This window comes from Solanum lycopersicum, chromosome 4 (genome assembly GCF_036512215.1).
Source record: "Solanum lycopersicum chromosome 4, SLM_r2.1".
Taxonomy (NCBI): Eukaryota; Viridiplantae; Streptophyta; class Magnoliopsida; order Solanales; family Solanaceae; genus Solanum; species Solanum lycopersicum.
In genome coordinates this window covers 65,140,876-65,285,054 of record NC_090803.1, presented here as the reverse complement: position 1 = coordinate 65,285,054, position 144,179 = coordinate 65,140,876, and the positions used below count along the sequence as shown (strand labels likewise).

Sequence of the window (144,179 nt, the reverse complement as noted above, 5' to 3'; positions counted from 1 at the left end):
TAGTATTGAATATTATTAAACCGTACTATCATCTCATTTAAATTGCTAAAAGTCTAATTGTCTTATCTAATACTACTATCTGATGATGAAAATATCACCATACATTAAATCAATATTTTAATTAGGATGCAGAGATACGTTGAAGTGGCGATGATAAAATAAGTTGTTAGTAATATGTTAAATTATGTGATTATCAGTTGAAATCTAAATGTTTAATTAGTTGTTTGAAGGTTATTTTTATTATTTATTTAGGTCTTATCCTAATATAATGGAGAATTTTTGTCAATTATTTGTGCTCGTTGCATCATGAAATTGGCCATGTTTGAAGCATTACTTTAACCGCAAGGAGGTCAATGAAAAGCTATATATACTCAGAAGATCGTGATAATACGAGTAGCGTTTGATGAAAAGGAAGTTCTTGGGCCTCATTATAAGGCTTGAACGATTCTTCTTTCTTTATATATGAGTTCTACGTCACTATATCATGTATTCATGTGTAGAGAAAATTAACAATATGGTATTTACTAGTTAGTTTTTAACTTAAAAGTGATATTTGAGTTAGACTACAAGAGAGTTAGATATTGAACCTTGCAATTTCTATTGTAAATGATAAAACATGCTACTATATATTAGCATTCATTATCACAGAAGTGTTTTTCTATAAAAAATTAAATTATTATTCATTAATTAGTGAATTATATTTCTTTATCAATGAAATATTCAGGATATGTTATCTTTCAATTTTTTTGGCAGAGGCACGCGGGGTTGAAAAATATCAAGTTGACTTTTATCATATAGTAAATTTTACAGCTTTGAGTTTGCCATACTATATACATTGAAATTTGCAAGAAGAGAAAACTACAAAATTGTGAATCAAGTCTATAACGTCATGTTCTTTACATATTACGTGAATAAATCTTTTTTTTTTCACAAACAGTGTGAAAATTGTGTTATACAGAGAATTTCAGTAGCTCTATTTAAACTTTTACTTTATTAAAAATGATTACAAAGTGGATAATCAAACGATCCTCGCATAGTTTACTTGTGAAAAAAATGGCCAATAGTTTCAATTCTGTTGCTTTAGCTTTGTATTCGTCAAGAAAGTAAACATATGATGGTCCAAGGCAAATAATAGTCCCAACAATTGTTGCATTTTCAAAAATATGGGAACCAAACGACTCCTACAATGTTAAATATGGGAACCAAACGACCCCTACAATATGTTCAAAATGGGAACCAAAAGACCCCTAATAAAACTGGGGGTATTTTCAAACAGGGCCCTACAAGTTGTCTTTCCAAGAGGCATGACTTGCTATTTGACCTTGAGTGTATATGTACAACCAAGTTCTAAATGGTCCATTTTCTCATCTTTAATTGCACATAGACCTACGTCGAACGGTTCAGCGTATAAAGTATTTTGTATTTATATAGCAATATAATTATGATGTAAATAGACTATTTTAATATAAATCATTAGTAATTACTTTTTCCGATTCAAGTTCATAAGTTATAGATTACACGGCCATAATTTTATCATTGCTTCAAGAATAAATAGACAAGAAATAACAAAGAAAACAAAATCTTATAACATATCTAGTTCTCAAGATTTTTCGTTGAGATGTTGCAAAGATAATTGGCACATGGCTATTGTCATTGTCAACCCACAAAGATAATTTCAGTTTAATTCTTTATATACATCTTAATAAGAGGGAGTAAGAGCGTCAAAAATATAATTAAGTAAATAAAAATATGTTTTTGTAACTGTAGAAATTTTAAATGAGAATCACTTACAATTTAAAATGAGTAAATAAATATTTGGATTCAAGTCTAACTCCCCCTCATTATCAATTTTTAAAAAACTTTTTGGATTCCGAAAGAAAAATAATTAAGGAAACATGTATTCTCCTCTAAAATTACTTGTTTAGAGCTTGATTAATCTGAATTATTGTCATACAATCCTGTTTTAACAGTAAAATCCCTTTCTTTAAAAAATGACTATATTTTAGACACTCAAATACAAAAAATATCTAATAATGAGTGAGAGATACTTACCAGCTCACCATAACCGTTCATGATAGATGGTTAGATAATAATTATACATAGAAAAAGAGTGTGTACATGAAACATAAAATTTTATTAACAGATCAATAGGGGTCTCTATATACCATGGTTATAATATATAGTATAAATTATTCTTCTACCCATGCATGGTTTCTAATTTACAACCCCACAAATTTCTTCAATTTATACTACTGGTTAATTAAACATCTGCATATTGTTGAATATTTTGATGATGATAATTTTTTGTACTGACAGGCAAATTATAGTTCCCACTCAAAGACATTGGTACAGGGAATCCTAATCCTGCAGCTGCAGCAGTAAGAGCAGTACCATTAGCTGGCCTAGTTGCACCTGCCCTTTCCAGTGATTGCACCTGATTTTTCAAAAATTTCACATAATGTATTGCTTCATCTAACATTGATGCAGTATCCATTTTTGTTCCTCCTGGTACTAATCTCTGTAATATTCTTATCCTTTCACTTATCCTTTCTCTCCTGTGTCGCGCCGCAACGCTCTGTGGATCCGTTGATATCTTAACGTTCCTTCTCTTTGGTGGTTTCACTGATTCAGGATCGATGTTAATCGGCTGCATTGCTGCAATTCTGAATATCATCTCCCTCATTGCTGCCATATTGCTTCGATTCATCGAAGTAAATCCACCCGAATTAGGTATAAAATTAGGTGAATTTTGATGAATTGGAGGTGAGTTTGTGAATGAAATAGTAGAAGGCATGTTGAGAAAATTAGGTGAATTTTGATCCATTTGTTGGAAATTGTAGCTGTTGTTGCTGCTGTTGCAACTTCCTTGTGGACTAAACTCCATCATTGGTAATTCAGAACAATTACCTGTCGTGACATAATATAATTAATCAGTTATCAAAATATTGTAGATGTAATTTTTTATATCAGGTGAAATAACAATTATATTTTTGACAAGCCTCAACAAGTGTTTGTTTAATATTTATTATGTATATTTTAGATGAGATAGTCACACAATTCAACGTTACTGACCAGTAGAAAACTCAGGAAATTTCTCCAATTGCATCATGAGCATCATTTCCATTTGATCTTCAGAAGTTGCTGATGATTTAAGCATATCAATATCCATGGCTAGTACTTTTTTTTTTTTTTTTGCAAGTCCAAATCACTCTCTTTTAAAAAAAGTGAGTAATAATTATGGGTTATTGAAGCAGAGGAATGAGAAAGAAGAAAGAGTGAAGTGAGAGTTTTATCAGAATATTGCAGTGAAAATGGTAGTACTACTATTGGTAGTATGTTTTTTGATATAATAGCTAATAGAGTTGGGGGAGAAGTGAAGAAATTGAAAGGGGAATAAAATAGTGTGATATTGGAAACAGATCATCTAGGCTCAAGTGGGAATTTAAGGCTATATATAACAAATTGTTTTTTATTTTATTATATACATATATTTGATATTTTCTTTTATATATAATATATATTTCTGCTATCGCAGATAAATAATTCAGTAAGAATATAAATATAATACCATTACCAACTTTTATTATGTCATCAAAGTTGGTAAACTTTTTTCCTTTCCTTTTCAATGTTTTTATTTATATAAATATATACAAAAAAATAATATTCTTATGCAGGTTTACAGCTTAGCTCTGTTTTCAACAAATTCATAATTTTGTTTACAATCATTACTCATTTTTCTTTGTTTACCATTGTGCGCTAGCGCATCGTTTAAGGTTCCAAACTTTTTATTTATAATTATTTTATATTCAGAATTTATATATATATATATATATATATATATATATATATATATATATATATTAGTTTATTAGTATACATTGCCCAATATAATATTTCATTTAAGAAGTTAATTATTATTAACCAAGTATTTCATTAACAATAAGCAAGCCGGTACTACTACCCTATCTACATGTTGCATATATGTTATAATTTTAGCTTCAATTTTATAGTTATTATTAAAATTTATTTTTTTATGATATTACATCCATTAACTTTGACCTTTTGAAACATTCTTATATATCATTCTTAGTAATTTATAAACTCAAAACTTTACTTCAGATTCTATTCGACTTTATTCATATGACTCGAACTCTAAATTTCTCATCATATTTTCTCGATAATGTTCGTGTTGCTTGTTCTTCTATGTTACTAGTAATATATTAGCTTGAAAATAATTAACCTTTCTAGGTGCATATTTAATTTGTTTGACTAATTTAAAAGATATTATTATTTTTTATTGTATTTATATTGTGAGAAGGTAAAGATGAGTGGGCTAGGTAGGTAGGCCCACCATTTGGAGGGTTTAGATCTACCAACTGTAGCAGTGATATCATAAATGTTTTTGATGCAGGTGCATGAAACTATATACTATACTGATATTATTATTTAAATAAAAGTAAATAAATGTATCACTCTAACTTTGGCTTAAATTTTCACTTTGTTATAAAGAAGACCTTAGCTAATACCCCACATACACATGACACAAGTCAGAGGTCTCACCCCCCGCCCCCCCCCCCCCCCCCAATCCTCAATGAAATAAGTCAACTCACCGCCGGCTAGTGAAGTCGGCGACAAACTTTATTTGTTATCATGTTAAATTATGTTTTAGGTTTAATTCATACGAGTCATATCTCAAAAACTAGCTCAAAGGAAGGAGGATTGTCTAAATATTATAAAGACTTCACTCGTCTCATTAACCATCGATATGTTTGTTATTTTTTAACAGTTATAATATTATGTATAAGTTATGTTATGTGTATATCGAAATTAAAATTGAAATTCTGAATCCGTCTTTGATATATGACGTGAAAATAAGTTTTGGAAGAGGTAGAGAGGTGGTTGTATTATTACTATTGGGGTTATTACTGGTATTATGATAAGACTGCAACTTAAGTTTTTGAGTCTTTGTTAGGGTGGGGGTACGGGGGTTGGAACGCATTTCGAGGTGGATCAGCTTGTGCAGTGGAGTACTGTTTCATGTGCTGTTTTTATGCTAACGAACTTACCTGTGGTGAACTGCTTCTTCAATTAATTTCTTCTGCCATTAACATTTAACACCTCTACTAATAAATTACCCACGGTTAATTCCACTTTTCTACCTCACAAACTTAAATATTTACTCTTTCAAGTTAATAACTACCTACACCATAATAACATTTTATGTTCATAATATAGTCGTTTCAAGAGTTTTATTTTGAAAAGAGTATTATTTCAATAAATTTTATGTTTTTTATATTAGTTTCTAACAAGTAGGCAACATAAATAGATCATGGTATAATTTTCTTTGTCCTCTAATTTATTGTTATCAAGATTCGTAATTGTTCATTCTCATGTAAGCTTGTTATTTTGATCGCAATATGTCAATTTATTAATGGTCCAAGTGTATGTTCTAGAAATGTCTAAAAGTTTAGTCGTATATATCAACATGTCAAATTGTTTAGTCATACTCTCTCTGTCTAATAATAATTGTTCAATATACTAAAAAATAGTTATCTAACAATACTTTTCTAATTTAGAAAGTTAAAAAATATTTTAAAGCATTAAATTTAATAAAATTAAAGGATAATACAGTAATACCCGTATTATTTATTATTTCTTAAAAAATATATCAAATCAATAGAAGACAATTATTATTGAAGATTACTAAATAATTCACTCCACAGTTAATAAATGTAAGTTAAATTCTCAATATGAAATAATCCCCCCAAAAAAAAATTAAGAAAAAAGAACGCAGCTAGAGATTTTAAGATAGTGAGGTTGATGGCGACTTTAACGGGCAGATACAAATTATATGTGTTTTTAAAAAATAATTCTAAGGAAAAGACCTTATCCCAAACGACAAGTGCTAATACAGTAAAGGACATGTCACTTTCATATTTAATCAGAAATCACATATTCAAACTCGAGATGCTAAAAATAATGTATTAATAACATTTCTTAGATTATGAATTTAATCGGTCCTGAAAAATATAAAGAACATGCACCTATTTAGTTATCACTCAACCAACAAATTACATGTATATACTCTACTGAATTAAATACTCAAAAGCATTTAAAATGGATTTATCTTTATACCAAATAAAATTAAATAGGAACTTCTTATGCATGTTATACACTGCATGGATATTAATTCAACGCAACAAATTAATGGAAAGCAGCTATATATGACTAATTTAATTAACCCTAGATTCCCGTTGAATATTTTGTACGTCTTACGAAATTATTGTTTTAAAATTTGCATTCAGCATCTTCAGGTTGACAATTATAATCGTTTTCATTTATACGTAATTTTTTATGTTGTGCAATTATATTTTTCAAAACATAGTGTTCAAGAAAAAGTTGTAAAAATATCATCGAAAGGAAATATTTGTTCTTTATATATTAGTTGATTAATTTAGATTTTCATCGCATAGAGTCAGGTGAGGAGAAAGGCTCTTTGTCAATAGAGATCTTTCATTTATAAGGTCAGAATTCAAAATGTTTATTTAAGCGTATAAAAATTACTTATATAAAAAAAAAAAAAAAAGAAGAAGAATTAACCTAAATAGCGATCAAACTCTCATTTCAAACTATTTATGGAAGTTCTAATCAAGTAATATCAACCTATACTATCACAATTTAAACACACAAACTTTAATAAATAAATTCTTTATAGCTTCTACCAAAATTTGAAGTGGCAAAACTAGAAGAAGCTAGAAGATATATTTGGCTTATCATCAAGATGACAGTTGTAGTTATGCAGTAGATATGGTACAAGTAAAATATGAAAGGGAAGGAACAAACAGAAAATAAACATGTGTGTTTTATTCAAGATAACTCTTAAAACCTATCTAGTTTTTAAACTAATTATTTTTTTTGATGATTTTTAACATAAGTGTCACTGATGGCTAGGGAGTGGGGGTGGGTGGGGGACTTTTTTTTTTTTTTTTAAATAAATTAATTTATTTCTTTTGAAGCATTAAAAATGGATAGAATAAGATATTATATTTTATAAAAGGGGAAAAAAAAAAAGAGACATGTTCTCTGCAAGAAGGGGTTCGATTGGATAAAAAGAAGCCAAAAATAGGCAGAATTTGTTGTTGGGTGGGGATGAATTTTTTTACTTTGTATTATCACCGTTGCAATCACCTTATCTTTTGTTCCCTTATTCCTATTTTTATATTCTTACTTTATATTTAAATAATATTTCCAAATTTCTTTTCCTTTCTCATTGGGACTTGCAGATCAAGTGCTCTGAAGAATTCTTTTTTTTTTTTACAAAAAAATGAAGAAAAAAAAATTAATACAAATATATTTATGAGTAATTGTTTTTTCATTATCAGTATCTATATTAAGATCCGACTAAATACAAACTCACGTAGAAAAGTTTAATGTTGAAAGTAAAACTGATTTCTAACAAAGTTGTAACTTCATATTTAGAGTTTGAATATGAGACATCTAGTTAATAATGAATGAATACTTTCTAGACCAAATCTATATCCCTAATTAATGTGGGACTTTTACCTACTCTAACACCCTTCTTCACGCTCCTCCTTGGACTAGCAGTCCAGATATCATGTAAAAATATGATACATGCGCTTAACTCAACCCAAAAACTTAGCTCATGAGGAGAGTTCGCCCAAATCTATATAAGCAGATCACCAAATCATTCCCCAATCGATGTACGTAAAACTCTTATCGACTCTTACAACAATAAAAACATATAGCTGATGTAATCCTATAAAGTGTGGTCACAGAGAATAGAGTCTTACGTAGATCTTATTTCAATTTTATTTTCAATATAAACCATCAACTCAAAAAAAAATAATAATAATAATAATAGTCCAAATAAAATCAAAAGCAATCAAAAAATGAGAAGTGGTCCAACTTTTTCTTTTTTTTGATATCTTTTCGACATGATTTTCATCTCTACAAGTTGGGAAGAGGATTGTTGCACTGCCAAATTGTGCAATCAGAGTGAGAAAAGCATGATATGCCAATTGTTTGGTTCCAACCCCTTTGTGCTCTCATTTTCACAATGTTTCTACCACTTTTCTAGGGAAGGAAAAAAAAATTGAATTCCCTTTTATTACTTCACTATTTCTTATTGGTTAATCATCTTCTGTTTGTAGCTGAGGGTGCAGGCTTTGAACATGTCATCAATTACATTGTTTTCTCTGTATGGAAAATATTTGAGCCAAAACTTGTAGCTTTTCATTTCTATTTTAGATCCATGCACGTGCTTTTCCATTTCCCTTTACATTCATGCAGCGTATTATAATTTACGTGAATTCAATAACTTTTATCCTTCGTATATATATCTAAATATTTATAGATATTTAAATGTAAATCTAGTTAACATTATAGTACGTTACGATCAATTAACTTGAGGTTGATGTGCAGGGGCGAGTCAAGTGGATTCAATAACTTAGTGATAATGTTGGTTCTATCACTATTGATGTGGAAACTCACAAACTTCAAATTCTAAATCTTCCGTCACTATTGATGTGGAAACTCACCAACATCAAATTTAAATTCTGAATCTGTACATAACGAGATGTTCCGATAATTGTGAGGAATGTAATAGTAGGACAAGAGGGGTTGATTACAATAAGATTGAACGCTCATTAATCATAAGATTTCACTCTCTTGTTTGTTTTCACATAATTGAGCAACAGTGTGATAATGAAAATGATTTTATCTTGCTAGAGTTGAGTGTCCTTGAGGTTTATCAGAAGGGGACCACTAAGCCAATCCTTTCAACTCTTTTGTTCTTGCAATTTCAATTTGTCTCATCCCAACTTTTCCCATCTATTCAAGATATTGGATTTTCAAAAATTACTGCTATTGGCTTATCATTGTTGTCACTTTTGTTTGTTGCAAAGGTCATCTTTAAAATATGAAAGAACCTTTCACACTTTGAATTCTCTAGCATGTAAAAGAGAGCAAAAGAAATCTTTGACAAACAATAAGATTATATCTCATAGCAGCTAGTAAAATAGTTCAAGATCTTACAGTAAGATACATAATCAAACGTAAAACGTAATCTATTTGTTCGCAGAATCAACTGAATCCAATTGTTCAGCAATAGTTTAAATCTGTTTCTTCATGGCGAACTTCTAGTACACGTAATAATCAAATTTCATCAATATTGTTGAAACTGATCGCAGCTGAATCATTATGTGTAAATAATTTGAACTGCTGCAGCTAGGAATTGGTATGTCATAGGCCGGGGTTGAGAGCTAGCTAACTTGGTGAGCACCCTCACATACACCATCATGTAGGCGGAAGTTTCAAATCTAGCTTTACCCTTTCGTCGTTCCGCTCAACGTGTTTTAGAAGTATATGTTATAAGACTGTGTCCCTGAGCATTTCCAGCTTTTTCCCCATCCAATAGCTCGGTTACACAAAACTGATGTAGACTTTGAAACTTTGTTTCCCACTGCTGAATCATTTGCATGGACCTGCTGCGGTCGAGCTTTAGCCTTTCGATCTCCATTTCAGCAGCAGCAGAACCTTGTCTCTGTATGCAGGAAAAACTAGCTGTTAATTGATATAGGTGATAACTTCTTCAGGCAATTGTACGACATTATCTATTGCAATGGGATTAGCTTTTAAAGCAGCAATTGAGGGTGAGACCAAACTGTTGTCAAGTACAATACAAAACTAAATATATAGAACACAAAATTTTCAAATGATACACGTCAATTATAGACATTTCCTAGTGGCTAAAACATTCTTCAATGAAAACAAAATAAAGCAGTGCAGCACATGAAGAGTTCCCGACATTATTTCTGCAGAGCGACTAAATTGGTTAAGACATAAATGATCTGTTTCCAAATAAAGTGGTTGATCGGAGGTTGACAAAGGATAGGCTCTAGATCAGTTATCTGATTTCGAGTCATTGATGTGGGAGTAATAGAGTAGAGGCTGTTTGCTGGAGCATCCAGATCATTGATCTGAGTTCTGACTTCTGATGCCTCGAAACTCAATAGAGATTTTAGGGACAATATGTCCTATTGAGTTTTCTTGTTATGTATAAATGCAATTAGAGCTCATTTTTAGAGAAGTTTTTGCATACTTTGAGATTTATAAACATTGGTTTCACCCAAATTGTTGCCAGAGATCTTTTTGTTCTGCAATTACGGTTGGAATTCCTATCCAGTGATCTTCATTAATCAATTATTTTGCATGCATCCCGAATCATATCAACTGATCATAAAGGATAAATAAAGAAGTAAAGAAAAGTTGTATAGAGTTTGGTGTCTATTGACATAAAGCTAAATCATATTGAAATATCTATTCCCCATCAGAAAGACATGACGAAGTAAAGTACTCCCTCTTCCCCAGAAAAGAGCCTTTTGGTCCTTTTCTACCGTCCCAAAATTGGGTCTAATTCCAATAAGATGTTCGACACATCTATAATACAAAAAAGACCTTACCAATTTTACTCTACTACTTAAAAGATCTACCAATTTTCCTTTCTTCTCATAAATAGTCATGCCAAGTCAAACTAAGACCATCAAATTGGGAAGCAGTGAATAAGAATTTACAGCTGTAAATGTCAAATTTATAAGCAAAGGCATTTGAGAATGTCAAACACAATTATAGTGAGAGGGATTTGAAGGAACAAAAACACACAACAGATTAATAGCCAAAGAAAATCTAACCTGAAGTTCTAAGATTTGATTACTTAGGGACTGAATACTGATATATGAAGCTTCAACACATCTATCAGGATCGATCCGGGGGCCAATTACTGCCTTATAGTCATTTTCATCAGCTGAGTTAGCACATTTTTCCAATGGTGGAGGTAATGATACCCCGTGTCTCTTAACAGAAGGCATTTGGGAATTCATGGTTCCTCTGTTGCTCATAAGAGATGATTGTCTAACAACTACAACATTGTTAATTGTACCTGTAAAAAGTTAACACAAAGAGAAGATGTTTCATTACTTGGAAAAAAGAAAATAGAAGAGGTCGAAACTCGATATAAATAGGTGACCATGAAATGAATCATAATGCTCACAGAAACATCAGATTTATCATATGCCGACACTACCTAGTGTCCTAGTCGAAATAGCTTTAGCCTTATCCTTTTCTGCACTTATTAACTGTTGCAAGACATTAGGATGATTTCAAGAGGGAAGACACCGTTTTTCAAGCCTTAATCGTCCGCTGGAGACATTAAGTGATTTATCTTTTCAAGTCCACAACCGTAGATGACAGAACTCTTAACGATGCTTTGGATAGCAATCTACCCTACCACTATGGAATCACTTATAGACAAACCTTGAACTTTTAGAAGTAATGCAAATAAACAAACCTTACATTTAACAAACAGATTTCTTATGCACGACTAACAATGTTTCAAGAATTTCAAGAAGCAAACTGTATTAGTATGGTAGCAACGAGTCATTTGAAGAAGTACTCAGAATATCAACTGTACCTTTAGCATGCCTAAAAATTCGGGTGATGTTATGGTTTTTGGTGTTCCACACTCGAACCATGCCATCCTCTGATCCAGAAATTAGCAAGCTGCCGTCCGTACTTAATGCTAAGCATGTAATAGCCTTGCTGTTTCATGAATCATTAAAAAATTATTCAAGGAAAATAGATAACAGATAAGGTAGGGGAGACAAAAAATAGCATGTATCTGCAGGAAATAAGGTAACTCGTGCCACAGAAGTTCATACAGGCATGTCCTCATACAGATGAAAAGTTTCAGGGAATATTTAGCCACAGTCCATAAAGGACATCATGAAACTATTTTAACTCCCAACATATTGAGAGTAATGCCCTAGTCACAATTTCAACCATGCAATAGCCAGAACGTAAACTCCATACTACATGCCTACCTATTAGATTCCTACTAAATGACTCTTGAGTTACAACATTGAAGAATAATATGGAGATTCCAAGCAACAACCTTTCATGCTTGACACTTTCAACATGAAGCTACAGGTGATGCCAACAAAAATTAAGCCGACCCATATAATGATTTCATGTACTCCACAGGACAGAAAGAACCATATAGAGGTACTAATGAAACATAAGAAGTCACAGAGAAGCTTTTCCAAACATTTTAAATATAAAACAAAAAGGAAAAAGTATAAGGGTTTACAAAATGCAAATGTTCTCATTAGTGCGAGCACACAACTATTTATATAACAAATCATAGATATTGCAAACCTTTGCTCAGAGAGAAACCCAAGAATGTGCAATCCATAATTATTGTTGGGGTCTGCAACAGCATTTAGTGCAGCTATGTATATTTTCCCATCTCTACCACCAGCATAGAAGACATCTTCTCCGGGGTCTAATGCAATTGCGTCAATTATTGATGGAAACACAATGCTTCTCAACAATTTTCCTCTAGAAAGACTCCAAACCTAAGAAAAATGGACAACTAAGAATATTGAGGACCAGGCAAAGATATAACTTGCATCACTAATTATTTATTGACAATCACTACAACATTGAGCAAACAACAGTTTGAATCCATTAGAAGAATGAACGAATTGTCATAGAGTCACTTGACATCATTCTTTATGATTAACGACAAACATAGCGGTCAAGTTCATTAACAGTTTGTTCAACAAGTTTACCAAAAAGCACGAACAATTACTTAGCCATAAAATACAAGGCAAACCTTGCAAGTTCTATCTTCTGAAGCAGATACAATAATTGCATTAGCTCCGCCGTACCCAATCACAACATCAGTCACCTTCAAAGAATGCTCAGAGAAACTAAACTCATAAGGTTGTCTTGCTTTACCTCTCAACAAGTCATCAAATACCCTAATGTCAATCAATTAAAGGATATTAGACCTCAGATCATCAAACATAAGCTAGACAAGACATATGAAGAAAATAATACATTATAAGAGACCAAACTCGAACAGATCCATCCTCTGAACCAGAAATCAGAAGTGATTGATCATCATTGAATAACAAGCAAGTAACCGCCCTATAGTGAGCATGCCACTTCTTTAGCAGTTTCCCAGTCGCAACCTATAAATAAAAATAAAACATAGAACATTTAATCGGATTGCTAGACACAACGAGTTGGATTACTAGAAGACAGATTGACTTGGTATAAACCTGCCACAAGTAAATTTCGCCGGATGCACCTCCTCCGGCTATATAAGTTCCCTCACTATTGGAAACAAGTGGATTTATAGGTTCGGCTGGGAAGCTTTTAACTTCCACTTGAGGCTACACAAATGTAATTAATAAAAATATCAATAATTGCAGCACTATAGATATACATAACAGTTCTAACAAAACTAAGCTTTCTAATAGGCAATTAATCAAACAGCTTAACTACATTCTACAAAAATGTGAATTAACAAAGCTACACGTAATACGAGTGAAATTTTTGTTATTTACCTTGTTCCATGACCAGTACAGGATAGATCCAGAGGAAGATTTAGTTTCACGGAGTTGAGAGGAGGCCAGAAAGCGGCCGCCGACACAGGTGAGGCCGTGAGAAGGTGAAGAGCAAGTTCGATATCGGAGATGCTCGGCGCCGGTATGGAGGTCCCAACAGCCAATACCGGCGTCAGTCGGCGATGAGACGATTACCAATTCCGGCTCCGTCATTTGGTAGGTTTTGCAAGAAGCACTCACTGTATTGTTGACTGCCGGAACAGTTGAGTTTTTGCGCGAGTTTGAAATTGTTTGAAGAACGTTGGTTACTTCAGGGTCTATTAATATTTGGGCTAAGCAAGTTTGGCCCAAACAAGCCCATAAACATTGCAATTCTCTATAACAGCTAGGCCCATTAACATTGCAATTCCCCCCCTAACAGTTCGGCCCAAGAAGCCCATAAACAGTTCAAATGGATATGTACCACTTTTTAGACCACTAGGCACTAATCAACATTTACCTACCATTTAATCACTTTTAGTATGAAAATAACATAACAATTAGTTAAAACATGTTAAAATAGATAAATACAGTTTTTGGTTAGAAAAATCCTTAAACTATACTTCAAACTTCAACTATCTCCTTAACGTATCATTCTTAGCAGAAATATCCTTCAAGTATTAAAAAATGAACAATTTTCATCCTTTTTATATTTTGAATGGCTACTTTTATAAGTTTCAACATTAACATTGTCCTTCAATTTCACTTTTATAAGTTTGAAATCAAGGATATTGTAGTGGACTTCTAAATTAAATATTATTTCTTTAATTTGATATATTTCTTCTATATATTATTTCTTTAATTGGATGACTTTAAGGATATACTAGTTACTATTATGAAACTATACATGCATAAAAACTATCTTGATGAATTTTGAAGAAATTTAACATGTGTAAAACACAATGATCAATTATCACACATGTATAAGAGAATTTGAAGTTTTGACTAAAAATGGCACTAGAGACATTGCTCCTTGGAAGGTGCACTATTAATTGTGTTTTGGATTAATCCTCACTCTATTATTAGTCAAATAAGTATTCAAAAACATGCCTCCCCATAATTTGGAAAAGTCAAATAAAAGCAATCAATTGGTTTATAACTGATTAAGACACTAAAATCACAAATGAAATCAACATGGATTCTTCTAATAGGGCCAGTGTTTTTTTTTTTGGAATTTATATTACATTGTCTTCAAAGTAGTAATAATTATAATGTTAATTAATTAATTAGCATTTACAATTATCTAGGAAACAATTAGTTCCTCCATGATTGCACGTTTCGAAAATTGTAGAAATAGAAAAAGTTTCAAACCTTCTACTCGTTTAAAGTAGAGAAAAAAAGATTCTTCTAAAAACTTTACAATATATACATGTAATTTAATTAGTAGTACTTAGTACAAGTACTATATATTCAAAGTTTATTAAATCGTCAATAAAGGTAGTATTTTCGAAGGAAAATGTCAATAAAGTGTACACTAAAAAGACTCGACATAGATAATTCCAATCTTTACATTCACTTTATTAATAATAAAATGCAAATATTTATTAAAAAAAAAAATTCAAAACTTTTTTTTTTTTTTTTGCTTTTCACTAATTTCAAAAATCGTGTCATGGTCCAATACGGCTGTTAAGCAACACACCAACAATCGATTAAAGTATCTTTAAACCGGATGATCCGTATTTTACTTTTTTCTATAGACCCAAATATTCCCATTCCACCATCTTTAATTCTTTTTTCTTTTTCTTTCGACCAATCGTTGTTAGTAGCTGATTTGAAGATGAGTTATATAGACGTTCATTCAGTAATATTATATTTGAATAGTTGATTTTGAAATAAATTACTCATGTATAGAATCAATATAATGTTTTGATTTGTACTTTAGAAATTTTATATAACTAATATGAGTCTAATTTTTGTGAGAATACACATATTATTACAAACATGATATAAGGTGAAATAATTGACACTACAAAACTACATGAATACATATATTTCCTTGTAACTAATCTATATGTTATTAGTATCTGAGTAACTCTGATTAATTATCGAATGATTTTTTTTAAAAGTGTATGTATATATTCTTCTACAAATTCTATGTATTACACGTGCAGCTTCCTACCACGTGCCACTTCCTCGATAGAAAAAGACACAAGGAAAGTCTAAACGAACCCACCCTTCATTCAAACTAGATAGGTAGGTTTAGGGTTATTATATATTTTTTTCACTCTTATTATAAGACCAAATTTATAAATTGCATGAGTGATTTTCTCAGCTCACTTCCCTGCCACTTTTTTGTTATACAAGATTTGAGAAACCTCTTTTTTTTCTACATCTTCTTCTTCTTCTTGCTTTACATTTAGCTTTCAAATAATGAATTTATCTTGAGGTAGATCTACGAATTCGTTACTTTCGATTCGAACTATACAAATAAATAAATAAATTGCAAAAGCAAGTATACATATAATAAAATATAATAATATCAAGTGTGGAGTATATAACAAAACAAGTCCTAGACCATAATAATAAGTTTTATAACCATGTAGAGATTGAATTAAAACAGACAATATCACTAGTGGGATATGCCTTACATAAGTAATCATGTTTAGAGTTACAATATTAAGGTTTGCATGAATTCAATGATAAAGTATATAGATGGTCATCTCATCTAAAAAAAATCACACTTTTATCTATACATTTAATCATATCTCGATACTAGTACGTTAGCTTTTGCTTAAATTAAACTAGTGTCAACTTCTAATCTTGACTCTGCTTTTACTGATAGCGTTTGATAAGCTAATAAGATTATACTTATTCAAATCTTTGAATTTACATTAATTTGTTAGGAGAAAAAAGAATAGTGAAAAAAGGGGGAAATTGAGAGTAGTGTAGAAAAGCAAAAACAAACTTTACTTGGTATATGATTGTTACACAAAGGAACAAGTAAAGTAGGCATAGAAAAGAAAGATATTTGGTTTTCTTAACCACCAGTCAAATGCAAAAAGAAAAAAAAAACCTATCTTCCCCTTTCATTTTCCCTTTCCCTTAGGCAAAAATCCAAAGAATGACTAATGATAAAAGAAGTTAGAAGAAGAAGTGGACACATTCAAACACAACAAAATTAGATGCTTAAAGTAGGAAAAGACATAGGTTTTTTTTTTCTTCAGAAGAAGTATAGAAGCCTTGATAGAAACGTATCAAACAAAAAAAAAAAAAAAAAACATTTTCCAGACTTTTTTTTTTATATAAAAAGAAATAATTTCATCATCATCGAATAAGTAAACATTTTTTTAAATATTTTATTTATTTATTTTAATCTTTTTTGCTAGGTTCTGTACATGATTTTGTTCACATCTCTGTGTTTTTTTTACTCACTTTTTTGTGTCTGACCGTGCAAGTTCAGTAAACGAGAAATTGAGATGCTCCACAATATTCTTAATAATCAGATAGAAGCCATAAATCATAATAATAATTATGATCATAGTTTAACTATCTTACTTATAATGATAATAATAATAATTACCTCAATAATTACACAATCCTTAGTGCTAATTCATCAATATTCACCGAATAAATTTATTTTTTTGAAATAATTAATCATGTATTTCCAATTTTCAAATGATGATGTATACACAGTCTTATCTAACAAACCTACACTAACATGACAAAGATTAAAAAAATACTTATTTCTGATAAACTCTCGATTCAAATATACTTAATCGTCTCTCTCTTTTTTCTTAATTTCAAAATTTTACTTAAAAATAATCGTTTATATTTGTACGTAGAATTCATTAATGTATTGATCAGAGAGAAAGCCCCAGAGAGAAAAAAAAAATTGTCAATGGACTGAACGTTATTATAAGCTTTTTACATAAGTTGAACTGAAAAAGAAGAAAGCATATTTCAGAGCTAACCTTATAATAACTTTCTCTCTCGTGTGCATTAATAAATGCAACTGAAATTTTTTTCAGATAAATCAAAACCAGAAATAAAGGAGAAGAAGAATTAGAACACACATAAAAATAAGTGACATCTAAAAAAAAAAATAATAATTACTTTTTTTTTCCAATTATAACAAAAATTAACCCACCTGCATTCATGGTTAAATAAGTTATATTTACACAGAGACCAAAAAAAAAAAAAAAAAACTCACAAGTACAACATTTCATGATGAAACAAAAACTTGAACTTTAATAAGGTAGTGTGGGTGAATCATAATAGTAAAAAAATAAAGTCTAAGATGAAGAAGGAGGCATGAGATTTAACCCTAGATCATTTTTTTCCAATACCATTAATCTTGCCTTATTTTTCTCCACCATATTCGTAGTAGAATAAAATGAAGATGAATATTCAGGATGCACTCTTTTCTTGGACATAAGAGGAACACCGAATAATTTTGTACTTGTATTATCACCACCATTACCTTCATCAAGTATCGTCACGCTACTGCTTTGTGATGTCTTGCTTGGTGATACGATGTTGTTGGTGTTAATGTTTGAGATGACAATATTTTTAGGGTTTGTAATTTGTTGATACCCAAACTGATGATGATGAATATTCATATTCTTCTGGACTATAGGTGTAGCTGAAGCAGGTAATGGTGAACAAGTATTGTACGAACTGCTAGGTGTAACAGGTTTGACATGATTTTGAACGAAATAAATAATGTCGTTATAAAGTTTCCTCATGTGTGCAAGTTCCGACATTAACATATTGTTGCTTCTACGTAACCGGTCGTTGTCCTCCGACAACGCCGTTACTGTATTGGTGTTGTTGTTGCTCGCATTATTGTTGTTGGAACAAGGCGAATCACACCAATTGATATTTTGTTGTTGATATAATTGATCATCCGAATCAGGTGGAGAAACACTTAGCCGCGGGTTATAATTACTCGGGTAATTTGGGAAAAAACCCGAACCCGTATGATATGAATGGGGATGATTCATTGACATACTTTGTACTGGCTGAGCTGTTTTTCTCCGATGGATTTCGCATAATAAATGCTTTTCGCCTCTCTTGAAAAACTCATTAGCGAACTCCCATCGATCCGGTACGATTTTTCTGAAACCCTAATAGATCAAGAATTGTATTTTTTATATATAATCAGTACTATAACTAAACCAAAAGACGAAAAATGTTTAAAATGAAAAATACTTACATAAGTATTGAGTTGACGTACGAAGCTAGAGAAATTGTTGTGTTTGAAGTAATTAGGGAGTAAATCACGAGCAAATTCAGGTGGACGCCAAACAACAAAAGTAGAATCATCTTCACCCCAAGAAACAATATGGTCAGTAGAAGGGTCATCAACAAGTTGATATGTTTTTGTTAAAAATGGAGCTGGAACTGATTTATGTGAGTCTAATGAAAGTAATATGCCTTCACAATTATCTAGCATTAAAGCCATTTGAAACAAAGAAAAGGTGCAAATTCTTGAATATAGAAGATGACAAGAAAAAATGTTAACAAGATGTGAGAATGAGGGAGGTAATAATAAGGAGGTTATTTTGAGGTGGGGGTGGGGGTTGGGGGATAGGGTAAAGACGTTTTTATTTTTATAAAAATGAGTAAATATATATTATTTTTTTTAGAATATTATAGTAAAGGGAAAAGAGACCTCGGTTATGTAGTGAGAGAGAATAAGTGTCTGTATGTCTAGGACTGTGAAATAAGGGCCTTTCAAGACAAACCCGTGACATTTCTTTTTCTTCTCTTTCTACTGACTTTCATCCTCTCACGCACACTACTACAATATTATAAAATTCGTTTCCGTTTTAAAATAAGTGGTGTTTTTATATTAGACGTAAACTTTTAATCCTCTCATGCACACTACTGTAACTAAATAAAGTTTATCATTTTAAAATAAGTAATGTATTATAGTTTAAATACGTCTCTTTAGAAATTATGCGTTCGCGTAAAGTCTAAAAGAATAAGATATAATTCCTTTCTTGAAATTCTAAAACACTACTTATTTTGAAACGAAAAAAATTATAACACACTAAATTAATGATTTTACTCTTAATATCGACCAAATTATACAAAAATGAAAAAACATAATGTGCATCCAAAGGTGTGTATTTAAAACGGAAAAACTATAACACAGTAATTAAATTAATCACTTCACTCATAATCATGGCCAAATTGAACAAAATCCATAATCATGCATACACTGTGACAAAATTATACAGAAAAAGAAAAAAACATAATCATGCATACGAAGGTGTGTATTTAAAACGGAAAAAAGTTTATAACACAGTAAATTAATCACTTTACTCATAATCATGACCAAATTGAAAAAAATCCATAATCATGCATACGAAGGTGCGTAGTTTAGAGGCGGAGCCAAGAATTCATCGGGACTTTATTCAACAGAAAATTATATTGTATAAATAAAATTAAAATTAATATGTTTTATATACATATAATATTTATAAAATTTTAGTGAAAATTCAAACAACTTCTATATAAATAATGAAAATGACGGTGCCATCAATTTTATTTTTTGAGGGTAAAATAAAATCAAAATCTCTCTTGTAACTGCTACTTCTGTAAGAAATAATAATATTAGTGTTACTACTACAGTTCCAAACTAAGCTAAGTTTCATCATTTTCTCTATTTTTACCAACCTTTGACTAGCTACGACTTCAACTTTTTTGACGTGTGACATATATATCAAAGAAAATAGCATAGCTAAAAGTTCTAAAAAGAAACGATTCTAGGAAAGTTTTTCTTTTTTATTTGGTCAATCCAGTAAGTTTGGTCAGAAGTATTATTAATTGGGATGTATAATTAATAATTATAATATGTTTTGGTAAGTACTACTACAAAAATTACTGAGTGTGAATTTTCCTCATCTTCTTTTAGAAGTTTTGACCAACTTTCTAAAACTAGTATTGGATAATATTTGGTACTCATATGTTCTTTTTGGCTATATTTCCCATATGATGTTATGTTTAGGTAGAAAATTTGGAACATTGTTGTTTTAATCGTTTGTAGAAAAACTTTGTTATCAAAGTTAATAAACCCCTCAAACTCCTTTAGATAAATTAGCTACTAAATCATCAATATATTATTCATAGCTAATATATTGTAATCGATTATTATATTGAATTATCAACGACTAAATTATTTAATTACAAAATTTATGGATCGTTATGTTCAATCATGTCTCTCTTAAAAAAGTAAATTTTATGATGGGAGTTATTAAGTTCTTAACTAAGGTATATATAAACTATGAACGGTTATATCAAGTTTATCAGAAACAATTTTTCTAAGGGTTATAAATCGTGTATATGTCCACCTTCAAACTTTATCTGTGAAATTAGACTGGATATGTCTATCTTTTTCAAACTTCACTTGTGGAATCATAGTGGATATGTCCATCTTCTTCAAACTTCACTTATGAAATCAGGTAATGTTCACGTTCTTCAAACTTCACTTGTGAAATCAGATCGAATATATTATTGTTTTTGTTTGTCGTATTTAACAATTATAAACTAAGAAGGGCAATTTGGTCATTCTGTTAGATAGTTTATAATTTAGAAACCAACTAGAATCATATGAAAACTAGAAAGAAATAGAAGTAGAAGAAGAAGAGTGGTCTATTTTAACTTCACGTCTAACGAGTGACTTCATTTTGTATGTATCTATTTGTTGTGTTATGGCACCAACCCAACAACACCACACACTTACTCTCTTCCCAATTTCGAATCTAATCATTTTTTAATTTTTCTACTTCTCATCTTACTGTTTTTTTTGCAGGCATATATAAAAGCATCATATGGTAAAAATAAAATTAAAAAAAAAAAAAAAAAAAAGCATCCATCGAACTACGTGACATGATTCAAAAAAGCCTGTTCCAAAGTGACAACATTTCACTTCTTCTTCTTCTATTTGCTTCTCTTCTTCTTGTAAATATTCCAAACTTCAATATAACATTAGCTCATACGATTGTTATTATTTTTATTTTGAAATTTCTCACTTTTATTATTTAATGGAATATTTTTTTATTTTATTTTTTTTCATTTTCACTTTTTAGACTGTTTCTAGGCTTCTTTGAGCTTTGAACCATTTGCCTAACTAACCATTTTTTTTGGTTCACTTTTTGACATGCCTCAGGTGGTGCATTTTGAATTATTGGCCTAAAAAGTTTTTTCATGAATAGCTGCAAAATAAATCATTATAGCTTTTTCTTTCCTTGTAATGGCCCAAGAATTTCTTTTTCACATTTAATTTTTTTAATAAAACCAAAGCTATAACTCCTATAGTATTTTTAATTATGGATTATTTTTTTATATACATCAAATTAAGAGTCACTTCCTTCTACCTTAACTTCTTGTCAGAATACGAACATAATTCATAAATATGCATGCATTATATATCCTTTATGGTGGGGGTTTGACTATAAAAGTAAAACACTGATTTATTCGAATTTTTAGATTCGACCTTATAACATGAAATTATTTGAATTGAGTTTTAATATCAATATCGAATATCGTTAACGAAAGAAAAGTTCGATTCATTTTTTATAAGTGGTAAGAGTTGACAGTAAAACGTAGGGACATATATAACATGGCCCAAAGTGAAACCATAGGGAAAATGATGGCTAATTATTTCAATAAGATACCACAACTGATTATTTTGATCATGGCTATCTATGATACTCGATTAATTATTATTGTTAAAAGAAAGTAAAATTTCTCTATTTCACCATGCCAATCATCACTTATTAACTTTTTTCATTTCTTTTTGGCTGTTCTCCACACTAACTTATGTACAAAAATTATCCAAAACTTCTTTAAAAATCATAACAGTAGTAATCTTCCTTCAGAAGCTAAACTAAATTATCCAAAAGTGTTTGCTTTTTTAATTTACAACATTATTATCATGAAGACAACATAATATATAGTATCTTATGCGTTACTTTTTTTCATGAAACACATCATTAATTTTGTAGACAAACCTTAATCAATTCGAGCATTCCTTAATTTCATGGTCATGATCTCTCATAATAACCCTTTAATTTCTCCGAAGTTATAGCATGCTAGTGGCAAAATTATCATATCCAAGTATATGACGCTCTTATCAGGAACGGCTCAAGCATATTAGTGATCTAAAACAAAAATTAAACGGGGCATTAAATTTGAATCGTCAATAACTTTATATAATTGATTTCTTTTAGTTTTCAATTGATAGTATAACCATTTTTATTTTAAATTATTTTTCATGAGATATAATGCTGTAAATATGTCAAATTTCTTATTTTTCATGAAAAGTTTATCTTTCTACAAATAATATTCAATATTTGTTAGAAAATAATAACGTATAACCTATTATTATAAAAATGAGGCCCCTTAAATTTAGGGCCTAACACACACATGTCTTTTTCTTTAACACTGTCGATCCACCCCTGCAGTTATTAGTGGAGCGAGTTGAAAATTATGAGTTCTCAAATTTAAATTTAGCAAAATAACATTATGTAATTTATTCTCATATGTCCTCGGTCCTAACCTAGGTGGTCGGAGTACTCTAGTTTCCATTAGTGATAAAATATGACATGTATCCTATGAAATCAATCAAAATATATGATCAAGAACGACTTTAGGATAATGACTCTGATTTTTCATTCAGAATTCATAAGTTAAAAATTTTAGCTCTGACTGTCTTAACAATATAAAATTTTTATACTCTCGACCTAAATATTATTGACGAGAAAAGGTTAAGAAAAATATTAAAATAAATATAATCAGGATAGTTGTTTCCAACTAAAGTAGTAGGTTATTCCTATTTTTATGATGAGCAATATATACAATTTTAATTATTTCAATTGTAAAAAAATATATTTATTTGTGAATTATGCAATGAACAAGTCCGTGTATTAAAAACACGTCAACAACATGAGGTGTAGACCTAATTTTGACCATATATACAACATGGATATCGAATAGGACATGAAGTTAAAAGAAACTATGAATATCGGTACATTTGTATATATTTCAGAAAAAAAATATTAAAAAATACCACACACATTAAAGAAAAAAATTAATTTTTTTTATGTAAAACAAGAGTGTCAGCTTTTGATTTTTTTTTAAAAAAAGAATCAAGTTCCAATAGTTTTTTGTTAATTCTAATTCTAAGAATATTTATAAAATGTGATAATTAGCGCTAAAAAAAGTATTTTTTTATAGTAATAATTTAATCTTTCTTCAAATTTTTTATGCAACGAGAGCTTTAATGTATCGAACTAGTTTTCTTTATCGGTAGTTTGGTATACTTGATAAATATAGATATTTCCGGAACAAAATTTAACTAATATATTCTTATTATTAGCTAATCTTAATATAGATTATGTTAATAGTAATTAATATTATGTTTGTGAGGTAGTAGTTCAAATTTTTACAGTTCACACTCCATAGTCACTGCAAACTGTACACTGTTTCAGCGGCTGACATGGAGACAGGGTCCTTGTTTTTTTACTATTATTTTATGTTTTTATTTTTTTTACTTTTGATGTTATAGTTATATAGTATTATTTTTATTTATTTATTTATTTTAACTTTGTTTTATTATGCTATTCTCGTGATTCTTGCTTTTTGGAATTTTCCACATCCTCCTATATTTATTCCCACCACTCTATTCCTCTATTCATGTTACATACTTATATGTGGGAATATTTCACATGCACCTCTTTCTCTTTGCATCAATCTAGATGTACCATCTCAAAAGTACCTTCTATTTTTCACATTTTTAAAACTTATATCCTAACTAATATTAGTTTCATGTGTATAATTTTATGATTGATTGAATAAAATAATAGTATATTCAGTATAGTATTAGAGATTTGAGGAAGATGGTGTATAAGTATGCAGTATTATGTTTATCTTGTTAGAATAGAAAAGTTGTGTTTATGTGTGTTTGTATGGATACAAAATTTATATATAAGAATATAAGACTTATATATAGAAATAAATCATGGAAACTTTTATATCAAAACATTTTATAAAGAATAAAATAGGAAGAAAAATGTATCAAAAATATAAATTGAAAAGGATATCAATTTTAGATTAATTAGAAATGAAAAGAGTGTTATGTAAATGGAAACGGAGGGAGTCATTATATAAATGTCCAGAATTTTGTGTTGACTAGTTCAATCATAAATTTTTTAACTTTCTTTTTATCTCTTGAATTTACGTTTTTATTCATTTGTTCATAAAAATCACAATTGAAAATAAAACACTCTCTAATTAAATATAAAGATTTCATTGAATTCGTAATTACGTCTAACAAGTTCTAGAAAATAATATTGCTCATGATAGCTTCCTTGTTTATTTTATATTTTTTCAAGTTTATAGCAAGTAGGTAGGAAACAAAATGAATGTTATGATAACTAGCAAGTTATAATATGAGTTTATGATTACTTTGTATTAATTATTTCATTATTATGAAGTAGAGGGGTGTGTTGATCAATCAGCCAATTTTTTTTAAAAAAAAACATGCACTATAATGATCAATTAACATATTTTTCAGTTGTGTACGAAAATAATGATCATATAATTAAGTTATTGTGTTTGTGATGTCATTGTAGAATGATAGAATAGATAGTTTTCATTTTCAAGCTTTGATTGGATAATTATGAAGTAGTTACAAATAAAATAATAACATTTGACATATACAAATTTAATCTTCTCTATGTAAAAATAATTTCCTTTTATTTATAGGTGTTGAATTATTAGAATAAAAATAGATTTTAAACTTTTCATGAATATAAAAACATTGGAAGAAATTGAAAAAAAAAATCCATTAATTCGATTAGAAAAAAAACAAAGGAAAAGTGGAAAATCTAAGAGAACATATAGAGGGAGCCCACTAATAAAAATTATAAGATAATGTTTATACATAGTTTTATTAAATTGATAGTATCAGTAAAGAACATGCAAACACATTGGTTTTAGTTTTGGGTATATATGTAAAATTCTTGGGAGAAGTAAGGGATAGTGATAGGAACCAAGAAGATTCTATTCTATTATATATATATATATCATCTCATATATATTTTTTGCAGTGAAAACTCAACCCCACTTGTTCAGTACCCTCTCTCTCTCACATGACCACTTACTATATAATATAATTACAAAAATAAAATCAAACAATCCTCAAAACCACCATGGTCATTGTTATAATTATTAGCCACAAAAATATAAATTATATCTCAGTTAATATATATATATATATCCTTCTATTTTGAATGTGTATAAGGACACATCGTCTCATGTGATATCCTAAATGATAGTTTTCGTGAGAAACATTTGAATTCATATCTATATGTCACATAGAATGTATACAAATTAAGATCAAAATGTATATTGCTCCCTTTGTCTAATAATAATCATGCACTATTGGCTTGACAAGAGAGTAAAGATGCAGTAATTTATTCTTATTAAATATGAATTATCTAAACATTGAAATATTAATAGCAAGAGTAACATAGACACAGAGTAATGAACTATTAATTGATTTTATAAACTGAATAAATATTGTTGAAAGAATTTAAAATAAGTATATTGAACGGATAAAAATAGACGGAGAGAGAGTGAGAGAGTGAGAAGTTCAAGGAGAGACAGTTTAAAACAGAGAATGAATAAGGATAAAAACACCTAGTGTCTTAAACCTAGAATAGATACTCTTAATTAATTAAATAGTTTTATTAAGTTAATTAATGTGAATAATGACACCTTTTTTGATAAATTAAATTTTTAGAAATAGAAAGAATCAAAAAGAGTTGAAGGTAGGACAAGCTACAAGCTTCTTACCTCTGTCTCTTCCCACACTCTCTTTTGTCCTATTTATTGGACCTTTTCTGCAGCACTCAGAAACTCCACATTTTTTTTTCCTTTAAAAAACAAAAAATAATTACTATTTAAATATATATTGTTTTTAAATTATACTAATTTCTTGCATATTCAAGATTAATAAATAAAGCTGTTTCCAAAGCAAGCACTTGGTAATAGTAGTATTTTGTTCTTCAAAATTTCAGCCTACCCTATTAAGATTCCCTACCATTTACCTAAAATGATGATTTCGATAACAATTATGTTGTTAAATAATAAAATTCATCGTTAATTTTATTTAGAGACAAATTAGCAATAGATATTTGTTAGCTGCGAGGAAATTATCGATGAAATTTATAATAATTTATTTCAAAAATAAATAGTGTTTCACATTATAAATGAGATTTTATTAACGAAGTTTTCCAAGTTTTTATCCTTACAAAAATAAAGACAATTTTACAGAACTAAGAAAACTAAAAAAAAAAAGTTATATCTTTTTCAATGTATTTATAAAAAGTAAATATTTTTTTTAAAAAAAAATAAATTTTATTTTCTAGGAATGAGTAATGGAACCTTTCTAAGCTAAAAATAACGTAATGGAACCTTTCTAAGTTATAAAATTTGTGAATTTTGGATCCTAGTCTTTGTGAGTTTCTAGGTTAAATTTTTTTAATAATTTATACGCCTTAAATAAATTTATTTTATAAGAAAAATATTATATTCACATAATAAGGTGAACTTAATAATTTAATTAAACTGAAAATTCAAATATGTTCCATGCCATTATATTCCCATAGTAAGGTGAACGTTAACTGTTTGATGAATTCAACATAAATAATTAAAACATGTTACATGATACATTGGTGAAATATTTCATTCCATCCATTAAAAATTCACCAAACACAACTTTGTTACGATAAAGTAAAACATGATTGACTATTTATCAAAAATTTTCATTAGATTATCGATATATATAAATTAAATTTTGACTTATCGTTTAATCGAAATTTGTAAAACAAGGTTGAGTCAAAGTTGGTATTTTCTGCAAGATGCATGAGACTGTCTTAGGTACTCAGCATTTTGGAGATGGGGTGGGTAAAGAAAAAGATAAATAGGTCACGAGGGGGGTGGGGTGTATAATTAAATGATAAAATAATAATTTAAGATACATATATGAATGAATATAATTAATTAGAAAAAAAGAAATTAAAGAGTACACACGAGGAAGTGGCCATCTGAAATAAATGGGAAAGGCAGGAGAAGAAGGTACTATTTATTTATTTATTTTGTCATTTTTTCTACAGAAATATACACTACACTGATGACTGTCTTTTCTTTTATTTGTTTTGTCCTTTTATTATACTTTCTAATAATATGACAAAATTATTCTGCACTCTTCTAACCATTTTTCTCTACCTATTTTTCTGTCCATGTACTCTATATTAATGCATCCACATTATTATTATTATTATTTAGATTCCATGCTTTTCTTCCTTTGCAAAAAATGAGACAGTCTTCTCATGATTTCGAAAGTAGAACTTGATGTACCCTTATGAATTTTTATAATAACATACTCCCTCGGTCCAAAAATAATTGTCAGGTTTACATAATACACATTTCTCAAAAAAATACAATATATAATTTGATTAATATAATTCTAGAAATAATTATAAGATTTATAATAATAACTCTAATGACTCTTACATTTAAAGGCAAATGAAGTTTATATAGAGAATGGATTTTTGGTATACAGAGTATGAATATTTACGTGCTACTACTCTAATGACTTTTAAAAAACTGTACTTAGAATGGTTGATATTTTATTGAAAACCGCAAAAAGCAACCTTTTATAAATTAAAGTCTTCTTGTAACTTTAAATCAATAATTGTTAAAATGAATAATTATTAAGGGTAGAATTTGAAAAAAAATGAGCTAACTAGTTGTTGATTGTTTAAATTGACAATTAATCTTGGACATCTATTTTTTAGTATACCTGACAATTATTTCTGAACGGATGGAGTAGCTTATATTTATCGTCAAATATTTAAATGAATTTGAGCAAGAGTATAGTTTTAGTGAACTTATTAATTACTAGAGAAAATATCTAAAATATATTCAAATTTTGATCGAAATTATTGTAACAATATCGAACTTCGAAACGAATCTTTTACTCCCTTCACTATTTAATAGTGTATTTAAAAGGTATATATTGCCCATGTGGACATCATAAATATTGCATCATTATAAATAATAATGTGTCCATGCGGACACATATATATTTTTAAAATAGACTATTAAATAGTACAGGAGAAAAAGATCCTTCACAAAGTTTGATACTGTAACAATAATTTTGACCAAAATTGAAATATTTTCAGACCATTTCCCCTAATTACTACCTTCATTCATTATTTCTACATGTCACATTTAGATCAAACTTTTTATTATGGTAATCAATTGTAAATAAAATTTGCTTTACAGACGTGTCTCCTAATATTAAAGGGTATAGGTTGAAAATGAGTAGATTACTTGAGTTTCTTCCATTTATTTTTTCTTAGAGGAAGGAGAAAAGAGTCCTTTTGTCAACTATATGACCAACCAATCAAGATTACCTATCAAATTTTTTTTCATTTATAAAGGAACACAACAAAACTAAAAGTTGTAGTAAAGAAAGAAAAGAAAAAGGTGTAACTTTGTTTCAAATATTGTTGCTTTTTAATTTTTTTTTCCTTGGTCACACTAAGCAAAAAATCATCTAATTGATTAGATAAAAGAAAAGCATATATAAGTAGAAGATGGATTAGAATAACAAAGGGTGTTTTTTTGGTTTGGCCTCCATGCAAAAGCTCCTTTAAGTGAAAAATCACCAATAAAAAGTAGTAGCTTCCTCCAATAGACCATCAACCGAATACGGTGTAGCAGATGAGACTGATCCTTCATTAATAAGAAGTTTCTGACTTGTATCCTACATATAAATTTTTTTTAGTAAGGAGCACTTTCCCCCGAATGGGCTCTATGTGGTGTGAATCTAGAATAATCATGCTCTAATTAGCGGCGAAATTGAGATTTTTATTAAGGAGTTTAAAATTTGAAAAAGTGAATCACGAACTAATCAAAGGTGGTTCAATATCTACTATTATAAGTAAATAATAATGTTAATCATGTATAAATAGTAATATTTTTCCCTCTGAAGGGGGTTCGAATGAACTCCCTAACTCTATGCTAGATCCAATATGAATATCGAATACGAAATAAAAGAAAAACTTCCTCCAATTGAATTTTTTCCCACTCAATGTATAGGTCGAAAAGGAATTTTGAATGTGTAGATTTGCATGCATGGCTTGGATGTTTATTTTTATTTTTTATTTTTTGAACACTAAAATAAAGAAAGTTAATTTTAATACTATACTTTATTGGAGTTACATTAAAAGGAGAGAAAACAAAGGTCGTCTTTCCTCCATTTTCTTTTGTTTGAGTCTTTTCATTTCTCTTTTTTTCTTCTTCTTTTCTTCTTTTATTCTACTTTTATTTTCTTTCTTTTTCGATGACCCCTCTAAGTAAAGAACAAAATATTATGTGTATATTCCTGTAAAAAAAAATTAAAAAAAAGAATCAACTACCTATAGAGAATAAAGAAAAAGGAAGGTTGTATTGATTTAATTTGTAGCTCATCACAGTACAAGAAAATATGAAAATTAGTACGAAATTTTTCGGTAATTCAAGTTTCTAGTAGTGTCTATATAACAAAAATAGTCTTATGTCAATATTTTTTTAAAAAAATAATATTATTTACATTTAAAAGATCGGATACAATAGATTTTTATAAAGCTATTTTCGTTTATATTCAAACAACAAGAAAATTATATTGAACTATTTCCTTCCTAAGGTACAATATTTGATGTGATGTATACACTAAATTAATTACCACAAGAACATTTAGCACATCAATGATGTTATAATTTATTTATGTGTTTCATTCACAACATCACATAATTAGTTCATTGAATTTTTTCGAACTAGTAGTATATACTATCAACATGCTCATAAGCGTGAGTGTATATATAATTTTAATATTATACATGTATATATAATTAAATAAAATAGAGGAGAAGATTTATAAAAAGATGATTGGACTTAGGTAATTGACATGATATGATAATTTGGGACCTACAAAATAAAGGGGGTATGATGGATGAAAGGAAGATAGAAGTTTGTATGATTAAATAGAAAAGTAGAATTAGTGAGAGAATGTCAAAAAGGAGATGAAAATTAAAATAGGTTAGAATTAAGAGGGGAACATAAAGGCTGTTGGATCACATGCATATTACCTCTTTTTCTTCTTCTTCTATTGTTTGCTCTTCTTTTTATATATTACTCCGTCTGTCTCATTTTATGTCATTTTTTTCCGTAAATAATTGATCCATAATACTTGTCATTTTATAATATTACTATATAGTTCTTTTTTTCTTTATCCTTATAAGTAATTAGCTTGAAAATATACATTTGATCAACTTAGAAAAGCTAAGTATATGATTCATGTTCATTTGTTAAATTAATTAATCAAAATAAATTATAATTCATTTCATTGATTGAAAACTTGAGTTCAAAGAAAAAAGAAAATAGACAGATAAAGTTACATAATTTTTTTAATATAAGTATAAAATAAAAAATAACATATAAAATAAAACGGAGAAATACATACTCTCTTATATGTGTGCACCTCATCAAAATAACGTTGAAGATAAGAAGTTTGTAATTAACAAATTAACATTTTCCACACTTGCCAAGGCTACTTCTCCACCTCCTCAATCCAAGGGATTCTTATAACTATTTAGGATTTCATTAATATATACTCATAATTAATCGCTAATTAAAAAGACAAAAGAGATTCATCATTTATTATATAATGTATATTCATAAAATCTCAAATTCATAAAATTCAAATCATAATATCACTACTATTTATAAGTATTTTTTACATTATCGGTACCCTTTAAAATAAACTTTGAACTCTTTATTTTAAAGAAAGTAACTTGAAAAAAATAACCCCCACATTAGGGTCCCTCCATCATATTTGCCATCATTTCTTGCAGATGAAAGACCCTCTTGTCCATTTACTCACAAAGCATGCTTAAAGTAGAGTTTATACATATTTATTTTTATTTTGTATAAGGTCATATATGGCAACTATCAATAATGCAAAGAAGGTATAAATTGTAGTAATTTTTGATTGGGGCAATGAATATCTCATCATCATACACTATATTGGAAAACAAAAATATTCGTAGGAATTAATTATGAGCCGTTTGATGAGATTATTATTCATTCATCACACCATATCGATCTTGGAGAAAGAGATAGTAATATATCATCACTAAATCATTTTGGTGGAGTATTTATTAGTATTTGCCTTTTCTTCTTGGGGTTTGGTGATAGGAGGTAAAAGGGTTAAATGCAACTATATTTTGAATCATTTGGTCTCTTTCACTTTATTTTATTACTAGTTTTCTTTTAGTACGTAACTAATTTGACGGTGTGAAAGTTTTTATTAATAATATATATATAACTTAAATTTTATATCGTCTTAAATTCACATAGTTCAACTACAATTTATTAGCTTAGTTTATTGCATTATAAGATATTTTAGTTTATTAAAAAGTTAAGTTGATATATATTCTAAATTAACTAACGAGAAATCTAGTAAATATGTTCTCATAATATATTTCTTTTATTTAATATGATATACATAATCATAATAAAGAAATTAAAACATAATATGAATTTGTGACGGTTGAGTTATGACCAGTTTGTTAGTGCTAACTCATTTCAACTAAGTAAATTTTAGATGGATTATTATTCATTTATTTATTGACTCTACTCATTTTGATCTGTTCGATAGTTCAATCAACTTAGTGGACATCGCTAGTAACTATTACATATTTCTTAAATATGATATAATATTATTGGATGACTATTATGCTAGCTCTCAAATTAATGAGTAGTGCGCTTGATTGTTATTACCTGAATTTATATTCTAAGAGTTCTAGATTCGCCACTAAAACAACTTAGGTTGATCAATACATAATTGAATAAAAACTATTGCATTCTTAAAGTTAATTTTTTGAAGCACATTCAAATCCCAAAAGGCAAAAGTGTTGGCTTTTTATTAGAAATTTGAATACTCCTAGCATAGATAATCCCAAAAAATGAAAATCATTGTCAAATCACCGCAAAGTCGAAGTCTATATAGTGGTAAAAATCTGTGACTTTAATTTACTTCTTCAAAGTTCAATGTTCTTTTTTCTCACATCATTAGATTCCCACAAGTAACAGGATTTTAGGCTTTATTATTTCATGTTTTTTTGATCTTGATGAAGATACTATGGCTAGGGTATCGATAAAATAGAAATGATAAAAGAAAATTAAAAAGACATAACCCCGATTTGTAAGGTAAAAAAGTTTTTTTCGATAAATCCTCGAATCAAAAAGAAAAATATGTGTAGTAAAAATATATAAGACCACAAACTGGCAAAATGCAAAATGAGTTAAAAGAAAGATATCGTAATACACATTGAAGAATAAGAAACTATGTGATAACTAAATAATGCTACTAAAAAGAGAAGAGGAGAGGAGAAAGCTAGCCCCCTTCCCCTCCCACACAAAGCGCGATAACACTCAGCTAATTACTAAATTTTTACTCTAATTCTCGACCCTCATACCTTACTTATATACGGTCACATTCTCTTTCATCTAACATTGTGTCATGTCCTATCTATTACCACCCCCTTCGCGTTCTTTTTCAGCCAATCTCTACATACTTCTCCCAACGCCTGCTACAACCAACCTCTCACGCCTTCTATTAGTGCATCCTCATACCTTTTCTTCACTTTCCCGAACCATCTTATGTGAAGAAATATAAATCAATCACTTATCAATCCCTTCCGACTTATGATATCTGGATATAGAGTACTAACAGTAAGTTTGGCTAACAATGAAGTGCTTATCAAACGCGAAAGAAAAGAGACATTTTTTTATATATAATTCGCATAAATTTTGAATTTTTATTTTGAACTAAATGTATATTTAAGAATTACATGAACAAAAAAGTATACTATAGTAATAGTGTCACATAAATGAATTATATTAAGACCTAAGTTTAGCTAATGTTGTAAGAAATATAAAGCTAGCACTTTCTACTTTTGTTTTTCCTTTTTGAGTATCATAATAAGTATCAACTATATATATATTTTTGTGGTGCTTTTTTTTTGTTTTTTGGTGTATGCTGTGGGGTAATAGAGCCATAATTATGTTTTCTATACATGCAAAAGAAAAGAGATACATGGATTTTGTCAAAGTAGATACACTCACTACCTTTAGCACTATCACTATATGGAGTTTGCAGAAGATAAGGACAACCTAAGGAACTACTAATTGAAACTCCAACTTTTTGTGTTACAAACGTAGTGAGTCTTTTTTTATTATACAACTGTTGTTTCCCAAAGGGAAATTTATTATTTAGTGTCCAACAAACTCACGTGCATGCTCTCTCTCTCACTCTCGCTTAGTATGAAATTCGATAAATATAAAGTTAAAATATTGATCAAATATATAATTTGAATTATTAAATATGTTTTTTTCCCTCATAATCAATAAATTCATCTCAAAATAAATATAAACTTAGCAACAACCTCTGAAGCAAAGATAAGATTTGAATAAACTCTACTTTCATAGACTTTACTATATAGACTATACTGATGAATATATTGTTATTGTTGGTATATCAAACTAATTATTTCTTATTTAAAACAATTAAAGAAAATCAAATTGGCTATCAAGAAAAACATTTTCTCATCTCAAACATGATTTAATTTTTGTTTTCGAATCTTACTCTCTTATCTTTATGAGATAGAAAGACGTTGAATATAGTATATAAATTGGCTATCAAGAAAAACATTTTCTCATATCAAACATGATTTAATTTTTGTTTTTGAATCTTACTCTCTTATCTTTATGAGATAGAAAGACGTTGAATATAGTATATACTTTTATAAAATGATATTAAAATTCTAGTATATATCTTTTTAACTTTAATTGTGAAGTGGGGTTCAGCCTTTTAATTTAAGTAGTCCCCATATATATGTTAACAAGTCGAACTAAGTGGACCAACACACACAAAGATTGCAAAAGGGATCATGAAACTTTGGCAGATCAGAGAATAAAAGGAATTATGGAATTACATTACATAGATATATATATATTTTTATATATATTTGGGTTCCAGAACAAAAAATCAACATAAAATAGGTACAACATCAACATCCCTCTGCCACAAGCTAAGGCCAAAAAGATATACAAAGTGGAAGTTTAGAAGAGGCTCTCAAGACCCCACACCACCAAGTGAAAGGGCAAAAATAATTTAAAAAAAAAGATAAGAAGAAAAACAGCTTTATCAAAATAAGGAGCTGGCCTCTTTTAATTTCATGATGATAATTTAGCGATGGAGGCAGAATTTAAAATAAACACATTAAAACACGTATGTTTGGAATTTTATGTTATAACTTTATTTATTAATGAAGCTTATCAATCGAGCGATATGTTTTGAGTCATACCTGACCCTATCGCGAGGATCTTGCCATAGACAGAATATTGGTGTTGCTCAATAATACCCAACTAATTATTTGTTTTGTATAATGGAACTTGATTAGCTAGGTCTGAACAGATAAAAAGGGGTTAGGCCACGCATTTTTAATACAACAATAAAGATCAAATGTATACAATGCCTTAACTAATGAACATGAAAGACTTGTAATTTGTACCTCAAAAAAAAATCCTATGCATTGGTAAAAAGAGTTTCAAGTTACATTACTTACACAATCAATATGATGAATTCCTATAAATATCATTTGGTTGATATGACATGATATTTTTTTCTTTACATTGACACGATATATATATAGTTAAAAAAAAGATAAATATATCTCTGAACTATCGAAAATGTTATACATATATCCTCTGTCATACTTTTGGGACATTCATGTCCCTGCTATTCAAAAACTAGAGCGTATATATCTTTTATGCTAACAAACATACACGTGTCACAATCTTATCCACTATCGGATTGACGGATAAAATTGTGACATTTTAGTCTTCCATTAGAGTGAACGACATATTTGGTCTAATTTTTGAACGGCAAGGATACCAATATCTCAAAAGTATGAAAAAAAGTATTTGTACACCATTTACGATAATTTTAGATGTATTTATCTTTTTTCCCGATTAAAATTAGGGATAAAATGAAAAAGAGAAATAAAGAGAGTGATATGACAGAGGTCGGTTGAGGTGGAAACAATAATAATAAGAATAGATTTTTTGCAATATAGTTGTGATGATAATAATTATGATAGGAAGATGCGATGCATTATTCATGACTTTCCTCTTTGTCATCACTTTCCACAGCATCATTAACAAAGAATCTAATGTTCGATCATCTCTATTACTTCACTCTTTTTATTCCAACTTGGTTTCTTCTTATTACAACTAATATACCACTCATACTACATACGTACTTACACCTTGCCCCACTACTCCATTGAGCAGTGACGAATCCAATATTTTCACTAAAGAAGTTCGAAAAAAGTAAATTTTGAAACTCTCTAAACCACTAAGCTAACTTAGTCTTGTGTTTAGGAGGGTATATATATATTAGTATTGTCTTTTTTATCGAGAGGGTTAGGATGAACACCCTCGCCCCTACACCCAAGGGTTCCACTTTATTTATTTATTTTTGCACCCTTTTGTCGATACATTGGTAAGAAAATATGGAGATCAAAGATTAGGATAGTAAATAATCGAGCAATGTCTATTTTTCTAGTTTCCCTTATATGTATTACGACTCTCCTACTGTCTTTGTGTTCAATTTTTGTTAATACCTTTTATTATTTTGCTTAAAGTTATTGTATTCTTTGATGTTGCTACTGTATTTGTTTCACATACTTGATTCTGATATATTTTACTTTTGTTCAGGATTTATCGAAATGAACTTCTCATAGAAGTAAAACTACATACACACACCGTGTCCAGACTCGAGTCATAAAATTACATTAGATATGTTATTTATTGTTATTTTTGTTATCAATTTGCTGATAAAATTTCTAATAAACAAGACTTTTGCTATCTTTATTTAGTATAATTTTTTATCACCCTTGCGCAGTTGCATGATAACTATAATGAAATGTATGCATTTGCGTAAGATGTTACCCCTCAACGCCCTCTTGAGATAGTGATGAGCTTTAAATTTCTCATAGATATCGAATGACGATGCTCAGATATAGTGGAGCTCTTACCTAAGATTTGCACTTGATCTACCTCTGATGATGCTTCTCCAAATTACAATTCAAACAATAAAGTCACTCGATTTCTTTTCCTAAGCTTATTGATAAATATCATCCTTTTTCAGTTCTCTCTTTGTTTACCAACTGTTTTAACATATGACATAAATCCAATATATCCACTTTACTTTCACTCCAAGTTTTAACCTTATGAAATAAAGGAAGGAATATTTGATTTAAAAGCTTGACCAGGCCACTGAAATGAGTAATAATAAGCAAGTCAGTGGTAGAAGATAACTTTTTCTCCGATAAAATAGGCAGAAAAAAGCAAAAGGGAGTCTGTAAAATTGGCAATCCAAAGAGCATTATTTATTTTCACTGTCTAATCACCTCATACTCACTGCCCTCTGCTCCACTTATTATTAGTGAAATATAAAGGTGCACAGCTTACTTTACTGTCACTCCTCAGTGAAATCCACCGATTTATCACCTTTGAAAAATATCACTCACGGTTAACTTTATCGAAAGCTCAAAACACTAAATTTTTACAAAAATCTATTGTATATGCAATTTTTACTCAGCGTTGCTATAGCTCGAATTCATAACCTCCTATCTCAAGATTAAGATACTTTCCGTGCTAAGAAAAGCGTGTAAACACTAGCAAATGAATGTTATTAACCTTGATAACTTCTTTTTACCCCGGTAGAAGCTCCCACCTTTTTGCTCTCGACTCAATTTCACAACATTAGAATTGAGAGTGAAAGGTATTTAATATCTGAGCAAACTATAATTCTTAACTATGTGATTTTCTTTTATTTTGTGATTTCGAACCTGTTTTAAAATGTTTTCTTCTTTACTATGTGATTTTCTTTTATTTTGTGATTTCAAACCTGTTTTAAAATGTTTTCTTGAGGTGAAAGTCTATTAAGAATAGTCTCTCTTACATACATTGACAACATTATTTAGTTCTAAACTATTGAAACTCTCTTTCATTTTATATTTTCAGACTAGAATTGAAATATTTTGTTTGAGATGAGGTCTATCAGGAACTGCCTCTTTACCTAACAAGGTAGGGGTGATATTTGCATATGCTCTACCCTAGTCAAACCCCCTCAATGTACTGCTCCTGTTCCATGAATTTCTTTCTTTTTATATTTTCAAACTACTTTGAAATGTTTGCTTGAGCCGAAGGTCTATAGAAACAGTCTCTCTGTATCTTTCAAGACAGGAGTGATATTTGCGTGTGCTCTACCCTGGTCAGACCCTCATACTACTCCTGCACTATTTTCAGGATTCGAACACTAACAAGTTGGAATCAACTATAAGAATTTTCACAGACCATATTAACCATCTAAATTCATCTCAAGCTAACACCATACAAAAAAATTTGAGAAACAAACTTGCTTATATTGCCAACCTCAAGCCAGATTAAAGAGGAGAGCAGCAAAACGCAGAATGTATATTCTAGTCAATCGACAATCATCCAAGGCAGCAACGATAACACTGATCACAGTAAATAAAAGGTAGATAATATCCAGAAGTTGCATAGAGCAGTCAAGAACAAAACAAATCTCTCTAGAAGTTGCATAGAGCAGTCAAGAAGTACCAATAGGCATCTCAGACTCGATATACCAAGCATGTCTACAGTTACAAGCTTCCCAGCCTACTAAGTTTATAGCAAACAAGTGAAGACTCAACAGGGTAATGAAATACACAGCTCATAACTTCCAGTTACATAGAGGCAAATTTACCAGTCACGCCGTAAGATAGCTGATAAGATATCAACATATAGTAACTAATGCACATAAGAGAGGATAAGGTACCTTTGATTTGTTATCCATGATTTATAACAGAAACATAATTATTGAGTCAAACAAATCAATCAAAGAACCTACAAGTCAATCTCAAACTAATTGTAACCAAGATAAGAATACTCTCTACATTTTGTTCTATGACTTGCAAGAAATTTGTCTTTCTACTACAAACTAAGGCTTGTCCAATATAAGACTATTGTACTCGCATATGTATTGTTAGTACTACAACCACCTATGAAAATTGCACCTTACACTTTGTTAGGTATCTTTTGATCTCAAATTGTTGCTACAACACTGTTTTAACCACCATATTTTAATTATACATGTCCATTATATTTAACATGCCATTCTCCCAAGGATTGAATGTAAATAGCTAAACTGTTTGTGTTTATGTAACACAACCATCTATCCCACTTCACATCCATTCTTTTGATGGATGTTAAACTTGCAACACATATTTTGCTTTTTCTTTACTTGTCCCAAAACTCTACTATAATTTCACCATAGTTCAACTTCTAAAAGCAATAGTAACTTCGACTCCTTTTGGGATAAAGGACATAAACTCCTGGTTCAGCAAGTCAGCGAACTATACACAGATAGCATAAAAATCAGCCTCAACAATCTCTACTATTAATGCAGCAAAACTGATTCACCTCCACACTAGAACTCACCTTCACCGGAACCTTCATGGCTTAAAAAGAGGAGAAGCCAACATGGTAACATTTACAGCAAAATGAAGATTTTTTAAAAAAAATAACAAACCAACTCATAATCAACGTCTCCGTAGAAGCTACAAAACCTACACCATCTCTGTCAGTTTTTCTACATAAGCTGATTTCTTACACAACCATCATATAAACTGGTAACTAGTCAAAGCATCATAGTTGCAACAATCCCCTTTCTGGATATCTTAGTTCACAAGTTCTTCAAATGATTCTATGGTAATGCTTGCAATTTACATTCTGAATTTCCATTGCATCTTGGCTGCCAGGTCAACCAAATCAGCCAACTCTAAATATGCACATCTGGTTTTAAAATTCCTAAAATCGTTCTTCCTACAAATATTATTGGCTGGAGTTCACATTTTCTTGTGTAATTGTTTTGAAGGCCGAGTTACTCCTAACAAAAACTACAGAAGCAGACTAACCTTAAAAGGACAATTTTAAGCTATCATGTCAAAAGAGTATATTCAGTTCCACAAATCATCCCCAAAATTTTCCTCTACAGATTGTTTACTTCATAAAATGTACTACCACTTCAAGAACTTCCACATACCACCACACTGACACTCATCTTATAAGCACTGCAAAGACTAATCATACATAATGTGAAGACCATCCTGGGTGAGAAGCAGTTGGGTTCCTGCCAAGCACTTGCTGCAGCATCTTCTAGTTCAAGACTAGGACCTGACATATCTAAGAACAGCTAGAAGTGTTTATGCTGCTAAACTCACAGGTCAATCACTTGCTCATAGTTATTCACTAGGCATATGTGCTTATAACTACTCATAATTCAATAGATGAAAAAAGTCATTCTCAATCCTGCAATAAAATATTCATTCCATCTAATATGCTATTGTAATCAAAATGTAGGCTAAACCACATCATCTGTATAAACTAAGATAATGATGATGTACTAATCACACATCCAAGACAACTATATGGAGTAACATCAACAAAGCAGACAACAACTATTACTAACCTATCCCAAACAAGTAAGAAAAAATTCAGACCAATTCCCAATTTGTGTGTCACTGTAGAAGGGGTCATGCTAATTTTCTCTATATCAATCCAATTTAATAGTACGCCTTGAATAGGCTACCTATTGACTATAGGTGAAGCCAAGATTTTAACTTCATGGCTCATGCATTCTATATTCCAGGATTTCGACATCATGTCATAGTAATTGGATTTCAGGATTTATTTTTTTTATGTATAGAATGAATCTCTTGATACAAATACAGGGTATGAACTAAACTATTAGACAACCTTCTACCTCCGCCTCTTCTATCAACCATGATAAAAGATTGGGAGGGTTGACAACTATTTTAGAAGGGAAGAAACAGGTAAACAATGTTCCAGGATGTGTGGAAGCAATTGGACCAGTTTTTTTCTTTCGTATAATAAAGTAACCTAGAAAACCCAACAGCCAAAAGCATAGCTCAAAACTCGGTTGATAATGGGCTCACCCTCTGTACTACTCCTGTCTACAATTAGACCAAATCCCTACGGGCAGTCAGACCTGTTATTTTCTTTAGGATAGGCTTGATGAACTTGACTTAGATGAGACCAAATTTTAAGTGGCATTTAGCCCAGCTAAATACCATTTACTATGCACAGTAATCTGCTAAATCAATTAGGACACTTCACTTGCAGAGACTCAACATCAAGATCAGTATTGTCTTCTTAGCAGATTAATCTAACAGAGCTTCCTTTTTAAAAAATAAATAAAGAAACATGGCGAACTCTCTTATACCAAAGTGAACTCACTCCCATTCAACTTGACAATGAATATGTAGTCCATATTCACCATCGGTCTCTGCATGTATTAACTTACGTGTGAGTTGTGGCTGAACCTTAGTCTTCAGCAAATCTAGAAAATAACCAAAGGGGGAATTCCCAAATAACTGTAACTAATCATCGTTGTAAAGGCACTCAACTCACTTGATAAAAAACATTGAAATTGGCGTAAGAACACCAATGATTCTGCTTCTTTGCTGAATAAAGATTGCATGACATTAAGGCATTAATTAAATACACAAAACATTTTAATCTCAAAAGGTGTAAGAAAAGCTAGGCAGTGATAGTAACACAGATTCTATATCCAATCCATACACTCACACATGTTTGCAATACTTCTAAACAAGCCTTAGATGAACTCTTTGTGCTAAATTGAGTATTGTCCATGACCATACAGAAGGTAATAGGTTATCTGACCCTTTCTTAAGGGCATAATCTTTGGCCTGGAAGTTGTTTGATATATATCAGAATGGCAAACTAATCAGCAACTAGATACTACAATGTATACAATGTTGCTTATAGAGAGTATTACATTACACGATGTTGCTTATAGAGAATATATGCCATTACACAATTGTTACCATGATATAAACATCAGTACATACTGGTCCTGAAGGAAATATAACATCAGACAAGACAATAATTGTCATTGCATCCAAGGAAGAACCCTACATGACAATTAGACTGCCAAGAATTTCTACGTGAGTTTTCCGAAATATTTAGGTGGGGTAAAGGTTTATACAAGAAGTCAGTTGACCAGGACAGATAGCATAAATGTTGGCCAAGACATGTACATTAGATACACAATATCCAACTACATGTAAACTTCCATACCTATATACTTAGTGGACTGACACAAGGGACAAAGACTAAGCTTACTCTCACACTCTTTACACAGGCAGAGATGCTTACATGGTAACAATAGCATGCAAACTTCATTGGTTCTACAGACCCTACACGTCATCAACTCCTTCATTTCCTTGCTATCCCGGCAAAGCAGGTGGAGATCTGTAGCCCGTCCATTACAGCATGATGCTGTGTCATCTACCTCACTGTCACCACAACCTTCTTTACTATCTCTGCTCTGTGCATAAACATGTTGTAGATTTACCTTAAGTGTGTTAATCAAGTTCTCATTGTATTTGGCACGCTGTTGCCAAGCATTGGCTTCCAAAGCCAATTGTTCCATCCGCAACTCAAGTTCCATGTTTTTCTTGTTGATATCATCAACCTCTGTGTCTCTTTCTCGAAGTTTCTGAAGGACCTTCTCTTCAACATAGGTGATAGCCTGAATCTGATTAGCTTGAACCTTCTCCAATACAGCTTGCCTTAAGCGATCACCCTTTTGATAAGAAATAGAACATAAAGAGTTTTAGGCAGAACATATATAATGAAGCTATTATTAACACTCGTAACTATTATAGAAATGACACTAAGTCAAGTATACGATTAGATTCTAGCCTAAGAGATTTCGACTAGTATTTAGAATATCTAAAGCAGGAGTTTAAGATGCCAATATCCAAAACAACAAGATTAGATATAAGGACTTCCATTTCTATAATAAATAATTCACAATTTCTTAACCTAAAACGAGCATACCAGACAAACTCAATTTTTCTCTCTCAAAGAAGCTAATTCTCATTAAGTTCCATGCCTGCAAGCTCAGACATGGTAAACGTTATTTTTGTTGATATCCGTGGAGTCCAGACCAACTATTGCGCACCTGGACTAACTCCACAGAATACCTTCCACCTCCTACCAACAACATCAACAAGTACCAACTAACTCTGTCCCCTAGGGCTAGTCCAGATTGGAAGTTCATCTGAATGGATAACAATTACGCTGTAAATTCATCCGTAATATCCTTGTCTTAGACTTGTTTCAGGAATTCCTCACAACTAGCCTAGTTTAACCTCAAGGTTTAAAAGGGAAACTTCAGCAAGGAACAAAGCAAATATGTATGCTAGCTGAAACTTTTCAGTAAAGCAAAACACACTATCCTAAACTTACTTTTTGAAGCTAAAACAGCCTACCTACCTTGAGCCGAGGATTAGGCTCAAAGCTCGCTCTCGCTCTCGCTCTCTCTCGCGCACACACACACTAACACAATCAAAAGAACTTACTTTTTGATAATGGATACATCAATATTGTACATTCAACCCTAAATATTTCAATTAGATATTAATTAATCAACTGATGGATAAAAACCTGAACTTTGATGTATCTATCAATCTCAGCATCTTGTCTCTGCAATTCTCGTTCAATATCATCACCCACAAGCCCTAGAAACGCTGAGTCACACGACGAAGCCAAACGTCCATTATCCAGCGACAACCCCAACCCAGTGGACACCGATCGCCGCTGCAACAGATCAACAGAAGATATTTGAGAGTTGTTATTCTCCATAAAATCTTGCTCCTTAGGCCTCTTCTTCTTTGGCTCCAACCCATAATTCCACTGCAAATCCAACCCTCCATCATCAGCTGTACCAGGAGCCAACCCCACTACTTGAACTGCACAATTAAGTGAGAAACATGGAAAAAATAAACAATTAAGATAAAAAAGAGGAACCCCAGAAAGTTAGTTGAAGGAAAAAAAAAGGTAAATTTAGGAAGCAAAGAAATACAGGGAGGTATATAAGGAGGGTGTTGAGACTGTTCAGGAAGATTAGAGCCATTGAAATAAACAGCCGGGGTTGTTATCTGACCATCCATATTGTTGTACAAATCTCTGAAAAACAATAACATCATTAGAACAGCAAAAAAAAGATTGGATTTTTAACCAAAAAAAGGGGAAATTTTCATGAAATTCCTAAAAATTTTACCTGTAAGATTTGGACTGTTGCTGTTGTTGATGTGGTTGTTGTTGAATGTGTAGTTGGAGATGGTGATGAGGAAGCGCCATAGCTAGGTTTTTAGAGAGAGAAAGTGAAAGGGGGGAAAAGAAGAAGAGAGAGAAAAAAGTGGGTGGTGTTGTTTTCAATTTTCAATATTCAATACTGTGAGAATGTGAATGAGGTTCGAGAAGAAAAAAAAAAAGATTCTCCTATATTTGCAATTTCGTCCCTGTAATTTAAGGAATAGTCAAACTGGGTGTAATGGAGGAGTTTATGTGGATCCGGGTAGTAAATTGGGCTAGTCCTGATTGCCTGGGCCTGCAATAACTGATCCGAAAGGCCCGTAAATCACATAACGTTAAAAGTTAGTATAAATTTAAGGAATCCCATTAATTACATTCTGTCCCGACAAGTTTACTAATTACAAAAAATCCCTTAAATTTGTTGAGCCGTGATACTTTAGACTGTAGTGATACATAGTAAATGATACATGGTAATTTAAAACTGTTAAGAAAAAATAGGGGAGAAAAACGGTAAAGTTAATGTTGTTAGTAAAACAGCTTAATTTGTGGTAACAAATCATTAATCAGCATTAAATCAGCACTTAATTGGATATTAATTTCAAAATTTGAAAATCAAATATTATATCATCTATTTTGAATATGCTATTCAATTTACCTAAATATCAAAGATTATATCATCTGGACGACCAAGAAAAAGAAGAAGAAAGAATGCAGATGAAAAGATTTCGGTGAACACAAACTGTTGTGGACAATGTGGAGAAGAAGGGCACTACAGAAGAACTTGTACTTTCTACCCAAAAGAGAAGTGAATTAGTCGTAATGTTTCTATGATATTAAGAATAATTTATAACGTAAACATTTTAATGAATTTCAGTTTTCATTACAACTGCAAATTGAACACTTTGTGTTTAGATAAATAAACTTACAAACATGTGGTAATTAAATTTGAAGTCGCGCTTTTGATTATAAATACTTTGTTATTATTGGTGTTGATAAATATACTTGTGTCAATATTTGTTTTAAATATAAAATTTTATAAATCTTATGCTACAGTAAAATATATAAATTTAAGAATTATTAGGTAACATAATGTACATGATACATATGGTTTATCTAGTGTATCATGTACTTTTATTGTGTGTTTTTGGTACACATTGTTTATCTAATGTATCATGTACTTTTTAGTGTGTAACATTGGTTTGCACAATGATACATCTCCATTAAATAAAAAATACAAAAATATTATTGAGGTTATTGTGTACTTTACAATGACTATAAATCATGTATCATGTGAATTTATATAATTTAACTTGTGTAATGCTTTTTTTGTTATGCTTTTCTTGAAATATACAGTAAATAACTTTACTTTTAAAAAATAATACCAATTCATATGAATATGCTATTCAATTTACCTAAATATCATGTAAAATTTAAGGATTATAGGGTAACATATTGTACATGATACATACGGTTTAGCCAATGTATCAGTTATTTTTAGTGTGTGTTTGGTATATATGTATCATTTGGTTTTGCCAAAATACTAACCCGAGACAATGTAGGCCTAACAACAATGTTTGCTGCTTCTTTTTTCCTTTTTTGTTGTATTTTGACAACCTTTGATTTTGATGTTTCGCCAGAGTCTTTGTGTGAATCCTTCTGAAGATTCATAGGATCATGCAAAGACTTTTTCCTATTTTCTTTCCAATTTTCATCGTCGGAATCATATATCCTTCTATTAATTAACGGATCCATTACTATGATGTAATAGAACAATTAACAAAAACAAAAAAGAGAAGAATATACGAATTGATGATGGATTAATAATAAAAAGATGCTGGGTTCAAACTATTACAGATTAGGAAGAAATAGACGATGATGGATTAAGAATAAAAAGAAGAAAAGAAAAAAATGTAATGGGTTAAGATGAATGAAGATGATTAAGGAAAAAAAAGAACTGAAACTTGATGGAGTAAGAAGAAGACGGTAGAACTGAAAATTGAATTTTTACTTTTTTAAATTTCAAATTTTTTGAATTTTGAAATTTCAAAATTTGGTCTTTTAATTAAAATTAATTAAATTTAAAAATTCAAAATCAAAAAGCTGATTAAAAGGTGGAGTGTTTAAATGGATAAAATTTAAAATTCAAAAATAATTTAAGAGGTTGAGTGTTTTAGTGGAGAAAAAATAGGCATTAAAATGGGTAAATGTGTATTATAAGAGAGAGAATGTAATGTATCTAAAAACTTACACTAAAATAAAAAAAAAAAGGAATTATGTAATATTTAAAAAAAAGTAGGGAAAATTGAAGAATATAAAAATTGTAGTTGTGTATTTAAGTTATTTTTCCTAAAAGTTAATTATATTTAATTTTTAACCTTTTTTTAAAAAAATTACATTTTATACATTGCTATATAGGAAATTTATAGATACATAGATGACAGTCTATTTAATTGACCAGACTAAAAATAGTTGACGTGATGCGTAATGCTCACCTTTTTAAGTTGTTTGTTCATTTATTCATTTGATATGGAATTTAAGACATTTAAATTTTATGTTTAAAAATTAAAGATACATTGAATTATGAATATATCAAAATGTTCTTGGATATGGTAGTCTTAAACATATCATGTGATAAATTACAATAAAAGAATTATCAAAAAAATATTTTTTTAAAAAAGAAATGGACTAAAAAAAAGGGGCAAACAAATTGAAACAGGTAAAATATATGTATGATCCATGTATATTGTATATGTTTAATTGTGTATAATTAATGTATAATCTATGTATAACAACTAGAAAAAAGTAAGTAGTAAATTTGTTTGGTTATTTGAGCGAAGACACCAAAAATGAAATATAGGTAAAGTACACTAGTTATTAGTTTTAGAACCATATATTGCACGTAGTTCATTTAGAGTTTCGAATTAGTTTGGCTTAAACACTCTATGTGAATAAGTCTTTTTCGAATTTTGAATATGAATTTGACCTCTAATCGTAGAGTGTAAATTTAACCTCAATTGTTTTAATGTTTCCATGTTAAGTTCAAAATGTTTTTGAATGACGATTGTGCTTGTTTTAAATTTAATTTGGGTTGATTAAGTTCGAGCAACACTAACACTAATTATAGGAATACTATGGAACTATATTAGATTGGTGTTGTTGTAAATTTACGAATAATTAGTCAAAATATTATTTGTTATACTGAAGCAGCATGATAAAAACACATTAATTCGTCAATTTATGATTCAAATATGAAATTTGCCTTAGAAGCTACAGGGAAGTATTTGAAATGGATAATATCGATTCATATCGAAGAAAAAGTTCTTTATTGATTTAAATATTGTGCCTATGAGAAGATCGAGAAAAAAAATTATACTAACATGATACTTTTATTAATTTAATTTATTTCGTATCTTTCATTATTCACAAGAAAGAAATAGCATCTATATAATGATTTATTTCAAACTTGACTCTAAAATACTTTAAACTTCAAAACAATTCGATTAAGAGCAGTTGAAATTAAGGATATTATCCAAAGATTGATCTCCACAATTCTAAATTTCACGATATTGTTCTTGAAGTAATTTTTCGGGGTTCAAACTTCAGAACATAGTGACTTGACACGTGTGTGTTTAGTATATCGGAAAATATTTTCTCTAAAAAAATAAATTTCTTAAAAATAAATAAAGAAAACAAGCTACATAAATAATATTGCAATTTTATTATCTCTTCCTCGCATGTTTTCCTCAACCTTCCCAACACATTTCCCTCCACAGTATTTTAATACAATAGATAACATATAAATACTCTTGAGATAATATTTTTCGTTCACACTATCCCATCACCTGCAAAATTTAGATGCTTAAGATATTTTAGACCAATTCAAATGATAATCTTTGAATTTATGTATTTTTCCAACTGCTCTCCTTGATTGCAAATGGAAGTCAACAGCCAAAGTCCAAAGCTATTTGGTTTCCTTGATTGCCTGAACTATCAAAGCACATGTCATTTTCTATTGAAGTTAAATAAAAGCCCTTGATTTAGGGGAATTTTTCCGCCTTGTAAAATATGTGCGACTTTTTCCTTTTTTACTTACCTTTCATAGACGTGTAAAAGAGAAATGTAACAACTAATATGTAACGGAGGAACTTCATCCATTATCGACAGTGGATTTCATTTTCCATGTGACCCTTCGAAATTTTTATGAAGTTATGTGCAGACATAACAACTCCTACTATGTCTCATTTCTTGCAAAATCTTCTTAAAGAAAGAGACAACAGGACATACACAAAGTAAATATCATAAATAAATGATAATATCTGCATTGTATAGATTTTATGGCCTTTTTTAAAGTGTTGTCATTATTAAAAAGTGAACTAATTGAATGTCAATACTTCTATCATTATCAAAATTGTGGCTGCATAATTGATTTGAATATACAAAGCATTATAAATAAATGATAATACCTGCATCTTGAAGATTTTTTGGCCTTGTAAGTGTTGTGTTTATTAAAAAAGTGAGCTATTGAATGTCAATACAGTTGTCACTACTAAATTAAGGCTACAAAATTGAACTTTTACTCCAATATCGTAAAATCTTAATAGTTTAGTTGATTTAGAGGATTCGATTCCCTTCTCCTCCATCGAATATATATATATGAAAAAAAATAAAAAATCTTAACGGTGGAAACTCAGGAGACCATTATTCATTAACAACATGGAATTACACACTAATAATTTACTAATAAAATGAAGAAAAAAAAAGTACTATTCAACTTCCAAAACAAATAAACAAATCAATCTATATATTGTGGTATAGATTATTATATAATAACAAGGTGAATTAACATGAGAAATGAATAATTGTCACATTCTTGTTCTGTCCATTTTCCAGTAGCGGCTAGTTGGAAAATTTGTTGTAACATGTAACACAGGCTGTCCACATTCTACTCCAGAGAGAAAGTTGGTAAGTAGTGGGGGCAAAAGATAGAGACCCCAATAGCTATCAATTCACTTTGTTGACAATCAAGATTTGAGAAAAAAGATCAAAACTTTACCAACTTAGATAGCTCCATAATCAACTGTAGGTACAATTCTTTAGTGAAATTGCGGCGTTCATCTTCTGGGGACGAAGAGTAAGTAGACAATCAATTGTCTTGTAGAACTTGGGCTTTACCATTTTCCCTAAAACATAAGCTCTTGATCGAAGCTTGAAGTTTAATTTAAGTGGCACTGGTAATGGCGTCGCCCCTGCTGGTGTGCTCAAACTTGCTCCACCTCCATATAATGGAATCTTGTTCCCTATAACTGATACAGCTACAACTCTTTGGCTCTTTCTTGATTGGTAAAATTTCTTCATCTGTTTCATCAAAATCCATTTCACATATCAATCAAAATTGAAAATATTTAACCATCCATCAAAGGTGTTCTAGCAACAATTATATATATATAAACTTTAACTATGTAGAAACAGTCTAATTTTATGCCTTATCTAACTCCGCCCCTGCCCAGTGTAGAGAGATTGTTTACCCTAGATTGTCAGAGAACAGAAACTATAACAAAATGAACAATATGATAATCGAGCTATAGATTAAAATGCTTACAGCTCCGGATCCAATTGTGAGTTCTGAAAATGAGAGATCAAGAGGGGTTGATGTGACATGTACACCGAAAAATGATGCAGTATTACGGTAAAGGAATTTCACAGTAGCATTCATGGAGATCATATCAGTTGCTACTCCTGTGGCATCAGAACCAGCTTGAATCCCAAAATGATCAAATTTTATGGTCTGAAAATCAAAATACAACAAATACCCATTTCAGATCTCCCATCAAATCGTCCAATTTGTAGAATCAAAAGGATAGAAAACGACTTACCCTCATGGTGATTTTGGGTTTCTGAGGTCGACTAGCACCCCAAAGGATGAGAGCAAAGAAGGAGAAAAGGATGAAGAAACCAACAACAAAAGCAAGGACATAGCAACGACGTGGAAGAGATTTACTGGATCTATCATCTTCAAGTAGTCCTTCTTCCTCAATAACATCACATTCCTTCCAGGGCTTCTGCCCTTTGCGGTGGTGACGGCCGCCGACGCCTCCGGCGGCGTCGGGTAAAATCTTCCGAGATCCAGGCTTGAGGGAGCCGGAGAATCTGGAGGAAGAGGAATCACGGGAGTGACGGCCGACGGATGAGTGAGAGTGAGGAGGAGAACCCATGGGACTGATAACAGGAGTAGAGTGAAACGACGTCGTTGTCTTCTCGCCATCGTGAGAATCACGTGACGGACTTTGAACGTAATACGCCGTCGGCCCTCTATTGTCCGGCGACGAAGGAGCCAAGCTCGTATCTTCTGAATCAGTTTTTGTATGCATTTTTATGTTTTGGCCAAGATAGAAGAATTGTTGAAGTGTAAGACACTGAAATTTGGTAACTCAATTTCTACAATTTAATATGTAAAATGCAAAGTACATAGTTTTGGTTTATTATAATTTTAATTATCCACCGACGGGACATAAGTGGAAAACCAAATAATAATAAGAGGTCTAACTAACATTATACATTTTATTATAGATAAAAGATTTTTAGTCTCATTAATCAAAATACAGCTGCCACAGAGTTGGCAACTCTAGTAGTACAACGCGTATTCAATATTACTCTTTCATCCATCTAAAAAGCATAATACATATATTTTTTATCGTATATGTCATTTTTTGTTCTACATATATTTTGTCATATAGAACTCATGTATTTATTTATTTCAAAATTGAATAGTTAAAACATCTGTTTGTTCATTATGAAAATTGAAGATTAAAATTAAAATTTAAAATCAAATTTAAGATTTAATATATGTATTATGCAATCTAAAAATATGATAGATTTCACTTTTTTTTTTAAAGTTAATATCAAAATTAAACTGAGTTTTATAAGCCCAAATATTTACTTTCTTTTTTTCTTCTTTTTGTTGTGTTTTAGTTAAATGTAAAATGAAACCTAAGGGTCAAGGAGGATTTTGTTGATATAATTTGTGTTTGATTGTGAAATAATGTGTATTTTTTGGAAAAAGTAAAGGAAAATGGTGGGTTGGGTGAGTGGGATCCACATTTAAAAATTCATACCATGTGAGTTGAGAAAAAAGAAAACCATTTATTTCCCTTTTTTTTCTTTTTCTTTTTCAGTAATAAAAAATAAAGCATGTGGAATGATGCATTGTACTAGCTTTTTTTTTCTCTCTGTCTTGAGGCAACCCAAGATGCTTCTGGTCATACACTTCATTGAATACCACCAAAGGATGTTGTGAAATTTATGAGGTTGTTAGTTTTTAATCGAATTTTAAATAGATATCGAATATTATATTTAAAATAATAAAAAAAAGAGTAAGAATGATGTAAAGGATAAATTTTTTATTCAAAATTTCGCATCCCAAATTTAGATAGGAATTCAAACGTAAAATTTCATTACTGTATATATACGCGAAGAGTTAGATTTTTTCTTATTTGTTGTCGAAATATGAAGCAACTAGGCCAAATGGTCCTTAGTCTGTTTTAGGCCTTTGTTTGCCGGAATATCAACAAAAGGGACACTGGTAATAGATTTAGGTCCATAGACGTACAAGACTATATTTTATCTTGGAAAAATTAGTATCATATTTACTAATTATCTTTTTAGTTTTTGTTAGTGAAAAACTTACAAGATAATAAAATTGCAAGATTACAATTGAAAATAAAATGAAGAAAGTAATCTCTTCAGGCTGAGGCGCAGATATCTCGCTTTCTTTAAGGAGATTCAAGCCCACTGCAGCAAATGTTTTCACCGGTCCAGCAGTAGTCCTCTTTGACTTGTCCCCTCTAGGATACAACAGCCTTCACAAAGTATAACTCAACAACTCTGGATAAGAGTTGAGTCCAAAGCTCTACAAAAAAACACCTCCCTTCAACTAATAAGAACTTTCTTTTAGACTAACTCTTTCACTCTTTGTTTTCTCTTGTGTTTTGTGTGTCTCTAAAACCAAATGAAAACTACCACTATTTATACTACAAGAAGTCTTCCTAGCAACGAATAGGAAGATAATGGAGGTAGTAAATAGTGAAGATAATGACATTAGGAGTTTCATAGGTTACAATGGGAGTTACATAGGTTACAAAGAGTAATGTAGGAATTAAGAATGAAATACATTGATGGATAACCAATGCTAATGGATGATGTAGAAGTCATCCATTCCAATGTTCATTCTTATAACTCCAAAATAAAGCAATTTAATATGTTAAATATTAATATTAAAATGCTAATAACCTAACAGTTTTAAAATAATTTTATTAATAATTTTATGATAAATTTTAAGTCAGATATAAATATATACATATATTTTTGCTACCATATACACTGAAATAGGGAAAGTGATGAGCAAGATTGTCTGTACAATCCAGATATATGCGAATCACACTAGATAATCCTAGATACATTCAAAAATTCAGATAATAAGTAGAGAACTGAGCGAGAGAGTTATATATATGTGAATCCATTTGAATACTATATATCCAAAATAAATAACACTCAACTTTAACCTATGTATCCAATATATTATCTAAATATGTTACATACATGTATTCGAAGTCTAAATTCTAATAGAATTTGTAATATTAAAAACTCGCTCGAAGGAAAATAATTTGTGTTGTTCCTCCTTTTTATCTTCCAATCGAACGGGCTTTTATGCCCTATCCAGTATTGTTGGGCCGTCTCCTAAGAACCAAAAAGAAAGCCCATCTATTAAACGTGGCCTTTTTGCTTGGGCTTAGTATCCGTTTGAATTGACTTATTTTAAGTGTTTTTAAGTCAAAATAATTTTTATTAAATTGTTTTGAAGTGTTTGAATAAAACTAAAAAGGGCTTATAACAACTTATTTTAAAATCAAAATAGTCATAAGTTAAAAATCCAAACCTATAACTTTTGACTTATAAATCATAAGCCAAAAATTAATCCACACATGCCTTTAGAAAGGTCACGTTAACAATTTGAGCAAATTATGATAGAGTCAGTCGATTAATTTGCAATAGATGTTTATTTGGAAGGTTAGTACTTTAATTTTTATATAACAATAAGTACCTTGCATTTATAAATAATTGCACTCGAATAGGAATTGTTTAATTAAATTAAAGTAGTTGACTATGGTAAACTCTTAAATCAATGGTAATTGTTAAAAGTTATGTTGGAAAAACCATTACTTCGAACAAGCTACACCTCGTCTAGTATAGTTTTAAGCAAGTTATATCGTGTCAATGTATTTTTTTAAAAAATTATTAATACTATCATTATTTAAATATATAAATTTCAAATGATCACTATCTCTTATCAACGCAACCATCTTTCTATTACAACCATATACCATCGATTGAACAATTTTTTATTGGAACAACTTTTTATTAATTTATTGACCACAATGCATATTTGTGATACCAAAGACGCATTGAAAATTGGACTTTGGAACAGTACAATATATTTATATTGATCATGTATATAGATGCAAAATATTGATGTGGATCACGGACTATATCAAACCAAAAATAGACAAAATACAGATGACTTCCACTAATTATATTGTTATAATTTTCCCTTACATCAAGGAAAAAATTTGTGAATTACTTACAATTCATGACTTAGTTACTCTATTGTATCATTCTGTTAAGGCAGGCTGATGTAGGCGTATTTTATATATAGATTCGATAAAATTTAATAGCTTTCACTTTGATTTTATCGTATTAAAAGAATGTCACCAAATATATAATTTTTTCAATTCAATTTGTAAGGCATTTTTTTTACTTTTAGCCAGTCTCATACAGATATTTGGTAACTATTTAGCTTCCGTACTCTTATAAATAGTTTATCGTTAATGATACAGTTTGTTTAGCTACCAGAAATTCTATAACTTTATTTTAAATCACAAAATTTCAATTTTTTTATCCAAGCTTTCATCTTTGTTAATCTCTTAATGGTTCAAACTCACAATTTTAAAGCTACAGGTTAAAATTATTTACTGAAGCAACACACTTTTGTTCAATTACAAAAATTATAAAATTAAAATCCGAAATCTATATATCACGAGCCAACTAAATAGGCTCGAGTCTTCAACATTACTAGGCTCGAGTACTCAACAAAACTGAACATACAAAAAGTTTAATTTTTAGAAGAGAAATGTGAGTTATCATCTAGAGATTCTCAATTGACGCTGGCAGAAAGAGTACACTAGTCAATTAGAGACATTGGAAGCTTCATCCAAGAAATGGGCTTATTTTACAGCATGCAGTCACGGGAGGCCACGGATTTTTGGCTCATCTTCCGGTCCGGTGGGCCCATACATAAGTAGCGGATTTCGAATTTTCATAGGGTCCAAAAAATAAAAAGTATAGTGCTAGAGATTTAAATTTAAAACGTGAACCTTCTAAATCACTTAGACCATGTTATTTTGAAGAAAAAAAAACCTTATATATACGATAATTTTTATCGAAAAAGTTTGAATGAACACCCTCGTTTAGTCCTAAATTCGCCTCGGCCTACAATCATAAAATAATTGGACCATGATTATATATATCATCTAAGCTCGTGATCATTAGTGTCCACTATCATTTTGTCAACTTAGCTGGTCCATATCACTGAACATTTTCTCAAGCACAAGATACAAAAATATATTTAATTCACTTACGGGCATGATAGGGTAATTCTCAACTAGACTGTCTTTGAATTCCAGTTGGAAAATGCATGAATTTTTACTAGAAGCCTAAAATTCACGTAGAAAATATAATTGTTTTATCTAAATATATATTTTGTGTTGAAAAACTTGGATTCAAATGAACACATTATGATATTTAATGTTACTTATTAAGATTTTTTAAGTAATTTTAAATATTTTGATAGCTCTGTATAATACGTCTGAAAAAGAATTTTTAATCAATACATAGGGTATTTAATGATATTCCTTTCCTATTTGATTTATTGACCGTTTATGGTAACGCATCAATATCTAATGTGTGTTGCGTGCCTATATTTATTAATTTTATTCGACCGACAGCAATATTGAGAGGTATTGTTATAAATATGTTTTATTTTCTCAAATTAGTCGTGAATAAAATATTTATATATTTAAAGGAGTGACCATTGTAAAATTAATGGTTATATTTTATTATTTTTTAATTTAAAACTTCATCTCATTATCGAAGCCTCTTTTCTTAGTTTTTTGTTATGAAACACCAAATTGATAATAGCTACTCCTTCGTCCTATATAAGTTTGATTATTTTATTAAAAATAATTTACATATTAGTTGTTCATTTTATTATATTATTTTTTTAATCTTTTTTTAACATGTTCATATTTATTTATAAAATTCTTAAAAAGTTTTTAAAGGGTAAATTAGTAAAATAATCTTTTTAAAAAAGTAAATAATCAACTAATATGGAACAGATATGATACTTTTATAAATGTTATCATTAAATATTTAAGGAAAACCAACAATTAGGTGTTTGATAAGTTAAAGAGTAATTCAGAGTCTCAAGTAATATCTGCAGGTTATCACTTTTACTGATAGCACAAAAACAAATGTGAAGAATATATAAGTTTATTTCACATAAATTATGTGTTACAATATCACATTTAGAAAACAAATTAGTTAAAACATCATTTCACTAAATCAGTTATGTCCTCTCAAAGGATCCACTCTTATACTTGTTGCAACAATTGGACTTTTGACTATGTATTTTCCTCTAGTTTCCATCCAGCTCAATGAACCATCAACCACAATATCATCCATAGTTATTGGACCTTCTATTCTTAGCTTATAGCTTTGTTTTTCATACTTTTCTTTGAAAATCAACTTATTAGGTACAACAGTAACTTTAAATTTACCCATTGGAGTGAGCTTTGCTGTGTATATTGATGTACCATCTTGTAAGTTAGTCACTGTTCTTTTGAATTCTTGAATCCTTTTAGGATCCGAATCGCTGCTATTCCGGTTGAAATAGCCAATGAATGATGGATAGTTCAAGTCTAATGATGGGTTGGAGCAAGTGTAAGTTGAGGATCTTGTGATCGTTTGTATTTGTTTGGATGTGAAGTTCAAACCACAGAGGTGGTTAACATAATCTTGTGGTGTTGCATCATAGATGAGTCCGGGATCCAACGCTTTGTTTGGATCGATATGGCCAGCTCCCATAGCTAGAGGAGTAGCAACACCATTCTTCAGACCTGTTGAGACATAATATGGTTAAATAATCACAATTCTGTTCTATGCAGTTCAATATTTCCACGTGTTTATTCTATGAAAAAGAATCGAGTTTCTAGATGAGATGGTCAAACAGTTCAACATTACCTACGTCTTGGATGGGGCTTTCCGTGTTGTCCAATACATAGGCTGTGGTCATCATGGCGGATCGGATAGCAGCAGGGCTCCATTCAGGGTGTGCACTTTTTAGAAGTGCTGCTACACCAGAAGCATGTGGACAAGACATTGATGTGCCTGATATAATGTTGAAGTTACTATAAAGTTTTCCCGAGGTAACTTCAGTTACTGGTGTTTCTTGTGGCCATGAAGCAAGTATTAAGGCACCAGGACCCATAAGGTCAGGCTTTAGAATTGTAGGACAGCTTGGTGATGGTCCTCTTGAGCTATAGCTAGCAACTTTTGGTGCTGGTCTAGCACCAATACGCGTCACTTGGAATTCAAGCTTTGCGTTAGGTGCAGAGTCACTCCTAACGTACTCAAGAACTTTATCACCCTCTTGAATGTTCAAAAACACTGCGGGAAATTCACTTTGGAGATAGAATTCCAAGTCAGTTGAATTAGTTATGAAGACTGCACCAGAAACTTTTGAATTTCTTACATTGTAGACGTCCTCGCTAACTGAATCATTATTGTCAATGCAGACCACTATTCTGTGTGCATTTTTCTGCAGTTCCTTATCATCTTGGCAGTCAACGAAGCTAATGGAGCTTTCACTTGAACTAGAGTTCCCCGGGTAGAGCGATAATCCAGTGACCGAAACTCCATTTCCAAGTGTTACTGTGCCAATAAACTCGCGGTCAACTGTGCCAGCAGCAACAGTGAGCACCCAAGGCGTTCCATTGTGCAAAGTTTCCAAAAAAGGCCCTTCATTTCCTGCAGATGTAGAAACAAATATGCCTTTCTCCAGTGCAGCAAATGCAGCAATTGCAACAGGATCTTCGTATAAAGGAAGCACATCAATGCCTAATGATAAGGACAATACATCTACACCATCTGCAATTGCTTGATCAATTGCTGCAAGAATATCAGACAAGAATACACCTTCTTCCCATAGAGCCTTGTACATGGCCACATGAGCCTTTGGTGCTACACCTGTAGCAGTTCCAGCAGCATATCCAAAAAACGATGCACCCTCTACACGACTTCCAGCAGCCGTGGAAGAAGTGTGAGTCCCATGTCCATCCGTATCACGAGCAGAATCCATCGAAATGGTAAGATTCGGGTTGTTAGCAAGTAGGCCTTTATTGAAGTAACGAGCGCCAATGAGTTTCTTATTGCACAAAGAGGTATTGAACTGAGTTCCACTTTCACATTCTCCTTTCCATCTTGATGGTACTTCATTCATCCCATCATCACTATAACTTCTACTCTCTGGCCATATCCCAGTGTCAACTAATCCAACTATAACATCTTTGCCATAATCCGACTTTGGCCATACACCAGACTCAGAGTTAAGGCCAAGGAATTGAGATGTGTGGGTTGTGTCAACTTTAACCGACATATCCTTAATCGAAGAAACATAGCCCGGAGAATTCTTAATAGCTTCTATCTCAGAAGGAGAAAGACTTGCACTGAAACCATTGATGGCATTAGTATAAGTATAAACTAGTTTAGAGGACAACAAGTCTTTGCTATCTGATACCGAAAAAAGTGTAGTCAAGTACCAATTATAATGGCTAGAAAAAGCTTTTGGCATGGCTGACAAATCCATATGAATGATATAAGTTTCTGACTTTGCCAATTGAATTATAGAAAGCAACCAAATACACAAGGCAATATAATTTGCCATGTTGAGTAATATTACTCAAGAAGGATATTTTCTTGAACATAAGCTAATTTACTTATATAGACAAGTGAGAGGTATGGGAAGCCAAAGTATTCCCTTTACTTCCAAATTGTCCATCACTTTGTCCATAATTCCACTATGTACCAAACATGTTATATATTATTGGAAGTTAGCAACTATTTCAACTCTGCACCCCTCTGCAATCATTCAGCTAGCTGTCTATTGATAATTTCTCCATCTATCATTTTCAAAATTGCTTTAGTTCAAGACTTGTAGTCTTCTGTCTTTAAATATAAGGAACAAGATATTTCTGTCTTGTTTCATCAACCATTAAATCTGTCGATCGAACGCCTATACTTTTAAGTACTCATAATGCACAGTGAGGAGTGGATCCCTCATATATAGTGCCATTGCCACCAAACTTATTTTTTCTCTTAAACCCTTTCTCCACTTCTCTTTTTATAAGTCTTTTTCTCATTTTGATAGTGACAATCAATATCATATAGCCATGGGCAAAAAGAGTAAAGGGAAAGAACCTATATATATTGCTCCATTAAAATCATGATGAACATTGCTTACATTACATATGATCCAAACAAATTGTTTTAAAGTGTGTGGGGAACCACCCATGTGTTTTAACTAAATAGAAGATAGAAGTCACTAAGGGCAGAGTCAAGTAGGGGCCGAAGGAGTTTATCCGAACCCCCTTCAACAGAAAATTACACTGGTTATACGTGATTAAAATTATTTTTTTATGTATGTATAACTGATGTTGAATTCCTTTTGACTTTTTACTTCTTCATATTTTGAATTTCTTTAGTGAAAATCCTGGCTCTGCAACTTCTGCAACTGACTAGTCAAAATGCCAAAACTATTTAGTACAACAAGAATTTAAAGCTGTGGAAAGTTCTTCCCACTAGTAATATGAAAGTTTTTTTTCGATAATAAAGAAGACCTTAAAAGTCAAGAGTGTTCATAAATGCAGCATAACAAGAAGATCTTCATTATTTTGTTTTGTTAGTTAAAAGAAAAAGGTTCTTCAACATGACAATGAGTCGTTTCAATTTATGATTTTGGATGGGAAAGAAAAAAATATTACACGATTAGGTTCACTTATTATATAAGAAATTTCTTATGATAAGCATTAATTGATAACCTTGTAAAAATAATAATTAACCTGTTATCACATGTTTAACTAGACTATTAGTATAACAAAATAATTTATTCATGTTAGTGTTGTACTTAATTTGAAACAAATTAAATTGTAAAAGTTTTTTTATTCAATAGAATGAACCAAAATATAAGTTATATGTTACTTGAAAGAATCTCCTACTAACTGAGATACTAAATTTGAAAGAAAACCAAAACAACAAGGTAAAGGAAATTGTAAGTTGCAACTGTCATTACCCAAAAAAATTGTTGTTTTTATTTTCCAAGTTAAAGGAATTTCAAGCATGTAAGTCATAATTGAGAACTATTTAATTATTGGAAATACAAGGCAGCAACAACATGTTTGATTAAAAAAATTGAGGCACTAACTTATATGGGGAAATCATGTGAACTTAGATCAATTATATATATGAATAGATTTAAAAATTAAAAAAAAAAAGTGTCTGCTGGACGGATGGTCATTCATAAATAAACCACAACAACATAATCGATATAATCCTAATGTGATGTTTTAAGGAATGTAACGCAACCTTCACGACTCTAATAACGTATATCAAAATCAAACAAGGAAACAGTAACTTAAAAAGAAGAATGACAAAAGAACAATGATAGGAAACTTCTGATTCTGGATTTACTTTTTGATATTATAATCTGATATTAAAAATCTACTGGTCCTACTAATCGAGATTCGTGTCAGTAGATTTCTGATTCAGTAATATAACTCTAAATTCCTCAGATTTTGTTATTTTACTCTAGTTCTTTATGTACCTTCTTCTTTTTTTTCTTTTTTTTTTTGTGATTACCAAGTTTGGATCATTGGTGCAACCACAATTGGACTTGTTACAGCATGGAGACCAAGTACATCGACCCAAGTTATCGATCCGAATACAATTTCTCCAGTTCTGTTACCGCTATATTCAACTGTTAATGTATAACTTAGCTTATCATACTTGCTGCTGAAGGACAATCTTGAAGGATAAACACTAATGTTTGTGTTCGATGGCACGGTCATATCTATAGAATAGTTAGCAGGACCATCGCCAACGTTTGTCACTGTCCTTATGAACTTTTGACTCAGTGTTGCTCCAGTTTCATTAGTGTACAGCGTGATGAAGGATGGGTAGTTAAGATCAGAAGATGCATTTTGACAAGTGTAGGTTGATGATCTTGTGATTGTCAAGATTTGCTTGCGAGTGAATTTCATGGCGCATAAAAGGTTTATGTAGTCTTGTGGTGTGGCATCATAGATAAGGCCTGGGTTCAGGGCGAAGTTTGGATTAACTAACCCTGCTCCCATAGCCAGAGGAGTCGCGATACTGTAGTTTAGGCCTGAATCTTTAATGGGAGAATTGGTGTTGTCAATGTTGATGGCAGTAGTGATCATTGCAGAACGGATTGCTGCTGGACTCCATTCAGGATGTGCGCCTTTAAGAAGTGCAGCAATGCCAGAGGAATGTGGACAAGCCATGGATGTTCCTGAAATCATCGCGAATTCACTGCTCAATTTAATATCCGGATATATAGAAGTTGTATAACCTTTGGGAATCCAGGATGCCAAGACTAATGACCCTGGTGCCATTATGTCTGGCTTCAAGATTCCTGGGTAGCTTGGCGAAGGACCTCGTAATGAGTAAGTTGCAACGACGGGTGCTGGTGTTGATCTCATGATTGTCTGTTGGAAGCTAATGCTGGCAACAGGTTCGGCACCAGATTTAGCATAACTGATCACAGCTGCACCATCCTCAGGGCTGATAACAACTCCGGGATATTCAAACACTTCATTCTCGAAAATGAGTGGATCATCAGAGATGTATATAGTAGCAATAGCAGAGGATTTAACAATGACATCAATTTGCAAAGGGAATTTTGCATTTTCGCATATGATGATTTTATTGCTGAAGCTGGATATGGAAGTTGAATTGCAACTCGATATTGACTCGTTGTAGATAAGTGGGAACTCGTTGACAAGGGCGCTAACAGGGTACGTTGACCAACCACTGATCACTTGTCCATTTCCAAGAGTCAATTTTCCAGAGAGGACACGATCAATAGAGCCAGCAGCAGTAGTCAAGAGCCAGGGGATTCCATTGTGGAGTCCTTCAGGGGGGTCAACTAAATTTCCTGCAGAAGCGGAAACAAGAACGCCTTTCTCCATGGCACCAAATGAAGCTATGGCAACAGGGTCTTCATACAATGGAACAGAATCAAATCCCAGAGAGATGGATATCACATCGACACCATCAGCAACAGCTTTATCCATACCAGCAAGCACATCAGAAGCGAAGCGTCCTTCATCCCAAACGACCTTATATATAGCAAGCCTAGCACGTGGCGCGACCCCTCTTGCTGTACCAGTTGCATAGCCAAAAAATGAAACACCCTCGACATAATTTCCACCAACAGTTGATGAAGTATGCGTTCCATGACCTAGTGTATCCCTGCCTGAATCCATACTAAGTGTGGTATTAGGATATGCAGCTTTAACTCCTTTGTTGAAGTATTGAACACCAATTAACTTATTGTTACACATTGAAGCACTAAATTCTTGTCCAGGCTCGCATATACCCCTCCACCTTGACGGAATTTCAGTCATCCCATCATCCATATAACTCCGACTCTCTGGCCATACTCCAGTATCAATGACACCAACAATCACATCTTCACCATATTCAGAAGCTGGCCATAGTCCTGACTCAGGACTTAGACCAAGGAACTCAAACGTGTGAGTAGTGTCAAGAGTGACCATTTTATCAGCATAAGCCGAGACAAAACCAGGCAACTTTTCAAGAACTTTCAATTCATCCTCAGACATAACAGCACTGAATCCATGAAATGCATTGTCATACGAATAAAGTAGCCTTGTCGGATTGATAGAACTTCCACTTGTTGTATCTTTCAACTTGACAGTTTCAAGAATTGAAGAGTGCCATTGCTCATGACTAGTAAAAGCTTTAGGCATGAATGACTTATCCATATGAATAATGTAAGTTGTTCTTTTTGCTAATGCTGAATTAGCTAAGAGGAATAATAAGAACAACATACAAAGAAGAGGCACTCCTTTAACTAATCCCATTTTTGGATTCTTTTTTGCTTCAAAACTCAGTTTCTTGTGTTATTTTTTTCATTTGCTCCAATATGCACATATTTATACTAAGGGCATGGAGCATTGTTCTTCTTTGAAAACCAATTTTGGGGATTTAATTCTTAAGTTGGATTAGACCATTTTTGTTTTGTTTGCCATATAGGTATCTTCTCCATCAATTATCAAAACTTCGTTTGGATGGTTGTTATGTATTGTATTGTTCTCCATCGTTACATAATGTTGCACATTCATAATTTGAATAATAAACCTATAAGAAAAGTAAAAACGGGTAGTACTACCATGAAAAGGTAGGGTAAAAGATAAAACATAATTACGATTAAATAATGAACAAAGACAAAATGAGACGAAAATATTAAGGTAACAACACAATTACACCAAATCGGTCATTACATATAAAATGGTTCTTTTCATCCTTATCAAACAATATACTTAAACAATATGATGCAATAAAATTTAAGTAATGATCATAAAAAAACATTATATGTAAACTATCGATAGAATCCAATACAAACGTAACAACCATCTAGTTTGTTATTTCCAAGAATGTTATGTTTCTATATCTTTACAAGATTTTGAGACGTCCGATAAAACTTCAAGCATATACTAACAAGATAATTTGACAATTGGCTAATGGAGAAAGCATTCAATTAGTCCTTTTTGTAAAATTTTACGTATTCAAACAAGAAATGTTTGATTTATAGTGGTCCATAAGTTTGCTATGATTTCAATTTTTTTCTATTATAGTGATCCATAATTGTGAGTAAAGAGGTATTGGTAATGCAAAGGTTAACTTATGTAAGTGGTTAATAACTAAATATAAACTTTGCCAAATGTAATAAGAATATGGGAAATTTGCACTTTTAGTCACTCAAATATCACCAATATTTGATTTTGGTCCTTGTAATATTTATCTAACCATATTTAACCTTCAAATTTCAGTTAATTAAAATGTGCACTTTTGATCCATGTGATTGTAAATTTTTTCAACATCAATGTATATTAACCATTACACCATTTAATTAGCCATGCATATTTAGGTTTGTACTGTTAGTTACTTCATATTTGCCCTCACAATCTAAAAATGGATCAAGAACCTGATTTCATTTGATTGAAGGCTAGATATACTTAATCATATATCAGAACAACCATTAAAATCATGACAGTCTAAAAATCCCTGACTTGTCTTTTGGTCATGACCAAGTATGGATCATTGGTGCAACAACAATTGGACTTGTTACAGCATGGAGACCAATTACATCCACCCAAGTTATCGATCCGAATACAACTTCTCCAGTTCTGTTACCACTATATTCAACTGTCAATGTATAACTTAGCTTTTCATACTTGCTGCTGAAGGACAATCTTGAAGGATAAACACTTATGTTTGTGTTCGATGGCACAACCATATTAATAGAATAGTTAGCAGGACCATTGCCAACGTTTGTCACTGTCCTAACAAACTTTTGACTCAGTGTTGCTGCAGTTTCATTAGTGTATAGGGCGATGAATGATGGGTAGTTAAGATCAGAAGATGCATTATGGCAAGTGTAGGTTGATGATCTTGTGATTGTTAAGATTTGCTTGTGAGTGAATTTCATGGTGCATAAAAGGTTTATATAGTCTTGTGGTGTGGCATCATAGATAAGGCCTGGATTCAGGGCGAAGTTTGGATTAACTAACCCTGCTCCCATAGCCAGAGGAGTCGCGATACTGTAGTTTAGGCCTGAATCTTTGATGGGGGAATTTGTGTTGTCAATGTTCATGGCACCAGTGATCATTGCAGATCGGATTGCTGCTGGATTCCATTCAGGATGTGCGCCTTTAAGAAGTGCAGCAATGCCAGAGGAATGTGGACAAGCCATGGATGTTCCTGAAATCATCGCGAATACACTGCTCAATTTAATATCCGGATATATATAAGTTGTATAACCTTTGGGAATCCAGGATGCTAAGACTAATGACCCTGGTGCCATTATGTCTGGCTTCAAGATTCCTTGATAGCTCGGTGAAGGACCCCGTGAGGTATAAGATGCAACGACGGGTGCTGGTGTTGATCTCACAAATGTCTGTTGAAAGCTAATGCTGGCAACAGGATTGGCACTAGATTTAGCATAACTAATCACAGCTGCACCATTTTCAGGGCTGATAACAACACCAGGATATTCAAATTCTCCACTCTCGAAAATGCTCGGATTGTCAGAGATGTATATAGCAGCAGGGGCAGAGGATTTAGCAATGATATTTATTTGATCGGAGAAATATCCATTTTCGCATATGATGATTCCATAATTGAAGCTGGATAGGGATGTTGAATTGCAACTAGATATTGACTCGTTGTAGATAAGTGGGAACTTGTTGACAACAGCACTAGCAGGGTACATTGACCAACCAGTGATCACTTGTCCATTTCCAAGAGTCAATTTTCCAGAGAGGACACGATCAATGGAGCCAGCAGCAGTAGTCAAGAGCCAGGGGATTCCATTATGTAGTCTTCCAGGAGTCACACCTGCATTTCCTGCTGAAGCGGAAACAAGAACACCTTTCTCCATGGCACCAAATGAAGCTATGGCAATAGGGTCTTCATACAACGGAACATTATTAAAACCCATAGAGATGGATATAACATCGACACCATCAGCAACAGCTTGATCCATACCAGCAAGCACATCAGAAGCGAAGCTTCCTTCATCAAAAATGACCTTATACATAGCAAGCCTAGCACGTGGAGCGACCCCTCTTGCTGTACCAGTTGCATAGCCAAAAAATGAAGCACCCTCGACATAGTTTCCACCAACAGTTGATGAAGTATGCGTGCCATGACCATGTGTATCCCTGCCTGAATCCATACTAATTGTAATATTAGGATTTGCAGCTTTAACTCCTTTGTTGAAGTATCGAACACCAATTAACTTATTGTTACACATTGAAGCATTAAAGTCTTGTCCAGGCTCACATATACCCTTCCATCTTGACGGAATTTCAGTCATCCCATCATCCTTATAACTCCGACTCTCTGGCCATACTCCAGTATCAATGACACCAACAATCACGTCTTCGCCATAATGAGAAGCTGGCCATAGCCCTGACTCAGGATTCAGACCGAGAAACTCAAACGTGTGAGTAGTGTCAAGAGTGACCATTTTATCAGCATAAGCCGAGACAAAACCAGGCAACTTTTCAAGAACTTCCAATTCATCCTCAGACATAACAGCACTGAATCCATGAAATGCATTGTCATACGAATAAAGAAGCCTAGTCGGCTTTGTAGAACTTTTGCTTGCTGTATCTTTCAAGTTGACAGTTTCAAGAATTGAAGAGTGCCATTGCTCATGACTAGTAAAAGCTTTCGGCATGAATGACTTGTCCATATGGATTATGTAAGTGGTTCTTTTTCCTGAGGCTGAATTAGCTAAGAGGAACAATAAGAACAAAAAGAATCCCATTTTTGTTTTCACTTTTTTTTTTTGCTTCAAAACTCAATTTCTTGTGTTATTTTCTTCATCTGTTCTAGTGTGCATATATTTATACTATTGTCATGGGAGCATTGTTAAGCTTTTGGAGTTTATTCTTAAGTTGGATTAGACCATGTTGTTTAGTTTTATTTGTATAGGCATCTTATTGGTATAATGCTCCATCTAATCATTGTTAACTTTCTTGGCCAGTCTATTTTGTTATTTCCAAGATTGTTAGATTCCTATATCTACAGGTTCTTGAAATGTCACCATATTACTTCAAGCATATGCTAACAAAATATATTTTAATGCACATTTTGTCTGCAAACATTGTAAGAGATGTCCATTAGGCTAGTAAAAGTGGACCTAAGTAGAAAGTCAACATCAAAAGGCTTTGTTGAATACGATTTGGAGCCAAACCAAAAATCTAATGAGGAGGTCATGAATGAGTACAGAGGGCAAAGTTAGACCTTCTCGCAAAATATCACCAAATTTTGATTTTGGTCCGTATAATGTTTTTTCAATACATTTAACCTTCAATTAATTCGTTGACGGTAAATTTTCTTACCGCTAGTTACTTCAGGTAATATTTGTTCTCACAATAATCCAACTCTTTTTTTTATGTAAATGGATGAAGATTAAACGTTTCATTTGATTGAAGGTTAAATGGACTTATTGGTATTGGTACTGAAGAAGGTATATTTATGCGAGTGGTTAATATGAACTTTGCCAAATTAATAAGAATACGAGGAATTTGCAGTTTTAGTCACTCCAATATCACCAAATTTTGATTTTGGTCCTTGTAATATTTATCTAACCACATTTAACCTTCAAATTTCTATTACTGTGTACTATTGATCCTGTAATTTTAAATTTTCTCAACATTAATGTATATTAATCATTACACTATTTAATTAGCCATGCATATTTAGGTTTGTACTGTTAGTTACTTCATATTTGCCCTCACAATCTAAAAATGGATCAAGAACCTGATTTCATTTGATTGAAGGCTAGATATACTTAATCATATATCAGAACAACCATTAAAATCATGACAGTCTAAAAATCCCTGACTTGTCTTTTGGTCATGACCAAGTATGGATCATTGGTGCAACAACAATTGGACTTGTTACAGCATGGAGACCAATTACATCCACCCAAGTTATCGATCCGAATACAACTTCTCCAGTTCTGTTACCACTATATTCAACTGTCAATGTATAACTTAGCTTTTCATACTTGCTGCTGAAGGACAATCTTGAAGGATAAACACTTATGTTTGTGTTCGATGGCACAACCATATTAATAGAATAGTTAGCAGGACCATTGCCAACGTTTGTCACTGTCCTAACAAACTTTTGACTCAGTGTTGCTGCAGTTTCATTAGTGTATAGGGCGATGAATGATGGGTAGTTAAGATCAGAAGATGCATTATGGCAAGTGTAGGTTGATGATCTTGTGATTGTTAAGATTTGCTTGTGAGTGAATTTCATGGTGCATAAAAGGTTTATATAGTCTTGTGGTGTGGCATCATAGATAAGGCCTGGATTCAGGGCGAAGTTTGGATTAACTAACCCTGCTCCCATAGCCAGAGGAGTCGCGATACTGTAGTTTAGGCCTGAATCTTTGATGGGGGAATTTGTGTTGTCAATGTTCATGGCACCAGTGATCATTGCAGATCGGATTGCTGCTGGATTCCATTCAGGATGTGCGCCTTTAAGAAGTGCAGCAATGCCAGAGGAATGTGGACAAGCCATGGATGTTCCTGAAATCATCGCGAATACACTGCTCAATTTAATATCCGGATATATATAAGTTGTATAACCTTTGGGAATCCAGGATGCTAAGACTAATGACCCTGGTGCCATTATGTCTGGCTTCAAGATTCCTTGATAGCTCGGTGAAGGACCCCGTGAGGTATAAGATGCAACGACGGGTGCTGGTGTTGATCTCACAAATGTCTGTTGAAAGCTAATGCTGGCAACAGGATTGGCACTAGATTTAGCATAACTAATCACAGCTGCACCATTTTCAGGGCTGATAACAACACCAGGATATTCAAATTCTCCACTCTCGAAAATGCTCGGATTGTCAGAGATGTATATAGCAGCAGGGGCAGAGGATTTAGCAATGATATTTATTTGATCGGAGAAATATCCATTTTCGCATATGATGATTCCATAATTGAAGCTGGATAGGGATGTTGAATTGCAACTAGATATTGACTCGTTGTAGATAAGTGGGAACTTGTTGACAACAGCACTAGCAGGGTACATTGACCAACCAGTGATCACTTGTCCATTTCCAAGAGTCAATTTTCCAGAGAGGACACGATCAATGGAGCCAGCAGCAGTAGTCAAGAGCCAGGGGATTCCATTATGTAGTCTTCCAGGAGTCACACCTGCATTTCCTGCTGAAGCGGAAACAAGAACACCTTTCTCCATGGCACCAAATGAAGCTATGGCAATAGGGTCTTCATACAACGGAACATTATTAAAACCCATAGAGATGGATATAACATCGACACCATCAGCAACAGCTTGATCCATACCAGCAAGCACATCAGAAGCGAAGCTTCCTTCATCAAAAATGACCTTATACATAGCAAGCCTAGCACGTGGAGCGACCCCTCTTGCTGTACCAGTTGCATAGCCAAAAAATGAAGCACCCTCGACATAGTTTCCACCAACAGTTGATGAAGTATGCGTGCCATGACCATGTGTATCCCTGCCTGAATCCATACTAATTGTAATATTAGGATTTGCAGCTTTAACTCCTTTGTTGAAGTATCGAACACCAATTAACTTATTGTTACACATTGAAGCATTAAAGTCTTGTCCAGGCTCACATATACCCTTCCATCTTGACGGAATTTCAGTCATCCCATCATCCTTATAACTCCGACTCTCTGGCCATACTCCAGTATCAATGACACCAACAATCACGTCTTCGCCATAATGAGAAGCTGGCCATAGCCCTGACTCAGGATTCAGACCGAGAAACTCAAACGTGTGAGTAGTGTCAAGAGTGACCATTTTATCAGCATAAGCCGAGACAAAACCAGGCAACTTTTCAAGAACTTCCAATTCATCCTCAGACATAACAGCACTGAATCCATGAAATGCATTGTCATACGAATAAAGAAGCCTAGTCGGCTTTGTAGAACTTTTGCTTGCTGTATCTTTCAAGTTGACAGTTTCAAGAATTGAAGAGTGCCATTGCTCATGACTAGTAAAAGCTTTCGGCATGAATGACTTGTCCATATGGATTATGTAAGTGGTTCTTTTTCCTGAGGCTGAATTAGCTAAGAGGAACAATAAGAACAAAAAGAATCCCATTTTTGTTTTCACTTTTTTTTTTTGCTTCAAAACTCAATTTCTTGTGTTATTTTCTTCATCTGTTCTAGTGTGCATATATTTATACTATTGTCATGGGAGCATTGTTAAGCTTTTGGAGTTTATTCTTAAGTTGGATTAGACCATGTTGTTTAGTTTTATTTGTATAGGCATCTTATTGGTATAATGCTCCATCTAATCATTGTTAACTTTCTTGGCCAGTCTATTTTGTTATTTCCAAGATTGTTAGATTCCTATATCTACAGGTTCTTGAAATGTCACCATATTACTTCAAGCATATGCTAACAAAATATATTTTAATGCACATTTTGTCTGCAAACATTGTAAGAGATGTCCATTAGGCTAGTAAAAGTGGACCTAAGTAGAAAGTCAACATCAAAAGGCTTTGTTGAATACGATTTGGAGCCAAACCAAAAATCTAATGAGGAGGTCATGAATGAGTACAGAGGGCAAAGTTAGACCTTCTCGCAAAATATCACCAAATTTTGATTTTGGTCCGTATAATGTTTTTTCAATACATTTAACCTTCAATTAATTCGTTGACGGTAAATTTTCTTACCGCTAGTTACTTCAGGTAATATTTGTTCTCACAATAATCCAACTCTTTTTTTTATGTAAATGGATGAAGATTAAACGTTTCATTTGATTGAAGGTTAAATGGACTTATTGGTATTGGTACTGAAGAAGGTATATTTATGCGAGTGGTTAATATGAACTTTGCCAAATTAATAAGAATACGAGGAATTTGCAGTTTTAGTCACTCCAATATCACCAAATTTTGATTTTGGTCCTTGTAATATTTATCTAACCACATTTAACCTTCAAATTTCAATTACTGTGTACTATTGATCCTGTAATTTTAAATTTTCTCAACATTAATGTATATTAATCATTACACTATTTAATTAGCCATGCATATTTAGGTTTGTACTGTTAGTTACTTCATATTTGAAGATAATATCTGTTCTCACAATCTAAAAATGGACAAGGAACCTGCATTTCATTTGATTGAAGATGAGATATACTTAATCATATATCAGAAGAACCTTTAAACTCATAGTCTAAAAATCCTGACTTGTTTTTTGGTCATTACCAAGTACGGATCATTGGTGCAACCACAATTGGACTTGTTACAGCATGGAGACCAATTACATCCACCCAGGTAAGCGATCCGAATACAACTTCTCCAGTTTTGTTACCACTATATTCAATCGTCAATGTATAACTTAGCTTCTCATACTTGCTGCTGAAGGACAATCTTGAAGGATAAACACTTATGTTTGTGTTCGATGGCACAACCATATTAATAGAATAGTTAGCAGGACCATTGCCAACGTTTGTCACTGTCCTAACAAACTTTTGACTCAGTGTTGCTGCAGTTTCATTAGTGTATAGGGCGATGAATGATGGGTAGTTAAGATCAGAAGATGCATTTTGGCAAGTGTAGGTTGATGATCTTGTGATTGTCAAGATTTGCTTGTGAGTGAATTTCATGGTGCATAAAAGGTTTATATAGTCTTGTGGTGTGGCATCATAGATAAGGCCTGGATTCAGGGCGAAGTTTGGATTAACTAACCCTGCTCCCATAGCCAGAGGAGTCGCGATACTGTAGTTTAGGCCTGAGTCTTTGATGGGAGAATTTGTGTTGTCAATGTTCATGGCACCAGTGATCATTGCAGATCGGATTGCTGCCGGACTCCATTCAGGATGTGCGCCTTTAAGAAGTGCAGCAATGCCAGAAGAATGTGGACAAGCCATGGATGTTCCTGAAATCATCGCGAATTCACTGCTCAATCCGATATCTGGATATATCGAAACTGTATAACTATTAGGAATCCAGGATGCTAAGACTAATGACCCTGGTGCCATTATGTCTGGCTTCAAGATTCCTGGATAGCTTGGTGAAGGACCTCGTGATGTGTAAGTTGCAACGACGGGTGCTGGTGTTGATCTCACAAATGTCTGTTGGAAGCTAATGCTGGCAACAGGGTTGGCACCAGATTTAGCATAACTGATCACAGCTGCACCATCTTCAGGAGTGATAACAACACCAGGATATGCAAATTCTTCTCTCTGGAAAATTCTTGGATCGTCAGAGATGTATATAGCAGCAGGGGCAGAGGATTCAGCAATGGTATTTATTTGATCAAGGAAATTTCCATTTTCACATATGATGATTCCAAAATTGAAGCTGGATAAGGAAGTCGAATTGCAACTCGATATTGACTCGTTGTAGATAAGTGGGAAATCGTTGACAAGGGCGCTAACAGGGTACATTGACCATCCAGTGATCACTTGTCCATTTCCAAGAGTCAATTTTCCTGAGTGGACGCGATCAATAGAGCCAGCAGCAGTAGTCAAGAGCCAGGGGATTCCATTGTGGAGTATTCCAGGAGTGACACCTGCATTTCCTGCTGAAGCAGAAACAAGAACGCCTTTCTCCATGGCACCAAATGAAGCTATGGCAATAGGGTCTTCATACAGTGGAACATTATCAAATCCCATAGAGATGGATATCACATCGACACCATCAGCAACAGCTTGATCCATACCAGCAAGCACATCAGAAGCGAAGCGTCCTTCATCAAAAATGACCTTATACATAGCAAGCCTAGCACGTGGAGCGACCCCTCTTGCTGTGCCAGTTGCATAGCCAAAGAATGAAGCACCCTCGACATAGTTTCCACCAACAGTTGATGAAGTATGCGTGCCATGACCTTGTGTATCCCTGCCTGAATTCATACTAATTGTAATATTAGGATTTGCAGCTTTAACTCCTTTGTTGAAGTATCGAACACCAATTAACTTATTGTTACACATTGAAGCATTAAAGTCTTGTCCAGGCTCACATATACCCTTCCACCTTGACGGAATTTCAGTCATCCCATCATCCTTATAACTCCGACTCTCTGGCCACACTCCAGTATCAATGACACCAACAATCACGTCTTCGCCATAGTGAGAAGCTGGCCATAGCCCTGACTCAGGATTCAGACCGAGAAACTCAAACGTGTGAGTTGTGTCAAGAGTGACCATTTTATCAGCATAAGCCGAGACAAAACCAGGCAACTTTTCAAGAACTTTCAATTCATCCTCAGACATAACAGCACTGAATCCATGAAATGCATTGTCATACGAATAAAGAAGCCTGGTCGGCTTTGTAGAACTTTTGCTTGCTGTATCTTTCAAGTTGACAGTTTCAAGAATTGAAGAGTGCCATTGCTCATGACTAGTAAAAGCTTTCGGCATGAATGACTTGTCCATAGTGATTATGTAAGTGGTTCTTTTTCCCGAAGCTGAATTAGCTAAGAGGAACAATAAGAACAAAAAGAATCCCATTTTTGGATTCACTTTTTTTTGCTTCAAAACTCAATTTCTTGTGTTATTTTCTTCATCTGTTCTGGTATGCACATTATATATACTAATGCCATGGTGCATTGTTAAGCTTTTGAGGTTTATTCTTAAGTTTGATTAGACCCTTTTGTTTTGTTTTATTTGTATAGGTATCTTAATGGTACAATTTCTCCATCTAATCATTGTTAACTTTCTTGGCCGGTCTATTTTGTTATTTCCTAAAACTACAATTCTCGAAATGACACCATATAACTTCAAGCATATGCTAACAAGATATATTTAATGCACATTTTGTCTGGAAACATTGTAAAAATGGACCTAAGTAGAAAATTCCTAGGATGTGACATTCCTTTGGAATTCACTATTTGGCAATCAAGTGGAAAGTCTACATCAAAAGGCTTTGTTGAATGCAATTTGGAGAGAAACCAAAATTATCACCAAATTTTGATTTTGGCCAGTATAATATTTTTTCAAAGCACATCTAACCTTCAATTAATTGAAACATGAACGGTTGATTGTAAATTTTCTTACGGCTAGTTACTTCATATTCGAAGGTAATATTTGTTCTCACAATAGTCTAAATATAACTCTTTTTTTCTATGTAAATGGAGGAGTAAACGTTTCATTTAATTGAAGGTTAAATGTACTTTTAATCATATAGCAAAAGAATCACTAAATTCATAGTCTAAAAATTCCTCAGCTCAAATTATTTTTGTTTATGGCCACTAGTAAGCTCCTTTAATTCTTACTCTGGCAATGATACTATTTGGACCTTCCTATAGGAAAAAAGGAAAAGTGAAAAAGAAGGAACAAAGCAGCAAAATGGTTCACTTTGCATGTGTTGTTTCGTCAAGAGAAAGAGATGGAAAGAAACTTTTTTGTGGTGTAGTCTGAGATCTCTAATTAAGCTCAATCCTTTTTTACATTTGTTTTTTTAAAATAGCATAGTGTAAATGTATTACTTTCTCTATTCTCTTTTGACAAAACCAAACAGTGGAAGAGAATTTTCCATTTTCATTTTCACATGCAGAACTGTTGAGAAAGTCAAGATAGGACTGTATGGTTGGAGGCGCCCCTTAATGTTTGGTCATTTATTACACCAAATTAAAGTTGTTGAAAATAAATAAACACCTTAAATAACTAATAAAACATAACAACTATTTTCCACATCATGACAAAACTAGAAAACATAATTAAATTGATGGGTCCAAAATCTCAAAATCTCTAGCTGTCAAAAAGATCATTTATAGTAGCTGCCAAATATAAAGGACACCGACCTCATTTCCTCCTTATGTAATTTGTAGCATACTCAAGACTTAAGTGCTCATAGGGACACCCCTAGTGGTGGAGCCACCTTTGTTCAAGAAGAATTAATTCGCGGAAATATTGTATCGAGTAAATAGATTTATGTATATGTTATATGTTGAATATTCTTAAGTTCTTTGATATTTACTTGTCCTAGTAAAAGAGTTCCACCTAAGATGATTGAGAAAGATTCAACAAATTTGAACCACTCACATCACGCTATAATAGCGTAGAGCCCAGGGCGGTCCGCCATTACAGTAGGCATCCCATGAAACATTTCAATCAACCCTACCTCAGAACCCAAATCACCAAAAAGAACATTTGTGCTGACCTTTGTCTGATTAAGGAAAAATCAACTGTTTTGTTCGTACATTTGGACTAATTTCAGTTGTTAATTGTTCATGAATCCTCTTTTTATTGAATGTAGCTTTCTGTCGGTGACATTATCTGTCCACTAGAAAATGACTCCCATCTGATATCTGTCCCCAAAAAGACGTACCTTTTTCTTTTCTAATCCTGGTAAAATCCATATAACACAGGTTATTTGCTGTACTTTTTATGTTACCACATTAGGATTACGGTAGATAGTTAGTAGGTTAGTTTAACACGATGTAGTAATAACAGGTCATTGTTAGTGCACATAAGTTAAACTCGTTGTGGTAAAAGCAATACAATACAATCATGTCCTTTCACTGGTAAAATAACAGTTATGTTCAAAGCAAAACTGAAGGCAATTACATACACTAATAACAAGGGCTATGCTACAAAACCTATCAAGACTACTGAATTAACTGAAAAATGCAGAAGTTAAGTGAATGATATTTACATGTGCTAGCTCGAAATGAATGACAGACGAAACAACAGGGTTGGAATTGACCTTGTAACTATGTCGGTGCTGCTAATGCTCATCATCGGTTTCTTGTTTCTTGACCAAAGACCAGTTGGTTTGCACACTACTTTCATATCCACTGCTATCACCTGATTCAATTACACGCTTGTCCATTACCCTCTCTTTAGCACCATCACGATATAAACAACCACCATGCTCCCTTGAAGCCCGTCGCTCCTGTATCAATGCCACAGTTATTCAGAATAAGTGAATGAAACCAAGTAAGGGTATTGATAGAAAACTGATGTGATGATCCTTGAACTAATTAACACAATGCAAAATTATATCAGTGTTGGTCCATGGTGTAATAAAATAGACATCACAACTTTGATCAGATCTCACCAGCACATTACGACATATTTAAAGCAGTCCATGTGCTTGGTAGTTGTTAATAGGGTACGTAAGGAGGTTCATTAATGTGATCTAATTTCTGGTGTAACAAACATAATTCCAACAGAAAAAATCCTCATGTCATATCATGCATTAAGTGATCATTTCGAAAAGTAGATACTTGGGCATGACAACATTTTAGCTAACAGCGCAATTACATCCAAATTAAGTCTTAGATTCAGTTCACATCATTCCATTAACCCAAATGCACAACTCTAGTGACTAATGAATGTGACACTAAATTCAAGGGCCTGAAGGAAAACAAGAGCTTACATCACGAAAGGGAAAGTCATCAGCTTCAAGCATGTGTATTACTTGTCCCATTTTTGGTCTCTTCTGAGCATTGGGATCAACACAGCGTAATGCTACCAAAAGAACACGTTTCAGGGCTCTTGAAGAGGGCTTCTCAGGTATCTTGGGATCCACAACACCCTCGGCATTCCGGTTTGAAACCATTATTTTAAGCCAATCAACCAGAGTTACCTGTGAGCCGGATTGACTAAGCAGAGTCAGAACAAAACTGGAACAAATATTAAAGAGGTTTCCTGAAACTAGGAACTAACATTGATCATATGAGACGAACCTCTCCAGGAGGACGGCTGTAATCGACCGGATTCCTTCCAGAAATGATTTCCATAATAAGAATTCCAAAACTATACACATCACTTCTCTCATTCAACATGCCAGTGCTAGCATATTCTGGAGCAACATAACTGATAAAAAAAGGGGTCATCAGCAATTTATTTCCCAAGAGCAACTCAATATTAGCAACAAAACAATGATAGTGGGTTTTGAAATGTCAAGCACTAACCCGAATGTTCCCATAACCCGAGTAGTAATGTAGCTCTTCTCAGCACCCAAAAGCTTTGCCAAGCCAAAGTCTGACACTTTTGGATTCCACTGTGTATCAAGCAAAATATTGCTTGATTTGATGTCACGGTGAACAACCTTGGGTTCAAGGCCCTCATGAAGATAGGTTAACCTGTAAGACTCACCAAGCTTTAGTTACTCCCTTTAACACAAAGTCCAATAACAATTACCGCTCAAAACAAAAAGGTTAACAAAAAAATTAGCAGTTGTATACCCTTTAGCTGTTCCGAGAATGATATCCATTCTAATTTCCCATGTAAGAGGGCTGCAAGGCCCTACATCTCCATGGAGCCACTGTTCTAAATTCCCATTGTCCACATACTCATACACAAGCATCCTGAAATTGCATATCGACCGTATTGAGCAACTCATCCCAACTCAAGCTCAAAAGCAGAAGTACCAGAATAATTACAGGTCAAAAACACCCTAAAAGAAAATCACCAGTTCGCCACCATAATACTATAACTGATAGTATTAAGCTGCAGACAACTGAAACTGAATTACCTGTGAGCACCCTCGGCACAGTAACCGAGTAACCTCACCAAATTCTTGTGCCGAACCCGACCAATTGCTTCAACTTCAACCTTAAACTCCTTCTCTGCTTGTCCCCTGAAAAGAAAACTACATATATAAACCAAAAGACAGAACTATAATTACTACTTTCTTTTCTGTATTCCCTTCTTCAAACTGCTTTACTATGCTTTTTAAACCGAGAATCTATCAAAAAGAGTCTCTCTATCTTTACAAGGTTGGAGTAAAATCCAAGTATACTCTACTCTCCCCAGACTCCACTTGTGAGATTACACTAGGTATGTTGTTGTTGTTAATCCTATTATGTGAGTAATTAAGCCCCAGAAACCAAAAGATACCACATTTAACACATGAACAATGCCATATTACTTAAAAAAGCATACTTTACATTCATAATCAATTCACAGAAAAGGAAAGAACTTTGAATAGTGCACCTGTTATTGAGCAAATTCTTAACAGCGACTTTACTGTTATCTTCCATAACTCCACGGTAAACAATTCCATAGCCACCTTCACCAATCACATTTTCCTCAGCAAAATAATTTGTTGAAATTTCAAGCTCTCTCAGTGTATACCAATGACCCCACCCCAAATACGAAACCTCCGGCACAGCAATGATAGCCTGCTCATTAGTACGAGCTTCCTCACTACCATGACTAGACCCGCCACCTTGCCCAACCCGACCCGGATTGGCAATCTTCTGACCCTTTCCGATCTCAATGAGTGTTCTCTGATAATCATCCGAATTCTGGGTTTTCTCCTCGAAAGAATCAGGTTCCGGTATCGGAGCCGGAGCCGGAGTAGGTAGTAGTTTCGGGTTTTCCGGCAGAGTTCGAATTGGGTCGACTCGGATTTCCTGTATTTCCTTGGATACTTTTGGGATATTGGGGTTTTTCTTAGCTGAAACTGAAAGGGTTTTTTTACTAGTGTTACGTCTGCAAGTGAACCATATTGATATAAGAAACAGAACGAGCACAATTGCAGCTCCTACACAAATACCCAAAACAACCCATAAACGTAAACCAAAAATTGAAGTTCTTTTAGAAAGTTCATCAGTCAGAAACCCCGACATAGTATGATTCCCTTTTCTTCTTCTTCTCCTCCTCCAGCTCCTGGAAGAAGAATTGGGCGTTTAATTAATTCACAAAGAACCGTTGTAGGAGCAAGACAAAGTATTACTATATGGTATTGGAATAATGCATGTGGCACTATGGACTCTAGTGTTGATGGTAGAGAGTAGAGACAGTGGCTTGTTACAGTACAAGTAATCTGAGAGGAAGTTTTGGGACCATGGAGAATGGGGGTGGGTGGGGGGAGCTGTAATGATAGGACTGGTAGAAATGAAGAAAATTGCCCCCACTGGATTCTTGATTAGTTTACTTTATTGTGACATTCATTAAGAAACGTGTATTAGTATCAATACATGTACGAAGCTATTAATGGACGTAACTATATAGTAAATGGTATAGTTGGTGGCATTTCTTTATTGATTGAATTTTGCCTTTTTATTACTCTCTTTGTCTCAAAGTTTAGTATAATTTAGTAGTAATCAAGTTCAATAAGAGATAAAAGTACAAGGGTATAATTAGAAAAATATACATTTTTTCTTTTTAAGATAATTATTATTGAGACGGAAAGAGTATTTTTATAAGGCTTCTTCTCTTATACATTTTCTATTGTTTGGTTAGATATTTTATTTAAAGACGGGTTGGTGGATACTTTAGCTTCATTTTAATTGAGCTACCACCTTTTTCTCAATTTCCCACTTTGATGATAGTTGTATCACTTTTAGTTTCTTTTTTGGTAATTAAGAGTTGAGAAATGATTAAAAGAGAATGTTGTGGAGTGGGTGATCTAGTTCAACTTATGCTTATCTTTATATTCATTATTATTATTGTTAGTGGACCTTTATTTATTTTGATTATTTTTTTTCTCAATTACTCCTTATTTTATAGTAGAAGATGCTATATCCAATGCTTACATTGGGAAAAAAGTAAATTTTTGTGGCGGATTCCATTAAGTGAAAAGTTCAATTAAGGGAAATAGACCTTACTATAAAAAGAGTTTATACATAGTTCAGGCCTTACAGTTTAACAATTTATTTATAGTTAAGTCCGTCCGAGTAAAAGACGTACCCTCACTGTAAAAGCATACAATTCAAATCCATTAATCACAATTATAGAAGAGAATGGTATCACATATATATGTACCTGTTCGAGTCACGATGGAGGTAAGTGGGAACACTATTGATCCCCCGGAGGATGGAGAAACTTTCAATTGCAAGACATCTGAGATTCTGAAATTATTCAGAAACGGCATATATTTAAGACAGTAGTATATTTTTCATTTTCAAGTACAATTATGGAAGAACTCGAAACGTCACACACTAAAAGTACCTAAAAGTTTGAACAGTTATTTTTTCAACACTAGTTATTTTGTCAAATCCAAGTTTCAACAGTTACAAAAGCATAGTTCTGTTCGTGCTCATTGAGCATAACAATCAAGGATCAGTGTATCTCAGGACCATGAGGCAAATATTTGACTTATGAGATGTACAAACAATTGGAGTTTCACAGTATCAATAGTTAATTCCATCTACACCAACTCCTCGAATATTTGATCCTGTGAAATTTTGGTTAAGACGACACTCCTGATGATGAATTGTTTCCAGAGCAACTCATATCTAAATGCAATCTTGATAGTGTATTGTCTCGGCACATGTCCTGAATAAGTAAGATAATTGCTTTAGCTTTTTAACTTACGAGATCTCAATGAAATACTACAAGCAGCTTACCTTAGAAGATGCTAAATGGTTAAGAAGTCCATAATGATTCTGAATTGTAGTTTCTAAAGCTACAGCGTTTTCTGTGTTATGTGAGGTTATTGTTGGTTTGCCTGACGGATTCTGATTGGAAATTTCAAATGCAGTTTGTGGCATTTCTCGATTCACAGGAAGTGTAGCTCCTCCATTTGCACTCAGCATAAAACTTCTCCCATCAAATTCATTACCAGATGGAAGTTGCACCGACTGCAAAGACCCGGGAACATATCCTGGGTATAAACTCAATCCATTCCTCAAGGTAAGCATCTGAAAACACAAGAGAACAAAAAGGTTCTATTACGCAGTTTTAAAGAAGACAATGCCAGATATGAACTAGAAGTGACTTCATCATAATCCGCATGCGCTTAGACCTCAGAAAGTCACTTAATACTAGTCATAACTTATGACTTCATATATTGCTATCAAACATCAACAGCCCCAGAAAGAGAGCTTGAACATTAGATTTTTGAGCTGGATGGCACAGTGAGGAGTATTTTCTTTGGATTTTACCGTAGTTTTTATTTGCTATATCAAAATTTTGGTATGTTGTTGATTCAGTATATCAAGTGAACTATTAAGTACCTATACTCCACAACTATAAGAAATAATACCTATATGAAATCAAAAGTAATTATAAGATTTTTTGCACTTCTCAATTTCAAGAGACACAATATATGCGAACTACCCACGTGCATCCGAAGTGCCCTTGTCTTCTAATGATCAAAACATCAAGGGATTTAATGATTATACCAAAAGATTACCATTTTCTAAATAAATAACAAGAGGAACAGCTAATTCTTCAAATTTAGCATGAGTATGAGAGGAAACTTGCATCCATCCTGATATCAGGAGGTTTTCTATCTGAAATCATCTAATCAGAAAAGTTTTAGTAATGCATATTATAAGGGGAAAAGCAAAAGAAACCACATTACAGATAAGACTACAAAGTAAATTCACCAACTGACTCTACAAATCAGACAATGACTGAAAACCTTGGTGAGATTTCAAGGATAGAGCATTTCACTTTGCACAAGTCATATCATCTTCTCCATTTCTTTTATATGTTTTATTTAACTTTCATTTGTGAATGTTCCAAATATGGAATCCCTGTTATTATAAATAGGGGTCGTGATAACCCATAAGAGGGACCAGTTTCATAACAAGAAGCCCTTGAATCAATACAAGTCAAGATCAAAACTATCAAAGTGAGATAACCAAACTTGTTTCTTTATGAAATGCCCGAATTGTATAAAGAAAGCTCTTGATTTTTTTATTATTTTTTTATCGGTTCTTTTTCTGAATCACGGAGATTCACGACCTTTAATTATTTTTCAAGCAAAAAATTTGTTGTTACACAATAAAAATGTGTAGCTTAAACCAAAGCAATGCTCATTGCAAGGTAGAAAAATGACTAATAGCATGAGATTTACTAAAAAACAGTTCAAAATGCATCTGTTCAAACTAATGGAGCAATAAGAAACTAGTGAAGTAGAGGGTGCTACATCTCAAACTGTATACGAAACAATTCTTGAATGTAAGAGTTTTTTCTTCTTCAGTTACACTTCTCAATTCAATACCTTTTCCTCTAACCTACTTCAGGCCATGATACTCCCAAAAGTAAGGAGCATAATGAATATTCATGGCCCAACCAATACATACTTTCTCTTAGCTTATCGCACTAATGCTCATAACCTAGTAGACTAGTAGCAATAAGTTTTGCACCTCTTTAGTGTTACCTACTAGCGCAACTTAGAACTCCAAGGATATAAAGAAGGGTTCCAAACCAAAAGTACTCCATTTCATTTAGCATAATTTGGGGTGTAAATAGTTATAAAAATAACTGAAGATGACGAGGCCTGTAACATCAGATGTCAAAGTTGTGTGACATACTTGTCTGAACAGTGTGTTCTATAACCACAGAAATACACACATCAACCTTTTCCATTCCATTCCATTTTGTGGAATATACCTAGATAAATAATTCTCAAAAAAAAAAAATACCTACATAAACATTCTGCACCTGTTTTTGACTAATCTAAAGAGTTGAGAGTAGTATTTAAGCTCTGTCACATGCAGCAGTGATAATATCCAGCTGAGAGAAATGCAATTTAAGATTTATATGTTCTTTATATATTTTTTTTTCCTTTTTCATATTTTTGATTTGATTTTTCAAAGCTCCACTGCCCCTGTTTTTTAATTTTATCAGGCAGAGAGAGGACAATGATACTAGCAAGAGCAAAGTTGTGACATTGTGCAAGTATTCCAATGATAATAGACTCACACCTAAGACACAATTCTCCAAAAGTGGATAGAATACAATATTCATCAAAGATTATGTACGCCTTTTGCTTTTGACTCATGTAGGAAACCACTTCAAATAAATTTAAGTGTTCATTCTTTAATGCCTTAAACTTTTACATGAGGTGGTACACACAAATTTACATCGTATGGGACCAGTTAGAGGTCTCAACCTCGTCTCGCTGCTATCCTTCATAAAAGATTTTTCACTTGGTAGACATTTAAAAGATAATACTCCCTCCATTTCACTTTATATATCATTGTGGGCAAGTATTTTAGGGGGGGGGGGGGGATGCCACATACCAAAAGTACTATTGGATCTTATGATCTTAAACATACGATGATATTTTTGTGCTGTAGAAATGGAAAATTTAAATTATAAGTTCTCAAATATAAAAAGGTGTCTATTCATTACGAAGGAGGGGGTAATAGTAATCTAGCCTGTATGTGTGGGATGGGGGGGTGGGGGGGGTATAGAAAACAAAACATAGATAAAAATGTTCTCTTTTACAAACATAAATGTTTGGATGAGACGATTCGCATAGTTCTAATGAGGGTTCATTAGTTCTCAAAGAAGTTGGTTAAGTACATATGAATCCCTATATTGATATTAATACACTTCCTTCAGGTTTATGGCATGCATTTACAGTAATATCACTCGCAAACAAAGACTTTTCAAGAACTACCACCAAACAATATGATTGAAATCGAACCAAAAAACACTTTTTACAAAAATTGAACATGTAGTAGGCAGATATAAGAGAGAAAGATGGTGTTATACTTTCAATTTCCAATGAAGATGTTCACTTTAAAATAAGTGTATTTATTCCGCGACTTTGTGCTCGGCATTAGGAATTAGAATATATCAGTAACTTTTCTTAACATTATACATTCACGATACACCTTATTACCTACTCCTGTTGAGCCATCACTGCTATAATTCTATCAAGATGTTCTTTTAATGTGTTTGAAAAGATATAACATCTTCTAGACAATGAGAAAGTATAAGTCAAAGGGGATTAACAAGAAGTTTAACCTGAACTTGCAGTTGAAGTTGCTTCAGATATTCAATGGCTTCATCAAGCATAGATGCCTTGTCAGTCTGTGAAATAAATAAAGCTCAATTATGATAGCAAAGAAAAACCAATAAATATAATGATGCTCAAAGGCTGAGATGTTGCAGAATACTTTGTTAGAATTCGGGATTAGGTTCTGCAATGCTTTCAGTTTCTCATTGATCCTACTCCTCCTCCTCTGTCACACAAAAATTGATCATGTATAAAATAGGTAGATGTACTTTTAGGATGAAAACCATCAAATTTAAGATTCGAAATTGAAGCGAACCTTCTCGGACAAATTATGAACTTCAGCAGATCTACTCCTCTTTGAAGAACGTGGATGAGTCGGATCAGATGGCATGTCAAGTCCATCACATTCCTGAACAGATTGTAAAATCAGAGTAAATGAAATTTCCGAATTCTACTAGAATCAATTGAACATAAAAAGGAAAATCAAGGTGAAATTTCCAAAACTAGCAACTTCTATTTTTACAAAATAACCAAAAAAAAAAACTCACCTCGCTACTAAAACCGAAGTTATCAACCTTATCATCTTCCAAAAACTCTCTCCTATTAGCTGAATTCATACCGTCACATTCCCCGAGGCCAGCAGAAGCAAACACATTCTCAACGCCTTCCTTGAACTCGGCAGCATAAAATCGGCCGGGATCGGAGAAATTGAGGCTAGAAGATGACTCAGCCACCGGCGCCGGTACCGATCGGTTATAAAAACCAGCCGCAGCAGTCGCAGAAGAGGAAGCGGACGTTCCTTGAAGAAAATTAAGAAAAAAGGAAGACATATCTTCGGATTCGAGAGATGAAGAAGCGTGAGGGTTCGTTCTGTACGGATCCGCCATTGACAATTACCACCATCACAAAACAATCATCTGCAGAGAAAACTCAGAAGAATCGTATGCGTGTTGCTTTGGGTTTTTGAGTTTTGAGTTTCAACAAAAGTTGGACTACGGAGGACACACTTTATGTAGAGATGGGTGATTAGTTCATCTTCTCCCGCCTTAATTGCGTGATTTATTTGGTTTTGAAAATTGCTTAATTTGAATTTATCACCTGATTTATAAAGGATAATACGTTTAGCGTCCTAATAGATTACTAAATTACACATCACCTCCTTATACTATCAGAATAGGCAAATACAAACCCAATATTTTTCATTTCTATCACTTAAGTCCCTTTTTGTTTATTTCTTTGTTTAATTTGGAATTTGGATCAAAGAATGTGATGAGAAATAGTAGAAAACAAGAATAAAGAGCATGAAATCATAGTAAATTATTAAATTCCTATTAAAATTATCCCATACGTTGACCCTTTTTTTAATATTCAAGTATATACGATCTTCGTTTTAATTCATGTGATATTATTTGACTTGATATGAAATTTAAGAAAGAAATACAGATTTTTAAAACTTGTGGTTGTAAATCATCTCATTAGGGAACGGTGAAAACAATGTAATTTAGATTCGAAATATATGAACGTAACTAATTTGAATTCGTGTTATGTATGTCTATTAAGAGAATTCAGTATTCCTATCAAAAGGTTCTTCATTCTCATAATTGACTAAATTAATAGTACAATCATCTTATCATAGGAAGATGACGAGATAACTCGACTAATTTCACGAATTGTCCATATTTTTTGTGTAACTAATTCATTGATACTTTTCATGTTGATTGAAATGGAGAATATACCAAATAATAGTGCAGTTGTTATAATAGTGCAGTAACAACTAGTGAAGCCTACTCTTCTTTGTGCATAACATAAAATTGATTTATCTTATTTTTTAAAAAAAATATCAAGATTGTGTTAGGAAGTAGTTGGAGAAAACATACAAAAAATCCATGTAGATTTTCTGGCAGAATGATGATCTCTTTGGATTTTAGTCAGCAACCCAAAATTGAATTGAATATGATTTTAGTGAATGAATCAGTCCACCTTTCTTCTTGATAACCTTATCCATTTGGATGCCATAATAACTGGAAAAAATTATTTATTTTGAACAACCAAGTTATGTTCCCGAGGTCGGTGACCTTTCTTATTTTATTATTATTATTAATATTTTTTTATTATTATATTATTTGTTATCGTTACTGTCTTTTCTTCCTTTTATTTTTAACATGTCTTTTTTGCTATTGTATTTTTTCAACTTGATTTTAATAACAAATTTTCAACTCAGACCTCACTGATAAGATTACACTGTACGAGATTGGTTGGGACTTGGTTCAATGGTTTTATTGTCTATGGTTGTTTATAATGAGCAGAAAAAAAGAGAAGGGAGTTGTCAACATTCTTTGTCACCAATTAATCTGTATTTAGTTTTTCAGTTTTGAATTCAAACAAGTGGCCATATAGTTAAATGCTTGTTTTTGCTAGCCATCCTATATATATTTTTAATATCTATACTAAAATATCAAATTGGCTGCCAATTGTATGCTATGGTTACCACTTACAAATCTTTAATAAATTAGTATTATCAAATATGTATAATGGGAATAAAAGAATACGTTACGTCTCTCTTATCTTTTTTTTTCTTCCAACTAGCTCAACTACTCTGCTATTAGATGCGCACTTGCCCCCAACAATCTCACCTTTAAAGTGATTTATGACTTTAAAAGAACATAATTACTAGTAGTGCTTTGAGGTATCCAATATACGTGTTGCACCAACTCAGTCATTCTTAGAAGGACGTAAAGTCAATTGAAATTGAGATCACATGTGCTACACTAGCTCAATCACCCTTAGGTCAGGGTAAAGTAAATTGATTGACACCCTTAGTCAAACTTGTCCTTTGTTCAAAAAGAGTCTATTTACACCCTTTCAAAATACACAATATAGATCGCAATAATTATATGATTCCATGAGAGGGAATCCAGAGAGGATTAGATGTACCTTCTAATGTAATCCCGCAAATTAGATCTAGAAAGGGTATGATACATGTATACAACCTTACATCTATCTTTGTGAGATAGAGAGATTGTTTCCGATGTAGATACGTGCTAGAAATGTATGAAATAGGAAGAGGGTATAGAAAAATGAACCAAAAATATTCAAAGGTATCAATAAATTGGAAAGTAAGAATGTAAATTTCCAAACAACCAAATAATGTATAACTCTTGCCTAATGACCCTAATTGTAGCTAGTGCTTCTTCTATCTCTAAAATAACTCCTCTAAGCAGAGGTCAGAATAAAATTAATGAGAAAAATACATAGATCTTTCTCACTCAGAATGAACTCATGGACCAAACGCGTAGACACGCTTTGTGTCAACCTTCCATGGTCCAACTGGTACATCAAACTTCCATGGATCAATGTTTTCCTGAAGTATTGAGTCCTGTTGTTTTGCAAATTGGGCACAAATTCTTCTGCATGAGCCATTGTTTAACGCAGTCGGCATGAAAATCATGGCCACAATCCAGCTTCCCAAGATCCTCACCATCCTTGTATTCTTCCTGCAAATTGTAATGAACAAATTAAGACTCTTTACTCTTAAGGTGAACTAAAATTAGATCCCCAGCATATGGTGATTCGACTCCTAGTAGAATAGTATTGAGTTTTGTACCTGACAAATACAGCATGGCTCAGCATCCTTGGTTTCTTCTGTTCTAATGCTAACATGTTTCCGTTGCTTCAGACGATTCAAAATGGTTTCTTCAGTCAGCCCGGTGCAGACATTCCCTATGCGCTCCTCAAGCGCCAGTAGTTCCTGTAAATCAGACAAATTAGTACGTATTTCATGGATGTGAAAATGTAGTTATGTTCCCTGTACTAACCTCATAGGACATGTTATCAACATCAAGACGCATATCGCGATGGCGATCCTGAATATCCACCATCCCAAAGAACCCTGACTGATCGAGGATCATAACGTCCTGGAATACAAGGAAGATTTTAATTTCAGTATACACTATCTTATAAGCTAATCAATTACATCCTATACTCTTCATGTCCCATCAGGAAAATATTTTTTTGTCAATTTGTAACAATGCTCGTGATTTTGTACCAACACCCACACTAGGTTATAAGGAAATGTGAAGACATATCCACCAACGCAAAAGCAAATTAGACAATCATTGGCAAGGAATCTGGAATCCGATAAAATCAAAAATCTATTTCAAATAACTTACGAAAACGTATATAGGAATATAAAGGAGGCGTCCTTGATACGATCGCAAGGCACAAAGAGGATGGAAGAGGGGTATAGGCATTAAGCACACTACTCATATATTGGAATTCCACTTCAAGAACACAAAGGGTCAGGCCTAATAAATGGTTTTATACACATACTATGAACTAAACCACAATAGAATAAAGTCATACCTAGATGACATAAAAGATCATGCACCTAGTATAACTAAAAGACACATGAACCTAGACAATTGAACATTTAAGTTGTCTACTTTGTATAAACTAATCAACATATCCAAATGGCTTCAAGAATTCTAACCTCAAATCTTAAGCTCTCTCCCCTGCGCATTAGATCCAATACATTGCGAATCTGCTGAAATGAAAAGAAAACAACTGTAAGTAATTGAGAACAAACAAAAAATCACAACATGCAAATCAATTGACATATATAATGCATATTTTCTAATTCTTGTGCTTTTACAAATAATTTTTGAATCAAGCTGACTCTAACAAAAATATTCCAAAATGCAAATAGACATTTAGTTGCTCTTTCTCTTTTTTGAGCATCTAGCATGTCCTAAATTTGGTGATATTAAAAACGGTACTTTGTTCAGGAAATGACGCTTAGCTTTACAAGTTCGTTTACCACAATAGAATCAATCAGCTCTTTATGTGCGAGAAAATAAAGACAGCCCACAAAAGGTTTTATGCTGACAAATGCCGAGCATGCAAAACTTATTTTTGGCAGGAGCAATAGAACTAGGGTATATTATTAACCATGAAGAAGGCTAGAAGAGCATCTTACAGTAAGTAGTTACTCTGGATACCAAAAATCTAAACTTTCAGAACTAAGCTGGGAGCAATTTGGCATAGGACTACGGTAAAACAATGGGGAAAAGTAACTTGAAGAGGAACATGCGTTTACAATTGAGCAAGTTTGTAGTTGCTCCACAGTTCTTAAATTCAGATGTATTACAAAGTTCTTTCCTACAGGTAAGCAAGCTTCTAAATAATGAGTGCTACAACAGCCTCCCACCCACCCACCCACCCACCCCAAAAAAAGAAATTTTATGGACCTGTAAAAAGCCTTGAAGGAACAACATAATTTTATACTGCCAAAACGAGAAATTACAGAATATTGGACCAATAATGAACCCAGTATCATACCTCGGAAACTAGCCTGCCTCTTCCTTCACCGGCAGCAGCCAAAGTCCTCCAGGAATATGGAACTCCCATTGCACCATCGAGTTGTCTCTCCAACAACAATGCTGACCTCGAACTTGATGGACGATGCCCGGGATGGCCAGAAAGCCCCATCTCCTGTGAGGTAGCAGAACTCAAATGTGGCGGAGTGTTACCATTGTGACTTCCAGGTTCACTGACAGCTGAAGACAACATAGATCTACGAACATATTCTGAGAGTCGTCGAGGATATTGCTGAGGATTTCTTTGTTCCACCCAACCAGGAGAAGAGGAAGGGGCTACTGAGCTAGGACCACTCCGAGAAGAAGATGCAACATTTCCAGCAATGGAAATATTTCCACCAGCTAAACCCCAGTTGACAGGATTTTGATTCAAATTTCTCAAGTCACTAGCGGGTATGAACATTGGATGCTGCGAAATGTTTCTGGGCACACTTCTTGAGCTTGGTTGTTCATAGGCTGCAGAATTCCTCTCAAGAAAAACAGAATAACTTGATGGACTGCCAGCTCTTGAACTAGATGAATCCCACCTCTGTGCATTTCGTCGCAGAGAAGGAACCGGCCCCGCAACTGGCTGGCTTGGGGGACTTACATTATCTGCAGCAGAAACAGACCTCGAATCCAAAGACTGATTAGAAGGCAGCCTCAATGCGTCCCAGTCAGACATGGTAACATTTCTATCATTACCCACAGTAGGAAACGTATTGCCAGGAATAGGAACTTGCTGATGAGAGCCATTGATCCTAAGCCTGAAATTTCTACGGTAACTTTCTGCTCTCCTTGAAGCAGGCAATGCAATCGGACCTTCCATAGTGGTGCCACCCATAGTGAGCCCAAGTCTTGGATTTATCTGCGCTGGCAAATTGATGTTTCTTCTACTTTCTGTTGGTGCAGAGCTATTAGCACCAGCAGTCAGATTATTTGGAGCAGGTATAGAACGCCATAAGCTGTTTAGAAGATAATCTGGACTTCCACTTCCCGAAGATTGTCCCAGATGTCCTTCAACTGCTTTTCTCTTACAAGCCATGCGTCGACCATCCAGTGTACAGCCTGGTCTGCCATCACTTTCATCCCTCAGAAACCCATTAGTTGCAGAAGTCCCAGCAAGGGGAGCAGAAGAAGTACTGGCGGTTGACATCCGTTCTTTTCCTGGTCCATTAGACTTGAATGTTGGGGTGCACTCCATCACTTCGCAGTCATCATCATCATCTTCATCGCCATCACGCCCCTCATGTCCAGCACTTCTACTTAGTTCATTTGGAACAGTGCTAGAAGTAGAAGCTTGAGAAAATAAAGTGTTGTTAGCTAACTGGTTATTCAAATTTATTTCAACATCACCCAATGAAAGAATATTGGAAGACCCATAATGCTGTTCAGCAGAGAAGTGAGAAGGCCCAGGACGGGCACTCATTGTAGTATTTTCACTACGACTAACACTATTTTGTGTATTGGAGGAGCTGGATTCTCCTAAATTCCATCCAATTACACTCTGCCTTTCTTGGTTTGCATGACTAAGAAATGGTATGGTTGTCTCATTGGAAGGTACCATATAATCTGGTAGCCGATTTTGTGCAGGATTTCGCAAATTATTCCAACATATCTGCTGATCTATACCCCCATCACTCGATGTTGAACCATGAGTAAAACCCAAAGTTTCTGGCAGGGATCCGATTGCACTCCGTTGCCCTTGCATTAGGCCTATAACTCTATATTCACAATCTCCAAAAGACAAAGATAGTATTGTAGTGACAGCAGGGTCTCAAACTTCACTGCTAAGCAGACCTGCCAGCAAAGTAGAAACCACATTATTGTAAGGTTGACGTTCGTCAATAAAACGTGAGAACAGAAATTCTTATCTCAATGTTGAGAAATATTAGATAAGGAAAAAGAGTGAAAAGAAAACACTATTTGATTTAGCAAAAAAAATCATTCCTTTTCTTCTAGTTGCACAAGACCACAGAGGCTTTAGAGTTCATGCCATCAATTGGCAGATGAGCTTAGTACCAAGCTTTCAACACTGCATTCATATATGGCCAAATCTCATAGATGTCACAAGTTAGAACATATCATCCCCCAGAGATATCTTTCTAAACTTGTTGCTATCAATGAGATTTTTCAAGCCAGATATGAGTACCTCCATGTCAACCAAAGCAAGGTACTCAATGTGCAATTGACGTTATCACCATAAACATCACAAAAAGTAGAAAACAACAAATAGATAATCGCCTTGAACACAAAAAGTGGCTGTATTTGATAAACTTTGCCAGTGCAATGAATGTAGCTAATCTCAGTTACACTGCGGCAATAAGAATAGTTCCACCAACAAAAAATTGTAGACACATTTTGATATCACAACCACTTCATATACAAAACACTAGTATGACAACATGTGTAAAAAGGCTGTCTTTAAATTTAAGCAAGGAGAAAACGGATCATCACCAACCAGAAACCACCATTACACTAAAAAAAATTGAAGCTTCCCCTTAAGCCCACCCGCTTAAAATTAAACATATATACTTACCAATAATCGGAGACTCAAACTGTATATACTTGTAAACATCAGAAAAACCATTTTTCTTGACCAGATACTAAGCAAATCTCTCTAAAACCATTAAAAACAGATCTTTAATAAATATCAAACATCAGAAAAAGCTATCATCTTTAAAAGAAGAAGCTGGTTTAACAATAATCAAAACATCCCCCTCTAAATCAGCTCAATGTAGAACAATAAAAAGTCCAAAAACATAAACTAGCAGGTGCAATAACTTTGTTATTCTCCTTAATTTCTTGGAAAAAAGACAACTTTTTGAACTGAAACACAAGGGGTTCTTTGAATCATCCATCCAATGCATATAGTCAAACAAACAAACAAAAAAACACAACTTTTTTTATAGATATCTCAAGAAAGAATTTGCAGATAAACCCAGAATCAAGATGAGGTAAAACAAATCAAAAGCAACCAAAAAGAAACTGAAAAACACATGAAAAAAAGAGTAAGAATTTACCTCCAAAACATCAGCAGATGAAGCAACAGATCTAAAGTCACCACCTGAAATCCAAAAAAACAAAATTGAGTTACAAACAAAATCCTTTCTTTTCTTCTTTCTGCACAAAAATCCCAGATAAAAGAAAAGAATCAATCAAACATACAAAAATCACCTCTTTAACACTAGATTAATGGAGAAAACAAGATGAGATTAGAAAGAAATGGTGGGTTTGTGAAGAAAAAATAAAGAGGAAAAATGAGAAAACAAGAATGAGAAAGAGAGAGGAAAAGAGGTGGCCTGACCTGGTGGACTAAAGAGAGGGGACAATAATCTCTAACACAAAACACCCCCTTTCACACCCTTTTAATAAAAGATTTATAACCCAAAAATCAAATTCCAAATTAAATGATACAAGGAAAAAAAAATGGATTCTTTTTTTCAAAATAGGTAAAAAAAAATAATCTTTTTTTCCAAAATTATAAAATGGCTTAAAGTAATTAATTACCATTGAGTGTGAAACTGTGATTTGATAAAAAGAAGTCTCTTTTCTCGAGGCGCGCCGATGGGAAAAAGAAAAAGGAAAATAGTATTCCTTTCCTTCCTCACAGGACAATTTAACGATTTAGGGATCGTTTAATAGATTATTTTAAATATATATTTATATTTTTAAAATATTAATATTATTTTTATACATCGTATCGAAAGATTTTTTTTTAATATCGTGAGAGTGTCTCTCTCGTTTTCATCTTCACGCCAAAGCACCTGTCCCTCTTTCTAATCACATGTCTGTTTTTGTACTCTTCTTCTTTTTTTATTTAACGTCTCCCCCGGATTTTATGTGTATTTTCAGTTACAATTTCTTTTTCTTTTTTGTTATACAATGGATTTTCAATTTATTTGGTTACTTGTGGTATTTGAACCCATTACTAATTTCATTTATTTATTTTTTTAATATTTAATGTAATTTTGAGAGTGAAATTTGAATTGTTATAATTTTATGTAGGAAATAATATGATTAGAAATATATATATATATTATTATTTGAGTCAAACATTATTTTTGGAATACTAATTTTATCATCGGAATTTGCTTTCCAAAATGTTGTAATTATTAATGTTGCAAGGAAGATGTTGATATGATTTTTGTATGTAAATATAAGTTAGGAAAATTAATTAATTTTGATATTATTTTTAGCAAATTAATGAAAATATATATTACCGAGAATTTCATTTTTAAATATGACTTTTTAGGAAAAAAATGAACTTTATTTTATTATAATAATATTAATAATAATATATTTAATGTAATTTTAGGAGTGAAGTTTGAACTGTTTTTATTTTGTGTATGAAATAATATTTAAAGAGATATATATATTAGGAATGTATATTATTATTTGAGTCAAACATTATTTTTAGAAAATTTATTAATAATTCTATAATCGGAATTTGCTTTCCACAATGTTGTTATTATTAATGTTGCAAGGAAGATGTTGAAATGGTTTTTGTATGTAAATATAAGTTTTAGGAAAATTAATTAATTTTAATATTATTTTTAGCAAATTAATAAAAATATATATCATCGAAATTTGATTTTTAGATATGACTTTTTTAGAAAAAATATGAATTTTAATTTTATTAAAGGCTGACAAGGAAGGTGTTTGAAATGATATCTACATGTAAATATAAGTTAGGAAGACTAATTAAATATTATTTTTAGAAAATCTTTTAAATTCTACCATCCAAATTTTATTTTTAAAATACGATTATTTTAAATTTTTGATTTTCATTGTCACTAAATGCTGACAAGGAAGGCGTTGGAATGATATTATACATTATACTTATGACTTTTGAGTTAGGAAGACTAATGTCTATATTATTATTATTATTATTAAAGTTAATTTAAACTAATAAAATATTAATTGTGTGTTTGTAAAACGTTCATCTGGATCTTCTTATAAAAATGATAATGTATTTATTAATATAAACATTTGAGTTATTTTTATTTCAAAATGGTAAAATATTTTTATTTTCTTAAAAATTTTAATATTATTCAAATAAAATAGTAAAGATCACATACAAACCTTACTTAGGTAAACGCAATTACAAGTATTATATGTATTAATTGGAAAATGTGAGTTATGCCAATTATCCACTTTGAAGACTTGGTAATTTCCGTCAAATATAAAATTAGTTTCTTTCGTTTCAAATGTTGTTTACTTACTTGGGTGGTTTGCTTTGACCATATAAAAAAAAGTATACATCAAAAAAATTAATTTTATGCATTATTATCTAAGTTTTTAACTATTTTATATTTTTTCATATCGAAATCGATATAAAATATTATTACTTTCAATATTTATAGGCTATATAAGAGCATCGAAAATGATAAAATGTTTTTCATATTGTTACTCTTTTCGTCTTAAATTATCCAGTCTTAAATTATCCAATTGAAAAATCAAAGGGCATATTAATATTATAGTATTCATATGTTCACATTTTAATACAATGAAATGAATTTCTGATCATTATAACCAAGAATAATGTAATGATCATACATTATATTCTCAATAATCGTAATTAGTGAAGGGGCAGGATAAGAGTAAAAAGTAGTGTGAATAAAAGAAAAGAGGAGATACTTAATTAAGCCACAATATTGCAAGTGTTAAATGATCCAAACTACTTTTATTTTAATTGCTTAGACATGGGATCTAGTCCTAAGTGGCCCTATAATAATATTTATTTTTTCAAATGTTTATTTGGCCATTGAGATGTTATTATTATAACAATAACAATGAAGAGTTTTAAAAATCGATTTAAAGAGGACGATTTGCATATAATTTTATTATTATCTTGTGATGATAGATATATATTGTTTCTGATAGATCATCAAAATAAGTACAAAAAGAAACAAGTTATACTGAAAGTAATGTAGAAGAGAGCATTAACAATAACAAAACAATATAATCATCAAAATAAAAAAATAACATGAAATAATAGAACCAATAAGGAATGTGATAGAATGAAAAACTGATAATCGGTAAATACTCTTTCATCCTTAATTTAATCAACCTTTATCTTTAAATAGATTTTTTGATATAAATTCAGATTCAATCGGACTTACATAAAAAAAAAAAAAAATTGGAGGATTTGGAATATGATGGTTTAGGTCATGGAGAAGAAGCATCCAATCTTTTTCCCATATACTTGAACAAACCATTACGTAATGGCTGATTGGAAAAATATATACTAAACTCAATTAACCAAAAAAAATAAAATAATGAATCCAATAAGCTATAAATCAGTCATTATTATTATTATTAATTATTTTTGAATTTTTCTATGCCATGTGAGGTCAGATATGGTTGGCAGAAGAAAAACAAACCGAGTGATTATTTATTTTTTTCTTCTTAATTGTCTATTTGAAAAAGTTGAAATTAGTTGATGTTGGCATCTTTTTAATTAATTTTTTTTTTTCATATAGTCTCAAACTAACTTAGCTAGCTTCCTATATCTAGTATATTAGGTGTCGTTTAAATATGTTTTTTTGATCTAATTTTTTGAAAATTTTATTTTTAGAATAAAGTTGTGTAGTTGAGTGAGTTACCTTTTAGAAAAATATTTGCAAAGTAGTTGTATTATTATTTGAGGAAAAGAAAATTACTTAAATTGGATGGTGATGGTTTTTGTATGCAAAATTCTCTCCTTTCACTAATATTTAAAAAAGGCTATAAAATTGCCTATTTTTTTTTTAAAAAAAAATTCATTAATTAAACTTAATAGAGTTATTATAGAGATCAATTTAGATGATACGGTGTTTATTTCCTTCCGATTAAACATAAAAATAATAAATATGGAAATTTAAGTAGAACAATAAGTTTCTAAAGTATTAAACTCACAATTTTTTTCTCGCTAATTGATAAGCTAGCTACTCCATAAACTTCTCTATATCCAAGAAAACGTATTTAAAAACTATATAATAGTAGATAAATTGAGAGTCAATTTTATTAATATTCAAAATTATATAAATTGAAGTAAATCAATTCAATATTTAAATTTAATATAATTTTCTTATATTAATATAAAAAATACATTATAACAATTTGTATAATTTAAATATGAGATATTTATACTACTTTGACCAACGTAAGGATCGTACTCATCTTGTTTGCCTTTGCATTAATTCTATTATATACCTAGTTAATGCATTTTTCCTTAGTTGGTAAATTTTTGGCTTCCACACTCATTAATCTATAAGACCAATAAATGAAGAATGCTTGAATATATAGTTGACATTCTAATATATGTATATCCATTCAAAAGGTTTAAAAAAAATTACTTTTTATATTAAAGATATTATATATATATATATATATATATATATATATATATATATATATATATATATATATATATATATATATATATATTTAATTGTTCATTTTGGTAATAAAAGTGAAAAAATTGAATCGATCAATAAGTCGAATCAAAATAAATATTCTTGGTTTATTGTTATTGGATTAACGGATTTTAAAAGGTTTAACGAAAATAAATTATTGGGTCATCAATTTGATTTTGGTGTTTTAATACTAGATTATTCAGTAAATTGATAATTCATTAAGGCTATAATAATTTACTATTTCACTCCTACTAAAATATTGTAAATATTAATATCAACACCTTAAAGATTACTTTGTTTGCCTGTTAACCTTCAATTACATCACAATTACTTTGAGTTCACAAGAAACAAACTCTTTTTTTAAATTTTTTGCACTTGTATAATCATTTTAATGTTAGTTAATATTACTTCTATTTTATGAGCATTATGTAAAATTATGTTATTGTCCTATCATGCCAAATTGTTAGAGAAGTTGTATACAATATTTATTTTATGAATATTTTCTTATTAGTTAAATTGAAAATTAAAAATTAAAAATTGATAAGGTATTTTATTAATTGAATTATTAATTTAACATATATAAAATCGAAAAAATAATAAAATTAAATTGATAATATATCAATCTAATCAACACCGACCCATGCACACCTAGTCACCCCGTATTAGCAAATCTTATTTTATTTCAACACTAGTTTTATCATTAAAAAAAACTAAATATACAAATAATTAAATAAAATAACAATAATCAAAATTTAAATAAGTATAATACATGTCTCAACTTACGTTATCTAGAGTACGTAGTAAACTACAATTAACTAATACACGACCTAATCTTTTTTTTTTTGACTTAATTATAATAAAATAGTCTAAAATTTAGTTGTGGACTTGTGAATACATTTTTACCATCATTAAGTATTATGTTTCACATTGAATAAAGGACTCATATATAAGTTTGACCAACTTAAACAATTTGAGTTGATTTATGAGATTTTAAGTAGTTTTTTTTTTATGATTGAGTATCAGTTATTATGTACCTCAATAGATTTTACACGATATATGTTATCTTTCATCGGAAATATGTGTCAGGTAATTTTATCCATCAGATTAAAATAAATGAAAATAATCACCAAATATTTTTTTCCGTCAACGTTAAGTTTTGATTTGTTTCTCATTCCCTTTGCTACCCTTTTTGCTTGGAAGATGTGTTCATTGATTGTAACATCCCAAGGATTTGATTAATTATTTTTTATTAAAAAAAAATGACCTTAGGTTCGATAATCTCACATTAATCATGTGCTAACCATACGAAATTTCTTGGATGGTGTTTTGTGTGAGACAATAAAAATGTTCAAACACAAGAAACCCTTCACCAATTGTCCTTATCTTTTGCAAGATTCAAGAATTAAATTGATTTTTTTTTTTTGGAATATACAATTAGAGGATATATTAAAATAAACACGTTAAAGATGGGGTCATCTTATTAATTTATTTATCCTTTCAATTTGCTCGTATTGTAACCAATGATCAAGAATTTTTCTATCACCTTTTTATTCTATAAAGTTTGGAAAGCATGTTACCAACTATTTTGATCCTTTAAGTATATATTTTTGGTTAGATTTAACGAGAATTGTGAAAAAAAAATTTAATTTTTTTTTTATCTGATATGAAAAATCGCAATACAAAAACTATATAAATACGAAATGATCGAAAACCACATAGAAACCATTTTTAGAATTTTAGCTTCTATTTTTTAAATCGAGACTGATCGAAAGAACAAGCTAATTTAATAAACAAACAGTTATTGTACTCTCCAAATATTAATTCAAATCAGAACAAAAATCTATAGCCAAAAGAACCCTAAAAATTATGAGTATAATGTTGCAATTTGTACTAAGATTATTACATCCTGCAATTAGGTGTAAATATCTCTAATTAGACTATAGAACCTCTAATTTATCTTAAAGACAAGATAATCATCATTACTTAAAAATTAAAATGTAACATATAAAACATGTGGGTCGACAAAGGACAAATTTTGGAGTGTAAAAAAATGATATTGGGGGTGACAAAAACATTTGCTAGGGACCAATAATGTACTGGATTGCCCCTTTAAACACTTTGAATTAAAATTATTATTATTATTATTATGAACATTAAAGTGAAAGCACCTCAAGAGTAATTTTTGTACCAAACTTCAGTAGCATAGAATCTTTAATTCATTACTACACTTGTCCCCACCTAGCAAAAAAAAACAATTTTTACACAAACATCATGAATTATTGCACAAACTGACAAGAGGGAAAAAAAATGAAAGGATATATGAATATGTAAATACTATTTTCTATGACTTTTACATCAACTTTTGGGTGAAAAAAAAAAGGAGTAGCAATATGTCAATATTGTTGAACATTCAATGAATCTTATACGTCTCAATTCTTTATATCTAACTTTTTATAAAATTCATATATATATATATACCACTAGCAACACTACGGAGATTCAATTTGTAAAAAGTGAGTATCTTAATAATGTCATTTATGTGGATAACGTTAATATTCTGTCTATGGTAAAGCTCACGTGATAATTGGCCAGGAATTAGATCAAATCAGAGTTACGATCGAATGTTTCACTTGCTTGATGAGTTCAGTTATGAAATGAAGTTGCACTCTTACTATTCGTTAGCTTATGATATGAGAGTGATCATTTAATTTTTACAAGTGATATCATAATATAAAATTGTAAATTCAATAATATATTGTGTGTGACAAAGTTTGGAAGGGGTCATTGTTAGTAACACCAACATCCTTACCTATAACAAATCCCGGGTAACGAGCCGATGATGGCTTGGGTTAGAGTTAGGATTGAATAATCTCTCTAGTAAGCAAGAGAAATTGTCTTCACAAGATTTTGCTTTCTTCTTTTTCCTCCCACTTCAAAAAACCCTCATAATAATTTAAGCAAGCTCATATATGTAGAAGAATTACTTTTTAAGTCATAAAAGCAAGAAAAAAGGCACAAGAGTACAAGTTGTGTAAAGAATGAATTTGGAAGGGAGTTATCCTTCTACTTTGAGGTTGGAAGGGTGAGAGGGATATGATATTTACTCATCATTAATGTTGATTACTGATCACACCTAAACAAACATAACAAAAATTTTGACAGTGGACAACACAACAATTGTTGTCTACTTGTACCTCCATTAATAGCATGGTGGGTGCACTGCAAATGTGAGGTGGACTTTCTTGAAAAAGTGAGTGGGGGATAAATCAGAAATTTGAACCTTCACATGTACTTTTCTGAGTCTAAACATTATCAATACATACAATATTTTGTTTAGTGTTAATTGTCTTAAAAAATAATAGAGTAATGTGGAGAGAGTGCTGCACAGGACATAGCAAGTTACTTTAGACATTCAAACCCTACAAAGGAAGGCACTACATATGAAAGAAAGATTGACGCTTCATCGATAACAACTTCAATCAATTGCATATTTCCTCCCTTAAGAAAACACCATTATTGAGTGTATATATATACATATATAAGGCTGCATGCTTAAAGCACACTCTGGGAAAAGTAGAGGCATGCATCAATAGATTCAAGACTTAAATGCAAAGTCATCTTGAGGAAGAACAAAACAACCATGGGATCCTAAAAAAAGCTTAGTTGATTGACTACCTGAACTTCTGTCTTGTTGGCGATGAGGTTCGAGTCCACACTTAGTAATTCCCTCCCCATTTTCTTATATCTTTGCAAGGGAAAAAACTACAGCCTCTTACAAACTACCCAAAAGCATGGCTGAAGCTTTGAGGGAGATAACTTTTTTTTTTTACAGAAAACGAAGATACACGATGACCACCTCTATCTTCTGAATGTTGCAACAAAATTGGATACTCAAGGGCGAAAGATGAGTATGACCAAGCATCTTCAACTGTAGGATTTCACGAGTGTTACTTCCAATCATTTTATGTTATTGAGAACAGGAAAAAAACCATCCAAAGTAATACCACTAGTTCTTATGCATTCATATTTCATAGTGTTAATATAGTACAACAACAGTTTCAAGCTTCATGAACTACCATTAGTGCATATGTAAAGACCCTAAAGAACATATAGTACACATACTAAAGTACTTGATGTAAAAGAGAATCATCAGATTCTCATAATGCTACTGTCTTCTACTAGGATTTGCTAAAAGTAGACTTATCTGGAACTGGACCGTGAAGTTTTACATTCTTCACAAGCTACTACTAAGCACAATTGCTCGAATGAAAGACTTGTGAAGCATAAGAAGGTGATGTAGAGATTTTATCTTACACCTCAAAGTTCTCCATAATGTACACCTCAAAGTTCACCAAAACGTACCAATAAGCTTAACTAAGCTGCCATCCATCTACTCTTCACTATATCACCAAAGTTATTGTCTATCAAGAAGCCTAAATTGTCGGTCTGCAGCACAAATCAAACAGGAATGAATGCTTTTTTTCCCCATTGACAAGTCCATTAAAATATTTTTTAGAAAAACAAAATTATGTTAAAAGTACCTTGAAAGCAAGAGAATTGGTGTCCTGGCATTTTCCCCAACGATGGCGTTCATGCTATAGCGTGTGCACACCTCAACTATTCCACTGGACACCTGCTATCCCACCATCAATGGTGTCCTGACATATTTGTCACCCTCATAACTGACATTGTAACATCCTGTCGTCTTTCGAGCAACTTGTTAACTCTTCACTATCCAACTTGCTTGGTATTATGACATACTTCTTGCTGTTGTTTGCTGCGGTTAACTTTTCGTTGAATACAAGATATCCATCCATGTTACCTTGTGAGCATCCAAAGGGTGGCGGCTACGGGTTTCCTTTGTCATCAAAAAAACGTATCCATCCATGTTATTGCTATAGCTGTTGTTGCTTTTGTCGTTTACTCTTTCACCATGTACAAGATATCCAATGTTATTGCTATAGCTGTTGTTGGTTTCGTGTGAACTCTTCCCATTTCTTTAAGTGATTCAACTCAAACCCTTTAACAAGACATCCACCCAATCGTATAAAGTGTAATCCGAACTTTACTCACCCAATCTTTTACCTTGAACTGATTTTGAGCAATCATGACACTGTATGAAGTGACCTCATAGCTTTTATAACAGCTAGGATACAGGACTCGCCCAGTCTAATTCTCATAGCTGAATACAATATATCATTCCATGTAATTGTATAATTGTAAACTATGCCCTTCGCTAACCTGATCAATTATCCAGAGCTGATTTTGCGCAAGCATGACACAGTAAAAAATGACCTCATAATTTGGTAACTGTTGAGATATCAATCCATAACCATATAATGCTAGCCATTGCTCAGTGCTCACCTAGTTTAATTCTCTTGGCTGACTTTTAGGATCATGACACTGTATAAAGTGGCTTAACTCTTTAAGCCACTATACAAGTTATCCATCCAGGTAAATGTTAACAGAAAAATATGTTCACATTACTCACTCCATCTATTATCGTGAGCTGATCTTCAACAATCATGAAACTGTATAAAGTGACCTCGAAATTTGATAACTGATAAGAAGACCATCCAGGCAAAGCTATAATGCGATGCATTATTCACAGAGTCTAATACTATTGTGCTGATATCCATCAACCATGACAGTGTATAAGGTTAACTTAACTCTTCACTCATATAAAACAAACTGTATGATTGTAAAATGCGAGCCTGATTTCTCACCCCATCAACTCTCTTGAGATGGGATGATTTTCAGATATCAAGACATTGTATACAACTATACATGACCTTATAATTTGATAACTGACAAGATATTCATCCAGACAACAGCATAATCTAAGCAATTAGTCACCTGATCTAATCCTCTTAAGCTCATTTTCAACAATGATTGTCACTGTAGGAGCTGATCTCACAATTTGATAACTTCACTCTTTTTATGACCTCTTTAAGACGTAACTTACTTTTGTACTGAAAAGTGACGCGAATACCATTTTGTCGCCTTCACTCCAGCATGAACTTCATGCTAGTAATTTTCAAACATAACTTGCTTGGGATAGTTATTGACTGTTACTTGCTTGAGATTCTTGTTGATTGTACTTGCTTGTGATTCTTATAGATGGTATTTGCTTGAGATTGTTACGGTGTAACTTGCTTGGGATTGCTGTTGGACTTGAGGAATTGTTGTTGTTTCCTTTAGTTAATGCCCGGAAGCGGGCATAGAAGGTCATCCAACTCAATAAAATCTCCTTCTAAAATGGCAATCAGTTCCTGAGCAGAATAATCATTGAGAATTGGAGGTCCGTTGCTCTCAAGACAAATCTGTAGCATGAACCATTAACTAATATTAATGATGCCCATTTATATCAACGCAAAAAAGGGAACATCATGACTTACTCTAACAAACTAACATAATTAAGTTTGAAGGATAAATGAGAAGTGTTTCAATTAGCTAATATACCAGGCACACATAACTCATAAGGTATACACTTAGTTCTTAAGCCTAAATTAGTAAATGCACAATAGAAACAGTAGAGCTCAGATTCCACTTGTAGAGCAACAACAGATATGGAAAGCAGAAAAAATTACCTTCATTGATTTCACTCCAGCCTCAACTTCTCTAAGAGGTCTCTCATATTGAGATGACAAGAAAACGAGTAGGTAAATTCTAAAGATAAATGCATATCTTGTGCATGTCAAACATTTGATGAGCATATATAAGTCAATGACGATGCAAAACAGGAACAACAAAGAAGTAAAGCAAATTCAGCATGAAAGCTTGGGATTATGAACGAAGAAAAAGATAACTAAGCACCTTTACAGAGTAATACATAAAGCTTTTTTAGCGATTACCTGCTTAGCAACATTTTCTGCAACAACTTGACCATTTAAGTCGGGAACTAACCCACTAGGTAACTTTGAGACATCATTCTCCTGGTCAATCATGTTTTCATCATGCATTTTAGAGCCAGTAACCAATGCAGCTGATCCATCAAATTGAATACCTATATGGCGTACTGTCGCAACAATTTCTTCACCATTGGAACTGAATACATGCCCTGACAAGTTATTTCCATGATGAGATTTGATGAATACTCGGCATAGAACAAAAGATGCCTGCACACAAGCAGAAGAATGAGACATGTTACATGCAGCCAATTTATGATATGCAACAAGACAAAGCCACCTTAAACAGAACCACATGATATTTTTTATGACTAATTTCAGAAATATTTATGTACAACTCCTTAATATGTGCATTACGCACAACCAAAGACTAAAGGCAGAGTGAGATAGGAGGTCTACCAACATAAAAGGTAGAATTATGGTCACACTCAGATTGTGTTGCTTTGATAATCTTTACTTATCATCAAGACTTCAGAACAATTAAACCCAAAAGATAAAGCTAACGAACTGTTGACACTAAGTGATCTGTTTCAGCAATAACATCAAAATCAAATCAAACAAAATCGTAGTCCCTAAATCCAAATATCAGCAACAAAATTCCTAGTCGTCCTAATACTATATAGTGCTTAACTAGTTGGAGAATCATGTGACACATGTTTAACTGACCCGACTCAACTCTGTTTTCTATTAAAGGGCAACAATATGCCTAAAGAGTACAAACACATCCTCAATACAAAACTAATTCTATAATCTACAATGTATTATCAGAGTGGTACTTAGATTTCATCAAAAAATATTAGCATATCAATGGAAGTACGAACATGCACAGCACTCCAAGAAGGGAAGCAACCAACCACTTCCCAATGTCAGTTTGAACATAATTAAACCAAAAAGGCAAGCCTTTGACAGTGTATTCAAGTAAAAGAGTAATAGCATTGCAAATTAAGAAAAAACTCAATATATTCATTAATGTACGTAAGAAGAATTGTATAGCAGAATGTACCATAGGATGACCAGTTAAGGCGTACTCATACATCAACCAATCAGTCTTAGTACAATCCCCCAAATAAAATTCAAAACTTTTACGCGTACCCACCACAATTTTCCCTGCACCCGCACCCACCACATCCCTAACTCTACCCCTCTTCTTCCAATAACCACCACCAGCTCTCCTCCTCCCTCCCTTCAAAACCCTAGCCACAAAACAAAACCAGTGCCTTTTCCGTCCACCACGACCGTACCGGAAACAGGCGGAATCCGGCAAGTTAAATGGATCAAAATTGTAGAGATCAATTTCTCGAATTAGGTCAAATCCAACGCCATTCCGGTGATCGACGCCGTTCTTTGAAGATAAATAGTAGCTGATTAGTTGTTGATCGGAAGGGTAAAATTGGGTACCGGGAGGAAGCGAAAACGACGTCGTATCTCCCATAATGGGAGGGAGTAAGATTTAATTATGAGTGTGCTGAAGTAGCAGGAGACAGAGAGCTCCGATATAAAAGGGATTTTATATGGACCCGACAAGTAGAGAAGCGTGGCCAAGAAGTTTCTTCATAATGTCAGCTTACTAATCTCACGTGCTTTAGTCGCATTCCATATGACATAATTTAAATTTTGAGATAATAATAACGAAATATCAAGTGAAATTTCACGGTCACAGTTGAAAATTGAGAGTTAAGTATCAAATTTTCATCACGATTTATTTTATATGCTTTTAAAATGATTTTAATTATTAATTTTGTGACTTATGATTTTTTTTATATAGTTTCTAGTTATGTACATAGTTTTTCAAAAACTGTAAGACTACGTATTTGAATTCACAATTAAATAAAGATATTTGATTTTTGAAATTCAAACTAATAAATCATATGAATTGAGACGTATAGAGTATAAAGTTTTTTTTTTTTGTCTAGATTCAAACTCAAATTAGTTATAAACTGACATAGATTATGGTGGAGTGTTTGAAATCTCTTCCCCACTAAATCATATACATCTCGAGTTCGATTCCTTAGCCCAAAAATAAATCGGGCAATGTAAAAATTCTTCTATAGTCAAGCTTTGTGATAGTAAGTACTCGTTTATTTTTAATTAAAAATCTTGAATTCAAGATTGGTTATTTCTCATTTTCTTAGCTGGATTTACAACAATATATTCAGCGAAATCTCACTAAGTGAGGTATGAGGTGTCACGACTGGAATCTAGACCCCAGACGAGACCGGCGTCGTTGACCTCTCAGAGGTCGCAGACAAGCCTACTTACGTCATTCTTACTTTACATAGATTAATTTTAGCGGAAAATTTGAAATTTTTGATTCTTTAATCATACTTGCTGAACATTCTTAACATTTCGTAATCGTTCATCATCAACCATCTAACATTTAAGAGATAAGCAACTGAAAGAAATAATTCATTAAGTATTAATTGTATATCGGCCAAAATAGCACCAATACAAAGTTTGAACCAAAACAGGAAAGAAACGCTAGTGGAACATGCTCCACTAGCTCAACTCTAAAACTACGCTAGAATGTAAAACAGTAGCATCCTCGAAAGCATGAGGACCTACCAAACTCCGGATGAATACTGACGTCCGGATAGCTGCAACAACGAACTTGTAGCTCTAGCGTCCACCTGTGCCTGCACCTAAAAGTAGATGTTCGTATGGAATTAGTACACACTTGTACTAAGTATGGGTATATGCAAGTACACACCAGGGACATGCATGAGAAAGAATAGCTCTTTCCTAACAACATGATTTTTGGAAGTCAAGTCAGTGGACTTGCCAAATTGAGATTGGGAAAGTTATGCCATGAGAGTGACATGCATCATTATAATTATCGTACGGCACACAAAACATAACATATTCATATAGCACATAACATATAACACATACTTTCTTTCATATTACTCATTCGTATACCATGAGACCTTATTATCATAGACTTAACTTTAAGACTTTCCAAAATGAGGGCTCAACATGTGGGACCTCAACTAGGGAGCCTTCTTTAGCAAACACAGAGTCTGCTTCACTCATTCATTCGTATTTCATTTCAATTCATTCATAGGCCAGTGCGAACACCAGCTATACCTAGGATGTAGTTTAAGACTTTCATCGGGTTTGCTGTGCAATGATCAGGAATGACCTAATGTCATTACCTGAATCTAGCCCACCTCTTGATTATCCTATCCTAACACATTCGGTATCATTCATTTCTTTATATAATTCATTTAAGGCTGGCCTCATTCATTCATTGGGAACTTTAACTTTAACCGACATAGATCATGTGAGCATCATGAAATCCAGTGTCTTCCCCACACCGAAAAGAGGTGGAATCACCGGCCAAAGCGATTCAATAACATGCTAGCGTATATGGGAATTTAACCCCGCCAGATCCCTATAGTGGCAATATAGGTTCAAAGACTAGGAGATGTATGGAGACCCATACCCGGCAAGCCGGACAGTCTCATCTCATGAGAATTACGTGAACCTCCGCCCTTCCCGAAAGAAGGCATCACCACTCATAGCTAGCCTATCGGTGCTCGGTATAAAGTTCCATTACATTCAACTCATACATCATAGAAGTTTGCTTCTAGTATGAGGACATCATAGCTCAATAGATGATTTCTCATCTCATCATTAGTATTAAGTGTTTTAAACTCAATATTTTTATTAGAGTATTCATAGAGGCTGGTCTCTTCATTATCTCACATTCACATTGGTAAGTACGTATTAGTAACATTTACTTAGGCTCATTTGAGATTGCTCTCATCATATACATTAGCCTCACATCATGGTTGTCACCACATCCTTCATTTCATTATGTATATCTTAGGTCCACTTATTTTTGAACGTATGTTAGACTTATGTGTCTATACATACAAGCCATAGGGCTTCATTTATAGTTCGTTAAGTGATTCTTATTTTTCTAAGATTATGTATTACAAGACTTATGTATCTTGTATATATGCCAAGATCTTTGATTTTTGATCTAAGTAGATGACATTACTCTTGAATATTTCACCCACGTATGACTTATGTATCAATACGGAGGTTTGGACACGAGAACCCAAATTTTGAATTATTTGAATATCATTTATATTTTTCATTGATTTTAGTTCTAATATTCATAAATTTAGAACCCTAAGTTAAATCTCAACATTTTCGTGAAATAATAAATTTTCTATTTTAATTAGAATTCTAAATTAAATTTCAATCATTTACAAGAAAGAATAATTTTCTAATTTAATTAGAATTCCAATTTAAATCTCAATATTTACATAAAAGAATTAATATTCTATTTTTAATTAAAATTCTAAATTAAATCTCAATGTTTACATAAGAGAATTAATTTTCCAACTTTAATTAGAATTTTAATTTATTATTATTATTATTATTTTTAATTAAATTCGCTTGAATAGGGAGGTTGTGGGTTCGAACCCCCCACAGCCCCTTATTTTTCCTCTCTTTTTCGCTGAAGAGGAGGCTGTGAGGTGGTGGGTTCGAACCCCCACAGCCCCTCTATTTTTTTTTATTAAATAGGGGGGTGGCAGTGAGGTTGTGGGATCGAATCCCCACAGCCTCAAGTTATTATTTGCGCCTTCCCTGCAGCGCTGAGGTCGTGGGATCGATTCCCACGCCTCGCGTTCCTTTTCTCTCCTTTTATTTTTTTCGCGCATAGCTGGGGGTCGCGGGTTCGATCCCCGCCCCCAGCATTCCCTCTTTAATCCCTTTTTTTTTTCGCGCGTGGCTGGGGTCGCGAGTTCGATTCCCCCCAGCCCCCTTTTTATTTCTTTTCTTGGCGAATTTCGCCGGTCCCCTGTCCCCAGTTCGAGCCCCGTCTTCAACACTCCTTTTTAATTATTTTATCAAGGCATGTGTTGGTGAGGTCTCGGGTTCGATCCCTGAAGACCTCACCTATTTTTTTTTAATTCGTTTTTTGCTCAAATTTTCCAGAATGTGTCTAAAACTTATTTCCAGATTCTGGGACACTACTCCATAATTTTTCACATCCTTTTTACGGGTTAATTTAGCATTTTTTTCTTATACATTCATTAATGTTCTTAAGACAAATTTAGGGGGATAATTTGATCATTTATTGTGACTAGAATTTATAGCCTTTCAACCATGTGAATATTACGAATATTACGATTTTAAGAGCCTCTAATTGCACATAAAACACGAGTAATCTCAAATCTATTAACATGCTAAAGAAAAACTCAAAGTCATGATCAAAATCTTGCACAAATACATACATATTTACATTCATATTTTCCGAAAAACATAAAATATAATCACATCATCATGAACACATACTCGAAACGAGATTATCACCACAAACAAGTATCCCTAAATTCTATCAACAAGAATACCCAACCTAAGATCATAGGGAGCTAGTGACAGGGACATGCAACGGGGAACAACCTTAGTTTCGAGATGAATAGTTTGAATCGTAAGGAACCTCTTGGGAAAGGATCCAAGAGAGAAGAAAACCCATACCTTAATCGATGTTCAAACTTTAAATGTTGCTGCTCGGAAAACTCCTCCAAACCACTCCCAATTCACTTCAACGTACACCTCACTCACCAAACCTCTCTTAGCCTTGACGTTTTGATTACTTTTTCTTTTGCTTAAAAATTTTTTTTTTGTGAGTTCTTCAAGCATGAAAATTATTGATATTTTGGCAGAAATAATGTGAGGAAGATGGAGAACGTGAGAGAGGGAGTTTAGAAGCGTGAGAGAGAGAGGGCTAATTGGATTAGGAGACTAATTCAAGAATTAGTCAAATAACATTAAAATAAATAAATACAAATCTGTTTTATTTATTTATTTATTTATTCATTTAAAACGTGAAAGGATAATTATGCCCTTAAATACCTATTTATTCTTATTTACATAATTCTCTTTTCCTTTTTTTTTTTTGAATCGTTACATGAGGAGAGTAAAGTGTATCACTTTGTTGTGGAGATAAAAAAGTTATTTCTCAAAGACGCTCGGCTCAATCGTATCAAAATCAAAGTCGAGTAAAAAGAAGAATCAATGTTGTTTTTATTTCATATATCTTGAGCAAATCAAACACTACATTAACCATACATCAATTATGAAATAACAAAATTTTTCCTAAATTAACTTGACAAACTATCCATAAACTCCTTATCAGTTTCAAGAGAAGCCATGAAGTCTGGTAAAAGGCACACTTCCAAATCCATACTACCATCACCTTCAATCCCTTCATACAAACTAACTTTCCCATCAAACTTATGTGCATATCCACTTCTTAGTGCCACTCCTTTTCCCAATCCAAATTCATTACCATACATATCAAATCTTGGAGAACTTCCCATCATAATGCTACTAGGATCAAAAAATCCCAACTGATAAATCATACCACTCTCCAATTTTTCGACCCATTCGCGAATATCTTTGTTCTTATGGTTCACCACAGCTTCATGCATTTCCCAAGCTGCCCAACCAAGGCTGTTTTCAAGAAGTTTTCCCGCTGAGGCAATTCCTCGAACAGTTTGTATGCAATTACCAAAATAATTTTCTGGCAATGGAGGGTCCAATCTTGCTCTGTTATTAATCGCCATTCTGCAACTTGTTATATGATCAGCTGGGAATTTTCGAACCCTTGTTATGCATCTCCACATATGAGCTGACAAAGCTTGTAAAGACGAAATCTTTGAGGTATGACATTCTTCATTTGCTTTAGCTTTGAGTTTCTTTAAACACTCTGATGAAAAATGGAAAAATCTTTCTCTTAGAATTGGGGATTCGTGTCTACTAATGAATTGATCATGGTGAGTATAAGGAAGATTAATAATTGGACCATGTCCTTCTGGGAACCAATGGTTAAAATTCGGCGATTTAGAAATGGGAATGATCTGTTTTTGTCCATTATTGGCTTTGAAAACTTGTGAGAAAGAGTTAAAGAAATGCCAAAACGAAGAACCATCAGCTAATACATGGTTAATTGATAAACCAATGAAAACCCCATCAATTAATTCTGTTAATTGAACAGTTAACAAAGATAAATCATGTCCATCATGGTTAATAGCTCTATCATGATCGAAAAACGATTGAACAACTAAAGGCACATCTTTTGGTGAAAGTATATCAGAGACAGTTAAATCAAGATTAGCATGGATAAATCTTGCACCAGGGGTATCAACACAGTCGATAAAGACGGTGTAAAGAGGGGGATTTTCTTGTTTAAGTGTTTTAAAACGACCAGCTAATGGATAAAAATGAACAAGGGTGATTGAGAGTGAATCTTTAAGGTTTTGCAATAGAGGATCAAGTTGAAATGATGATGGTTTAGTGAAAAGTAGACCTTTTTGGATATATTGAACTGAAAGCATGGCTAAATCCCATGATGATAGATAAACAGGTTTTTTAGCTTCTTCTGAAGTGTAAAGTGGCTTGATGAAACAATCTGATATGTGTTGAACAGTAGGTGATGAAGAAGCCATTTTTTTTGTTTTTGTTTTTGTTCTTGTTATTGTATAGTTTGAAGATTGGGTTTTTATATTGAACATTTATGATGAGTCCAACTTCTACCTACACCCTCACCAAACCTGTCCAAGTGGGGCTTAAAGTAGAAGTTATTTTGGGGAATTATAAAATGGTTTAAGATAAAATATTAGGATGAGAAAAAACAAAAATGGTATCTTATACTATGATAGGTTTATAATGCTTCCTTTAATTAAACATGAACAATGAAAACAAAAAAAGAAAAAAGACTTATATTGGGGGTGCAACTTTTGTTAATTATGAACTATTTTTGGAGTTTGGTATAATTTTTTGAGGTTGGTAGAATCTAATATTTAATTATATAGATTGAGATTGGTGGAAGCCAACTTTTAATTTGGATTATTATCAATAAGAAAAGATATTTCGAGTGTGAATAATCTTTTTTTTAAACTCCCTTAGAGTTTTCTATCGCTATTGCTCTCTTGATGATTTAAATTCGTAATATTTGAGTTGAAAGTGAGGGGTGCTTACCATTCGAGCAACTCTCTCTCGTTTGAGTGAGATTATCAACTTTCAAGAAAAAACTTACCCACACCAGATGTTTACACCAAAATCTAGTATTATGTAATTTAATAAAATAAAATATATATTAATTAATTAAAATTGAGTAAAATAAACTATTAAATAGTGGCGTGCATATATTGAATTGAATTGCCATATATGAGTTTCACCCCAATTTTCAATCACAGACTAATTTTATTTTAGCAAAAATAAGAAAGTCAATGAACAAATGGTTTTGAATACTTTCGAATTTTTTCTCTAGTCACTATATTTGACTAATTACTTTAAAACAACAGAAAATTCAAAGGTTGCACTTCCTCAGAAATTGCGATGTATGTTACATAACCATACTTTTCCTCGCCGATTTAAATTTTATAAATTTAATTTTTTTAAAACTCTAATATCGAATCAATTATATATTTTAAATTATAAATTTATACATATTATTATCATAATTTAAATAAATCTTTGCGTATATATATATATATTATATTATATTATATTTTACATCAGAAGTTATGACTTTAATTGGACTGATTACATGAACGTGGTACATCCACCCATGTTTTTCAATACAAAATCATACTAATAAAAGTACTTGCGGAACAAGTGTAAGATTTCACCAACTTCTTAAAAACTAAGACAAATATTCTTTCATAGCAGATTGAATGGCATCATAAACGTAATAAAATAAATTTTAATTAGCTAATGTAGAGTTAGGGGAAACTGTAATTGAAATCCTTCATTTTTTCTTAAGATATTCATTACGTATATACAGTTTTTTTAGTCTAAAACCCAACAAGTTACAAAAATTAATGGGCCTTGTAGTTCAAGTTTTTATTGTGGTATAAACCTGTTTAGGAAATCAAGCTAAAACCTACTCTAATGAATTTGTTGGAACGAAGTAGTACATTATACATCTGTTCAATTAATAACTGAGGAGTTCGATCCCCTTATATACAATGAAGAGAAAAAGACTGATTCAACAAGATATGTTTGAGTGCCAAGAATTCGCTCATTTTCTCTTAAAGCTACGCTCAAAGAAAATGTATATATAGACTTATTAGAATAAAATACCTTTTAGTGAGAAAATTCCATCCAACTTCAAATAAGCTAGGAAAGCTACAAATCAATCTTAATTCTTGCAGATTAGGTTTGACTTTTAGCTTTTGACTTATAATTCAAAAATATAAGTTGATTTTTTTAGCATTTTAGCTTAACACCGAGGTGTTTACAAACGATTTTTTTAAAGTTTTACCCATTCACTCCAAAAATACTTTAAAACTATTTCAACTTAAAAATATTTAAAAATAAATCGTTCCATACGACTCTAAGATTCAAATTCAATTCAAACACCCCAAAATATCAAGCCCAATTAGGCAGCAGGCTGGGTCACTTGCTCTATAGTCTGTCCATTGAGCAAGGAAATACCAACATTTGGTGGGCTCTTTAGGCCCAAGAAAAGGCTCAACACTTGGTGAGGTCTTTAAAAACTAGCAACTTCAACCCAACATTAATTATTTAATATAGCGAAAAAAAGTTACTTCAAAATAAGTGAATTATCAGTTTATCGTATGAAAATATACTACTACTCTTTTACTGCTATCAATTCATATCATGCTTTGAAAACATTTCTTTTGAGCATAGTATCTTTTAAAATCAACCTTTCTATCCCTAATTGTAATAGGAAAATATATGTTCTCCGATTATATCCAAACTCTATATATGAGATTATACTGATATTTACTTTTTGATTAACTTTTCATATATCTGTTGACTTTTGGGATTAGTTAATTTTGCCAAGCACTAACATGTTGTCATTAATATAATCTGAAAGATTTGGTTTTATGTAATTGTAACTAATAGTACTATTATTATCCTATAAATATAAGACAAAAGAAGAAGAAAAAAAAAAAAGAAATCAATATTACCAAGTGGTTAAAAAAGAGTGAAGAATTATGATAACAAGCTAGTGCTGTTTCCCATTTGGATGCATGAGCTTTTTGTAGTAGAGGTGCCTTTAGCCTTTTAGTAAGCTTTTAGCCTTTAGGTAGTTTTATAAAAAAGAGATACTAATATTTATTCACCAAATTTAGATATGTTTGGCGGGAAAATGTAAAAGATTATATATAATTATTAAAGAAGAAACATATATTTGCATCACTCTTTTTGTGAATTTTTGAAGAGAAAAAAAAGGATTTGGGAAATTGCATTTTCCTACAATTGTTAGTGGGGAAAAGAAAAAGACATTTGGACTTTGATGAGAGTCAAGATTTTTTTTTTTTTTAACTCTTTTGAGTTTGTGCAAAACACCACCACTAAAGGGGAAGTGATTTAATTTTATAAACTTTGCAAAGATAAGAAATTGGAAGCATATAGAAAAAGGGATTGGGCACGAAAATAACAAAAGCTTAAAAAGTAGAGGAATAAAATGAAAGGGAAAGTTGTGTGTTTTTGTATTGGGAGAGGGATCTTTATGTGCTATCAATTCAACTAATTGTTTTTGGTCTGTCATCCATTCATACGAGGCCCCCTCCTCAATATTGGTAGTTGGGAGGAATCGAGGCAAATTCCGTCTTTAACATGTTCAACTGGATTCAATATGTAAGAAGATAAAAATTTGAATCTGTGGTCTTATACTTTTATTTTTATGACAATGTTTAGGTTTATTCTTAAGTTGGCTCAATTAAACTTTTAAATGATTGAGTCAGATCAAGTGTATCGTAAGGAATATGTCTAGTCTATTGAGGACTGAATTAAAAATGTCCTTCATTGTTAACGTTCAAAAATTGGTATAGTTTAGAAGAGAAAAGAGTAGATTTAACAAGGCGTCGAAGGACACAATTGAGAACTTCTTAACGATAGGAAAATCTAGGTCTTTTTTCGAAATACAAGGATAAGTTTGAATATTTTCCCTATATAAAATTATTTAATAGTCTAATAAAAGAAATTGTTCGAAGATCAATTGAGTCAAACTTCTAATGGACGATAAATTTAAAATCTTTTCGCAAAATATATAAACAAAGCTGAACCTTTTCTCATTATAAAATCTTATTAATGCCACCAAATTGAGTTAAAGAAGGGAAAACCTTGATCTTTTCACATAGTAAGTGGGCAAATTTAATTTAAATATTTTTTTTTCAAATACAAAAAAATATATATTATTAAAATCTAAGACTTGTAATAGAACTCATAAAAATCAAATCAAATAAAGATTATATTCTGAAATCGTGGGTTAGAAATTTGTTTCCTCTAACAAATCCATTTCTCTACAAAATTGCACTCACTTTCCCTTACACAACATGATAATTTTCTTCATCCGATCATGGAAATGTTACTCTTATCTACACACTCCATTTATTTTTCTAGGTAAAAAAGGTTGGAGTAGAAAATAAAATAAATAACACTATAGATCCATAAAGTCATGACCTAATTAAATTTGATAATAAAAGATGCTTTAATTTGGTCTAAAAATCTTAGTTGGAGGAATAATTAATTTTCAAGAATAACAATGATGACTTCCTCCAATTTATCATCACTTTATTTAGCATATGTTAAAAGGGTAAAAAAATAACCATTCAACATTATATTAGTGCTATCGTCCTCTCCTTTTCCATCAATTTCCTACCTATAAAGGTTTCCAAGCCAAAAACCAAAACTTTATTATATATATATATATATTTTTAAAAAATAGAGTTTCTTTGCAAAAGTTATTTGAGTATGACATTTCATCTGTTTTTGGGAATAATTGTAAGTAATTGTTTTTCTTTTATTCTTTTTTTGCTCCATGAAATTTGGTACCACGTGTCAAAACCTTTTCACCTTACCCACATGTTTGTCCTTGAAAAGAGCCTTTTATAAATTATTAGTAAAAATTGGTTGTAATTAATTACTGGAATTGTTTGATCCAATGATTTTTATACATGTTACTCCTAAGATGGCTAGCCTTTTAGAGCTATTGGGTATTTAAGATTTTAAAGTTTAAACTAGGTTTAGTAAGAAATCACTAGTATGCAAAAAAAAAAAAAAATTAAGATAAGAGGGAGTATGACTAATCTTATAGTGTGTTGATTGAATTCTAAAAAAAAAAAAAAAAGTTATGGAGCAATTCGTCTTGGTAGCAAAATTAAGGACTTCCGCTACAAATATAAGACACAAATAATCGATTTTACTTTGATGTCTCACAGATTCCTTGCTTAAAATCATTAAGGAATTAAAAGCTCTCACCTTTGACATGGTGTTAAAGAATGACAAAAGTTTTACATCGGTGGTTAATGAGATGGGTGGACTCCTTATAAGGTTTGAGCAATCCTTCTCCCTTTGAACTAGCTTTTGGAGTGTGAGTTAGGTCTAACACTTAACTTCACAAGGTATCAGAGCAGGGCTCGTCTCACCCGATGTTGAGATCCCCAAAATCAAAAATTACTCACGCACCAGATGCTAAGCACTGAGCGTGAGTGGGGTGTTAAAGAATGAAAAAAGTCTCACATCGGTATTTAATGAGATGGTGGACTCCTTATAAGGTCTGCTTTCTTCTTCCTTTGAGCTAACTTTGGGGGTTTAAATTAGGCGTAAGACCTAATTTCACACGTAGAGTGAGTAGTAGCTCGGTGGCAATTAAGTGCATTAGTATATAGAATATGTAGGATTGAATCTCTACATAGTTACTTTTTGTTTATTTACTATCCTAAGTATGGATACCTATCATGAAATTTATAATTTTCATCAAAAGTACATATAGTATGGACACCCTTTATTAAATTTATAATTTTTATCAAAAGTTTAAGGTATGAAAACATTAAGGAAATTCAACATCTACTCTCTTATGAAATTAATAAAAAGCACTAAGGGAATTCGACATTTACTATATTTATATACATAAAATAAGTTTAACCTTAAAATTGAAGAGGATTCAGAAGAATCTATTTGCTTCCGCTTGGTTGTTATTATGATACTTACTCCATTACATTTGTTTCAATTTATGTGATACTTTCCACCTTTTCAAAAGACAAGTTGATAAATCTACACTAAATTAAATTTGATCAATTCAATACTTTAAAATTAAAATGTAAATATTTTAAAACTATAGAGACTCAAATTTTGCTTAAAAGTTTTATGTCTATGAAATTGTGTAGTATTCATGAGTAGTAAACTCTTCAGACAAGGTGAAAGAGTAATGTAAAAGAAAGATTGCCAAATTACTAGTACTAATTTATTTCAGCAAATTTGTTTTTTATTGTCTGTCCATTTGAAAAGAAAAAAGAAATGAAGATAAAGAATGTAAGTGTAACCGTGTAAGTAGTGATGTATGTATTCAATGATGAACAACTGAAGTGGACACAACGTACACGAGTTTCAACTTTTCATTTTTTGTCTTTTATATTAGATATTTGTATTGAAACGCTAAGTCTCGAATATATTATACTTAAGGCCAATTCACCGAGCAATAATTATCTATAATATTTTTTTTTCTCATTTTCAAACTCAAACCAAAGATCTATTGTTATGAATGTACGAATTCATTGTACCATAATTCTTGACGTCGCGACACTTTGTTCATTTTTGCAAAAATGTTTGAGGGTCTTCTTTATGGGAGTGATTAAACTAGAATAGAAAGAGACTTAATTGTCGTTAAATATATATTTTTAGCTGTAATTGTCATTCTTTGTATATGTCCCTAAAGTCTTTAGTGATATTCGTTCTAATGGCACTTAACCAATGCCGATAAAGACTTTAACACTTTTTATTAGTTTCAATATTTTGATGCCACTAAAAATTATTTTTATTATAGTATAATGAGATGCTAAAATTTATTCTAACTAGTGTTGTATAATATACAAATGTCAGTGACATAATTTTATAAATTTTCTCGATATAAAATTAAATAACATCAAATAAATTGAAACGGAGCGATAGAATCTTTTCATGGTTGGGCCAAAGGGACACGTGCAAATGATAGCAAAATTCTTACCCAGTAATGATGGATTTCCACCGTTTGTTCCACTGTGTGGGTTCCCACAATCATGCCCAATCACTTCCACAAACATAAACCTTTTTCTTTGACCAAAGAATAATCAATATCATCATATTTTTAACCCCCTTTTTGATTACTGCTACTCATTTGTACCTTCAAAGTCATCACTAAATCAACTCAAAAAAGGAACTTTGATGCACTGTCACTTATCCTCTATATCACCTTGTTCCTTTGTGTTCTATTATTCTCGATCTGTTATTCGGAATTTATATTAAAGTCTGAAACTCAATTTATATCGTACATTATAAAGGCTCATTGACAAGTGATATATGCTTTTGATAATTCTTTTTATATTTAAGACTTAAAATTGAGATCTCTAATTAAGAATAAAACAGTTTTACTATTGCATCATGATCCAGGTCGGAGTTACTTGTCTTTAAGTAGGAACCCCTAACAACTATATCACACTCTCATTGTACGTACGGTTCTTAAATTCTTTTGCTTTGACACATTATTTTTGTACAAAAATATTCTCTCACTTTATAATCAATTTTAAAGTGATGATTTTGTCGTTATGAGAGCAAAGGAATGAAGCACAGGCAAGTCATCATGAAGATCCATCGTCTAGTTTGCATGGTGGGCTCAATCACTTAGAATATATTCTGAATATGATATATATATATATATATACATATATATTCCGTTTTGAGTTAATCTACATAATATACATTCTTATAACATATATGTATAGCTAATCATTCTTTTCGACTATTAATACGAGGCTTTATCCCATTATCATAATCAAAAAATTATTTTTTGTGTTGTAGTATGTGTCACCCACATAACTGAGTATTTATGGCTATGAATCCCAAATGAGCTTCTCCGAGCTAATATTGATAGGGTTAAAATAGTAAACTGACTTTTATATAATTATACCGTCGTTTATATATTTGTCTCGTAAAACTATTGACTCTAAAGCACGTAATTTTTCCTATATTGGAAAACCACAAGATGATGGAAATTGATGATGTTGATATATACGGACACAAACTATATATTAGGCAAATAAAGAAAGATCAAAGAAAAAAGGTGACAGACATAATATAAAAGAGAATCGTATAATGGCACCATGAGTATGTATATTTTGTTCAATTAGATGCTAAAAGGGAACAAAGTAACCTACCCCTCAAATTGAACATGTGGGACGTCTAATTTAATTGGAGACACAGAAGATGTTCAAATACAATAATGAGCTAGCTCAACATTAATGATCATTTGTCGATGAGTTTAAATTCTTTTACGTTTGATTGATAAAAATATTTTTGTTATTTTATAGAAATAAGAAAAAAAATAAGTTTTATAAATTATATGACAAGTTCATTATCTCCTCCTTACCAATCAATTTTAAATTCTTGAAAAACAAGTAAGAGAGAAATACGAACAAATAATTAGTGACTGAATCAATAATGAGAGTGTTATTATATATCCAAATGGCCACACGTACTCAACTCATTGTGTAACGTATATTATTATTCCTCCATTCTACTTTTTTACTTCTTTTTAATTAGTTTCATTATTTATAAGAACGTTCTAATCAGGCAAAATTTTAGGTTTGTCATCATATTTCATCTGTTACTTTTTTTTTCTTTTACCTTGAAAGATGAAATTAGATAATTATATGTTCACTTTGTTCAAGATTCTATTTACACTAATTATTATAAATCAGGTACAAAACCATCAGCACTTTGAAAAAAAAATTAAAAAACAGCTGGAGATTAATTAAAGAATCAATCAATCTAGAAAAACTTATATCTAATTAATTAATTTTAAACGAGTTTAAGCAAATAAAAAAATCTTTTTATTTTGGTGAGCTGTACTAAAAAAAAATAAAGTAAAAATAAATAAAAAAACTTAATAATTGGATATTTATATTCCTTTGACGTTGGGGCACCGAAACATTTAAATGGGATAACGTGACTAATTTCAAAATTGAAATCATTACAATATGTGAAAACATTTCTACGTAGAAAGAATGACTTCTTGGCAGGCCAATAACAAGACAATTTAATTTGGTATCTTGTCCAAACGACAAACCCATATGTAGAATTTTTTTTCTAACCTAATTTTCTTAGGTTTTGTAGGTACTAAGTCTACTAGATATGGTCTGAGAAAAATACAACAATAATAATATATAATTTCATAAGCGGATTCTGAAATGATGCGATGCATTCAACTTTATTCATATCTTCATAGGGGTAAAATTATGACCATAACATTAAATCAAGAAGTCTATATATATCGACAAAGAATACATAGGTATACAGGTAAGTAAAATTTACATCTTAATGATGTGTTTTAAAGTTGTGTGGATCTTGGTCCAAAGAGAATAATATCACTTAGTGGACTAGACAGTTACAAATGATATCAAAGTCACTCTTGTCTCAACCTTGTGTACGTGGATTAGATTTCAATTGAGTTTAGACAAATTTTAATAAGATGAGATAAATCTAATGAGTACTGATTTTAGATAAATTGTATGCGGTGAAGAAAAATCTCATGGAGGACGATAATTCCATAAGAGGGATTTAGGTGACACCTCATCTTATAAAGATAAAAAAAAAGTTCCACATAGGAATAAAAACTTAAGAAAAATGCTAGGTATAAACGTAAACAAATCTTACATCTGAATGATGCGTTTTAAAGCTTCGCTAACTTAGATTCGAAACAGACAATATTACTAGTGAATTGCATGAATCATTTTCAAATAACCCCTCCGTGAAGTTGTCAAAAAGTATGATAGCAAGATATCGATTTAAGTAATAAATAGTAATGAGAAAAAAAGTGAAACGAAAAACAACCTTTGCTTATTTTCAAAGGGTGCATGCAAAATCTCTCTTTTATGTACGACGTTAAATTGGATAGTAAATTTATTTATATATGAATATAATAATATAATTTGAATAAAGTTTTATGTACTACAGCTCCTACTATAAATTTGTCAGAGAAAAAAACATCGCATGTTTGATTGGACATCACTCTTTCTGTGTAAATAATTTTCAAACTTAGCTTTATTCAAACGAGTGGTTACTTGTCATTTGACACTCTCCACGCCTAAATTTTGAATTAATCTTACGAAGTTATATGTATGACTATCTAAAATTTCAAATATCATCATTACTTTTGTGAATTCGGGACATAATTTAATCGTAAAATTAGCTCATAAGAAAATAATGTGAAGGTATATATATTTTTTATTAACAGTGAACATTTGAATCTCGAACGTTTAATATGAAGGCTTGATTTTAATTAACAATAAATGAAATGAGTTTTGCCCAAATATCATGTTATTGACTTTGGACAGAATTTAATCGTATAAATTTGCTCATAAAAGATAGAATTGTCTTAGACCATATAAAGAGATCACTTATCATTTTTTTATCTGATGCGAAACTTTTCAATGAAATAATTGTGTTTAATTAATTTTGTGTGAGATGATTCGTAAATAAAAGCAGATAGAAAAATGAAGATTTATGTTCATACCAAGATCTATACGATCAAGAGTAGAAATATATAACTGGATCATAGATCTTTCAGAAATTGGGGCATAAATTTCAGCACTCCCTTGAAGACTTTTACTATAAAGTTGTTGTTGGATTCACATTTCAAGTTATCATAATACATAAATGGATCGTAATATTTGAATTTAACTAATTTTTATGTTTTTCAAATTTTTTATATACAAATAAACTCTTTAACTGGTTACATAAAATATTTTTACATGAAAATTCATGTGATACTCTATGTAAAACAATACATAGAAGACTTGCATCTACTTTACTCGATGCATACTCTAAAATTTAGAGAATAAAAATATCAACTGAGTCCAAATTAAAAAATTTATTCCAATCTATCATCAAATTGAGGACACAAATTAATTATCCTAAAAAATACAGACAAGACAAGAAATACCTGCCTTCAATAATAAGCTGCCACGTTTGTGAATAAGCCAGCTCCTATAATAACCTTTCTATATTTTAGTCAAGCTGAATATTTTCTTCTCTTTTTTTTTTTGACTTTTTTTATAACTCTTAGAAGAATTAATGGGTTTCGGTGCATTCTCAACATTAAATAAATTAAAAGAACAAAGTATTTAGACACACAAAAGAAAAAGAAAGATATGAATCAGTGAAAAATAATTTCCAACGTTCTTGACTATATTGTAGTATATAATTTGATGCCTAAATTAATAAAATTCAATCATTGATGGGTGACAGATAATTAGGGAATTACTTTGATGCATGTGCTTGAATCATGCAAAGACTTTTGCTATACAAAAATGGAGATAATAAAATTTTTTTAAAAAAAGTATGAGATAGTGGATTTTCTTTTAATAATATTTGGGAAATTGGAGTATACAGTTCCCAAAGAAAAAAGGGGATATTTGGGTTATGGGCATATAACTAAAGCTACATCAGATGGATTTTTGTCACATATATAGTATACAATATGTCTACACACGTCATGCATGTAATATACTCCCTCCTTTGTCCAACTTTATTAACCACTATATAAAAAAAAATACTATATAAATCGATATCTATTTTTACTTATCTAATTTGAAAAAATCGACGGACTACTATGTATCACGTAGTTTTATATTACCCTTACATACAACTATATTCAAATAATGATATAATGAGTAATTGTACTCTCTTCGTTAATTTTTATTTGTTTAATTTCAAAAACAAAAAGTTAATTTATCCATGTAATTGACTATAGTTGTTTGTCAATGCATTTTTAAAACTTTGATTTTATTATATTCAGCCAATGTTATTATAAAATTATTGTTTCATTTAATGCTCTTCAAGAACTGTGTCATGTTAATATTGAACAATAAAAAAAAGTAAAATTACATAATTAATTTCATAGTGTTAATTGTTAAGAGCAAATTATATCATCCCTATTCTTCTAAAACACAAAAATCCTTTAAAGATTATAACATTTCTAATAGGTACATTAGAAAAAAGCGAATACATAATTTATAAATTTTCAATGATACATTACTTAATGAGAGGGGATGAATTTGAAAAAAAATTAGAAATGTATCTGATAGAAAAAAAATATATCAAAAAGGAATGAATTTATTCAAGAGAGGATATAAATAGATGTTCTGAGAAAGAATTTTTATAATTTTTTCAAAAATTATTATTAAATATAGACAAATAAAAAAAATCAACGTATCAATAAATTGAGAGTGTTTTTTCTAACATAATATTCCACTACATAAAGACGGCATTCAATTTATTTTCCCCGTATCCGTATCTTGGAAAGAAACAAAGAGTTCCAATAAGGAGTTTAGGGATTGGTGGAAACTTTTTTTGCTTTAATAATTTATTTATTTTTCTTGTCCTAACTTTATTTAATTTTAATGATACATTATATTAAAAAAGTTTATTTAGAAGGAGAAGAGGCCACCGAAAAGCATGGACAAATTATAATGATTAAAGTAAGAAGAAGAAAGAAGAAAAAAAAAGGCAAAAAAATAGAGAGAAAAAAGAGAAGAAAAATTACTCATTACATTTTATTTTAGTTGATTAGACTAGCCAACTACACACACGCATACATTCACCCACACGCTCACCAATTCAATTCATTTCATTCATTCATAATAGTAATTTTACACCTTTTTTAAATTTTTTTTTTTTTTTTGCCTCTTATCTATAGCTAGCTAGCTCTCTATTGATCCACCTTTTTTTTTTCCTCTTACTTTTTAAAATGGAAATCATAAGTCAACCTCACCTCATCATTTGGTCTTGGTTCTTATAGGCACCCACCTCATTTCCCACTTTCTTTTATTATTAATTTTACCTTTTTTTCTTCGATACTTTTTTTTTCCAGAGAGTAACGTCAACATCCTGTCTATAACAAGGTGTACGAAGAAATTGGAGTGATTTGAGTCGATGTTAGAATCGATTAATCATTTTCTTCATTACCTTGCTTTTGCTAACGTTGAATAACGTCAATATTTTATTTATGACAAAGGTCCATAAGGGTGGTGGAGTGACTCGAGTCATAGCCAGGATCAATATAACGCTCGTTTGGTGGTTTAGTTGAGAAATAAAATTATGTCCTTGTGAATTACTTAACTTTCAAATTCTTGATTTATATATGTTCACATAAATATCTAATTGAATTTGTGTTAGACGATCACAATTTTCAAAAATTATTTTTTTAAAACTTTATGCCTCGTCAAACTATGTCACAGTTTACCTAACACATAATTCAGGTTAAAATTTTAACTTAATATAGATTGTTAGATTAATTACCGCATATAGTTATCTTTTAGGTGACTTGATGATTGCAGTGTAAAAATTCTTTTTTACACTAGCAACGAATGATGGTAGTTAAACTCCACCTTTTTTTAGTAGGAGTGATAATTGAGTTCTATATAATGGGGATGCCTCTAGTGGCATATGAATACTAAAAGCTGTCTAGCTCCATGTACATGGGATCATCATCAGGAAGCTTAAGTATGAAGGTGCATCAATTCACACGTGGATTCTTAGAGCATGAAGCTGCTTCTCCTTCACTTACACTTGGTTGCAAACGTTTAAGACCACTTGCTCCTAAGCTCAACACAACCAATAATGATACCACAACTACCATTGTTACTCCTCCTTTTGATCTTAAGAGTTTCATTAGGCCTGAAAGTAGCAATAGCCCTCCTAAACTTGCTTACAATGAAGACAAGAAAGACTCCTCTCAGGTAATTTCTAAATGTTTTTTTTTTTTTTTGCATATTTACGTAATGAGTTCAGTTGAACTAACAGAATTCGTCTTTAGTAGATGTATGAGTTCAACTGAATTCAATTGTTTTGACTTAAACTTTCTTAGATATGTACGAATAGTACATTTCAAATCGAATAACTCAAATGACCAGTGCATTCAGCTTCATCATGAATTCATAAAGTTTAAATTCTGACGTCTTATCACATCAAATGATAAAGGGAATATTCTTACTAACATCTTGAATTCATAAAGTATACACTTGATTCCACTAGTGGCATGTTAGGACATGTAGGAGATTCGCGAGGTCCATATGAATATACTTTTTTTTTTTGTTAGTGTGGTTGTTGATGTTTTACTTTTAACATATGTAGGTGGAATCACACCCAGGAGGAACAAGATGGAATCCAACACAAGAACAGATAGGGATACTTGAAATGTTGTATAGAGGTGGGATGCGTACACCCAACGCGCAACAAATAGAGCAAATCACAGCACAACTAGGAAAATATGGGAAAATAGAAGGCAAAAATGTGTTCTACTGGTTTCAAAACCATAAAGCCCGTGAAAGACAAAAGCAAAAGAGGAATAGTCTTGGCCTTAGCCAAAGTCCAAGAACACCATCAGCCATAGTCACTAGTCCTTTGTCATTTGACACTAGGGTATGTCTCATGACACGTTTATAACTAAGTTATATACACTGTCAGTATAATTTTATTTAAAAACTGTCCATCTATTTTGACATGTTATAACATGTTGCGTTATATTGTTACTTGTTGTAACGTATCAATAAGTATATTAATTTTGATATGAACCCTTTGCACTACTGTATTGATCTGTAGTTATCTTTTAATTGATCTGATATTGATTTGTTACTCGATACAGGGAGAAGTAGTGAGGGATGAAGATAGTCCATACAAGAGAAAGTGTAGGGGATGGACATTTGAATACATGGAGGAAGAACAACAACAACAAGATGAAGAAGAAATTATAAATTGTAGAGAAAATGGTGATAGGACTCTTCAACTCTTCCCATTGCATCCAGAAGGCATGAGATGATGAATTTATTATAAGAATATTCTTTTTTCCTTTTTAATTATGATCTGACTAGCTTCCTTTTTTTTTTTTTACTTATTTTCGTCATCTTTAATTTTTACTTTCTTCATTTGCATGCTTTGTTTCCTTTTCTTTTATTTTTTTCCTTGTTTTGGGAAAGAGAAAAGAGAAAAGAGAGACATATGAATCATCAAATCTATGTAGTACCAATTCACTTCTCTTGAATTTTGGGCATTTTAGTGACTTATTCCTGACCTAAAATACCCTATCTCCTATGTCTCATTGGAAATGCTGCAAAAATAATCTATTATTTTCTTCTTCTTGTGGTTGATACTTATATGTCAATTCTTATTTAAAAATAAAAAACGACCATGAGAAATCGTTGCTTAGTAATATTCAGTAACCACCTCTATTTTTAGTTTTAAATTTGTAGGTTCAAATCACTAAAGAAGCAATAAGGTGACAATGAAGTGGTAGAAGAAATATGCCAACGGATTTTTAGGCTAAATTAGTTATCTCACCTATCAAAGTATTGGTCTTTGGGTTGTGTCTCTCTCTTTAATTAGTCTATAAAATACTTAAAGATGAAATCAAGATTTAAAATTTATAAATATTTATAATTATAATAACTCAAGTAAAATACTATGATAACAGTTAGATTAAATTTTAATATTTAAATTTTTTTTTAAATATTATTAAATTTACGTAAATTTAAAATGAAGCGTCTAGATTTTCGATGATATTATTCACAAAAGGGGTGATGAAGACACTGAAGTCCACGCACATATCTTTATATAATTCTTCTTTTTTGTTGTTATTTGAGAAATTCAAAGCTGATGGGGTCGGATTAGTGGTTGATTTTTCTTTACATTAATTAATATGTTATTCATGCTAAGCTATAGTACTTTGATATTTGATTTTTTAAAAAAAAAATTCAATTTGTGGAAGACTTTGATAAAGTTGCTTAGCCCATGGCATGTCAATCAGAAGACATGCAATTTCTTTTTTATTTTATAATGTTGACTAATGGATTGTGGGGTAGAAGATCAGTTCATAGATATGACTTTGGAGGGAAAGCAAATAAAACTTAGATTTAAAATAAAATAAAATAATAAAGAGTAGGGTGTAGTTGGATAATTAACCAAATAAATTAATATAGTTAATGATGGAATTTCGATTAGGTAGATAATTAATGCAAAAGGAGATTGATTCATTATATCTTTAATGTGTCTTTTTACTTATTTAGGTTTATGTTTAGTCTTAATTATTTAGATTTTAATTATTTTATTTTATTTTTCAAGTTTGAATTTATCTATTAATATATTAATTATTAAATATATTTGTCTGTCTTGTTTTGTAATTACAGAATCCAAATGAATGATATTTGACAATTTTTTAATTTCATTCAAATGTTTGTTAACAATTTCTTTGTAGAGTAAAATTATAATATTACTTTATCCACTTTAATCAATTTTCTTCAATCATCTTTTAGACTTCAGCACAATCACAAATATTATCAATCATCACAACAATATTCACCGTCATCAATCATCATTATTCGTTACCAATCACTATTACATGCATATTCAACTTACATTATTATCACTAACATATACTACAAATTATCAATTGTCATCATCAAAACTACATGATCAACCTATACCATTCCAATACGCACACACAATCACCATCTCCAACCGTAATTATCATTAACCGTCATATGATTATTTTTTTAAAAAAAAAAATTGATAAAATATTAGATCTATATTTTGTTCATAATATTACATGTTGTAGTTTTTAAAAAAGGCATATTATCCATTTAAAAGTTGAGAAAATAAACAATCTTGATAATTTAATTTTTAATTTTTAAACTTAATTTAATAATAATAATAATTAAAAATAATAATAATAATAATTTGTTAGGGAATATATTGGTGCTATTTATGTAAGTTCTTCCAATTTTTCCGTTAACAATTTTACATAAAATTTGGATCTTATGCCGAATCGCAAACAACAAATTAGGCCCAAGTAGATAAATACATGGACGGATCATTGATTCTTGTGATATGCGTTGTGGGCTTTAGGCCCAAATGCTATTAACCACGAGAAGCTTTTCGGAGGTGATTTGCACAAATATGTTTAATTCCGTTGTGGTATTTAAAAAGGAAAATTACGGAAATTGGATCCACTAGGTAAAGTATTTACTCAAATTAGATCAAATTCAAACTATTTAACTTGATTGGATCCACTGCTTCATCATTCTTAATATCATTGGAGTAGAGGTGGATCTAGGAATTAGGGTCACTGGGTGCCAAGCAGAGGCGGACCACATGATAGGGGTGCACGTGCATCTGTTAACTTCAAAAAGGTTACGTGTATATATATATATATATCTATCGTGAGAAACTGACATAAAGTAGGATATAATAAACTCTACCCATAAGAGGTATAGGGGTGCCCTTGTTTAGTTGGTACAAGCCGGAGGAACCACTCGCGAGAATACAATTCAATCTTATTTTATTATTTTTATTTTAAGTTTAGCTTATAAATCATATTCGAGCCATTAGTAACCAATCAAATACTACATTATTCATTAATTGTAGTGAAATTTTCGTTAACTACCTAAATTAAGATAGTGTTGGTGCATCGAAATCTCCAAATTTTAGATTGTCTCTAATGCTCAGTAGGCTCATCGATTAAATCAATTTTAGATTCAAATAGAATTCGTCTTGTGGCTGGACGGAGAGCAGAATTGGGCGACGGACGGAAGCTTGAAGCTTTATTTAATGACAACTTTTTCTTGTTGAAAAGTTTAAAGGAGGTTTCAACGGTAAAGATAATTTTTTTAATATATTTAATCATGTAAAAGAAAAGTGAAAGAGTTAAATTAAATTAGTTAAAAACAATTATTAATTAATACTCCCTCCCACCCATTTTATGTCGCAACATTTGACTAGAAATAATGAAAACTTTGAAATGTTACCAAATTGTTTTCAAAAAAGTAACTCACTTTTCTCTCTCTTCATAAATGTATTAGAAAATTAAGTGGGACCAATAACGGTAAAAGAGAAATTATTCCTCTAAATACTTATCATATAAGGAAATGTGACATTCTTTTTTAGACGGACCAAAAAGAAAATCAAAAATCAAAAATCAAAAATCAAAAAAAGAATGTGCTAGTAGTTTAAAAAACAAACGCTGCCTGTGGTTAAAAAGAAAAATTGAAACAAAATAAGGCTGTTGCCTGGAATCAATCTCTTTGAACCAGGGGTTGTTAGCTTGCGGGTCTACCATTGCCCCACAGAACAATTTTGTTCTCTGGGTGGCACGGATATAATTTATACAAATATTATATTTATATATAAATAAAATTTTCATGAATGGCGTGACATCCCCACGTACCTGAATGGATCCGCCACTTCATCGAACTATATAAATACTTTAATAATATCAATTAGTAATTGATCAGTATTTTCACTAAAACACTACATATTCCTCCTAGATGTCACCGAGTGGAATCAATGCATCTAATTGTCATACCAGTAGCTGATCACATACTCAACAGCAGAATTAATTGAAAATATTATTAATTGATTGGTAATTTGGATAGTTTCATTCCTTAAATTTCCTTGGTTTAATCATCTCATATTTTCATTTTGCATGTTATACTGTTTGGTAGGTGTACTTCCCCACATTTAATAAAAACTAATAATTGATCAATTATATCATCCAGATAGGATATTATAACATTTATTGAAAAATGCTATATATAGTAATTCAAATTATGATGTGAATTATATGTGTGGAGGATAACTGACCAAGTTTGAATAGCTGATTACATTTATTGATTTAATGAGAAAGAAACATAAATTGGTGTTAGGTATTTAGGTGGTAGTGACATATACATCTATTATAAGTTTTAGTGGTTGAATGGACATAATTATCAACATGTTCTATATTTTTCATGTACTTTTTAGCATGAAGTTGAGACGATAAGATATATATATATTTTTTTAATTTTTCATTTAATATCTGAAGCTCACATTGAAGTCTCAATTAAATTCGAATCGCATATTACAAGGCCTATCTAGAGATGACACTTCAAATAAAATTTTCTCTATACTTAAAGCTCCCAAATTCGATATCTCTGGTTGAAAATTGAAAAATCTTACTACTGCATCATAACCTATGTTGGCCTTAATACTTTCTGTCATTCTCTTGACAGCCTTTCGTTTCTCAAACTTTTGCTAAATTGCCTTTGACAATTATTTCAAAAATAGTGATATGTTAGAATCTCTATACACAAGATCTGTTTTTTTCTTCTTTTTTGGAGTGGTCACTTCACGTGATGCAGAACTTCAGAGACATAATGAATTAAAATAGAAAAAGATAATAAATAGGGACTATCTGATTTTTGGGACCATTAGAATAACACATATGACCTACACAGAGCTAAGTGTGGGTATATATATAACCTATACTTTTTGGCACTTCAATATTTCTATATAGGTAGAAAAATTATATCCACACAAAGATTATGTACTTCATATGGACAGTTCTTATTATATATGGTATTTATAAAGATAAAAGGAACCAATTATGAAGGAGTCAGAGTGTGTGAAGGGGGTTCAATTGAATCAACCTAGTTTGAAATCTCATCACACAAAAACGATAAATGTGTATTATTTTAGGTCTTAGATTCAAATTTTTGAATCCCTTGTTAATATTTCTGGCTTCTCTACTGAAACTTCTACCTTATTGTTATTGGCCATTCTTTAGAAGTTCAAAAATCCAAATAGATACGAGACATAGTTGTGAAGCTAAGAATAAATAACGAAGTTTAATGAATCCTCTTCTTTTGAAATATTCTATGCGATTTAATTAGAGTGAAAATATGTAAAGCTTTTCACATCGAGCCTTTAAGGATGGATGGTCTCTTTATTATTATGACTTAAATAGTATATCCTTACCTTTATAACTAGCTTTTAGGGTTAAGTTGATTAAAACTCTATTTCGTTATGAAATAACTATATTGATATATACATGATCCGATTAATCTTGATCTTAACAACTTCAAGTGGAGTAACAAATAAAGGGAGTCCAAAAACTATTTTTACCACAATTTATATAAAAGAAAAAGGCAAAAGTTGCTAATGAAGTTCCACAATTGGTTGTATTTCATCACTATATAACCCAATAGGAAAGCAAAAACTTATATCTTAAGCAATGTTCATAAGTGTACCTTACGTTATTGATAACAAAATAATGGTAAAAGCAATCGAATACTTTCCTATAAAATTCGCAACTTACAACTACATGGCGCTCATTAAAAGGGATTGAATCAGAATTCAAATTGAGAATAGAATCAAAATTTAAAGTTTATGAATTCTGATTTTATCACTTTAATTTATTATTCGTCTTAAAAATTCTAACCCACTTTATATAAATGTCCATGGTATGACAAGTGGTGAAATGTTGATATTTTATAAGAAATAAGTAGCAAATGTATTTTTTGAGAAAGTTGGGGACCTGTTCAATGATTCAATGATTTTTTATTTGGTACACGACGATAAGAAAAACATTTTTTGCTAGACAAATTTGTATGCTTTAATTAATAATTGTCCATGACCATGACCAGTCCCCTTCCAACTCCAAATTTCCATCTTGGTTTGCTATTTTTAGCTATTTTGGTCCCTTTTATGTCCTTTTTGTTGATTTAAAAATATTTTTAGTCCCTCGATTCTTGATAAATTACTTGTATATATTCTTAACTTCATCGTTATTGTCATATTATCAATTGTTCCACCATATTGTCACTCGTGTTATATTTATATTGTACTATCACTCTATATGACAGTAATATAATCTTTTAAATGATCCAAATATTTACGGAATGAATCCAAAAACTCACATTGTTATTAGTGGAAGGTTACATATATTTTGTTGAATATCACAATAATAAAACAATAATTTAACAAAAGAAAAATTATATATATTAATATATTGACATTTAAAATTAATCTTCTTTCTTGAAAAAAAGAATCTGTATTTTCTTTTTGAGAGAGTTTTATGATCAATTAATATTAGAGCATTTTTAAAATCATATTTTTAAATATTTCATAATCACAAAAATATTACTCCTATATCAAATTTATAGATATAAATTTCAAATAAAAAGTCACAAATTTTATATTGACCTAAATTATGTCAAGTTATTGCCACGGAGAGAATAATAAATTTTTGAATCAAACATATGGTCAAAGTCCATCTTAATCCTTGGCTTGGAGTTAGTGAAACCAAACCAAATCTCGACCGCAGCAGTCAATTCTCTCTATAGAAAGTTTTTGGGTCAACTATTATGCACCTCGATAATTATAAATATCATTATAGATTAACTATCATATACCTCGATTATCACGAATAACAAGTGTCAGATAATTCTATTCAGAACAATTTTTACACACCTAAACTATTATCGACAATAGGTGGCAGATAACTTTGTCCACCAATATTATGACAGATGAAAAATATTTTTTTGACTTAGCTAAGTTTTAAACTTCGTAGTTATCAACCAGTTCATTGACTATTAGGCTACTATCACACCCTTAATGGCTTTTGTCTGATTTTATTTGTCCAATAAATTAAAAATAAATATCTATTTTACTTATCCATTATATATTATTGTCTTTCTATCATTTCTTTTTTCTCTCCCCGCCAGTTCCTATAACTAGAATAAATAATTAGAAAATTAAAAAATTATTAACATTCCTTCCACCAATATTTATTGAATAAGAAAAGTCAGGCAAATAATTAAAAGAATATATGCATAATTATCCTATACTTTGAAGTTTGGAGTTAAATTAAGAGACTGATTCGACCAAACTCTGATTAATTAAATAAGTGGTCCAATAATTTGGAAAATAATGAATAGTGCTTAGCCGACCACAGTTTAATTAATATTTTTTCCAAGAAGAAGTGTATAATTAATATTGATTGGTTGAATCTTTCTTGTGCAACCGCATTGCATCATTCCATACAATAAAACTCCAAATAAATAAATAGTATGAAATTGTAATAGCCGACCAAAACATTGGACAAGTGGAAAGATCTCTCTTTATTTTAAGATTTACTGTGGAGTATTATAGTATGCAACTAATAATAATAATTTAAAATAAAACAATCATGTTATGACTAAACCTCCAACTACCAAACATTAAACATAGATAACAACACCAATATATTTATCATTAATTGTAAGATATTGTTAGAAAACTTGTATTTGGTGGAAAATCACAACATTATTAGACTTTAATGAACTTCTATATACTTTATGGTGCCTCGAAGAAACTAGACAAATGAAATGAAAATATAGGGTGTACATATATCGTAATTAAGTTGTTATTTATTTTTTTGATATTTGATAAGTTGATAAAAATATATTATAACAATAGTATTGAGGATCCAAAATAGGTCAGGTAGTGTGGAGAGGGTGAGCTGAGCCAGGGGTGGTAAGGAGCGTTTAGATAAGATAGGTCACATGCAAGTGAAGGATCAATACTTTTGGACGATAAGAAAGGGACTCACACCTGACATTGATACAACGATTGGGGTGGGGTGGGGTTTAAGGAGTGTTGCGAAATGCTAATGGGGGGTGGACGGGGATGGGTCATGGCCTCATGGGAGTGAGTGGTCCATTTGGGTGCGGGTATAATTCATACAATGTTATTTATGGAATTTATTTTTTTTATATTAATTTTACTAATAAAAAGTAGATTTTTCTATAAAAATAATCTCCCAAACATTATAAGCATCATACATGGGGAAATTGGACTCAGAAATGCTTTTTCCATGCCAAAATGCATACACTAATAGCTTGTGTATAATTTACGAATATATATATACATATCTTTTATTTTTAGTTAGAGATTTCAAATGTAAATAAAAAAAGTTTAAATCAATTTATAAAAAATGTTTTACATATAGTAATATTTTTGTCACGAATTTAAATTAATCAATGGAATCGCTTAGGATTGGTTGTTTCTTTTTTTTTAAATAAATGAGAGCTTTTGATACAATATCATATCCCCCTCGTACTTATCTCCATGTTGCTAATTAAATAAGACAAACTGCACAACTAATTTATTTTAGTTTAAATCAACTATGCATCAGAAAATGTATTTAGGAATCTAAGATATGTTCAGAATCCTGTACCTTGATCTGACAAAGCAAATAAGAATTCCTGGTCTTCATGTGAAAACAACTGAAATCCACGAGTAGTGGTCAACTAGTAAATACACTTTCATTTTAAAAGGAAAATCTCAATTTAAATTTCATAAATTCAAAATCTCCTTTGTAATTAGAAATTTTGAATATAAATTTCTATTTTTTTGAAAGTGAGACTTCAAAAGATAACAAATGAAATCTTTTTATGAAGTCTGTATGTATATATGCCGTGATCGTACGATTTGTGAGAAACCAATGAAAAACATCGGTTGACACTTGACTCCACCACTCAAACAAATAGCACTAATAATATTAGCAAAAATGACTTAAAAATCCAAACACGTAACACTAATATATAACTCCAATCGATAATTTTACATCAATAGAAGTCAATTACAAGTATCTTATTACAATTTTCACCTTCTAATTGATTACATGATGTCTCATTTTTTATTTTAACCTCACCCTAAATAAATGTGACATAACATGTCTAAGTAATCAAGTCCTTTAACATATTCCATACCTTATATAGTCAAATTTAAACTTCAATTTATCAAAAATCTTAGCCAAAAAGAATTTGATCCCTCATCAAGGAAGGCAATAAAGTGTATATAAAATTTTCAAAAATTCACACCCATAGTATCTAGATCCGTTTTGACTTCAAATATTGACAAACAAAATAAATATCTAAAAGAATCGAAAATATTAGCACCGCCCAGGTGTGCATCATCCAATACCCAAGCAAATAGGGAAGAAAGCTTTCCTTCTCAGCTTCATAATCATCATAATGCCCACCCCTGACAGTGACTTAATTAGGCCCATTACTATCGACCACAGTCGCGATACGGTGATAAAACTATTTCATTCCTTATCAAAAAATTTAAAATTTAAACCCTTAACACAAAAAAGAAAAAATATATCCTATTAAAAATGCTACTTAGCTTATTATCGTATTAATTATAACTTGTCCAATCAAATTTAATCAAGACATTAATACAAATTCCGAACACACGTTAATCAAATAATTAGGACCACTACTTTTTTGTTTTTTTATTTAGTATATTAAAGCAACATGACTCTGGCGTGGGGCACTCCATCGTATAGCGGTGGTGGTCTCCACACACGATCAACGTCACATATTTTACCGGTTTACAACACAATCTCTTCTTCTTCTTCTTCTTATCTTCTTATCTACTTGTTGTTAACATAAAAGAGAATTTGTTTGCCAACTGAATTTTCCCTTTTTTTTTGTAGGCCATATCTTGTTTTTTTTTTTTTTGGCTTTTATCTTCTATTATTAGTACGATTCCATTCCAATCTTCAATGAAACAGTAACAAATTATGTAGAAAAAAATATTTAAATTCAAAGAAACGAACAAACAGTAATTCGTAATTTGAGATTAAATTTCCTTTAATAACTATCATAATTGATAATATTAACATATAATCCCTTCGGATTATATTTCATACATGGATCCTCAGTATATCTAATCAACATAAAAATAATCCCCCTTTTGGCCTCTGTTAACTCGCAGAGATTCAGTTATCTTCGTCGCAACTTTCCGGGCTAGGATATTCATTCAAATCAGGCTTCATCATCATCCTTGTAGATTTAGAATTCGAATTACAGTTTGATTCAACAGAATTAACAGTAGAATTGTGAATCGCAGTTTGCAGAGCATCAACTCGAGCACCTACCTCAGTAGCTTTCTTTCTAATAGAAGCAGCTGATAGATCGTGAATTTCATGGTCATCCACTATACATTCAGGGAAATTAAGCCTAGCTGAAGGACCTCGCAAGTAAAATACAGCGGTATCGTAAGCACGAGCAGCAGCAACAGGGGAAGAATAAGAACCAAGCCAAATTCGAGAGCGTTTGTTTGGTTCTCGAATTTCAGCTACCCATTTACCCCACTTCCTCATCCGTATTCCTCTGTATGGCTTATCTTGCTGGTGTTGCCTCTGTTTTCTCTTCTCTCCTTCCATCATACTGAAAAAAATTAAATATATTCACTTGTTTTGTTAGTTTTTTTCAGAAGAAAGAAGATGGAGAAAGGAGAAAATGTGATATATGAGAAGAAACGTTTGTTATTAGAATATATATGGAGGTTGGAATATAGAGATAAATTTTGTATTTATATATGGAAAGAGAAAAACCCAGGGTGGGTGGTGTATGATGATGTGATATTAATATTAGAATTTAATTAAATTTAAATATGTAAATTTTAACTTTTTAATAAAATATTTTAAATAAAAATTTATTAATGAAAGAGTATTTACTATTCCGCTACGTTGTTCGCGTTTGTGTGGATGATTGAGGAAAGAGAGCATATGGAGCACGCATAAAGGGAGAGTAATTTGTTTTCTTTGCTTGGCTGCTAGTCTGTCGTCTAGGCACGGCCGCCACGTTGATCTTCCTTAAAGATAAGTACAAAATCGGCCGACATATTTCATCGGAGCTATTTTTCACAACAATTTCACTAATTAATTATGGGAGGAATAATTTTATTCTACGATTCAAGGGTCATTCGATAACCGATAAAAGTTAGCCTAATGCATTATCAATAATAAAAAGATATTTATATATTATTTTATTAAGGTATTTTTAGCTAAATGTGTGGGGGAAAAAGATAATTTTATTTATAAATTAATAAATATTTTGAAATAATGATTTATAATAAAGTGGATAATAATTGATACTCATCAATTTTTCCACATGTTTAGCTAAAAATAGCTTTTGTAGACAGGAAACTTGAAATTCAACTCTTCAAATAATTATCTAAAGAGGTACAGAATAATCATTGAGGTTATTAAAAATGGTGTTGATGGTCGGCTCTTCCCTTTTCTTTTTTTTTTTTTGGTCTAAAATCAAATGACTTCTAAAATTTACTAGGCTAAATACACTAACTTTTGATAATAATGTTACTCATTTTATCTTCTTTTTTATTTATTTATATATTTATTGTGTATAAACAAAATACATACATGAAATTGAACTAAATTGTGGTGTCACACTTCCTCTTCACGCAAAGATCAAGCGTTTTAAATGTGATACGAATGGCAAAAGGTTAAAATTATCGCGAATTAGTAAATAAGATCTTATGTGACGCAAATTTGAATTAATAGTATTGTAATCGCTATTAAAAAAAATAAGGAAGAGCCACAAAGGGTACAATTAGGTTGCTTTTTAGTTGTAACTTACAATTTAAAGTAGTCTTCAAAATAAATTAAGTCAAAAGATATCAATCGTTATTTGGCCGATATGGACATTGAATGCCTTTCTCATTCATTATTAATATTTTAAAATTTAATCAAATTTAAACTTATATACCATAGTGCTTATATTTTGAGCCATATTTTTAATATGATTTTTTCATTTTCATAAATATAATTTTAAGTCTTTTATTCACTATAATCATATCGATAGACGACTAGATATATTTGTAATCATATTAATATATTTATGTAGTTTAATTTTTATAATTTTTTTTTGATTGTTGTTCAACGATAACGACAAATGTGGAAACATCTTCACTTAAATCAATAAAACATCTTTTTTAAGCATAATATTTTAATTTAAAAATATATAATGCCAAGAAATCTCAATTCGGAGCTGACTGATTATGGATCCCAACTGGTGATTTAATTTAAAGATGTTGATGAATATGCTATTATAACAACTTAGGAAAACAATTAAAATAGTACTAATAAATAGACATCAAACCTAACTGTAACTTTTAGGGGTTGCAAATCGGACAGTACATAATTTGATTTTGGAAGATATGACATTAAAAGCTGTAGAACTGATCGTCTTTTATATCGAGCCATTGAAGCAGCACGTCATGTTATAATTGGACACTTAAACAATATATTTATGAGATAATTATATTCAATATCATAAATGTCTAAGATTAATTTTGCAATGTCTGAATAACATAATACGAAGTCTAATATTAAATAAATTAAGAATGAAATTATATTCAGGTTTTATACAATGACAAGTGTATGTAAGCACGTAAAAAACTTATACTTTTACAATTTATTTTTATTTTTCCTCTTTCTTATTTTGCCTCGTCATTACATCAAAGATCATCTTTAACTATAACTAATTAATAATAACGATTTAATTATCGTTAAATATGTCTTATCAGATGCAATGTAAATGTCTCTAATTTAGTATTGTAAAATTAGATCCTACGTCTAATTCAGACCCCAAAAACTAGATCAAAGGAAGAAAAATTGTTGACTACCGATATATTGTTAACTACTAATGTGAGACTTTTTTCATTTTTTTTAACAAATTTTAATTAAAAAATATTGATAATGACTTTAGTAGTTATGATTAATACTATTGCAAAATATATTTTTCATTATAGTGCATTTTCTTTTCTTTTCCACTATATATATATATATATATATATATATATATATATATATATATATATATATATATATATATATATATATATATATATATATCTTTGCCAACACAATCTAGTGGTAGAACTCAAATGAAGTAAAATACAATGAATTTTGACTAAAATGGATTAACAATTAAAGATGAGGATGACTTTAATTAGATTGTTGACAAGTTGGTTGAAGTTTTAGGAGGGGCGGTAATTAATATTATTATAATTGCAAAAATAAATACTATAGGTTATATCATCAAAACGGAAAAAACAAATTGTGTGAAAGTAAGTCGGTGTGGTGGCCTTTGAGAGTGACTTTTATATGTCCACGCAAATTATATATATTAATAAACTTGTAAACACATGTACATGCCACTGATTTCAGATTTACATATAACCTTACTTCCGTTTCAAATCCGAACTCTATTTCTATGTAATATAATAAAAAATTAAAATATTATATAGTATGACTTTTATTTTTTCTTTTATTTTTTGTTGATACTGGATTTTTAAGTAATCCAAGTAATATCTTTAAACTACTACTAATATGAAACGTTTTGGTTATTGCGCTATCCTTTTCATAATTTAATATTTTAATAATTATGTGAAAATTTCATATGAATTCCACAAAAAATAAATAATATCATGTTATATTAAGAGTTTTCGTGCTTTGTATATCATATACGATCTTATTTTTAATTCTGTACAAACTGTTTAAAAAATTATAAATTTCACCAAATACAAATAGTATTATATTGTATTTAGAGTATTATATTAAACCTATCTGAGTTTGTTCATTACCTTAAGATTTTGCATTAGCTATTCCGAATCTTTCACGTTCTAATGAAACTAGCTCTTTTACAAAAGTAGGTTATTAGTACAAAAAAAAGATTAAATCTGATGAACATTAAATCTTATTTCACTTTTGATTTATTCACTATAATAAAAATAATTATTAGTTGTAATTATTTTTTTATTGTCACTAAATATATATTATTAGTGGCAACTGACATTTCTGATATATGTTTCTAAATTTTTTGCGACATTGATTCTAATGACATTTAATTAATATTATAAAAACTTTAACACTTTTTATTAATATTAATATTTAATATGATCAAAAATTATTTTATTATAGTGATCGAATGAGTTTTGCCTAATATATTTGATGCAATTCTAATAAATAAATGTTATCAAAATATATTATCGAAATCATATATAGTTAGTGTTTAAAAAATTTTGTATTAAAAACCTAAACATGTTTAAAGAGGTTTGCCACTTTATTTAATTTATAATATTAGTTAGAGTAAATGCGCACCGAGCTAAAAAATGAAAATAGGGACATGTGGGGTTTTGCCGACTTGCCTATTTTCAGATATATATAACTTAAGTCCGCCGCAAATACAAAGCAATCGACTGCTTAATACAAACAAATATAATATTTTGGACACAATTTTTACACGTTCAAGATAAAAAAAATTATTTATAAATGAAATATAAATTAATAGATCATAGTTTATATTAAAAAAATAAAATCGATAAGCTTACTTTGCTTGCGTCCGCCGCAATACAAATAAATCGGCTGCTAATTACAGAAAAATTTAATATAGAAGTTTGCTTTGGTGCTACTCCTCATGATATATGTATTATATTATTTTGTATTTTTTTTTCTATTTTTATTTATTTCACATGAATAACAACTTCTTATGATTCTCACGTTTTTTACTCTTTGAGAACGTAACGCCGACATATTTCTAATCAACTTGGAAGATCAACATCACTATATACTATTGTTGATTCATTCTGAGTAGATTAAGTAAACGTAATAATTGTATTTTATTATTTTTATTAGTATTCTCACTTATATTTTTAGATTGATTTTATGATAAAATTTTTAATTAAATAAATAAAATGACGAAAAATTTAAAAGATTAAATTGACGATTATCGATCACCGATGTACAATTTCATTTTTTGCCAAATACATAACGAACTATGATATATACAACACAAAACAGAATGTTCTATCCACAAAGAGAAAAAAGGCATTTTATCATAAAGAGAATTTAGTAAAAATGGACATAAAAGAGCAAGAAGCATACAGATATATCCAATTTCAAACAAAAGAGTAGAATATTATGGAACTAATGACAAATATAATTAATGGATAAATAGAATAATTTAACATAATAAACTTCAATTAATTTTGGATTGACACCTAAATGATTGATTGATATATAGTATTACTCCCTAATTAGTTTAATCAAAACAAATAAATTAATACAAAAGTTGATAAAGACTTAAATATTTGGTATGTGCGTGGGAGGAAGGGAGAGGATCATTTTAAAATGCAACAAATATTGAAATAAAATTAGTTGTGTTTTAGGTATAGAAAGAGACTTTACAGGCAATCCCCACACCCCACAAAATGTATCTGTGTTTTGTTGTTAATAATACAATCAATGAGATTAACAAGTTTCAACTTTTATGCGAATGAGGCTTCAACACCCGTGTGTTAAATGAGCGGGTTAAACTGAAATCAGGTTAAATATAAAATATTGATTTGCTCAATGTTGTGACAGACAATAAAATATATTTCAAAAAAATAAAAATCGTTTAAAAAAAATATTACAATAATCATTTTTATTAATTTAAGAATATGGATAATACAATCTTTATGATTCCTTTGATTTGTTTTTTCAGAGATAGATTCAATGGCTCTTCTGGAACTTAACTTAATATACTTGAGTTCAAGGGATTTTGGCTTATCTAGAACTTATTGAACTATTAGCTTATTGAGAAATCTATGACATTTTATCCACGAGTTTTCTCTGATTTTTTATTAAAATTTTTGACGTATTTTATGAGTTGTGAGGAATTGAGGACCCCGCATTAATAGTTTGTGAATAGAGGAGTTGTGATAGAAATAAGTTTTCCTTCAGTCAATCAAATTTAAATGACATGATATATTGAGTTTTACGAAGTGTGCTAAGTCATTTTGACTCATGACATTCTCCTATTGGTTTTTTTTTTTTGTTTACTTGACATGCCACATCATTTAATTTGGACTTCAATTATAGTTGAGGTTTTAACCAAACTAAGCCATTATATAAAGTCATTCACCAAAATAATATATTTTTCTAAAATTTTACAAAACTAGTATAAACGTATTCCACAATAACGTTTTAGGATATATTTTTTTAAAAAAAAGTTGATGACGTCAGATTGATATACGTTACTCATAGTAACGTTTCACTCCCTATCTATTGATAGAAAGATCTTCGTCAAATACCGGACTTTGCCTTTTTTTAGGAATTACTCATATCCAAAGCAGCTTTTCACAAGCACCCCACCCCATACAACTAGTTGGGGGTAAAACGTTACTGAAAATAACGTTTTAGGAGTAAAACGTTACTGAAAATAACGTTTTAAAAGTAAAATGTTACTTACACTAACGTATATCAACCTAATGCTGTTAGTTTTTAAAAAATAAAATATACCCTAAAACGTTACCGTGAAATACGTTTATACTAGTTTTGTAAAATTTTAGAAAAATGTATTACTTTGATAAATTATTTTACATAGTGACTTAGTTTGGTTAAAAATTCATTATAGTCAGATCAATTAATTTAAATTTTAATTAAATTCATATTTAAGTGACTTAAATAATCAACCAAATTAAACGAATCTATAATATTTATTCAAACTAATATATTCATGAATTTAATATAATTCGAATCATTTTATAAATATATATTTACTAAATTTTAAATAATTACAGCTACTTATGTGAAAATGAACTTATTTGTTAGTTGGACTGAGATTAGGCATATTATAATGAATTGAATTAATAAATACAATCAGGGTGTAACCTATTAATTAAGTACCTTCAGGTCCCAAGTTTAAATTTGAGGAGAAATAATACACTAGGTGATCTTTTTTTATATGATCTTGCCTTGTTAGATTGAGTTATCTGATACTTATTACTGGTGAAAAATAAGAGGCATTTCATAAATTTAATCAAGATGTCCGCAAGTTGAGCTAGAAATCCATAACTATCAAAAATGAAAAGAATGAGAGGATCATTAATCTACCTAGATATTACTTTGGTTATAATAGATTAGGTCAAAATGAGTTGAATAATAAAAATAACTCAATTCGTCCAATTTTTACTAGAAACTTTTGTTTGTTTTTTTTATAAAGTCTTAAAAAATTTAATTACTTGTTTTATTAGAAGCTATTAATATATACAACATAGAAATAATAAAAATTAACGATTTTTTTTCATAAATAATCTGAACTAGAATCTTACAATTTTTTAGATGAGCTTAAATGAACAAGTTGAAATAGATTGCCATAATAAATTGATGGATTATTTCCAAACAAGTTGAATAAATTATATTTTCGTGGATTAACTTAATTAGTCTCAATCCACCAAAAACTTAGATGAATTAGACGGGTCATATTCAACTGAGATGCAAGAAGTAATTAAGTATAAAGTTAACATCAAAATAAATTTACTACTCTGATAATCCTCAAATAAAGACAGCCCCACTGACAATTAACCTGACATATAATTAATGAGAACCATTTTGACTAGATACAGAATTGTATTGGACAACAAAAGATTTAATTAAAAGCATCTAGTAAGTAATATTTTGACTTCACTTGGATTGAATTAATGCAAAATTAGTATTCAAGTGATAAAACACATATAATAGTTTTATACACTAACAATGAGTGCAAAAGAAAATCATTATGCACTAATTTTTAATGGTCCAACATCAAACTATAGTTTCGACAAATCTTTCATATTCAGTCGAGAAAAATGTATGTATTATCGCTCTCACGTTTTGAATTCGGGCTTCTAATTATTATTGAAAGTGTTTGTTTTGAAGATAAATCTTATAATGAACGATACAAAATTTTAAGAATTATTTCATATTACTTTCTTTTCTTAACACAGTGAATTAATGTTTGGAGTAATTTAATTATAGTTAATTGTCACCATAGTTGTAAGTTTAACATATTCCGCAAACTTAATACGAAAGAGTTACATATTTTATCGATTAACTTATCATAATAATATATGACTTCATACATAGCAAAAAGAGATGAAACATTATGTAACTTTCTTAACCTACAATTTGTTTAATTACGCCTTATAGATATAATTTCATTTGTTATACTAATTTTCGTTTGTATGTTTCTTTTATAATATATATATATATATATATATATATATATATATATATATATATATATATATATATATATATATATATATATATATATATATATATATAAACCTTTCGGGTAAAAGAGATTCTTGACCCAACTTAGAAAATAAAGTCCAAACCAGCCATTAGGCCCACTATCATAAATGGGCCTATTCCCAAAACTCAATAAGTAAATAGTGTCAAATAAAGCAGAGCAGAGTTGGGCCTTTGTTATTTAAACACTTTTCATATTAAATTTTGTAAATTATTTTGTAATATAGAAATAAAATTTGGGCCTTTGTTAAACAGTCATAATGAGATGGGCTTGGGCATGGTCCATTGTCCTTGTGAGAACATGGGCCAGTATATTTCAGATATTGACAACTAAACCCCAAAAAACACTACTAACGTGTGTTAGATCGTCAAGTGTTTATGATTATGCTAAAAGCTATAGTTGATCGCGATGACATAGTTTTATTTCTTAACCAAACTCCATATTCGAGAAAGACTCTGACCTTGGGCCATCCACGCTCCATCACACGAGCCTCACTATTGGGAAAATGTCGATGTTACCTAACAATCCCTCTCTCAACACCTCTCACATGTATCATGTCGCTTTTGAGAGTATAAGTGTAGAACCTATGATCTTGATTCTCATATCACTTGTTAGGTCAAGCATTTATTATCATGTAAAAAGTTATAATATTAACTATTAGCAAGAATGCAACTTAATTTTTTAACTAAGCCTATCAAGCAGTTGATCTCGATTTACCACTAAAGCCTAGTAAATATAATCCCAACCTTTAGGGTTAGGTCTTGTTGACACACAATTGACGTGTAGGTGACATATATCAATGCCTCGTCATTTACTCAATTCTTCTAGTGTAATATTTTCATCAAGCACATCAAAAAAATTGACCAAGTACGAGATTAATTTTGCTTCCTTGCTAAATGTACCCTACGACCATAATAATTAGGAGGAAGATATCTTTGTTCCAAAGTAGGAAACAAAATGAAATGACAAAAGCTCCATATTTCATGCTTTTGTTTACTATACTAAGAGTATATCCTATGACTCCTATCGAATGTTTTTACCATCTACTCTTTTTTTGTGCCACTCTTTTTTGTCTTTTTTTTTTTTTACTTTCACTTTGTCTTTTGCCGTGCTTTCAACGGATATACTTATTTGATACACATTTGAAGGAATCAATGTTGGACACGATGATCGATATTTATTTTACGATCTTATTAATCTGAGTTTGCGTTTCAAATTTTTGATTTTAATGGTATAATGCTTCATATTAGATATCATTTCATTCCGAAACTTTAATTTGAGATAACTAATTAAAAATGAGAAATATTTATCATCCATAATAATCCGTGACGGTTATAATTTATTTTTTAGTCCTTATTAGTAAAACATAATTGAGATGGAGTAGCTCAACCTGATTCCTCCTTGTTAGGTTAATCAATAATTCTATGAATTAAGCATGTACAATAATTCTAGCTCTCTCTTCTTGGTAATGTCAAGTATGTTATAACAACAAATTTGGGAATAGTACAACTATATATATATATTATATATATATATATATATATAAAGTGGAAACTAGGAAATGTGAGATGTACGTAGATTTTATTTCTATTTTTACAGGATAAAGAAATTGTTTTCAGTAAACTCTCCATTCAAAAAATTATTTTTTAAGACTTGTTTAAAAAAGAAAGCACGAATAGAAAAAAATTAAGATAAAAATATAAAAAAATTAATATCGACAATAAAAATAGAAAAAGTAATTATTAAAATAAAATAAACAATAATAATAATAAAATTAAAGAATAAATTGCTACGACAATTAAAATAATAATATTGGTAAGGGAGGCGATCGTTGGTATTTGCTCTATCGTTAAGAAGAAAAGAACCACTCAACTATTTACAAGTTATTTACTTTATTTCTTGATCTCCATAATCTCGCGTATTTGTTCGATAATATAAAAACAAATTTAAAGAAGGAATAAAAAGGGGTTGACCTAATTTATGATCATCATATTTTAATTTTTAAACCATGAAAAGCCACTAAAAAAAATAAAATATTCAGCTCATATAAGAAGAAGAACTTTTTCAATTAGTCTGAATTCAAATATTGTTTAGTTAGTAGTATTATTTTTTATTCTGTCACGAAGAATTGGCATAGAGATATAATTTCAATAAGCTCAGCTGATAGTCATTGAATGTTTTATAAGTAGCTAAAAAATTATTCAAAATTGTCATAGTATATATAGTAGTTTTACCATATTAATTACATTTTCTTTTTGTTCGATATTCAGAATCCGACTAAATTTAAAATCGTGTCTTAAAATCTCACATTGGGATAAAGCATTTCCTTATAAATGTAAT

At 31.4% G+C, this 144,179-nt stretch overlaps 15 protein-coding genes, 1 long non-coding RNA gene and 1 other non-coding gene across 24 annotated transcripts; 2 read left to right on the top strand and 15 right to left on the bottom strand.

Annotated features, from left to right (window-relative positions):
- Positions 1-2,115: 2,115 nt before the first annotated feature.
- Positions 2,116-3,432, bottom strand: LOC101251578 (transcription factor HEC2-like). The gene is made up of 2 exons (XM_004238098.5): positions 3,073-3,432; positions 2,116-2,907 (listed from the first exon to the last, which is right to left on the bottom strand). The coding sequence occupies exons 1-2, from the start codon at positions 3,167-3,169 to the stop codon at positions 2,261-2,263; spliced, it is 744 nt and encodes a 247-aa protein (XP_004238146.2). The 5' UTR covers positions 3,170-3,432; the 3' UTR covers positions 2,116-2,260.
- Positions 3,433-8,996: 5,564 nt separating this feature from the next.
- Positions 8,997-13,736, bottom strand: LOC101251281 (protein ROOT INITIATION DEFECTIVE 3). The gene is made up of 8 exons (XM_004238097.5): positions 13,431-13,736; positions 13,143-13,256; positions 12,919-13,052; positions 12,692-12,839; positions 12,232-12,431; positions 11,489-11,616; positions 10,710-10,957; positions 8,997-9,562 (listed from the first exon to the last, which is right to left on the bottom strand). The coding sequence occupies exons 1-8, from the start codon at positions 13,641-13,643 to the stop codon at positions 9,365-9,367; spliced, it is 1,383 nt and encodes a 460-aa protein (XP_004238145.2). The 5' UTR covers positions 13,644-13,736; the 3' UTR covers positions 8,997-9,364.
- Positions 13,737-17,367: 3,631 nt separating this feature from the next.
- LOC101250985 (heat stress transcription factor B-4) lies at positions 17,368-19,216 on the bottom strand. Its single transcript, XM_004238096.5, has 2 exons — positions 18,625-19,216; positions 17,368-18,535 (listed from the first exon to the last, which is right to left on the bottom strand). The coding sequence occupies exons 1-2, from the start codon at positions 18,871-18,873 to the stop codon at positions 17,702-17,704; spliced, it is 1,083 nt and encodes a 360-aa protein (XP_004238144.2). The 5' UTR covers positions 18,874-19,216; the 3' UTR covers positions 17,368-17,701.
- A 20,937-nt stretch (positions 19,217-40,153) lies between these two features.
- On the bottom strand, positions 40,154-40,251 carry LOC138336994 (U6 spliceosomal RNA). The gene has a single exon (XR_011220942.1). It is a non-coding gene; the product is annotated as a U6 spliceosomal RNA (small nuclear RNA).
- A 1,213-nt stretch (positions 40,252-41,464) lies between these two features.
- On the bottom strand, positions 41,465-43,856 carry CIP4 (CONSTANS interacting protein 4). The gene is given in 4 exon segments (NM_001246901.1): positions 41,465-42,294; positions 43,161-43,465; positions 43,579-43,682; positions 43,777-43,856. Coding segments are annotated over 4 exon segments (1,017 nt in total). The 3' UTR covers positions 41,465-41,766.
- Positions 43,857-48,583: 4,727 nt separating this feature from the next.
- LOC101250111 (uncharacterized) lies at positions 48,584-50,454 on the bottom strand. Of its 2 annotated transcripts, none has more exons than XM_004238092.4 (3): positions 49,685-50,454; positions 49,411-49,596; positions 48,584-49,166 (listed from the first exon to the last, which is right to left on the bottom strand). In XM_004238092.4, the coding sequence occupies exons 1-3, from the start codon at positions 50,177-50,179 to the stop codon at positions 48,885-48,887; spliced, it is 963 nt and encodes a 320-aa protein (XP_004238140.2). In that variant the 5' UTR covers positions 50,180-50,454; the 3' UTR covers positions 48,584-48,884. The 2 variants fall into 2 exon arrangements, with proteins under 2 accessions (XP_004238140.2, XP_004238141.2); XM_004238093.4 differs by having other exon boundaries at positions 49,474-49,596; positions 49,685-50,397.
- A 4,942-nt stretch (positions 50,455-55,396) lies between these two features.
- PHYT2 (subtilisin-like protease Phyt2) lies at positions 55,397-58,193 on the bottom strand. Its single transcript, XM_010322026.4, has 2 exons — positions 56,163-58,193; positions 55,397-56,038 (listed from the first exon to the last, which is right to left on the bottom strand). The coding sequence occupies exons 1-2, from the start codon at positions 57,862-57,864 to the stop codon at positions 55,485-55,487; spliced, it is 2,256 nt and encodes a 751-aa protein (XP_010320328.2). The 5' UTR covers positions 57,865-58,193; the 3' UTR covers positions 55,397-55,484.
- A 5,125-nt stretch (positions 58,194-63,318) lies between these two features.
- On the bottom strand, positions 63,319-65,577 carry Phyt5 (aspartate-specific protease Phyt5). The gene is given in 1 exon segment (NM_001365698.1): positions 63,319-65,577. A coding segment is annotated over 1 exon segment (2,253 nt). The 3' UTR covers positions 63,319-63,324.
- A 4,346-nt stretch (positions 65,578-69,923) lies between these two features.
- Phyt4 (subtilisin-like protease Phyt4) lies at positions 69,924-72,321 on the bottom strand. The gene is given in 1 exon segment (NM_001365696.1): positions 69,924-72,321. A coding segment is annotated over 1 exon segment (2,250 nt). The 5' UTR covers positions 72,282-72,321; the 3' UTR covers positions 69,924-70,031.
- Positions 72,322-74,274: 1,953 nt separating this feature from the next.
- On the bottom strand, positions 74,275-77,476 carry LOC115900862 (serine/threonine-protein kinase). Its single transcript, NM_001374391.1, is given in 7 exon segments — positions 74,275-74,667; positions 75,154-75,363; positions 75,464-75,593; positions 75,692-75,862; positions 75,965-76,087; positions 76,255-76,359; positions 76,716-77,476. Coding segments are annotated over 7 exon segments (1,545 nt in total). The 5' UTR covers positions 77,354-77,476; the 3' UTR covers positions 74,275-74,499.
- A 1,198-nt stretch (positions 77,477-78,674) lies between these two features.
- Positions 78,675-83,407, bottom strand: ALC (transcription factor ALC). The gene is given in 6 exon segments (NM_001374388.1): positions 78,675-79,004; positions 79,076-79,369; positions 82,437-82,502; positions 82,589-82,654; positions 82,745-82,837; positions 82,977-83,407. Coding segments are annotated over 6 exon segments (945 nt in total). The 5' UTR covers positions 83,316-83,407; the 3' UTR covers positions 78,675-78,917.
- Positions 83,408-85,513: 2,106 nt separating this feature from the next.
- LOC101249818 (probable E3 ubiquitin-protein ligase RHG1A) lies at positions 85,514-91,421 on the bottom strand. 7 transcript variants are annotated; one of them, XM_069297427.1, is made up of 7 exons: positions 91,293-91,421; positions 90,806-90,849; positions 87,766-89,582; positions 86,918-86,968; positions 86,244-86,342; positions 86,033-86,176; positions 85,514-85,922 (listed from the first exon to the last, which is right to left on the bottom strand). In XM_069297427.1, exons 3-7 carry the CDS (start codon positions 89,491-89,493, stop codon positions 85,779-85,781), a joined length of 2,166 nt encoding a protein of 721 aa, XP_069153528.1. In that variant the 5' UTR covers positions 89,494-89,582; positions 90,806-90,849; positions 91,293-91,421; the 3' UTR covers positions 85,514-85,778. The 7 variants fall into 7 exon arrangements, with proteins under 7 accessions (XP_069153528.1, XP_069153526.1, XP_004238139.2 ...); XM_069297425.1 differs by having other exon boundaries at positions 86,918-86,971; positions 91,293-91,418; XM_004238091.5 differs by lacking the exon at positions 91,293-91,421 and adding an exon at positions 91,090-91,196 and having other exon boundaries at positions 86,918-86,971.
- A 6,998-nt stretch (positions 91,422-98,419) lies between these two features.
- On the top strand, positions 98,420-99,422 carry LOC112941388 (uncharacterized). The gene is made up of 2 exons (XR_003246662.2): positions 98,420-98,884; positions 99,015-99,422. It is a non-coding gene; the product is annotated as an uncharacterized lncRNA (long non-coding RNA).
- Positions 99,181-103,766, bottom strand: LOC101249353 (NAC domain-containing protein 19-like). Its single transcript, XM_004238090.5, has 4 exons — positions 103,094-103,766; positions 102,037-102,300; positions 99,724-101,505; positions 99,181-99,628 (listed from the first exon to the last, which is right to left on the bottom strand). The coding sequence occupies exons 1-3, from the start codon at positions 103,520-103,522 to the stop codon at positions 101,380-101,382; spliced, it is 819 nt and encodes a 272-aa protein (XP_004238138.1). The 5' UTR covers positions 103,523-103,766; the 3' UTR covers positions 99,181-99,628; positions 99,724-101,379.
- Positions 103,767-108,108: 4,342 nt separating this feature from the next.
- Positions 108,109-109,821, bottom strand: LOC101249072 (uncharacterized acetyltransferase At3g50280). The gene has a single exon (XM_004238089.5). The coding sequence runs from the start codon at positions 109,620-109,622 to the stop codon at positions 108,210-108,212; it is 1,413 nt and encodes a 470-aa protein (XP_004238137.1). The 5' UTR covers positions 109,623-109,821; the 3' UTR covers positions 108,109-108,209.
- Positions 109,822-122,569: 12,748 nt separating this feature from the next.
- LOC100301933 (WOX4) lies at positions 122,570-124,254 on the top strand. Its single transcript, NM_001247322.2, is given in 3 exon segments — positions 122,570-122,858; positions 123,253-123,540; positions 123,764-124,254. Coding segments are annotated over 3 exon segments (729 nt in total). The 5' UTR covers positions 122,570-122,591; the 3' UTR covers positions 123,938-124,254.
- Positions 124,255-133,543: 9,289 nt separating this feature from the next.
- LOC101248770 (DEAR1-like TCP binding protein) lies at positions 133,544-134,226 on the bottom strand. Its single transcript, NM_001348417.1, has one exon. It carries the CDS (start codon positions 134,144-134,146, stop codon positions 133,697-133,699), a length of 450 nt encoding a protein of 149 aa, NP_001335346.1. The 5' UTR covers positions 134,147-134,226; the 3' UTR covers positions 133,544-133,696.
- Positions 134,227-144,179: the final 9,953 nt, after the last annotated feature.

Excerpts from the sequence above, each read along its gene's own strand:
- LOC101251578 (XM_004238098.5), bottom strand. The coding sequence starts at position 3,169 with ATGGATATTGATATGCTTAAATCATCAGCAACTTCTGAAGATCAAATG. Across the intron at positions 2,908-3,072 it reads ATTTCCTGAGTTTTCTACTG|GTAATTGTTCTGAATTACCA; the intron begins GTCAGTAACGTT and ends ATGTCACGACAG.
- LOC101251281 (XM_004238097.5), bottom strand. The coding sequence starts at position 13,643 with ATGACGGAGCCGGAATTGGTAATCGTCTCATCGCCGACTGACGCCGGT. Across the intron at positions 13,053-13,142 it reads GCGAAATTTACTTGTGGCAG|GTTGCGACTGGGAAACTGCT; the intron begins GTTTATACCAAG and ends TTTTATTTATAG. Across the intron at positions 12,840-12,918 it reads CGAGTTTGGTCTCTTATAAT|GGTATTTGATGACTTGTTGA; the intron begins GTATTATTTTCT and ends GATTGACATTAG.
- LOC101250985 (XM_004238096.5), bottom strand. The coding sequence starts at position 18,873 with ATGGCTTTAATGCTAGATAATTGTGAAGGCATATTACTTTCATTAGAC. Across the intron at positions 18,536-18,624 it reads TACGTCAACTCAATACTTAT|GGTTTCAGAAAAATCGTACC; the intron begins GTAAGTATTTTT and ends TTGATCTATTAG.
- LOC101250111 (XM_004238092.4), bottom strand. The coding sequence starts at position 50,179 with ATGCATACAAAAACTGATTCAGAAGATACGAGCTTGGCTCCTTCGTCG. Across the intron at positions 49,597-49,684 it reads AACCCAAAATCACCATGAGG|ACCATAAAATTTGATCATTT; the intron begins GTAAGTCGTTTT and ends TTTGATTTTCAG. Across the intron at positions 49,167-49,410 it reads TCACAATTGGATCCGGAGCT|ATGAAGAAATTTTACCAATC; the intron begins GTAAGCATTTTA and ends TTGATGAAACAG.
- PHYT2 (XM_010322026.4), bottom strand. The coding sequence starts at position 57,864 with ATGGCAAATTATATTGCCTTGTGTATTTGGTTGCTTTCTATAATTCAA. Across the intron at positions 56,039-56,162 it reads AAGCCCCATCCAAGACGTAG|GTCTGAAGAATGGTGTTGCT; the intron begins GTAATGTTGAAC and ends ATGTCTCAACAG.
- LOC101249818 (XM_069297425.1), bottom strand. The coding sequence starts at position 89,493 with ATGCAAGGGCAACGGAGTGCAATCGGATCCCTGCCAGAAACTTTGGGT. Across the intron at positions 86,177-86,243 it reads TTGATAACATGTCCTATGAG|GAACTACTGGCGCTTGAGGA; the intron begins GTTAGTACAGGG and ends TCTGATTTACAG. Across the intron at positions 85,923-86,032 it reads AGCCATGCTGTATTTGTCAG|GAAGAATACAAGGATGGTGA; the intron begins GTACAAAACTCA and ends TACAATTTGCAG.
- LOC101249353 (XM_004238090.5), bottom strand. The coding sequence starts at position 103,522 with ATGGGAGATACGACGTCGTTTTCGCTTCCTCCCGGTACCCAATTTTAC. Across the intron at positions 102,301-103,093 it reads CCTTAACTGGTCATCCTATG|GCATCTTTTGTTCTATGCCG; the intron begins GTACATTCTGCT and ends GCTTGTGTGCAG. Across the intron at positions 101,506-102,036 it reads CAGAAAATGTTGCTAAGCAG|ATTTGTCTTGAGAGCAACGG; the intron begins GTAATCGCTAAA and ends TTCATGCTACAG.
- LOC101249072 (XM_004238089.5), bottom strand. The coding sequence starts at position 109,622 with ATGTTCAATATAAAAACCCAATCTTCAAACTATACAATAACAAGAACA.
- LOC101248770 (NM_001348417.1), bottom strand. The coding sequence starts at position 134,146 with ATGATGGAAGGAGAGAAGAGAAAACAGAGGCAACACCAGCAAGATAAG.